Source organism: Passer domesticus, chromosome 7 (genome assembly GCF_036417665.1).
Source record: "Passer domesticus isolate bPasDom1 chromosome 7, bPasDom1.hap1, whole genome shotgun sequence".
Classification (NCBI taxonomy): Eukaryota; Metazoa; Chordata; class Aves; order Passeriformes; family Passeridae; genus Passer; species Passer domesticus.
The window spans coordinates 21,771,496-21,910,015 of NC_087480.1; positions in this window are offsets into that span (position 1 = coordinate 21,771,496).

Below are 138,520 nucleotides of genomic sequence, written 5' to 3' on the forward strand. Positions count from 1 at the left end.
ATGTTTTGGCGGGTTTTTGGAATGTTTTGGCGGGTATTTGGAATGTTTTGGCGGGTGTTCGGAATGTTTTGGCGGGTATGCGGAATGTTTTGATTCGTTTTGATGGGTTTTGAAATATTTTGGCCGGTTTTTAGAAGGTTTCGATTTGTTTTGATTAGTTTTGATTCTGTTTAGCCCAGTTTTTGGTGTGTTTGGATTAGCTTTGGTGGGCTTTATCATGTTTTGTCAGGTTTTTTCGAATGTATTGATCACTTCTGTCTGGTTTTCTATTTTGGCGGGTTTGAAAATATTTTTGGATGAGTTTTGGCGGGTTTTCAAAGATTTTGGCTCTTTGCGCAGAGATGACGGTGCCGGTTGCGGTGCGCTCCGGGGCGCTCCTTCTGCGGAAAGACGCCTGGCAGCGGCACTTGGGACAGCTCCGCGTCTCCGTATTGTGCGTTTCTTGCCTTCTGCATCTCAGCAAAATGCTTTCCCACTAGGTCTAGCAAGGAGAAACTGTGGCAGCTGAGTAGATGTAGCCCGGCCCGCCCTTTGAAGTTGACAAGTTCTTGGCATCTCAGAGCCTCAAGGGAAGAGCAAGGTTATCTATGGTAGGCTGGGGCGGAACTAGCAGCAAGCAGAGCAAAGTTGTCCAAGAATAGCTTCCATTGGAATGCTAATGGCAATTGAAGAGGCAGGCCTGTGGCAAGCCACTAGCTTCTAGCAGTTTGAAAGTTGCAGACACAGTGCAGGTGTTGTGCGGCTTCCTTCTTGGCCTCCTAGAAGGTGCCGCGCTCTCTGTGTCTTGCTTGCCAATATGTTGCCGTGTTCCTCTTATTGTTTGGTTTGTTTTGATTTGTTTTTATGATGTTTTGGCGGGTTTTCGGAATGTTTTGGTTGGTTTTGATTTGTTTTTATGATGTTTTGCCAAGTTTTTTGAATGTTTTGATCAGTTCTGGCTGGTTTTCTAATGTTTTGGCATCTTTTCAGAATGTTTTGATGAGTTTTGCGGGTCTAAATTATTTTGGCGGGTTTTCGGAATATTTTGGTTGGTTTTGATTTGTTTTTATGATGTTTTGGTGGGTTTTCGGAATGTTTTGGTTGGGTTTTAGAATGTTTTGTTTTCTCTTGTGTTGTTTTTATTGTGTTGGCAGGTTGTGGAACATTTGGATTCCTTTTGGCGGGTTTTAAAATATTTTGGCGGGTATTTGGAATGTTTTGGTTTGCTTTCATTTGTTTTGATTATGTTTTGGCAAGTTATTGAAAGTTTTGATCACTTCTGACTGGTTTTCTAGTATTTTGGCATCTTTTCAGAATGTTTTGATCCGTTTTGGCGGGTTCTAAACTATTTTGTCAGGTTTTTGGAATTTTTTGGTTGGTTTTGATTTGTTTTTATGATGTTTTGCCAAGTTTTTTGAATGTTTTGATCAGTTCAGGCTGGTTTTCTAAAGTTTTGGCATCTTTTCAGAATGTTTTAATGAGTTTTGCGGGTCTAAATTATTTTGGCGGCTTTTCGGAATATTTTGGTTGGTTTTGATTTTTTTTTTATGATGTTTTGGCGGGTTTTTGGAATGTTTTGGCGGGTATTTGGAATGTTTAGGCTGGTGTTCGGAATGTTTTGGCGGGTATTCGGAATGTTTTGATTAGTTTTGACGGGTTTTGAAATATTTTGGCCGGTTTTTAGAAGGTTTCGATTTGTTTTGATTTGTTTTGATTCTGTTTAGCCCAGTTTTTGGTGTGTTTGGATTAGCTTTGGTGGGCTTTATCATGTTTTGTCAGGTTTTTTCGAATGTATTGATCACTTCTGTCTGGTTTTCTATTTTGGCGGGTTTGAAAATATTTTTGGATGAGTTTTGGCGGGTTTTCAAAGATTTTGGCTCTTTGCGCAGAGATGACGGTGCCGGTTGCGGTGCGCTCCGGGGCGCTCCTTCTGCGGAAAGACGCCTGGCAGCGGCACTTGGGACAGCTCCGCGTCTCCGTATTCTGCGTTTCTTGCCTTCTGCATCTCAGCAAAATGCTTTCCCACTAGGTCTAGCAAGGAGAAACTGTGGCAGCTGAGTAGATGTAGCCCGGCCCGCCCTTTGAAGTTGACAAGTTCTTGGCATCTCAGAGCCTCAAGGGAAGAGCAAGGTTATCTATGGTAGGCTGGGGCGGAACTAGCAGCAAGCAGAGCAAAGTTGTCCAAGAATAGCTTCCATTGGAATGCTAATGGCAATTGAAGAGGCAGGCCAGTGGCAAGCCACTAGCTTCTAGCAGTTTGAAAGTTGCAGACACAGTGCAGGTGTTGTGCGGCTTCCTTCTTGGCCTCCTAGAATGTGCCGCGCTCTCTGTGTCTTGCTTGCCAATATGTTGCCGTGTTCCTCTTATTGTTTGGTTTGTTTTGATTTGTTTTGATGATGTTTTGGCGGCTTTTCGGAATGTTTTGGTTGGGTTTTAGAATGTTTTGTATTCTCTTGAGTTGTTTTTATTGTGTTGGCTTGTTTTGGAACGTTTGGATTCCTTTTGGCGGGTTTTTGGAATGTTTTGGCGGGTGTTCGGAATGTTTTGAGTAGTTTTGATGGGTTTTGAAATATTTTGGCCGGTTTTTAGAAGCTTTCGATTTGTTTTGATTTGTTTTGATTCTGTTTAGCCCAGTTTTTGGTGTGTTTGGATTAGCTTTGGTGGGCTTTATCATGTTTTGTCAGGTTTTTTCGAATGTATTGATCACTTCTGTCTGGTTTTCTATTTTGGCGGGTTTGAAAATATTTTTGGATGAGTTTTGGCGGGTTTTCAAAGATTTTGGCTCTTTGCGCAGAGATGACGGTGCCGGTTGCGGTGCGCTCCGGGGCGCTCCTTCTGCGGAAAGACGCCTGGCAGCGGCACTTGGGACAGCTCCGCGTCTCCGTATTGTGCGTTTCTTGCCTTCTGCATCTCAGCAAAATGCTTTCCCACTAGGTCTAGCAAGGAGAAACTGTGGCAGCTGAGTAGATGTAGCCCGGCCCGCCCTTTGAAGTTGACAAGTTCTTGGCATCTCAGAGCCTCAAGGGAAGAGCAAGGTTATCTATGGTAGGCTGGGGCGGAACTAGCAGCAAGCAGAGCAAAGTTGTCCAAGAATAGCTTCCATTGGAATGCTAATGGCAATTGAAGAGGCAGGCCAGTGGCAAGCCACTAGCTTCTAGCAGTTTGAAAGTTGCAGACACAGTGCAGGTGTTGTGCGGCTTCCTTCTTGGCCTCCTAGAATGTGCCGCGCTCTCTGTGTCTTGCTTGCCAATATGTTGCCGTGTTCCTCTTATTGTTTGGTTTGTTTTGATTTGTTTTGATGATGTTTTGGTGGATTTTGGAATGTTTTGGTTGGTTTTGATTTGTTTTTATGATGTTTTGCCAAGTTTTTTGAATGTTTTGATCAGTTCTGGCTGGTTTTCTAATGTTTTGGCATCTTTTCAGAATGTTTTGATGAGTTTTGCGGGTCTAAATTATTTTGTCGGGTTTTCGGAATATTTTGGTTGGTTTTGATTTGTTTTGATGATGTTTTGGCGGGTTTTCGGAATGTTTTGGTTGGGTTTTAGAATGTTTTGTATTCTCTTGAGTTGTTTTTATTGTGTTGGCAGGTTTTGCTATGTTTGGATTCCTTTTGGCAGGTGTTCGGAATGTTTTGGCGGGTGTTCGGAATGTTTTGATTAGTTTTGACGGGTTTTGAAATATTTTGGCCGGTTTTTAGAAGGTTTAGATTTGTTTTGATTTGTTTTGATTCTGTTTAGCCCAGTTTTTGGTGTGTTTGGATTAGCTTTGGTGGGCTTTATCATGTTTTGTCAGGTTTTTTCGAATGTATTGATCACTTCTGTCTGGTTTTCTATTTTGGCGGGTTTGAAAATATTTTTGGATGAGTTTTGGCGGGTTTTCAAAGATTTTGGCTCTTTGCGCAGAGATGACGGTGCCGGTTGCGGTGCGCTCCGGGGCGGTCCTTCTGCGGAAAGACGCCTGGCAGCGGCACTTGGGACAGCTCCGCGTCTCCGTATTGTGCGTTTCTTGCCTTCTGCATCTCAGCAAAATGCTTTCCCACTAGGTCTAGCAAGGAGAAACTGTGGCAGCTGAGTAGATGTAGCCCGGCCCGCCCTTTGAAGTTGACAAGTTCTTGGCATCTCAGAGCCTCAAGGGAAGAGCAAGGTTATCTATGGTAGGCTGGGGCGGAACTAGCAGCAAGCAGAGCAAAGTTGTCCAAGAATAGCTTCCATTGGAATGCTAATGGCAATTGAAGAGGCAGGCCAGTGGCAAGCCACTAGCTTCTAGCAGTTTGAAAGTTGCAGACACAGTGCAGGTGTTGTGCGGCTTCCTTCTTGGCATCCTAGAATGTGCCGCGCTCTCTGTGTCTTGCTTGCCAATATGTTGCCGTGTTCCTCTTATTGTTTGGTTTGTTTTGATTTGTTTTTATGATGTTTTGGCGGGTTTTCGGAATGTTTTGGTTGGTTTTGATTTGTTTTTATGATGTTTTGCCAAGTTTTTTGAATGTTTTGATCAGTTCTGGCTGGTTTTCTAATGTTTTGGCATCTTTTCAGAATGTTTTGATGAGTTTTGCGGGTCTAAATTATTTTGTCGGGTTTTCGGAATATTTTGGTTGGTTTTGATTTGTTTTGATGATGTTTTGGCGGGTTTTCGGAATGTTTTGGTTGGGTTTTAGAATGTTTTGTATTCTCTTGAGTTGTTTTTATTGTGTTGGCAGGTTTTGCAATGTTTGGATTCCTTTTGGCAGGTGTTCGGAATGTTTTGGCGGGTGTTCGGAATGTTTTGATTAGTTTTGACGGGTTTTGAAATATTTTGGCCGGTTTTTAGAAGGTTTCGATTTGTTTTGATTAGTTTTGATTCTGTTTAGCCCAGTTTTTGGTGTGTTTGGATTAGCTTTGGTGGGCTTTATCATGTTTTGTCAGGTTTTTTCGAATGTATTGATCACTTCTGTCTGGTTTTCTATTTCTGGCGGGTTTGAAAATATTTTTGGATGAGTTTTGGCGGGTTTTCAAAGATTTTGGCTCTTTGCGCAGAGATGACGGTGCCGGTTGCGGTGCGCTCCGGGGCGGTCCTTCTGCGGAAAGACGCCTGGCAGCGGCACTTGGGACAGCTCCGCGTCTCCGTATTGTGCGTTTCTTGCCTTCTGCATCTCAGCAAAATGCTTTCCCACTAGGTCTAGCAAGGAGAAACTGTGGCAGCTGAGTAGATGTAGCCCGGCCCGCCCTTTGAAGTTGACATGTTCTTGGCATCTCAGAGCCTCAAGGGAAGAGCAAGGTTATCTATGGTAGGCTGGGGCGGAACTAGCAGCAAGCAGAGCAAAGTTGTCCAAGAATAGCTTCCATTGGAATGCTAATGGCAATTGAAGAGGCAGGCCAGTGGCAAGCCACTAGCTTCTAGCAGTTTGAAAGTTGCAGACACAGTGCAGGTGTTGTGCGGCTTCCTTCTTGGCCTCCTAGAATGTGCCGCGCTCTCTGTGTCTTGCTTGCCAATATGTTGCCGTGTTCCTCTTATTGTTTGGTTTGTTTTGATTTGTTTTTATGATGTTTTGGTGGATTTTGGAATGTTTTGGTTGCTTTTGATTTGTTTTTATGATGTTTTGCCAAGTTTTTTGAATGTTTTGATCAGTTCTGGCTGGTTTTCTAATGTTTTGGCATCTTTTCAGAATGTTTTGATGAGTTTTGCGGGTCTAAATTATTTTGTCGGGTTTTCGGAATATTTTGGTTGGTTTTGATTTGTTTTGATGATGTTTTGGCGGGTTTTCGGAATGTTTTGGTTGGGTTTTAGAATGTTTTGTATTCTCTTGAGTTGTTTTTATTGTGTTGGCAGGTTTTGCAATGTTTGGATTCCTTTTGGCAGGTGTTCGGAATGTTTTGGCGGGTGTTCGGAATGTTTTGATTAGTTTTGACGGGTTTTGAAATATTTTGGCCGGTTTTTAGAAGGTTTCGATTTGTTTTGATTTGTTTTGATTCTGTTTAGCCCAGTTTTTGGTGTGTTTGGATTAGCTTTGGTGGGCTTTATCATGTTTTGTCAGGTTTTTTCGAATGTATTGATCACTTCTGTCTGGTTTTCTATTTCTGGCGGGTTTGAAAATATTTTTGGATGAGTTTTGGCGGGTTTTCAAATATTTTGGCTCTTTGCGCAGAGATGACGGTGCCGGTTGCGGTGCGCTCCGGGGCGCTCCTTCTGCGGAAAGACGCCTGGCAGCGGCACTTGGGACAGCTCCGCGTCTCCGTATTGTGCGTTTCTTGCCTTCTGCATCTCAGCAAAATGCTTTCCCACTAGGTCTAGCAAGGAGAAACTGTGGCAGCTGAGTAGATGTAGCCCGGCCCGCCCTTTGAAGTTGACAAGTTCTTGGCATCTCAGAGCCTCAAGGGAAGAGCAAGGTTATCTATGGTAGGCTGGGGAGGAACTAGCAGCAAGCAGAGCAAAGTTGTCCAAGAATAGCTTCCATTGGAATGCTAATGGCAATTGAAGAGGCAGGCCAGTGGCAAGCCACTAGCTTCTAGCAGTTTGAAAGTTGCAGACACAGTGCAGGTGTTGTGCGGCTTCCTTCTTGGCCTCCTAGAATGTGCCGCGCTCTCTGTGTCTTGCTTGCCAATATGTTGCCGTGTTCCTCTTATTGTTTGGTTTGTTTTGATTTGTTTTGATGATGTTTTGGCGGCTTTTCGGAATGTTTTGGTTGGGTTTTAGAATGTTTTGTATTCTCTTGAGTTGTTTTTATTGTGTTGGCTTGTTTTGGAACGTTTGGATTCCTTTTGGCGGGTTTTTGGAATGTTTTGGCGGGTGTTCGGAATGTTTTGAGTAGTTTTGATGGGTTTTGAAATATTTTGGCCGGTTTTTAGAAGGTTTCGATTTGTTTTGATTTGTTTTGATTCTGTTTAGCCCAGTTTTTGGTGTGTTTGGATTAGCTTTGGTGGGCTTTATCATGTTTTGTCAGGTTTTTTCGAATGTATTGATCACTTCTGTCTGGTTTTCTATTTTGGCGGGTTTGAAAATATTTTTGGATGAGTTTTGGCGGGTTTTCAAAGATTTTGGCTCTTTGCGCAGAGATGACGGTGCCGGTTGCGGTGCGCTCCGGGGCGCTCCTTCTGCGGAAAGACGCCTGGCAGCGGCACTTGGGACAGCTCCGCGTCTCCGTATTGTGCGTTTCTTGCCTTCTGCATCTCAGCAAAATGCTTTCCCACTAGGTCTAGCAAGGAGAAACTGTGGCAGCTGAGTAGATGTAGCCCGGCCCGCCCTTTGAAGTTGACAAGTTCTTGGCATCTCAGAGCCTCAAGGGAAGAGCAAGGTTATCTATGGTAGGCTGGGGAGGAACTAGCAGCAAGCAGAGCAAAGTTGTCCAAGAATAGCTTCCATTGGAATGCTAATGGCAATTGAAGAGGCAGGCCAGTGGCAAGCCACTAGCTTCTAGCAGTTTGAAAGTTGCAGACACAGTGCAGGTGTTGTGCGGCTTCCTTCTTGGCCTCCTAGAATGTGCCGCGCTCTCTGTGTCTTGCTTGCCAATATGTTGCCGTGTTCCTCTTATTGTTTGGTTTGTTTTGATTTGTTTTGATGATGTTTTGGCGGGTTTTCGGAATGTTTTGGTTGGGTTTTAGAATGTTTTGTATTCTCTTGAGTTGTTTTTATTGTGTTGGCTTGTTTTGGAACGTTTGGATTCCTTTTGGCGGGTTTTTGGAATGTTTTGGCGGGTGTTCGGAATGTTTTGAGTAGTTTTGATGGGTTTTGAAATATTTTGGCCGGTTTTTAGAAGCTTTCGATTTGTTTTGATTTGTTTTGATTCTGTTTAGCCCAGTTTTTGGTGTGTTTGGATTAGCTTTGGTGGGCTTTATCATGTTTTGTCAGGTTTTTTCGAATGTATTGATCACTTCTGTCTGGTTTTCTATTTTGGCGGGTTTGAAAATATTTTTGGATGAGTTTTGGCGGGTTTTCAAATATTTTGGCTCTTTGCGCAGAGATGACGGTGCCGGTTGCGGTGCGCTCCGGGGCGCTCCTTCTGCGGAAAGACGCCTGGCAGCGGCACTTGGGACAGCTCCGCGTCTCCGTATTGTGCGTTTCTTGCCTTCTGCATCTCAGCAAAATGCTTTCCCACTAGGTCTAGCAAGGAGAAACTGTGGCAGCTGAGTAGATGTAGCCCGGCCCGCCCTTTGAAGTTGACAAGTTCTTGGCATCTCAGAGCCTCAAGGGAAGAGCAAGGTTATCTATGGTAGGCTGGGGCGGAACTAGCAGCAAGCAGAGCAAAGTTGTCCAAGAATAGCTTCCATTGGAATGCTAATGGCAATTGAAGAGGCAGGCCAGTGGCAAGCCACTAGCTTCTAGCAGTTTGAAAGTTGCAGACACAGTGCAGGTGTTGTGCGGCTTCCTTCTTGGCCTCCTAGAATGTGCCGCGCTCTCTGTGTCTTGCTTGCCAATATGTTGCCGTGTTCCTCTTATTGTTTGGTTTGTTTTGATTTGTTTTGATGATGTTTTGGCGGGTTTTCGGAATGTTTTGGTTGGGTTTTAGAATGTTTTGTATTCTCTTGAGTTGTTTTTATTGTGTTGGCTTGTTTTGGAACGTTTGGATTCCTTTTGGCGGGTTTTTGGAATGTTTTGGCGGGTGTTCGGAATGTTTTGAGTAGTTTTGATGGGTTTTGAAATATTTTGGCCGGTTTTTAGAAGGTTTCGATTTGTTTTGATTTGTTTTGATTCTGTTTAGCCCAGTTTTTGGTGTGTTTGGATTAGCTTTGGTGGGCTTTATCATGTTTTGTCAGGTTTTTTCGAATGTATTGATCACTTCTGTCTGGTTTTCTATTTTGGCGGGTTTGAAAATATTTTTGGATGAGTTTTGGCGGGTTTTCAAAGATTTTGGCTCTTTGCGCAGAGATGACGGTGCCGGTTGCGGTGCGCTCCGGGGCGGTCCTTCTGCGGAAAGACGCCTGGCAGCGGCACTTGGGACAGCTCCGCGTCTCCGTATTCTGCGTTTCTTGCCTTCTGCATCTCAGCAAAATGCTTTCCCACTAGGTCTAGCAAGGAGAAACTGTGGCAGCTGAGTAGATGTAGCCCGGCCCGCCCTTTGAAGTTGACAAGTTCTTGGCATCTCAGAGCCTCAAGGGAAGAGCAAGGTTATCTATGGTAGGCTGGGGCGGAACTAGCAGCAAGCAGAGCAAAGTTGTCCAAGAATAGCTTCCATTGGAATGCTAATGGCAATTGAAGAGGCAGGCCAGTGGCAAGCCACTAGCTTCTAGCAGTTTGAAAGTTGCAGACACAGTGCAGGTGTTGTGCGGCTTCCTTCTTGGCATCCTAGAATGTGCCGCGCTCTCTGTGTCTTGCTTGCCAATATGTTGCCGTGTTCCTCTTATTGTTTGGTTTGTTTTGATTTGTTTTTATGATGTTTTGGCGGGTTTTCGGAATGTTTTGGTTGGTTTTGATTTGTTTTTATGATGTTTTGCCAAGTTTTTTGAATGTTTTGATCAGTTCTGGCTGGTTTTCTAATGTTTTGGCATCTTTTCAGAATGTTTTGATGAGTTTTGCGGGTCTAAATTATTTTGTCGGGTTTTCGGAATATTTTGGTTGGTTTTGATTTGTTTTGATGATGTTTTGGCGGGTTTTCGGAATGTTTTGGTTGGGTTTTAGAATGTTTTGTATTCTCTTGAGTTGTTTTTATTGTGTTGGCAGGTTTTGCAATGTTTGGATTCCTTTTGGCAGGTGTTCGGAATGTTTTGGCGGGTGTTCGGAATGTTTTGATTAGTTTTGACGGGTTTTGAAATATTTTGGCCGGTTTTTAGAAGGTTTCGATTTGTTTTGATTAGTTTTGATTCTGTTTAGCCCAGTTTTTGGTGTGTTTGGATTAGCTTTGGTGGGCTTTATCATGTTTTGTCAGGTTTTTTCGAATGTATTGATCACTTCTGTCTGGTTTTCTATTTCTGGCGGGTTTGAAAATATTTTTGGATGAGTTTTGGCGGGTTTTCAAAGATTTTGGCTCTTTGCGCAGAGATGACGGTGCCGGTTGCGGTGCGCTCCGGGGCGGTCCTTCTGCGGAAAGACGCCTGGCAGCGGCACTTGGGACAGCTCCGCGTCTCCGTATTGTGCGTTTCTTGCCTTCTGCATCTCAGCAAAATGCTTTCCCACTAGGTCTAGCAAGGAGAAACTGTGGCAGCTGAGTAGATGTAGCCCGGCCCGCCCTTTGAAGTTGACATGTTCTTGGCATCTCAGAGCCTCAAGGGAAGAGCAAGGTTATCTATGGTAGGCTGGGGCGGAACTAGCAGCAAGCAGAGCAAAGTTGTCCAAGAATAGCTTCCATTGGAATGCTAATGGCAATTGAAGAGGCAGGCCAGTGGCAAGCCACTAGCTTCTAGCAGTTTGAAAGTTGCAGACACAGTGCAGGTGTTGTGCGGCTTCCTTCTTGGCCTCCTAGAATGTGCCGCGCTCTCTGTGTCTTGCTTGCCAATATGTTGCCGTGTTCCTCTTATTGTTTGGTTTGTTTTGATTTGTTTTTATGATGTTTTGGTGGATTTTGGAATGTTTTGGTTGCTTTTGATTTGTTTTTATGATGTTTTGCCAAGTTTTTTGAATGTTTTGATCAGTTCTGGCTGGTTTTCTAATGTTTTGGCATCTTTTCAGAATGTTTTGATGAGTTTTGCGGGTCTAAATTATTTTGTCGGGTTTTCGGAATATTTTGGTTGGTTTTGATTTGTTTTGATGATGTTTTGGCGGGTTTTCGGAATGTTTTGGTTGGGTTTTAGAATGTTTTGTATTCTCTTGAGTTGTTTTTATTGTGTTGGCAGGTTTTGCAATGTTTGGATTCCTTTTGGCAGGTGTTCGGAATGTTTTGGCGGGTGTTCGGAATGTTTTGATTAGTTTTGACGGGTTTTGAAATATTTTGGCCGGTTTTTAGAAGGTTTCGATTTGTTTTGATTTGTTTTGATTCTGTTTAGCCCAGTTTTTGGTGTGTTTGGATTAGCTTTGGTGGGCTTTATCATGTTTTGTCAGGTTTTTTCGAATGTATTGATCACTTCTGTCTGGTTTTCTATTTCTGGCGGGTTTGAAAATATTTTTGGATGAGTTTTGGCGGGTTTTCAAATATTTTGGCTCTTTGCGCAGAGATGACGGTGCCGGTTGCGGTGCGCTCCGGGGCGCTCCTTCTGCGGAAAGACGCCTGGCAGCGGCACTTGGGACAGCTCCGCGTCTCCGTATTGTGCGTTTCTTGCCTTCTGCATCTCAGCAAAATGCTTTCCCACTAGGTCTAGCAAGGAGAAACTGTGGCAGCTGAGTAGATGTAGCCCGGCCCGCCCTTTGAAGTTGACAAGTTCTTGGCATCTCAGAGCCTCAAGGGAAGAGCAAGGTTATCTATGGTAGGCTGGGGAGGAACTAGCAGCAAGCAGAGCAAAGTTGTCCAAGAATAGCTTCCATTGGAATGCTAATGGCAATTGAAGAGGCAGGCCAGTGGCAAGCCACTAGCTTCTAGCAGTTTGAAAGTTGCAGACACAGTGCAGGTGTTGTGCGGCTTCCTTCTTGGCCTCCTAGAATGTGCCGCGCTCTCTGTGTCTTGCTTGCCAATATGTTGCCGTGTTCCTCTTATTGTTTGGTTTGTTTTGATTTGTTTTGATGATGTTTTGGCGGCTTTTCGGAATGTTTTGGTTGGGTTTTAGAATGTTTTGTATTCTCTTGAGTTGTTTTTATTGTGTTGGCTTGTTTTGGAACGTTTGGATTCCTTTTGGCGGGTTTTTGGAATGTTTTGGCGGGTGTTCGGAATGTTTTGAGTAGTTTTGATGGGTTTTGAAATATTTTGGCCGGTTTTTAGAAGCTTTCGATTTGTTTTGATTTGTTTTGATTCTGTTTAGCCCAGTTTTTGGTGTGTTTGGATTAGCTTTGGTGGGCTTTATCATGTTTTGTCAGGTTTTTTCGAATGTATTGATCACTTCTGTCTGGTTTTCTATTTTGGCGGGTTTGAAAATATTTTTGGATGAGTTTTGGCGGGTTTTCAAAGATTTTGGCTCTTTGCGCAGAGATGACGGTGCCGGTTGCGGTGCGCTCCGGGGCGGTCCTTCTGCGGAAAGACGCCTGGCAGCGGCACTTGGGACAGCTCCGCGTCTCCGTATTCTGCGTTTCTTGCCTTCTGCATCTCAGCAAAATGCTTTCCCACTAGGTCTAGCAAGGAGAAACTGTGGCAGCTGAGTAGATGTAGCCCGGCCCGCCCTTTGAAGTTGACAAGTTCTTGGCATCTCAGAGCCTCAAGGGAAGAGCAAGGTTATCTATGGTAGGCTGGGGCGGAACTAGCAGCAAGCAGAGCAAAGTTGTCCAAGAATAGCTTCCATTGGAATGCTAATGGCAATTGAAGAGGCAGGCCAGTGGCAAGCCACTAGCTTCTAGCAGTTTGAAAGTTGCAGACACAGTGCAGGTGTTGTGCGGCTTCCTTCTTGGCCTCCTAGAATGTGCCGCGCTCTCTGTGTCTTGCTTGCCAATATGTTGCCGTGTTCCTCTTATTGTTTGGTTTGTTTTGATTTGTTTTGATGATGTTTTGGCGGGTTTTCGGAATGTTTTGGTTGGGTTTTAGAATGTTTTGTATTCTCTTGAGTTGTTTTTATTGTGTTGGCTTGTTTTGGAACGTTTGGATTCCTTTTGGCGGGTTTTTGGAATGTTTTGGCGGGTGTTCGGAATGTTTTGAGTAGTTTTGATGGGTTTTGAAATATTTTGGCCGGTTTTTAGAAGCTTTCGATTTGTTTTGATTTGTTTTGATTCTGTTTAGCCCAGTTTTTGGTGTGTTTGGATTAGCTTTGGTGGGCTTTATCATGTTTTGTCAGGTTTTTTCGAATGTATTGATCACTTCTGTCTGGTTTTCTATTTTGGCGGGTTTGAAAATATTTTTGGATGAGTTTTGGCGGGTTTTCAAAGATTTTGGCTCTTTGCGCAGAGATGACGGTGCCGGTTGCGGTGCGCTCCGGGGCGCTCCTTCTGCGGAAAGACGCCTGGCAGCGGCACTTGGGACAGCTCCGCGTCTCCGTATTCTGCGTTTCTTGCCTTCTGCATCTCAGCCAAATGCTTTCCCACTAGGTCTAGCAAGGAGAAACTGTGGCAGCTGAGTAGATGTAGCCCGGCCCGCCCTTTGAAGTTGACAAGTTCTTGGCATCTCAGAGCCTCAAGGGAAGAGCAAGGTTATCTATGGTAGGCTGGGGCGGAACTAGCAGCAAGCAGAGCAAAGTTGTCCAAGAATAGCTTCCATTGGAATGCTAATGGCAATTGAAGAGGCAGGCCAGTGGCAAGCCACTAGCTTCTAGCAGTTTGAAAGTTGCAGACACAGTGCAGGTGTTGTGCGGCTTCCTTCTTGGCCTCCTAGAATGTGCCGCGCTCTCTGTGTCTTGCTTGCCAATATGTTGCCGTGTTCCTCTTATTGTTTGGTTTGTTTTGATTTGTTTTGATGATGTTTTGGCGGGTTTTCGGAATGTTTTGGTTGGGTTTTAGAATGTTTTGTATTCTCTTGAGTTGTTTTTATTGTGTTGGCTTGTTTTGGAACGTTTGGATTCCTTTTGGCGGGTTTTTGGAATGTTTTGGCGGGTGTTCGGAATGTTTTGAGTAGTTTTGATGGGTTTTGAAATATTTTGGCCGGTTTTTAGAAGCTTTCGATTTGTTTTGATTTGTTTTGATTCTGTTTAGCCCAGTTTTTGGTGTGTTTGGATTAGCTTTGGTGGGCTTTATCATGTTTTGTCAGGTTTTTTCGAATGTATTGATCACTTCTGTCTGGTTTTCTATTTTGGCGGGTTTGAAAATATTTTTGGATGAGTTTTGGCGGGTTTTCAAATATTTTGGCTCTTTGCGCAGAGATGACGGTGCCGGTTGCGGTGCGCTCCGGGGCGCTCCTTCTGCGGAAAGACGCCTGGCAGCGGCACTTGGGACAGCTCCGCGTCTCCGTATTGTGCGTTTCTTGCCTTCTGCATCTCAGCAAAATGCTTTCCCACTAGGTCTAGCAAGGAGAAACTGTGGCAGCTGAGTAGATGTAGCCCGGCCCGCCCTTTGAAGTTGACAAGTTCTTGGCATCTCAGAGCCTCAAGGGAAGAGCAAGGTTATCTATGGTAGGCTGGGGCGGAACTAGCAGCAAGCAGAGCAAAGTTGTCCAAGAATAGCTTCCATTGGAATGCTAATGGCAATTGAAGAGGCAGGCCAGTGGCAAGCCACTAGCTTCTAGCAGTTTGAAAGTTGCAGACACAGTGCAGGTGTTGTGCGGCTTCCTTCTTGGCCTCCTAGAACGTGCCGCGCTCTCTGTGTCTTGCTTGCCAATATGTTGCCGTGTTCCTCTTATTGTTTGGTTTGTTTTGATTTGTTTTTATGATGTTTTGGCGGGTTTTCGGAATGTTTTGGTTGGTTTTGATTTGTTTTTATGATGTTTTGCCAAGTTTTTTGAATGTTTTGATCAGTTCTGGCTGGTTTTCTAATGTTTTGGCATCTTTTCAGAATGTTTTGATGAGTTTTGCGGGTCTAAATTATTTTGTCGGGTTTTCGGAATATTTTGGTTGGTTTTGATTTGTTTTGATGATGTTTTGGCGGGTTTTCGGAATGTTTTGGTTGGGTTTTAGAATGTTTTGTATTCTCTTGAGTTGTTTTTATTGTGTTGGCAGGTTTTGCAATGTTTGGATTCCTTTTGGCAGGTGTTCGGAATGTTTTGGCGGGTGTTCGGAATGTTTTGATTAGTTTTGACGGGTTTTGAAATATTTTGGCCGGTTTTTAGAAGGTTTCGATTTGTTTTGATTTGTTTTGATTCTGTTTAGCCCAGTTTTTGGTGTGTTTGGATTAGCTTTGGTGGGCTTTATCATGTTTTGTCAGGTTTTTTCGAATGTATTGATCACTTCTGTCTGGTTTTCTATTTCTGGCGGGTTTGAAAATATTTTTGGATGAGTTTTGGCGGGTTTTCAAATATTTTGGCTCTTTGCGCAGAGATGACGGTGCCGGTTGCGGTGCGCTCCGGGGCGCTCCTTCTGCGGAAAGACGCCTGGCAGCGGCACTTGGGACAGCTCCGCGTCTCCGTATTGTGCGTTTCTTGCCTTCTGCATCTCAGCAAAATGCTTTCCCACTAGGTCTAGCAAGGAGAAACTGTGGCAGCTGAGTAGATGTAGCCCGGCCCGCCCTTTGAAGTTGACAAGTTCTTGGCATCTCAGAGCCTCAAGGGAAGAGCAAGGTTATCTATGGTAGGCTGGGGCAGAACTAGCAGCAAGCAGAGCAAAGTTGTCCAAGAATAGCTTCCATTGGAATGCTAATGGCAATTGAAGAGGCAGGCCAGTGGCAAGCCACTAGCTTCTAGCAGTTTGAAAGTTGCAGACACAGTGCAGGTGTTGTGCGGCTTCCTTCTTGGCCTCCTAGAAGGTGCCGCGCTCTCTGTGTCTTGCTTGCCAATATGTTGCCGTGTTCCTCTTATTGTTTGGTTTGTTTTGATTTGTTTTTATGATGTTTTGGCGGGTTTTCGGAATGTTTTGGTTGGTTTTGATTTGTTTTTATGATGTTTTGCCAAGTTTTTTGAATGTTTTGATCAGTTCTGGCTGGTTTTCTAATGTTTTGGCATCTTTTCAGAATGTTTTGATGAGTTTTGCGGGTCTAAATTATTTTGTCGGGTTTTCGGAATATTTTGGTTGGTTTTGATTTGTTTTGATGATGTTTTGGCGGGTTTTCGGAATGTTTTGGTTGGGTTTTAGAATGTTTTGTATTCTCTTGAGTTGTTTTTATTGTGTTGGCAGGTTTTGCAATGTTTGGATTCCTTTTGGCAGGTGTTCGGAATGTTTTGGCGGGTGTTCGGAATGTTTTGATTAGTTTTGACGGGTTTTGAAATATTTTGGCCGGTTTTTAGAAGGTTTCGATTTGTTTTGATTTGTTTTGATTCTGTTTAGCCCAGTTTTTGGTGTGTTTGGATTAGCTTTGGTGGGCTTTATCATGTTTTGTCAGGTTTTTTCGAATGTATTGATCACTTCTGTCTGGTTTTCTATTTCTGGCGGGTTTGAAAATATTTTTGGATGAGTTTTGGCGGGTTTTCAAATATTTTGGCTCTTTGCGCAGAGATGACGGTGCCGGTTGCGGTGCGCTCCGGGGCGCTCCTTCTGCGGAAAGACGCCTGGCAGCGGCACTTGGGACAGCTCCGCGTCTCCGTATTGTGCGTTTCTTGCCTTCTGCATCTCAGCAAAATGCTTTCCCACTAGGTCTAGCAAGGAGAAACTGTGGCAGCTGAGTAGATGTAGCCCGGCCCGCCCTTTGAAGTTGACAAGTTCTTGGCATCTCAGAGCCTCAAGGGAAGAGCAAGGTTATCTATGGTAGGCTGGGGCGGAACTAGCAGCAAGCAGAGCAAAGTTGTCCAAGAATAGCTTCCATTGGAATGCTAATGGCAATTGAAGAGGCAGGCCAGTGGCAAGCCACTAGCTTCTAGCAGTTTGAAAGTTGCAGACACAGTGCAGGTGTTGTGCGGCTTCCTTCTTGGCCTCCTAGAATGTGCCGCGCTCTCTGTGTCTTGCTTGCCAATATGTTGCCGTGTTCCTCTTATTGTTTGGTTTGTTTTGATTTGTTTTGATGATGTTTTGGCGGGTTTTCGGAATGTTTTGGTTGGGTTTTAGAATGTTTTGTATTCTCTTGAGTTGTTTTTATTGTGTTGGCTTGTTTTGGAACGTTTGGATTCGTTTTGGCGGGTTTTTGGAATGTTTTGGCGGGTGTTCGGAATGTTTTGAGTAGTTTTGATGGGTTTTGAAATATTTTGGCCGGTTTTTAGAAGCTTTCGATTTGTTTTGATTTGTTTTGATTCTGTTTAGCCCAGTTTTTGGTGTGTTTGGATTAGCTTTGGTGGGCTTTATCATGTTTTGTCAGGTTTTTTCGAATGTATTGATCACTTCTGTCTGGTTTTCTATTTTGGCGGGTTTGAAAATATTTTTGGATGAGTTTTGGCGGGTTTTCAAAGATTTTGGCTCTTTGCGCAGAGATGACGGTGCCGGTTGCGGTGCGCTCCGGGGCGCTCCTTCTGCGGAAAGACGCCTGGCAGCGGCACTTGGGACAGCTCCGCGTCTCCGTATTGTGCGTTTCTTGCCTTCTGCATCTCAGCAAAATGCTTTCCCACTAGGTCTAGCAAGGAGAAACTGTGGCAGCTGAGTAGATGTAGCCCGGCCCGCCCTTTGAAGTTGACAAGTTCTTGGCATCTCAGAGCCTCAAGGGAAGAGCAAGGTTATCTATGGTAGGCTGGGGCAGAACTAGCAGCAAGCAGAGCAAAGTTGTCCAAGAATAGCTTCCATTGGAATGCTAATGGCAATTGAAGAGGCAGGCCAGTGGCAAGCCACTAGCTTCTAGCAGTTTGAAAGTTGCAGACACAGTGCAGGTGTTGTGCGGCTTCCTTCTTGGCCTCCTAGAATGTGCCGCGCTCTCTGTGTCTTGCTTGCCAATATGTTGCCGTGTTCCTCTTATTGTTTGGTTTGTTTTGATTTGTTTTTATGATGTTTTGGCGGGTTTTCGGAATGTTTTGGTTGGTTTTGATTTGTTTTTATGATGTTTTGCCAAGTTTTTTGAATGTTTTGATCAGTTCTGGCTGGTTTTCTAATGTTTTGGCATCTTTTCAGAATGTTTTGATGAGTTTTGCGGGTCTAAATTATTTTGTCGGGTTTTCGGAATATTTTGGTTGGTTTTGATTTGTTTTGATGATGTTTTGGTGGGTTTTCGGAATGTTTTGGTTGGGTTTTAGAATGTTTTGTATTCTCTTGAGTTGTTTTTATTGTGTTGGCAGGTTTTGCAATGTTTGGATTCCTTTTGGCAGGTGTTCGGAATGTTTTGGCGGGTGTTCGGAATGTTTTGATTAGTTTTGACGGGTTTTGAAATATTTTGGCCGGTTTTTAGAAGGTTTCGATTTGTTTTGATTTGTTTTGATTCTGTTTAGCCCAGTTTTTGGTGTGTTTGGATTAGCTTTGGTGGGCTTTATCATGTTTTGTCAGGTTTTTTCGAATGTATTGATCACTTCTGTCTGGTTTTCTATTTCTGGCGGGTTTGAAAATATTTTTGGATGAGTTTTGGCGGGTTTTCAAATATTTTGGCTCTTTGCGCAGAGATGACGGTGCCGGTTGCGGTGCGCTCCGGGGCGCTCCTTCTGCGGAAAGACGCCTGGCAGCGGCACTTGGGACAGCTCCGCGTCTCCGTATTCTGCGTTTCTTGCCTTCTGCATCTCAGCAAAATGCTTTCCCACTAGGTCTAGCAAGGAGAAACTGTGGCAGCTGAGTAGATGTAGCCCGGCCCGCCCTTTGAAGTTGACAAGTTCTTGGCATCTCAGAGCCTCAAGGGAAGAGCAAGGTTATCTATGGTAGGCTGGGGCGGAACTAGCAGCAAGCAGAGCAAAGTTGTCCAAGAATAGCTTCCATTGGAATGCTAATGGCAATTGAAGAGGCAGGCCAGTGGCAAGCCACTAGCTTCTAGCAGTTTGAAAGTTGCAGACACAGTGCAGGTGTTGTGCGGCTTCCTTCTTGGCCTCCTAGAATGTGCCGCGCTCTCTGTGTCTTGCTTGCCAATATGTTGCCGTGTTCCTCTTATTGTTTGGTTTGTTTTGATTTGTTTTGATGATGTTTTGGCGGGTTTTCGGAATGTTTTGGTTGGGTTTTAGAATGTTTTGTATTCTCTTGAGTTGTTTTTATTGTGTTGGCTTGTTTTGGAACGTTTGGATTCGTTTTGGCGGGTTTTTGGAATGTTTTGGCGGGTGTTCGGAATGTTTTGAGTAGTTTTGATGGGTTTTGAAATATTTTGGCCGGTTTTTAGAAGCTTTCGATTTGTTTTGATTTGTTTTGATTCTGTTTAGCCCAGTTTTTGGTGTGTTTGGATTAGCTTTGGTGGGCTTTATCATGTTTTGTCAGGTTTTTTCGAATGTATTGATCACTTCTGTCTGGTTTTCTATTTTGGCGGGTTTGAAAATATTTTTGGATGAGTTTTGGCGGGTTTTCAAATATTTTGGCTCTTTGCGCAGAGATGACGGTGCCGGTTGCGGTGCGCTCCGGGGCGCTCCTTCTGCGGAAAGACGCCTGGCAGCGGCACTTGGGACAGCTCCGCGTCTCCGTATTGTGCGTTTCTTGCCTTCTGCATCTCAGCAAAATGCTTTCCCACTAGGTCTAGCAAGGAGAAACTGTGGCAGCTGAGTAGATGTAGCCCGGCCCGCCCTTTGAAGTTGACAAGTTCTTGGCATCTCAGAGCCTCAAGGGAAGAGCAAGGTTATCTATGGTAGGCTGGGGCGGAACTAGCAGCAAGCAGAGCAAAGTTGTCCAAGAATAGCTTCCATTGGAATGCTAATGGCAATTGAAGAGGCAGGCCAGTGGCAAGCCACTAGCTTCTAGCAGTTTGAAAGTTGCAGACACAGTGCAGGTGTTGTGCGGCTTCCCTCTTGGCCTCTGAACGTGCTGCGCTCTCTGTGTCTTGCTTGCCAATATGTTGCCGTGTTCCTCTTATTGTTTGGTTTGTTTTGATTTGTTTTTATGATGTTTTGGCGGGTTTTCGGAATGTTTTGGTTGGTTTTGATTTGTTTTTATGATGTTTTGCCAAGTTTTTTGAATGTTTTGATCAGTTCTGGCTGGTTTTCTAATGTTTTGGCATCTTTTCAGAATGTTTTGATGAGTTTTGCGGGTCTAAATTATTTTGTCGGGTTTTCGGAATATTTTGGTTGGTTTTGATTTGTTTTGATGATGTTTTGGCGGGTTTTCGGAATGTTTTGGTTGGGTTTTAGAATGTTTTGTATTCTCTTGAGTTGTTTTTATTGTGTTGGCAGGTTTTGCAATGTTTGGATTCCTTTTGGCAGGTGTTCGGAATGTTTTGGCGGGTGTTCGGAATGTTTTGATTAGTTTTGACGGGTTTTGAAATATTTTGGCCGGTTTTTAGAAGGTTTCGATTTGTTTTGATTTTTTTTGATTCTGTTTAGCCCAGTTTTTGGTGTGTTTGGATTAGCTTTGGTGGGCTTTATCATGTTTTGTCAGGTTTTTTCGAATGTATTGATCACTTCTGTCTGGTTTTCTATTTCTGGCGGGTTTGAAAATATTTTTGGATGAGTTTTGGCGGGTTTTCAAATATTTTGGCTCTTTGCGCAGAGATGACGGTGCCGGTTGCGGTGCGCTCCGGGGCGCTCCTTCTGCGGAAAGACGCCTGGCAGCGGCACTTGGGACAGCTCCGCGTCTCCGTATTGTGCGTTTCTTGCCTTCTGCATCTCAGCAAAATGCTTTCCCACTAGGTCTAGCAAGGAGAAACTGTGGCAGCTGAGTAGATGTAGCCCGGCCCGCCCTTTGAAGTTGACAAGTTCTTGGCATCTCAGAGCCTCAAGGGAAGAGCAAGGTTATCTATGGTAGGCTGGGGCGGAACTAGCAGCAAGCAGAGCAAAGTTGTCCAAGAATAGCTTCCATTGGAATGCTAATGGCAATTGAAGAGGCAGGCCAGTGGCAAGCCACTAGCTTCTAGCAGTTTGAAAGTTGCAGACACAGTGCAGGTGTTGTGCGGCTTCCTTCTTGGCCTCCTAGAATGTGCCGCGCTCTCTGTGTCTTGCTTGCCAATATGTTGCCGTGTTCCTCTTATTGTTTGGTTTGTTTTGATTTGTTTTTATGATGTTTTGGCGGGTTTTCGGAATGTTTTGGTTGGGTTTTAGAATGTTTTGTATTCTCTTGAGTTGTTTTTATTGTGTTGGCTTGTTTTGGAACGTTTGGATTCCTTTTGGCGGGTTTTTGGAATGTTTTGGCGGGTGTTCGGAATGTTTTGAGTAGTTTTGATGGGTTTTGAAATATTTTGGCCGGTTTTTAGAAGGTTTCGATTTGTTTTGATTTGTTTTGATTCTGTTTAGCCCAGTTTTTGGTGTGTTTGGATTAGCTTTGGTGGGCTTTATCATGTTTTGTCAGGTTTTTTCGAATGTATTGATCACTTCTGTCTGGTTTTCTATTTTGGCGGGTTTGAAAATATTTTTGGATGAGTTTTGGCGGGTTTTCAAAGATTTTGGCTCTTTGCGCAGAGATGACGGTGCCGGTTGCGGTGCGCTCCGGGGCGCTCCTTCTGCGGAAAGACGCCTGGCAGCGGCACTTGGGACAGCTCCGCGTCTCCGTATTGTGCGTTTCTTGCCTTCTGCATCTCAGCAAAATGCTTTCCCACTAGGTCTAGCAAGGAGAAACTGTGGCAGCTGAGTAGATGTAGCCCGGCCCGCCCTTTGAAGTTGACAAGTTCTTGGCATCTCAGAGCCTCAAGGGAAGAGCAAGGTTATCTATGGTAGGCTGGGGCGGAACTAGCAGCAAGCAGAGCAAAGTTGTCCAAGAATAGCTTCCATTGGAATGCTAATGGCAATTGAAGAGGCAGGCCAGTGGCAAGCCACTAGCTTCTAGCAGTTTGAAAGGTGCAGACACAGTGCAGGTGTTGTGCGGCTTCCTTCTTGGCCTCCTAGAATGTGCCGCGCTCTCTGTGTCTTGCTTGCCAATATGTTGCCGTGTTCCTCTTATTGTTTGGTTTGTTTTGATTTGTTTTGATGATGTTTTGGCGGGTTTTCGGAATGTTTTGGTTGGGTTTTAGAATGTTTTGTATTCTCTTGAGTTGTTTTTATTGTGTTGGCTTGTTTTGGAACGTTTGGATTCGTTTTGGCGGGTTTTTGGAATGTTTTGGCGGGTGTTCGGAATGTTTTGAGTAGTTTTGATGGGTTTTGAAATATTTTGGCCGGTTTTTAGAAGGTTTCGATTTGTTTTGATTTGTTTTGATTCTGTTTAGCCCAGTTTTTGGTGTGTTTGGATTAGCTTTGGTGGGCTTTATCATGTTTTGTCAGGTTTTTTCGAATGTATTGATCACTTCTGTCTGGTTTTCTATTTTGGCGGGTTTGAAAATATTTTTGGATGAGTTTTGGCGGGTTTTCAAATATTTTGGCTCTTTGCGCAGAGATGACGGTGCCGGTTGCGGTGCGCTCCGGGGCGCTCCTTCTGCGGAAAGACGCCTGGCAGCGGCACTTGGGACAGCTCCGCGTCTCCGTATTGTGCGTTTCTTGCCTTCTGCATCTCAGCAAAATGCTTTCCCACTAGGTCTAGCAAGGAGAAACTGTGGCAGCTGAGTAGATGTAGCCCGGCCCGCCCTTTGAAGTTGACAAGTTCTTGGCATCTCAGAGCCTCAAGGGAAGAGCAAGGTTATCTATGGTAGGCTGGGGCGGAACTAGCAGCAAGCAGAGCAAAGTTGTCCAAGAATAGCTTCCATTGGAATGCTAATGGCAATTGAAGAGGCAGGCCAGTGGCAAGCCACTAGCTTCTAGCAGTTTGAAAGTTGCAGACACAGTGCAGGTGTTGTGCGGCTTCCTTCTTGGCCTCCTAGAACGTGCCGCGCTCTCTGTGTCTTGCTTGCCAATATGTTGCCGTGTTCCTCTTATTGTTTGGTTTGTTTTGATTTGTTTTTATGATGTTTTGGCGGGTTTTCGGAATGTTTTGGTTGGTTTTGATTTGTTTTTATGATGTTTTGCCAAGTTTTTTGAATGTTTTGATCAGTTCTGGCTGGTTTTCTAATGTTTTGGCATCTTTTCAGAATGTTTTGATGAGTTTTGCGGGTCTAAATTATTTTGTCGGGTTTTCGGAATATTTTGGTTGGTTTTGATTTGTTTTGATGATGTTTTGGCGGGTTTTCGGAATGTTTTGGTTGGGTTTTAGAATGTTTTGTATTCTCTTGAGTTGTTTTTATTGTGTTGGCTTGTTTTGGAACGTTTGGATTCGTTTTGGCGGGTTTTTGGAATGTTTTGGCGGGTGTTCGGAATGTTTTGAGTAGTTTTGATGGGTTTTGAAATATTTTGGCCGGTTTTTAGAAGCTTTCGATTTGTTTTGATTTGTTTTGATTCTGTTTAGCCCAGTTTTTGGTGTGTTTGGATTAGCTTTGGTGGGCTTTATCATGTTTTGTCAGGTTTTTTCGAATGTATTGATCACTTCTGTCTGGTTTTCTATTTTGGCGGGTTTGAAAATATTTTTGGATGAGTTTTGGCGGGTTTTCAAATATTTTGGCTCTGTGCGCAGAGATGACGGTGCCGGCTGCGGTGCGCTCCGGGGCGCTCCTTCTGCGGAAAGACGCCTGGCAGCGGCACTTGGGACAGCTCCGCGTCTCCGTATTCTGCATTTCTTGCCTTCTGCATCTCAGCAAAATGCTTTCCCACTAGGTCTAGCAAGGAGAAACTGTGGCAGCTGAGTAGATGTAGCCCGGCCCGCCCTTTGAAGTTGACAAGTTCTTGGCATCTCAGAGCCTCAAGGGAAGAGCAAGGTTATCTATGGTAGGCTGGGGCAGAACTAGCAGCAAGCAGAGCAAAGTTGTCCAAGAATAGCTTCCATTGGAATGCTAATGGCAATTGAAGAGGCAGGCCAGTGGCAAGCCACTAGCTTCTAGCAGTTTGAAAGTTGCAGACACAGTGCAGGTGTTGTGCGGCTTCCTTCTTGGCCTCCTAGAATGTGTCTTGCTTGCCAATATGTTGCCGTGTTCCTCTTATTGTTTGGTTTGTTTTGATTTGTTTTTATGATGTTTTGGCGGGTTTTCGGAATGTTTTGGTTGGTTTTGATTTGTTTTTATGATGTTTTGCCAAGTTTTTTGAATGTTTTGATCAGTTCTGGCTGGTTTTCTAATGTTTTGGCATCTTTTCAGAATGTTTTGATGAGTTTTGCGGGTCTAAATTATTTTGTCGGGTTTTCGGAATATTTTGGTTGGTTTTGATTTGTTTTGATGATGTTTTGGCGGGTTTTCGGAATGTTTTGGTTGGGTTTTAGAATGTTTTGTATTCTCTTGAGTTGTTTTTATTGTGTTGGCTTGTTTTGGAACGTTTGGATTCGTTTTGGCGGGTTTTTGGAATGTTTTGGCGGGTGTTCGGAATGTTTTGAGTAGTTTTGATGGGTTTTGAAATATTTTGGCCGGTTTTTAGAAGCTTTCGATTTGTTTTGATTTGTTTTGATTCTGTTTAGCCCAGTTTTTGGTGTGTTTGGATTAGCTTTGGTGGGCTTTATCATGTTTTGTCAGGTTTTTTCGAATGTATTGATCACTTCTGTCTGGTTTTCTATTTCTGGCGGGTTTGAAAATATTTTTGGATGAGTTTTGGCGGGTTTTCAAATATTTTGGCTCTGTGCGCAGAGATGACGGTGCCGGTTGCGGTGCGCTCCGGGGCGCTCCTTCTGCGGAAAGACGCCTGGCAGCGGCACTTGGGACAGCTCCGCGTCTCCGTATTGTGCGTTTCTTGCCTTCTGCATCTCAGCAAAATGCTTTCCCACTAGGTCTAGCAAGGAGAAACTGTGGCAGCTGAGTAGATGTAGCCCGGCCCGCCCTTTGAAGTTGACAAGTTCTTGGCATCTCAGAGCCTCAAGGGAAGAGCAAGGTTATCTATGGTAGGCTGGGGCAGAACTAGCAGCAAGCAGAGCAAAGTTGTCCAAGAATAGCTTCCATTGGAATGCTAATGGCAATTGAAGAGGCAGGCCAGTGGCAAGCCACTAGCTTCTAGCAGTTTGAAAGTTGCAGACACAGTGCAGGTGTTGTGCGGCTTCCTTCTTGGCCTCCTAGAATGTGCCGCGCTCTCTGTGTCTTGCTTGCCAATATGTTGCCGTGTTCCTCTTATTGTTTGGTTTGTTTTGATTTGTTTTGATGATGTTTTGGTGGATTTTGGAATGTTTTGGTTGGTTTTGATTTGTTTTTATGATGTTTTGCCAAGTTTTTTGAATGTTTTGATCAGTTCTGGCTGGTTTTCTAATGTTTTGGCATCTTTTCAGAATGTTTTGATGAGTTTTGCGGGTCTAAATTATTTTGTCGGGTTTTCGGAATATTTTGGTTGGTTTTGATTTGTTTTGATGATGTTTTGGCGGGTTTTCGGAATGTTTTGGTTGGGTTTTAGAATGTTTTGTATTCTCTTGAGTTGTTTTTATTGTGTTGGCAGGTTTTGCTATGTTTGGATTCCTTTTGGCAGGTGTTCGGAATGTTTTGGCGGGTGTTCGGAATGTTTTGATTAGTTTTGACGGGTTTTGAAATATTTTGGCCGGTTTTTAGAAGCTTTCGATTTGTTTTGATTTGTTTTGATTCTGTTTAGCCCAGTTTTTGGTGTGTTTGGATTAGCTTTGGTGGGCTTTATCATGTTTTGTCAGGTTTTTTCGAATGTATTGATCACTTCTGTCTGGTTTTCTATTTCTGGCGGGTTTGAAAATATTTTTGGATGAGTTTTGGCGGGTTTTCAAAGATTTTGGCTCTTTGCGCAGAGATGACGGTGCCGGTTGCGGTGCGCTCCGGGGCGCTCCTTCTGCGGAAAGACGCCTGGCAGCGGCACTTGGGACAGCTCCGCGTCTCCGTATTGTGCGTTTCTTGCCTTCTGCATCTCAGCAAAATGCTTTCCCACTAGGTCTAGCAAGGAGAAACTGTGGCAGCTGAGTAGATGTAGCCCGGCCCGCCCTTTGAAGTTGACAAGTTCTTGGCATCTCAGAGCCTCAAGGGAAGAGCAAGGTTATCTATGGTAGGCTGGGGCGGAACTAGCAGCAAGCAGAGCAAAGTTGTCCAAGAATAGCTTCCATTGGAATGCTAATGGCAATTGAAGAGGCAGGCCAGTGGCAAGCCACTAGCTTCTAGCAGTTTGAAAGTTGCAGACACAGTGCAGGTGTTGTGCGGCTTCCTTCTTGGCCTCCTAGAATGTGTCTTGCTTGCCAATATGTTGCCGTGTTCCTCTTATTGTTTGGTTTGTTTTGATTTGTTTTTATGATGTTTTGGCGGGTTTTCGGAATGTTTTGGTTGGTTTTGATTTGTTTTTATGATGTTTTGCCAAGTTTTTTGAATGTTTTGATCAGTTCTGGCTGGTTTTCTAATGTTTTGGCATCTTTTCAGAATGTTTTGATGAGTTTTGCGGGTCTAAATTATTTTGTCGGGTTTTCGGAATATTTTGGTTGGTTTTGATTTGTTTTGATGATGTTTTGGCGGCTTTTCGGAATGTTTTGGTTGGGTTTTAGAATGTTTTGTATTCTCTTGAGTTGTTTTTATTGTGTTGGCTTGTTTTGGAACGTTTGGATTCCTTTTGGCGGGTTTTTGGAATGTTTTGGCGGGTGTTCGGAATGTTTTGAGTAGTTTTGATGGGTTTTGAAATATTTTGGCCGGTTTTTAGAAGGTTTCGATTTGTTTTGATTTGTTTTGATTCTGTTTAGCCCAGTTTTTGGTGTGTTTGGATTAGCTTTGGTGGGCTTTATCATGTTTTGTCAGGTTTTTTCGAATGTATTGATCACTTCTGTCTGGTTTTCTATTTTGGCGGGTTTGAAAATATTTTTGGATGAGTTTTGGCGGGTTTTCAAATATTTTGGCTCTGTGCGCAGAGATGACGGTGCCGGTTGCGGTGCGCTCCGGGGCGCTCCTTCTGCGGAAAGACGCCTGGCAGCGGCACTTGGGACAGCTCCGCGTCTCCGTATTGTGCGTTTCTTGCCTTCTGCATCTCAGCAAAATGCTTTCCCACTAGGTCTAGCAAGGAGAAACTGTGGCAGCTGAGTAGATGTAGCCCGGCCCGCCCTTTGAAGTTGACAAGTTCTTGGCATCTCAGAGCCTCAAGGGAAGAGCAAGGTTATCTATGGTAGGCTGGGGCAGAACTAGCAGCAAGCAGAGCAAAGTTGTCCAAGAATAGCTTCCATTGGAATGCTAATGGCAATTGAAGAGGCAGGCCAGTGGCAAGCCACTAGCTTCTAGCAGTTTGAAAGTTGCAGACACAGTGCAGGTGTTGTGCGGCTTCCTTCTTGGCCTCCTAGAATGTGCCGCGCTCTCTGTGTCTTGCTTGCCAATATGTTGCCGTGTTCCTCTTATTGTTTGGTTTGTTTTGATTTGTTTTGATGATGTTTTGGTGGATTTTGGAATGTTTTGGTTGGTTTTGATTTGTTTTTATGATGTTTTGCCAAGTTTTTTGAATGTTTTGATCAGTTCTGGCTGGTTTTCTAATGTTTTGGCATCTTTTCAGAATGTTTTGATGAGTTTTGCGGGTCTAAATTATTTTGTCGGGTTTTCGGAATATTTTGGTTGGTTTTGATTTGTTTTGATGATGTTTTGGCGGGTTTTCGGAATGTTTTGGTTGGGTTTTAGAATGTTTTGTATTCTCTTGAGTTGTTTTTATTGTGTTGGCAGGTTTTGCTATGTTTGGATTCCTTTTGGCAGGTGTTCGGAATGTTTTGGCGGGTGTTCGGAATGTTTTGAGTAGTTTTGACGGGTTTTGAAATATTTTGGCCGGTTTTTAGAAGGTTTCGATTTGTTTTGATTTGTTTTGATTCTGTTTAGCCCAGTTTTTGGTGTGTTTGGATTAGCTTTGGTGGGCTTTATCATGTTTTGTCAGGTTTTTTCGAATGTATTGATCACTTCTGTCTGGTTTTCTATTTTGGCGGGTTTGAAAATATTTTTGGATGAGTTTTGGCGGGTTTTCAAAGATTTTGGCTCTTTGCGCAGAGATGACGGTGCCGGTTGCGGTGCGCTCCGGGGCGCTCCTTCTGCGGAAAGACGCCTGGCAGCGGCACTTGGGACAGCTCCGCGTCTCCGTATTGTGCGTTTCTTGCCTTCTGCATCTCAGCAAAATGCTTTCCCACTAGGTCTAGCAAGGAGAAACTGTGGCAGCTGAGTAGATGTAGCCCGGCCCGCCCTTTGAAGTTGACAAGTTCTTGGCATCTCAGAGCCTCAAGGGAAGAGCAAGGTTATCTATGGTAGGCTGGGGCGGAACTAGCAGCAAGCAGAGCAAAGTTGTCCAAGAATAGCTTCCATTGGAATGCTAATGGCAATTGAAGAGGCAGGCCAGTGGCAAGCCACTAGCTTCTAGCAGTTTGAAAGTTGCAGACACAGTGCAGGTGTTGTGCGGCTTCCTTCTTGGCCTCCTAGAATGTGCCGCGCTCTCTGTGTCTTGCTTGCCAATATGTTGCCGTGTTCCTCTTATTGTTTGGTTTGTTTTGATTTGTTTTTATGATGTTTTGGCGGGTTTTCGGAATGTTTTGGTTGGTTTTGATTTGTTTTTATGATGTTTTGCCAAGTTTTTTGAATGTTTTGATCAGTTCTGGCTGGTTTTCTAATGTTTTGGCATCTTTTCAGAATGTTTTAATGAGTTTTGCGGGTCTAAATTATTTTGTCGGGTTTTCGGAATATTTTGGTTGGTTTTGATTTGTTTTGATGATGTTTTGGCGGGTTTTCGGAATGTTTTGGTTGGGTTTTAGAATGTTTTGTATTCTCTTGAGTTGTTTTTATTGTGTTGGCAGGTTTTGCAATGTTTGGATTCCTTTTGGCAGGTGTTCGGAATGTTTTGGCGGGTGTTCGGAATGTTTTGATTAGTTTTGATGGGTTTTGAAATATTTTGGCCGGTTTTTAGAAGCTTTCGATTTGTTTTGATTTGTTTTGATTCTGTTTAGCCCAGTTTTTAGTGTTTTTGGATTAGCTTTGGTGGGCTTTATCATGTTTTGTCAGGTTTTTTCGAATGTATTGATCACTTCTGTCTGGTTTTCTATTTCTGGCGGGTTTGAAAATATTTTTGGATGAGTTTTGGCGGGTTTTCAAAGATTTTGGCTCTTTGCGCAGAGATGACGGTGCCGGTTGCGGTGCGCTCCGGGGCGGTCCTTCTGCGGAAAGACGCCTGGCAGCGGCACTTGGGACAGCTCCGCGTCTCCGTATTGTGCGTTTCTTGCCTTCTGCATCTCAGCAAAATGCTTTCCCACTAGGTCTAGCAAGGAGAAACTGTGGCAGCTGAGTAGATGTAGCCCGGCCCGCCCTTTGAAGTTGACATGTTCTTGGCATCTCAGAGCCTCAAGGGAAGAGCAAGGTTATCTATGGTAGGCTGGGGCGGAACTAGCAGCAAGCAGAGCAAAGTTGTCCAAGAATAGCTTCCATTGGAATGCTAATGGCAATTGAAGAGGCAGGCCAGTGGCAAGCCACTAGCTTCTAGCAGTTTGAAAGTTGCAGACACAGTGCAGGTGTTGTGCGGCTTCCTTCTTGGCCTCCTAGAATGTGCCGCGCTCTCTGTGTCTTGCTTGCCAATATGTTGCCGTGTTCCTCTTATTGTTTGGTTTGTTTTGATTTGTTTGGATGATGTTTTGGCGGGTTTTCGGAATGTTTTGGTTGGGTTTTAGAATGTTTTGTATTCTCTTGAGTTGTTTTTATTGTGTTGGCTTGTTTTGGAACGTTTGGATTCGTTTTGGCGGGTTTTTGGAATGTTTTGGCGGGTGTTCGGAATGTTTTGAGTAGTTTTGACGGGTTTTGAAATATTTTGGCCGGTTTTTAGAAGGTTTCGATTTGTTTTGATTTGTTTTGATTCTGTTTAGCCCAGTTTTTGGTGTGTTTGGATTAGCTTTGGTGGGCTTTATCATGTTTTGTCAGGTTTTTTCGAATGTATTGATCACTTCTGTCTGGTTTTCTATTTCTGGCGGGTTTGAAAATATTTTTGGATGAGTTTTGGCGGGTTTTCAAAGATTTTGGCTCTTTGCGCAGAGATGACGGTGCCGGTTGCGGTGCGCTCCGGGGCGCTCCTTCTGCGGAAAGACGCCTGGCAGCGGCACTTGGGACAGCTCCGCGTCTCCGTATTCTGCGTTTCTTGCCTTCTGCATCTCAGCAAAATGCTTTCCCACTAGGTCTAGCAAGGAGAAACTGTGGCAGCTGAGTAGATGTAGCCCGGCCCGCCCTTTGAAGTTGACAAGTTCTTGGCATCTCAGAGCCTCAAGGGAAGAGCAAGGTTATCTATGGTAGGCTGGGGCGGAACTAGCAGCAAGCAGAGCAAAGTTGTCCAAGAATAGCTTCCATTGGAATGCTAATGGCAATTGAAGAGGCAGGCCAGTGGCAAGCCACTAGCTTCTAGCAGTTTGAAAGTTGCAGACACAGTGCAGGTGTTGTGCGGCTTCCTTCTTGGCCTCCTAGAATGTGCCGCGCTCTCTGTGTCTTGCTTGCCAATATGTTGCCGTGTTCCTCTTATTGTTTGGTTTGTTTTGATTTGTTTTGATGATGTTTTGGCGGCTTTTCGGAATGTTTTGGTTGGGTTTTAGAATGTTTTGTATTCTCTTGAGTTGTTTTTATTGTGTTGGCTTGTTTTGGAACGTTTGGATTCGTTTTGGCGGGTTTTTGGAATGTTTTGGCGGGTGTTCGGAATGTTTTGAGTAGTTTTGATGGGTTTTGAAATATTTTGGCCGGTTTTTAGAAGCTTTCGATTTGTTTTGATTTGTTTTGATTCTGTTTAGCCCAGTTTTTGGTGTGTTTGGATTAGCTTTGGTGGGCTTTATCATGTTTTGTCAGGTTTTTTCGAATGTATTGATCACTTCTGTCTGGTTTTCTATTTTGGCGGGTTTGAAAATATTTTTGGATGAGTTTTGGCGGGTTTTCAAATATTTTGGCTCTTTGCGCAGAGATGACGGTGCCGGTTGCGGTGCGCTCCGGGGCGCTCCTTCTGCGGAAAGACGCCTGGCAGCGGCACTTGGGACAGCTCCGCGTCTCCGTATTGTGCGTTTCTTGCCTTCTGCATCTCAGCAAAATGCTTTCCCACTAGGTCTAGCAAGGAGAAACTGTGGCAGCTGAGTAGATGTAGCCCGGCCCGCCCTTTGAAGTTGACAAGTTCTTGGCATCTCAGAGCCTCAAGGGAAGAGCAAGGTTATCTATGGTAGGCTGGGGCAGAACTAGCAGCAAGCAGAGCAAAGTTGTCCAAGAATAGCTTCCATTGGAATGCTAATGGCAATTGAAGAGGCAGGCCAGTGGCAAGCCACTAGCTTCTAGCAGTTTGAAAGTTGCAGACACAGTGCAGGTGTTGTGCGGCTTCCTTCTTGGCCTCCTAGAAGGTGCCGCGCTCTCTGTGTCTTGCTTGCCAATATGTTGCCGTGTTCCTCTTATTGTTTGGTTTGTTTTGATTTGTTTTGATGATGTTTTGGCGGGTTTTCGGAATGTTTTGGTTGGTTTTGATTTGTTTTTATGATGTTTTGCCAAGTTTTTTGAATGTTTTGATCAGTTCTGGCTGGTTTTCTAATGTTTTGGCATCTTTTCAGAATGTTTTGATGAGTTTTGCGGGTCTAAATTATTTTGTCGGGTTTTCGGAATATTTTGGTTGGTTTTGATTTGTTTTGATGATGTTTTGGCGGGTTTTCGGAATGTTTTGGTTGGGTTTTAGAATGTTTTGTATTCTCTTGAGTTGTTTTTATTGTGTTGGCTTGTTTTGGAACGTTTGGATTCGTTTTGGCGGGTTTTTGGAATGTTTTGGCGGGTGTTCGGAATGTTTTGAGTAGTTTTGATGGGTTTTGAAATATTTTGGCGGGTTTTTAGAAGCTTTCGATTTGTTTTGATTTGTTTTGATTCTGTTTAGCCCAGTTTTTGGTGTGTTTGGATTAGCTTTGGTGGGCTTTATCATGTTTTGTCAGGTTTTTTCGAATGTATTGATCACTTCTGTCTGGTTTTCTATTTCTGGCGGGTTTGAAAATATTTTTGGATGAGTTTTGGCGGGTTTTCAAAGATTTTGGCTCTTTGCGCAGAGATGACGGTGCCGGTTGCGGTGCGCTCCGGGGCGCTCCTTCTGCGGAAAGACGCCTGGCAGCGGCACTTGGGACAGCTCCGCGTCTCCGTATTGTGCGTTTCTTGCCTTCTGCATCTCAGCAAAATGCTTTCCCACTAGGTCTAGCAAGGAGAAACTGTGGCAGCTGAGTAGATGTAGCCCGGCCCGCCCTTTGAAGTTGACAAGTTCTTGGCATCTCAGAGCCTCAAGGGAAGAGCAAGGTTATCTATGGTAGGCTGGGGCGGAACTAGCAGCAAGCAGAGCAAAGTTGTCCAAGAATAGCTTCCATTGGAATGCTAATGGCAATTGAAGAGGCAGGCCTGTGGCAAGCCACTAGCTTCTAGCAGTTTGAAAGTTGCAGACACAGTGCAGGTGTTGTGCGGCTTCCTTCTTGGCCTCCTAGAATGTGCCGCGCTCTCTGTGTCTTGCTTGCCAATATGTTGCCGTGTTCCTCTTATTGTTTGGTTTGTTTTGATTTGTTTTGATGATGTTTTGGCGGGTTTTCGGAATGTTTTGGTTGGTTTTGATTTGTTTTTATGATGTTTTGCCAAGTTTTTTGAATGTTTTGATCAGTTCTGGCTGGTTTTCTAATGTTTTGGCATCTTTTCAGAATGTTTTGATGAGTTTTGCGGGTCTAAATTATTTTGTCGGGTTTTCGGAATATTTTGGTTGGTTTTGATTTGTTTTGATGATGTTTTGGCGGGTTTTCGGAATGTTTTGGTTGGGTTTTAGAATGTTTTGTATTCTCTTGAGTTGTTTTTATTGTGTTGGCAGGTTTTGCAATGTTTGGATTCCTTTTGGCAGGTGTTCGGAATGTTTTGGCGGGTGTTCGGAATGTTTTGATTAGTTTTGACGGGTTTTGAAATATTTTGGCCGGTTTTTAGAAGGTTTCGATTTGTTTTGATTTGTTTTGATTCTGTTTAGCCCAGTTTTTGGTGTGTTTGGATTAGCTTTGGTGGGCTTTATCATGTTTTGTCAGGTTTTTTCGAATGTATTGATCACTTCTGTCTGGTTTTCTATTTTGGCGGGTTTGAAAATATTTTTGGATGAGTTTTGGCGGGTTTTCAAAGATTTTGGCTCTTTGCGCAGAGATGACGGTGCCGGTTGCGGTGCGCTCCGGGGCGCTCCTTCTGCGGAAAGACGCCTGGCAGCGGCACTTGGGACAGCTCCGCGTCTCCGTATTCTGCGTTTCTTGCCTTCTGCATCTCAGCAAAATGCTTTCCCACTAGGTCTAGCAAGGAGAAACTGTGGCAGCTGAGTAGATGTAGCCCGGCCCGCCCTTTGAAGTTGACAAGTTCTTGGCATCTCAGAGCCTCAAGGGAAGAGCAAGGTTATCTATGGTAGGCTGGGGCGGAACTAGCAGCAAGCAGAGCATAGTTGTCCAAGAATAGCTTCCATTGGAATGCTAATGGCAATTGAAGAGGCAGGCCAGTGGCAAGCCACTAGCTTCTAGCAGTTTGAAAGTTGCAGACACAGTGCAGGTGTTGTGCGGCTTCCTTCTTGGCCTCCTAGAATGTGCCGCGCTCTCTGTGTCTTGCTTGCCAATATGTTGCCGTGTTCCTCTTATTGTTTGGTTTGTTTTGATTTGTTTTGATGATGTTTTGGCGGGTTTTCGGAATGTTTTGGTTGGTTTTGATTTGTTTTTATGATGTTTTGCCAAGTTTTTTGAATGTTTTGATCAGTTCTGGCTGGTTTTCTAATGTTTTGGCATCTTTTCAGAATGTTTTGATGAGTTTTGCGGGTCTAAATTATTTTGTCGGGTTTTCGGAATATTTTGGTTGGTTTTGATTTGTTTTGATGATGTTTTGGCGGGTTTTCGGAATGTTTTGGTTGGGTTTTAGAATGTTTTGTATTCTCTTGAGTTGTTTTTATTGTGTTGGCAGGTTTTGCAATGTTTGGATTCCTTTTGGCAGGTGTTCGGAATGTTTTGGCGGGTATTCGGAATGTTTTGATTAGTTTTGACGGGTTTTGAAATATTTTGGCCGGTTTTTAGAAGGTTTCGATTTGTTTTGATTTTTTTTGATTCTGTTTAGCCCAGTTTTTGGTGTGTTTGGATTAGCTTTGGTGGGCTTTATCATGTTTTGTCAGGTTTTTTCGAATGTATTGATCACTTCTGTCTGGTTTTCTATTTCTGGCGGGTTTGAAAATATTTTTGGATGAGTTTTGGCGGGTTTTCAAATATTTTGGCTCTTTGCGCAGAGATGACGGTGCCGGTTGCGGTGCGCTCCGGGGCGCTCCTTCTGCGGAAAGAGGCCTGGCAGCGGCACTTGGGACAGCTCCGCGTCTCCGTATTGTGCGTTTCTTGCCTTCTGCATCTCAGCAAAATGCTTTCCCACTAGGTCTAGCAAGGAGAAACTGTGGCAGCTGAGTAGATGTAGCCCGGCCCGCCCTTTGAAGTTGACAAGTTCTTGGCATCTCAGAGCCTCAAGGGAAGAGCAAGGTTATCTATGGTAGGCTGGGGCGGAACTAGCAGCAAGCAGAGCAAAGTTGTCCAAGAATAGCTTCCATTGGAATGCTAATGGCAATTGAAGAGGCAGGCCAGTGGCAAGCCACTAGCTTCTAGCAGTTTGAAAGTTGCAGACACAGTGCAGGTGTTGTGCGGCTTCCTTCTTGGCCTCCTAGAATGTGCCGCGCTCTCTGTGTCTTGCTTGCCAATATGTTGCCGTGTTCCTCTTATTGTTTGGTTTGTTTTGATTTGTTTTGATGATGTTTTGGCGGGTTTTCGGAATGTTTTGGTTGGTTTTGATTTGTTTTTATGATGTTTTGCCAAGTTTTTTGAATGTTTTGATCAGTTCTGGCTGGTTTTCTAATGTTTTGGCATCTTTTCAGAATGTTTTGATGAGTTTTGCGGGTCTAAATTATTTTGTCGGGTTTTCGGAATATTTTGGTTGGTTTTGATTTGTTTTAATGATGTTTTGGCGGGTTTTCGGAATGTTTTGGTTGGGTTTTAGAATGTTTTGTATTCTCTTGAGTTGTTTTTATTGTGTTGGCAGGTTTTGCAATGTTTGGATTCCTTTTGGCAGGTGTTCGGAATGTTTTGGCGGGTGTTCGGAATGTTTTGATTAGTTTTGACGGGTTTTGAAATATTTTGGCCGGTTTTTAGAAGGTTTCGATTTGTTTTGATTTGTTTTGATTCTGTTTAGCCCAGTTTTTGGTGTGTTTGGATTAGCTTTGGTGGGCTTTATCATGTTTTGTCAGGTTTTTTCGAATGTATTGATCACTTCTGTCTGGTTTTCTATTTCTGGCGGGTTTGAAAATATTTTTGGATGAGTTTTGGCGGGTTTTCAAAGATTTTGGCTCTTTGCGCAGAGATGACGGTGCCGGTTGCGGTGCGCTCCGGGGCGGTCCTTCTGCGGAAAGACGCCTGGCAGCGGCACTTGGGACAGCTCCGCGTCTCCGTATTCTGCGTTTCTTGCCTTCTGCATCTCAGCAAAATGCTTTCCCACTAGGTCTAGCAAGGAGAAACTGTGGCAGCTGAGTAGATGTAGCCCGGCCCGCCCTTTGAAGTTGACAAGTTCTTGGCATCTCAGAGCCTCAAGGGAAGAGCAAGGTTATCTATGGTAGGCTGGGGCGGAACTAGCAGCAAGCAGAGCATAGTTGTCCAAGAATAGCTTCCATTGGAATGCTAATGGCAATTGAAGAGGCAGGCCAGTGGCAAGCCACTAGCTTCTAGCAGTTTGAAAGTTGCAGACACAGTGCAGGTGTTGTGCGGCTTCCTTCTTGGCCTCCTAGAATGTGCCGCGCTCTCTGTGTCTTGCTTGCCAATATGTTGCCGTGTTCCTCTTATTGTTTGGTTTGTTTTGATTTGTTTTGATGATGTTTTGGCGGGTTTTCGGAATGTTTTGGTTGGTTTTGATTTGTTTTTATGATGTTTTGCCAAGTTTTTTGAATGTTTTGATCAGTTCTGGCTGGTTTTCTAATGTTTTGGCATCTTTTCAGAATGTTTTGATGAGTTTTGCGGGTCTAAATTATTTTGTCGGGTTTTCGGAATATTTTGGTTGGTTTTGATTTGTTTTGATGATGTTTTGGCGGGTTTTCGGAATGTTTTGGTTGGGTTTTAGAATGTTTTGTATTCTCTTGAGTTGTTTTTATTGTGTTGGCAGGTTTTGCAATGTTTGGATTCCTTTTGGCAGGTGTTCGGAATGTTTTGGCGGGTGTTCGGAATGTTTTGATTAGTTTTGACGGGTTTTGAAATATTTTGGCCGGTTTTTAGAAGGTTTCGATTTGTTTTGATTTGTTTTGATTCTGTTTAGCCCAGTTTTTGGTGTGTTTGGATTAGCTTTGGTGGGCTTTATCATGTTTTGTCAGGTTTTTTCGAATGTATTGATCACTTCTGTCTGGTTTTCTATTTCTGGCGGGTTTGAAAATATTTTTGGATGAGTTTTGGCGGGTTTTCAAAGATTTTGGCTCTTTGCGCAGAGATGACGGTGCCGGTTGCGGTGCGCTCCGGGGCGCTCCTTCTGCGGAAAGACGCCTGGCAGCGGCACTTGGGACAGCTCCGCGTCTCCGTATTCTGCGTTTCTTGCCTTCTGCATCTCAGCAAAATGCTTTCCCACTAGGTCTAGCAAGGAGAAACTGTGGCAGCTGAGTAGATGTAGCCCGGCCCGCCCTTTGAAGTTGACAAGTTCTTGGCATCTCAGAGCCTCAAGGGAAGAGCAAGGTTATCTATGGTAGGCTGGGGCGGAACTAGCAGCAAGCAGAGCAAAGTTGTCCAAGAATAGCTTCCATTGGAATGCTAATGGCAATTGAAGAGGCAGGCCAGTGGCAAGCCACTAGCTTCTAGCAGTTTGAAAGTTGCAGACACAGTGCAGGTGTTGTGCGGCTTCCTTCTTGGCCTCCTAGAATGTGCCGCGCTCTCTGTGTCTTGCTTGCCAATATGTTGCCGTGTTCCTCTTATTGTTTGGTTTGTTTTGATTTGTTTTGATGATGTTTTGGCGGGTTTTCGGAATGTTTTGGTTGGTTTTGATTTGTTTTTATGATGTTTTGCCAAGTTTTTTGAATGTTTTGATCAGTTCTGGCTGGTTTTCTAATGTTTTGGCATCTTTTCAGAATGTTTTGATGAGTTTTGCGGGTCTAAATTATTTTGTCGGGTTTTCGGAATATTTTGGTTGGTTTTGATTTGTTTTGATGATGTTTTGGCGGGTTTTCGGAATGTTTTGGTTGGGTTTTAGAATGTTTTGTATTCTCTTGAGTTGTTTTTATTGTGTTGGCAGGTTTTGCAATGTTTGGATTCCTTTTGGCAGGTGTTCGGAATGTTTTGGCGGGTATTCGGAATGTTTTGATTAGTTTTGACGGGTTTTGAAATATTTTGGCCGGTTTTTAGAAGGTTTCGATTTGTTTTGATTTGTTTTGATTCTGTTTAGCCCAGTTTTTGGTGTGTTTGGATTAGCTTTGGTGGGCTTTATCATGTTTTGTCAGGTTTTTTCGAATGTATTGATCACTTCTGTCTGGTTTTCTATTTTGGCGGGTTTGAAAATATTTTTGGATGAGTTTTGGCGGGTTTTCAAAGATTTTGGCTCTTTGCGCAGAGATGACGGTGCCGGTTGCGGTGCGCTCCGGGGCGGTCCTTCTGCGGAAAGACGCCTGGCAGCGGCACTTGGGACAGCTCCGCGTCTCCGTATTGTGCGTTTCTTGCCTTCTGCATCTCAGCAAAATGCTTTCCCACTAGGTCTAGCAAGGAGAAACTGTGGCAGCTGAGTAGATGTAGCCCGGCCCGCCCTTTGAAGTTGACAAGTTCTTGGCATCTCAGAGCCTCAAGGGAAGAGCAAGGTTATCTATGGTAGGCTGGGGCGGAACTAGCAGCAAGCAGAGCAAAGTTGTCCAAGAATAGCTTCCATTGGAATGCTAATGGCAATTGAAGAGGCAGGCCAGTGGCAAGCCACTAGCTTCTAGCAGTTTGAAAGTTGCAGACACAGTGCAGGTGTTGTGCGGCTTCCTTCTTGGCCTCCTAGAATGTGCCGCGCTCTCTGTGTCTTGCTTGCCAATATGTTGCCGTGTTCCTCTTATTGTTTGGTTTGTTTTGATTTGTTTTGATGATGTTTTGGCGGGTTTTCGGAATGTTTTGGTTGGGTTTTAGAATGTTTTGTATTCTCTTGAGTTGTTTTTATTGTGTTGGCTTGTTTTGGAACGTTTGGATTCCTTTTGGCGGGTTTTTGGAATGTTTTGGCGGGTGTTCGGAATGTTTTGAGTAGTTTTGATGGGTTTTGAAATATTTTGGCGGGTTTTTAGAAGGTTTCGATTTGTTTTGATTTGTTTTGATTCTGTTTAGCCCAGTTTTTGGTGTGTTTGGATTAGCTTTGGTGGGCTTTATCATGTTTTGTCAGGTTTTTTCGAATGTATTGATCACTTCTGTCTGGTTTTCTATTTTGGCGGGTTTGAAAATATTTTTGGATGAGTTTTGGTGGATTTTCAAAGATTTTGGCTCTTTGCGCAGAGATGACGGTGCCGGTTGCGGTGCGCTCCGGGGCGGTCCTTCTGCGGAAAGACGCCTGGCAGCGGCACTTGGGACAGCTCCGCGTCTCCGTATTGTGCGTTTCTTGCCTTCTGCATCTCAGCAAAATGCTTTCCCACTAGGTCTAGCAAGGAGAAACTGTGGCAGCTGAGTAGATGTAGCCCGGCCCGCCCTTTGAAGTTGACAAGTTCTTGGCATCTCAGAGCCTCAAGGGAAGAGCAAGGTTATCTATGGTAGGCTGGGGCGGAACTAGCAGCAAGCAGAGCAAAGTTGTCCAAGAATAGCTTCCATTGGAATGCTAATGGCAATTGAAGAGGCAGGCCAGTGGCAAGCCACTAGCTTCTAGCAGTTTGAAAGTTGCAGACACAGTGCAGGTATTGTGCGGCTTCCTTCTTGGCCTCCTAGAAGGTGCCGCGCTCTCTGTGTCTTGCTTGCCAATATGTTGCCGTGTTCCTCTTATTGTTTGGTTTGTTTTGATTTGTTTTGATGATGTTTTGGCGGGTTTTCGGAATGTTTTGGTTGGTTTTGATTTGTTTTTATGATGTTTTGCCAAGTTTTTTGAATGTTTTGATCAGTTCTGGCTGGTTTTCTAATGTTTTGGCATCTTTTCAGAATGTTTTGATGAGTTTTGCGGGTCTAAATTATTTTGTCGGGTTTTCGGAATATTTTGGTTGGTTTTGATTTGTTTTAATGATGTTTTGGCGGGTTTTCGGAATGTTTTGGTTGGGTTTTAGAATGTTTTGTATTCTCTTGAGTTGTTTTTATTGTGTTGGCAGGTTTTGCAATGTTTGGATTCCTTTTGGCAGGTGTTCGGAATGTTTTGGCGGGTATTCGGAATGTTTTGAGTAGTTTTGACGGGTTTTGAAATATTTTGGCCGGTTTTTAGAAGGTTTCGATTTGTTTTGATTTGTTTTGATTCTGTTTAGCCCAGTTTTTGGTGTGTTTGGATTAGCTTTGGTGGGCTTTATCATGTTTTGTCAGGTTTTTTCGAATGTATTGATCACTTCTGTCTGGTTTTCTATTTCTGGCGGGTTTGAAAATATTTTTGGATGAGTTTTGGCGGGTTTTCAAAGATTTTGGCTCTTTGCGCAGAGATGACGGTGCCGGTTGCGGTGCGCTCCGGGGCGGTCCTTCTGCGGAAAGACGCCTGGCAGCGGCACTTGGGACAGCTCCGCGTCTCCGTATTGTGCGTTTCTTGCCTTCTGCATCTCAGCAAAATGCTTTCCCACTAGGTCTAGCAAGGAGAAACTGTGGCAGCTGAGTAGATGTAGCCCGGCCCGCCCTTTGAAGTTGACAAGTTCTTGGCATCTCAGAGCCTCAAGGGAAGAGCAAGGTTATCTATGGTAGGCTGGGGCGGAACTAGCAGCAAGCAGAGCAAAGTTCTCCAAGAATAGCTTCCATTGGAATGCTAATGGCAATTGAAGAGGCAGGCCAGTGGCAAGCCACTAGCTTCTAGCAGTTTGAAAGTTGCAGACACAGTGCAGGTGTTGTGCGGCTTCCTTCTTGGCCTCCTAGAATGTGCCGCGCTCTCTGTGTCTTGCTTGCCAATATGTTGCCGCGTTCCTCTTATTGTTTGGTTTGTTTTGATTTGTTTTGATGATGTTTTGGCGGATTTTCGGAATGTTTTGGTTGGTTTTGATTTGTTTTTATGATGTTTTGCCAAGTTTTTTGAATGTTTTGATCAGTTCTGGCTGGTTTTCTAATGTTTTGGCATCTTTTCAGAATGTTTTGATGAGTTTTGCGGGTCTAAATTATTTTGTCGGGTTTTCGGAATATTTTGGTTGGTTTTGATTTGTTTTGATGATGTTTTGGCGGGTTTTCGGAATGTTTTGGTTGGGTTTTAGAATGTTTTGTATTCTCTTGAGTTGTTTTTATTGTGTTGGCAGGTTTTGCAATGTTTGGATTCCTTTTGGCAGGTGTTCGGAATGTTTTGGCGGGTGTTCGGAATGTTTTGATTAGTTTTGACGGGTTTTGAAATATTTTGGCGGGTTTTTAGAAGGTTTCGATTTGTTTTGATTTGTTTTGATTCTGTTTAGCCCAGTTTTTGGTGTGTTTGGATTAGCTTTGGTGGGCTTTATCATGTTTTGTCAGGTTTTTTCGAATGTATTGATCACTTCTGTCTGGTTTTCTATTTCTGGCGGGTTTGAAAATATTTTTGGATGAGTTTTGGCGGGTTTTCAAAGATTTTGGCTCTTTGCGCAGAGATGACGGTGCCGGTTGCGGTGCGCTCCGGGGCGCTCCTTCTGCGGAAAGACGCCTGGCAGCGGCACTTGGGACAGCTCTGCGTCTCCGTATTCTGCATTTCTTGCCTTCTGCATCTCAGCAAAATGCTTTCCCACTAGGTCTAGCAAGGAGAAACTGTGGCAGCTGAGTAGATGTAGCCCGGCCCGCCCTTTGAAGTTGACAAGTTCTTGGCATCTCAGAGCCTCAAGGGAAGAGCAAGGTTATCTATGGTAGGCTGGGGCGGAACTAGCAGCAAGCAGAGCAAAGTTGTCCAAGAATAGCTTCCATTGGAATGCTAATGGCAATTGAAGAGGCAGGCCAGTGGCAAGCCACTAGCTTCTAGCAGTTTGAAAGTTGCAGACACAGTGCAGGTGTTGTGCGGCTTCCTTCTTGGCCTCCTAGAATGTGCCGCGCTCTCTGTGTCTTGCTTGCCAATATGTTGCCGCGTTCCTCTTATTGTTTGGTTTGTTTTGATTTGTTTTGATGATGTTTTGGCGGGTTTTCGGAATGTTTTGGTTGGTTTTGATTTGTTTTTATGATGTTTTGCCAAGTTTTTTGAATGTTTTGATCAGTTCTGGCTGGTTTTCTAATGTTTTGGCATCTTTTCAGAATGTTTTGATGAGTTTTGCGGGTCTAAATTATTTTGTCGGGTTTTCGGAATATTTTGGTTGGTTTTGATTTGTTTTGATGATGTTTTGGCGGGTTTTCGGAATGTTTTGGTTGGGTTTTAGAATGTTTTGTATTCTCTTGAGTTGTTTTTATTGTGTTGGCAGGTTTTGCAATGTTTGGATTCCTTTTGGCAGGTGTTCGGAATGTTTTGGCGGGTATTCGGAATGTTTTGATTAGTTTTGACGGGTTTTGAAATATTTTGGCCGGTTTTTAGAAGGTTTCGATTTGTTTTGATTTGTTTTGATTCTGTTTAGCCCAGTTTTTGGTGTGTTTGGATTAGCTTTGGTGGGCTTTATCATGTTTTGTCAGGTTTTTTCGAATGTATTGATCACTTCTGTCTGGTTTTCTATTTTGGCGGGTTTGAAAATATTTTTGGATGAGTTTTGGCGGGTTTTCAAAGATTTTGGCTCTTTGCGCAGAGATGACGGTGCCGGTTGCGGTGCGCTCCGGGGCGGTCCTTCTGCGGAAAGACGCCTGGCAGCGGCACTTGGGACAGCTCCGCGTCTCCGTATTGTGCGTTTCTTGCCTTCTGCATCTCAGCAAAATGCTTTCCCACTAGGTCTAGCAAGGAGAAACTGTGGCAGCTGAGTAGATGTAGCCCGGCCCGCCCTTTGAAGTTGACAAGTTCTTGGCATCTCAGAGCCTCAAGGGAAGAGCAAGGTTATCTATGGTAGGCTGGGGCGGAACTAGCAGCAAGCAGAGCAAAGTTGTCCAAGAATAGCTTCCATTGGAATGCTAATGGCAATTGAAGAGGCAGGCCAGTGGCAAGCCACTAGCTTCTAGCAGTTTGAAAGTTGCAGACACAGTGCAGGTGTTGTGCGGCTTCCTTCTTGGCCTCCTAGAATGTGCCGCGCTCTCTGTGTCTTGCTTGCCAATATGTTGCCGTGTTCCTCTTATTGTTTGGTTTGTTTTGATTTGTTTTGATGATGTTTTGGCGGGTTTTCGGAATGTTTTGGTTGGGTTTTAGAATGTTTTGTATTCTCTTGAGTTGTTTTTATTGTGTTGGCTTGTTTTGGAACGTTTGGATTCCTTTTGGCAGGTGTTCGGAATGTTTTGGCGGGTGTTCGGAATGTTTTGATTAGTTTTGACGGGTTTTGAAATATTTTGGCGGGTTTTTAGAAGGTTTCGATTTGTTTTGATTTGTTTTGATTCTGTTTAGCCCAGTTTTTGGTGTGTTTGGATTAGCTTTGGTGGGCTTTATCATGTTTTGTCAGGTTTTTTCGAATGTATTGATCACTTCTGTCTGGTTTTCTATTTCTGGCGGGTTTGAAAATATTTTTGGATGAGTTTTGGCGGGTTTTCAAAGATTTTGGCTCTTTGCGCAGAGATGACGGTGCCGGTTGCGGTGCGCTCCGGGGCGCTCCTTCTGCGGAAAGACGCCTGGCAGCGGCACTTGGGACAGCTCTGCGTCTCCGTATTCTGCATTTCTTGCCTTCTGCATCTCAGCAAAATGCTTTCCCACTAGGTCTAGCAAGGAGAAACTGTGGCAGCTGAGTAGATGTAGCCCGGCCCGCCCTTTGAAGTTGACAAGTTCTTGGCATCTCAGAGCCTCAAGGGAAGAGCAAGGTTATCTATGGTAGGCTGGGGCGGAACTAGCAGCAAGCAGAGCAAAGTTGTCCAAGAATAGCTTCCATTGGAATGCTAATGGCAATTGAAGAGGCAGGCCAGTGGCAAGCCACTAGCTTCTAGCAGTTTGAAAGTTGCAGACACAGTGCAGGTGTTGTGCGGCTTCCTTCTTGGCCTCCTAGAATGTGCCGCGCTCTCTGTGTCTTGCTTGCCAATATGTTGCCGCGTTCCTCTTATTGTTTGGTTTGTTTTGATTTGTTTTGATGATGTTTTGGCGGGTTTTCGGAATGTTTTGGTTGGTTTTGATTTGTTTTTATGATGTTTTGCCAAGTTTTTTGAATGTTTTGATCAGTTCTGGCTGGTTTTCTAATGTTTTGGCATCTTTTCAGAATGTTTTGATGAGTTTTGCGGGTCTAAATTATTTTGTCGGGTTTTCGGAATATTTTGGTTGGTTTTGATTTGTTTTGATGATGTTTTGGCGGGTTTTCGGAATGTTTTGGTTGGGTTTTAGAATGTTTTGTATTCTCTTGAGTTGTTTTTATTGTGTTGGCAGGTTTTGCAATGTTTGGATTCCTTTTGGCAGGTGTTCGGAATGTTTTGGCGGGTATTCGGAATGTTTTGATTAGTTTTGACGGGTTTTGAAATATTTTGGCCGGTTTTTAGAAGGTTTCGATTTGTTTTGATTTGTTTTGATTCTGTTTAGCCCAGTTTTTGGTGTGTTTGGATTAGCTTTGGTGGGCTTTATCATGTTTTGTCAGGTTTTTTCGAATGTATTGATCACTTCTGTCTGGTTTTCTATTTTGGCGGGTTTGAAAATATTTTTGGATGAGTTTTGGCGGGTTTTCAAAGATTTTGGCTCTTTGCGCAGAGATGACGGTGCCGGTTGCGGTGCGCTCCGGGGCGGTCCTTCTGCGGAAAGACGCCTGGCAGCGGCACTTGGGACAGCTCCGCGTCTCCGTATTGTGCGTTTCTTGCCTTCTGCATCTCAGCAAAATGCTTTCCCACTAGGTCTAGCAAGGAGAAACTGTGGCAGCTGAGTAGATGTAGCCCGGCCCGCCCTTTGAAGTTGACAAGTTCTTGGCATCTCAGAGCCTCAAGGGAAGAGCAAGGTTATCTATGGTAGGCTGGGGCGGAACTAGCAGCAAGCAGAGCAAAGTTGTCCAAGAATAGCTTCCATTGGAATGCTAATGGCAATTGAAGAGGCAGGCCAGTGGCAAGCCACTAGCTTCTAGCAGTTTGAAAGTTGCAGACACAGTGCAGGTGTTGTGCGGCTTCCTTCTTGGCCTCCTAGAATGTGCCGCGCTCTCTGTGTCTTGCTTGCCAATATGTTGCCGTGTTCCTCTTATTGTTTGGTTTGTTTTGATTTGTTTTGATGATGTTTTGGCGGGTTTTCGGAATGTTTTGGTTGGGTTTTAGAATGTTTTGTATTCTCTTGAGTTGTTTTTATTGTGTTGGCTTGTTTTGGAACGTTTGGATTCCTTTTGGCGGGTTTTTGGAATGTTTTGGCGGGTGTTCGGAATGTTTTGAGTAGTTTTGATGGGTTTTGAAATATTTTGGCGGGTTTTTAGAAGGTTTCGATTTGTTTGGATTTGTTTTGATTCTGTTTAGCCCAGTTTTTGGTGTGTTTGGATTAGCTTTGGTGGGCTTTATCATGTTTTGTCAGGTTTTTTCGAATGTATTGATCACTTCTGTCTGGTTTTCTATTTTGGCGGGTTTGAAAATATTTTTGGATGAGTTTTGGCAGGTTTTCAAAGATTTTGGCTCTTTGCGCAGAGATGACGGTGCCGGTTGCGGTGCGCTCCGGGGCGCTCCTTCTGCGGAAAGACGCCTGGCAGCGGCACTTGGGACAGCTCCGCGTCTCCGTATTCTGCGTTTCTTGCCTTCTGCATCTCAGCAAAATGCTTTCCCACTAGGTCTAGCAAGGAGAAACTGTGGCAGCTGAGTAGATGTAGCCCGGCCCGCCCTTTGAAGTTGACAAGTTCTTGGCATCTCAGAGCCTCAAGGGAAGAGCAAGGTTATCTATGGTAGGCTGGGGCGGAACTAGCAGCAAGCAGAGCAAAGTTGTCCAAGAATAGCTTCCATTGGAATGCTAATGGCAATTGAAGAGGCAGGCCAGTGGCAAGCCACTAGCTTCTAGCAGTTTGAAAGTTGCAGACACAGTGCAGGTGTTGTGCGGCTTCCTTCTTGGCCTCCTAGAATGTGCCGCGCTCTCTGTGTCTTGCTTGCCAATATGTTGCCGTGTTCCTCTTATTGTTTGGTTTGTTTTGATTTGTTTTTATGATGTTTTGGCGGGTTTTCGGAATGTTTTGGTTGGTTTTGATTTGTTTTTATGATGTTTTGCCAAGTTTTTTGAATGTTTTGATCAGTTCTGGCTGGTTTTCTAATGTTTTGGCATCTTTTCAGAATGTTTTGATGAGTTTTGCGGGTCTAAATTATTTTGTCGGGTTTTCGGAATATTTTGGTTGGTTTTGATTTGTTTTGATGATGTTTTGGCGGGTTTTCGGAATGTTTTGGTTGGGTTTTAGAATGTTTTGTATTCTCTTGAGTTGTTTTTATTGTGTTGGCAGGTTTTGCAATGTTTGGATTCCTTTTGGCAGGTGTTCGGAATGTTTTGGCGGGTGTTCGGAATGTTTTGATTAGTTTTGACGGGTTTTGAAATATTTTGGCCGGTTTTTAGAAGGTTTCGATTTGTTTGGATTTGTTTTGATTCTGTTTAGCCCAGTTTTTGGTGTGTTTGGATTAGCTTTGGTGGGCTTTATCATGTTTTGTCAGGTTTTTTCGAATGTATTGATCACTTCTGTCTGGTTTTCTATTTTGGCGGGTTTGAAAATATTTTTGGATGAGTTTTGGCGGGTTTTCAAAGATTTTGGCTCTTTGCGCAGAGATGACGGTGCCGGTTGCGGTGCGCTCCGGGGCGGTCCTTCTGCGGAAAGACGCCTGGCAGCGGCACTTGGGACAGCTCCGCGTCTCCGTATTGTGCGTTTCTTGCCTTCTGCATCTCAGCAAAATGCTTTCCCACTAGGTCTAGCAAGGAGAAACTGTGGCAGCTGAGTAGATGTAGCCCGGCCCGCCCTTTGAAGTTGACAAGTTCTTGGCATCTCAGAGCCTCAAGGGAAGAGCAAGGTTATCTATGGTAGGCTGGGGCGGAACTAGCAGCAAGCAGAGCAAAGTTGTCCAAGAATAGCTTCCATTGGAATGCTAATGGCAATTGAAGAGGCAGGCCAGTGGCAAGCCACTAGCTTCTAGCAGTTTGAAAGTTGCAGACACAGTGCAGGTGTTGTGCGGCTTCCTTCTTGGCCTCCTAGAAGGTGCCGCGCTCTCTGTGTCTTGCTTGCCAATATGTTGCCGTGTTCCTCTTATTGTTTGGTTTGTTTTGATTTGTTTTGATGATGTTTTGGCGGGTTTTCGGAATGTTTTGGTTGGGTTTTAGAATGTTTTGTATTCTCTTGAGTTGTTTTTATTGTGTTGGCTTGTTTTGGAACGTTTGGATTCGTTTTGGCGGGTTTTTGGAATGTTTTGGCGGGTGTTCGGAATGTTTTGAGTAGTTTTGATGGGTTTTGAAATATTTTGGCGGGTTTTTAGAAGGTTTCGATTTGTTTTGATTTGTTTTGATTCTGTTTAGCCCAGTTTTTGGTGTGTTTGGATTAGCTTTGGTGGGCTTTATCATGTTTTGTCAGGTTTTTTTGAATGTATTGATCACTTCTGTCTGGTTTTCTATTTTGGCGGGTTTGAAAATATTTTTGGATGAGTTTTGGCGGGTTTTCAAAGATTTTGGCTCTTTGCGCAGAGATGACGGTGCCGGTTGCGGTGCGCTCCGGGGCGCTCCTTCTGCGGAAAGACGCCTGGCAGCGGCACTTGGGACAGCTAAGCGTCTCCGTATTCTGCGTTTCTTGCCTTCTGCATCTCAGCAAAATGCTTTCCCACTAGGTCTAGCAAGGAGAAACTGTGGCAGCTGAGTAGATGTAGCCCGGCCCGCCCTTTGAAGTTGACAAGTTCTTGGCATCTCAGAGCCTCAAGGGAAGAGCAAGGTTATCTATGGTAGGCTGGGGCGGAACTAGCAGCAAGCAGAGCAAAGTTGTCCAAGAATAGCTTCCATTGGAATGCTAATGGCAATTGAAGAGGCAGGCCTGTGGCAAGCCACTAGCTTCTAGCAGTTTGAAAGTTGCAGACACAGTGCAGGTGTTGTGCGGCTTCCTTCTTGGCCTCCTAGAATGTGCCGCGCTCTCTGTGACTTGCTTGCCAATATGTTGCCGCGTTCCTCTTATTGTTTGGTTTGTTTTGATTTGTTTTTATGATGTTTTGGCGGATTTTCGGAATGTTTTGGTTGGTTTTGATTTGTTTTTATGATGTTTTGCCAAGTTTTTTGAATGTTTTGATCAGTTCTGGCTGGTTTTCTAATGTTTTGGCATCTTTTCAGAATGTTTTGATGAGTTTTGCGGGTCTAAATTATTTTGTCGGGTTTTCGGAATATTTTGGTTGGTTTTGATTTGTTTTGATGATGTTTTGGCGGGTTTTCGGAATGTTTTGGTTGGGTTTTAGAATGTTTTGTATTCTCTTGAGTTGTTTTTATTGTGTTGGCAGGTTTTGCAATGTTTGGATTCCTTTTGGCAGGTGTTCGGAATGTTTTGGCGGGTGTTCGGAATGTTTTGATTAGTTTTGACGGGTTTTGAAATATTTTGGCGGGTTTTTAGAAGGTTTCGATTTGTTTTGATTTGTTTTGATTCTGTTTAGCCCAGTTTTTGGTGTGTTTGGATTAGCTTTGGTGGGCTTTATCATGTTTTGTCAGGTTTTTTCGAATGTATTGATCACTTCTGTCTGGTTTTCTATTTCTGGCGGGTTTGAAAATATTTTTGGATGAGTTTTGGCGGGTTTTCAAAGATTTTGGCTCTTTGCGCAGAGATGACGGTGCCGGTTGCGGTGCGCTCCGGGGCGCTCCTTCTGCGGAAAGACGCCTGGCAGCGGCACTTGGGACAGCTCCGCGTCTCCGTATTGTGCGTTTCTTGCCTTCTGCATCTCAGCAAAATGCTTTCCCACTAGGTCTAGCAAGGAGAAACTGCGGCAGCTGAGTAGATGTAGCCCGGCCCGCCCTTTGAAGTTGACAAGTTCTTGGCATCTCAGAGCCTCAAGGGAAGAGCAAGGTTATCTATGGTAGGCTGGGGCGGAACTAGCAGCAAGCAGAGCAAAGTTGTCCAAGAATAGCTTCCATTGGAATGCTAATGGCAATTGAAGAGGCAGGCCAGTGGCAAGCCACTAGCTTCTAGCAGTTTGAAAGGTGCAGACACAGTGCAGGTGTTGTGCGGCTTCCTTCTTGGCCTCCTAGAATGTGCCGCGCTCTCTGTGTCTTGCTTGCCAATATGTTGCCGTGTTCCTCTTATTGTTTGGTTTGTTTTGATTTGTTTTGATGATGTTTTGGCGGGTTTTCGGAATGTTTTGGTTGGGTTTTAGTATGTTTTGTATTCTCTTGAGTTGTTTTTATTGTGTTGGCATGTTTTGGAACGTTTGGATTCCTTTTGGCGGGTTTTTGGAATGTTTTGGCGGGTGTTCGGAATGTTTTGAGTAGTTTTGATGGTTTTTGAAATATTTTGGCATGTTTTTAGAAGGTTTCTATTTGTTTTGATTTGTTTTGATTCTGTTTAGCCCAGTTTTTGGTGTGTTTGGATTAGCTTTGGTGGGCTTTATCATGTTTTGTCAGGTTTTTTCGAATGTATTGATCACTTCTGTCTGGTTTTCTATTTTGGCGGGTTTGAAAATATTTTTGGATGAGTTTTGGCGGGTTTTCAAAGATTTTGGCTCTTTGCGCAGAGATGACGGTGCCGGTTGCGGTGCGCTCCGGGGCGCTCCTTCTGCGGAAAGACGCCTGGCAGCGGCACTTGGGACAGCTCCGCGTCTCCGTATTCTGCGTTTCTTGCCTTCTGCATCTCAGCAAAATGCTTTCCCACTAGGTCTAGCAAGGAGAAACTGTGGCAGCTGAGTAGATGTAGCCCGGCCCGCCCTTTGAAGTTGACAAGTTCTTGGCATCTCAGAGCCTCAAGGGAAGAGCAAGGCTATCTATGGTAGGCTGGGGCGGAACTAGCAGCAAGCAGAGCAAAGTTGTCCAAGAATAGCTTCCATTGGAATGCTAATGGCAATTGAAGAGGCAGGCCAGTGGCAAGCCACTAGCTTCTAGCAGTTTGAAAGTTGCAGACACAGTGCAGGTGTTGTGCGGCTTCCTTCTTGGCCTCCTAGAATGTGCCGCGCTCTCTGTGTCTTGCTTGCCAATATGTTGCCGTGTTCCTCTTATTGTTTGGTTTGTTTTGATTTGTTTTGATGATGTTTTGGTGGATTTTGGAATGTTTTGGTTGGTTTTGATTTGTTTTTATGATGTTTTGCCAAGTTTTTTGAATGTTTTGATCAGTTCAGGCTGGTTTTCTAATGTTTTGGCATCTTTTCAGAATGTTTTGATGAGTTTTGCGGGTCTAAATTATTTTGTCGGGTTTTCGGAATATTTTGGTTGGTTTTGATTTGTTTTGATGATGTTTTGGCGGGTTTTCGGAATGTTTTGGTTGGGTTTTAGAATGTTTTGTATTCTCTTGAGTTGTTTTTATTGTGTTGGCAGGTTTTGCAATGTTTGGATTCCTTTTGGCAGGTGTTCGGAATGTTTTGGCGGGTGTTCGGAATGTTTTGATTAGTTTTGACGGGTTTTGAAATATTTTGGCCGGTTTTTAGAAGGTTTCGATTTGTTTTGATTTGTTTTGATTCTGTTTAGCCCAGTTTTTGGTGTGTTTGGATTAGCTTTGGTGGGCTTTATCATGTTTTGTCAGGTTTTTTCGAATGTATTGATCACTTCTGTCTGGTTTTCTATTTCTGGCGGGTTTGAAAATATTTTTGGATGAGTTTTGGCGGGTTTTCAAAGATTTTGGCTCTTTGCGCAGAGATGACGGTGCCGGTTGCCGCGCACTCCGGGGCGCTCCTTCTGCGGAAAGACGCCTGGCAGCGGCACTTGGGACAGCTCCGCGTCTCCGTATTGTGCGTTTCTTGCCTTCTGCATCTCAGCAAAATGCTTTCCCACTAGGTCTAGCAAGGAGAAACTGTGGCAGCTGAGTAGATGTAGCCCGGCCCGCCCTTTGAAGTTGACAAGTTCTTGGCATCTCAGAGCCTCAAGGGAAGAGCAAGGTTATCTATGGTAGGCTGGGGCGGAACTAGCAGCAAGCAGAGCAAAGTTGTCCAAGAATAGCTTCCATTGGAATGCTAATGGCAATTGAAGAGGCAGGCCAGTGGCAAGCCACTAGCTTCTAGCAGTTTGAAAGTTGCAGACACAGTGCAGGTGTTGTGCGGCTTCCTTCTTGGCCTCCTAGAATGTGCCGCGCTCTCTGTGTCTTGCTTGCCAATATGTTGCCGTGTTCCTCTTATTGTTTGGTTTGTTTTGATTTGTTTTGATGATGTTTTGGCGGGTTTTCGGAATGTTTTGGTTGGGTTTTAGAATGTTTTGTATTCTCTTGAGTTGTTTTTATTGTGTTGGCTTGTTTTGGAACGTTTGGATTCGTTTTGGCAGGTTTTTGGAATGTTTTGGCGGGTGTTCGGAATGTTTTGAGTAGTTTTGATGGGTTTTGAAATATTTTGGCCGGTTTTTAGAAGCTTTCGATTTGTTTTGATTTGTTTTGATTCTGTTTAGCCCAGTTTTTGGTGTGTTTGGATTAGCTTTGGTGGGCTTTATCATGTTTTGTCAGGTTTTTTCGAATGTATTGATCACTTCTGTCTGGTTTTCTATTTTGGCGGGTTTGAAAATATTTTTGGATGAGTTTTGGTGGGTTTTCAAAGATTTTGGCTCTTTGCGCAGAGATGACGGTGCCGGTTGCGGTGCGCTCCGGGGCGCTCCTTCTGCGGAAAGACGCCTGGCAGCGGCACTTGGGACAGCTCCGCGTCTCCGTATTCTGCGTTTCTTGCCTTCTGCATCTCAGCAAAATGCTTTCCCACTAGGTCTAGCAAGGAGAAACTGTGGCAGCTGAGTAGATGTAGCCCGGCCCGCCCTTTGAAGTTGACAAGTTCTTGGCATCTCAGAGCCTCAAGGGAAGAGCAAGGTTATCTATGGTAGGCTGGGGCGGAACTAGCAGCAAGCAGAGCAAAGTTGTCCAAGAATAGCTTCCATTGGAATGCTAATGGCAATTGAAGAGGCAGGCCAGTGGCAAGCCACTAGCTTCTAGCAGTTTGAAAGTTGCAGACACAGTGCAGGTGTTGTGCGGCTTCCTTCTTGGCCTCCTAGAATGTGCCGCGCTCTCTGTGTCTTGCTTGCCAATATGTTGCCGTGTTCCTCTTATTGTTTGGTTTGTTTTGATTTGTTTTGATGATGTTTTGGCGGGTTTTCGGAATGTTTTGGTTGGTTTTGATTTGTTTTTATGATGTTTTGCCAAGTTTTTTGAATGTTTTGATCAGTTCTGGCTGGTTTTCTAATGTTTTGGCATCTTTTCAGAATGTTTTGATGAGTTTTGCGGGTCTAAATTATTTTGTCGGGTTTTCGGAATATTTTGGTTGGTTTTGATTTGTTTTGATGATGTTTTGGCGGGTTTTCGGAATGTTTTGGTTGGGTTTTAGAATGTTTTGTATTCTCTTGAGTTGTTTTTATTGTGTTGGCAGGTTTTGCAATGTTTGGATTCCTTTTGGCAGGTGTTCGGAATGTTTTGATTAGTTTTGACGGGTTTTGAAATATTTTGGCGGGTTTTTAGAAGGTTTCGATTTGTTTTGATTTGTTTTGATTCTGTTTAGCCCAGTTTTTGGTGTGTTTGGATTAGCTTTGGTGGGCTTTATCATGTTTTGTCAGGTTTTTTCGAATGTATTGATCACTTCTGTCTGGTTTTCTATTTTGGCGGGTTTGAAAATATTTTTGGATGAGTTTTGGCGGGTTTTCAAAGATTTTGGCTCTTTGCGCAGAGATGACGGTGCCGGTTGCGGTGCGCTCCGGGGCGCTCCTTCTGCGGAAAGACGCCTGGCAGCGGCACTTGGGACAGCTCCGCGTCTCCGTATTGTGCGTTTCTTGCCTTCTGCATCTCAGCAAAATGCTTTCCCACTAGGTCTAGCAAGGAGAAACTGTGGCAGCTGAGTAGATGTAGCCCGGCCCGCCCTTTGAAGTTGACAAGTTCTTGGCATCTCAGAGCCTCAAGGGAAGAGCAAGGTTATCTATGGTAGGCTGGGGCAGAACTAGCAGCAAGCAGAGCAAAGTTGTCCAAGAATAGCTTCCATTGGAATGCTAATGGCAATTGAAGAGGCAGGCCAGTGGCAAGCCACTAGCTTCTAGCAGTTTGAAAGTTGCAGACACAGTGCAGGTGTTGTGCGGCTTCCTTCTTGGCCTCCTAGAAGTTGCCGCGCTCTCTGTGTCTTGCTTGCCAATATGTTGCCGTGTTCCTCTTATTGTTTGGTTTGTTTTGATTTGTTTATATGATGTTTTGGTGGATTTTGGAATGTTTTGGTTGGGTTTTAGAATGTTTTGTGTTCTCTTGAGTTGTTTTTATTGTGTTTTGGCGGGTTTTGCAATGTTTGGATTCCTTTTGGCAGGTGTTTGTAATGTTTTGGCGGGTGTTCGGAATGTTTTGATTAGTTTTGACGGGTTTTGAAATATTTTGGCGGGTTTTTAGAAGGTTTCGATTTGTTTTGATTTGTTTTGATTCTGTTTAGCCCAGTTTTTGGTGTGTTTGGATTAGCTTTGGTGGGCTTTATCATGTTTTGTCAGGTTTTTTCGAATGTATTGATCACTTCTGTCTGGTTTTCTATTTTGGCGGGTTTGAAAATATTTTTGGATGAGTTTTGGCGGGTTTTCAAAGATTTTGGCTCTTTGCGCAGAGATGACGGTGCCGGTTGCGGTGCGCTCCGGGGCGGTCCTTCTGCGGAAAGACGCCTGGCAGCGGCACTTGGGACAGCTCCGCGTCTCCGTATTCTGCGTTTCTTGCCTTCTGCATCTCAGCAAAATGCTTTCCCACTAGGTCTAGCAAGGAGAAACTGTGGCAGCTGAGTAGATGTAGCCCGGCCCGCCCTTTGAAGTTGACAAGTTCTTGGCATCTCAGAGCCTCAAGGGAAGAGCAAGGTTATCTATGGTAGGCTGGGGCGGAACTAGCAGCAAGCAGAGCAAAGTTGTCCAAGAATAGCTTCCATTGGAATGCTAATGGCAATTGAAGAGGCAGGCCTGTGGCAAGCCACTAGCTTCTAGCAGATTGAAAGTTGCAGACACAGTGCCGGTGTTGTGCGGCTTCCTTCTTGGCCTCCTAGAAGGTGCCGCGCTCTCTGTGTCTTGCTTGCCAATATGTTGCCGTGTTCCTCTTATTGTTTGGTTTGTTTTGATTTGTTTTTATGATGTTTTGGCGGGTTTTCGGAATGTTTTGGTTGGTTTTGATTTGTTTTTATGATGTTTTGCCAAGTTTTTTGAATGTTTTGATCAGTTCAGTCTGGTTTTCTAATGTTTTGGCATCTTTTCAGAATGTTTTGATGAGTTTTGCGGGTCTAAATTATTTTGGCGGGTTTTCGGAATGTTTTGGTTGGGTTTTAGAATGTTTTGTATTCTCTTGAGTTGTTTTTATTGTGTTGGCAGGTTTTGCAATGTTTGGATTCCTTTTGGCAGGTGTTCGGAATGTTTTGATTAGTTTTGACGGGTTTTGAAATATTTTGGCCGGTTTTTAGAAGGTTTCGATTTGTTTTGATTTATTTTGATTCTGTTTAGCCCAGTTTTTGGTGTGTTTGGATTAGCTTTGGTGGGCTTTATCATGTTTTGTCAGGTTTTTTCGAATGTATTGATCACTTCTGTCTGGTTTTCTATTTTGGCGGGTTTGAAAATATTTTTGGATGAGTTTTGGCGGGTTTTCAAAGATTTTGGCTCTTTGCGCAGAGATGACGGTGCCGGTTGCGGTGCGCTCCGGGGCGCTCCTTCTGCGGAAAGACGCCTGGCAGCGGCACTTGGGACAGCTCCGCGTCTCCGTATTGTGCGTTTCTTGCCTTCTGCATCTCAGCAAAATGCTTTCCCACTAGGTCTAGCAAGGAGAAACTGTGGCAGCTGAGTAGATGTAGCCCGGCCCGCCCTTTGAAGTTGACAAGTTCTTGGCATCTCAGAGCCTCAAGGGAAGAGCAAGGTTATCTATGGTACAAGCACAGCAAAGTTGTCCAAGAATAGCTTCCATTGGAATGCTAATGGCAATTGAAGAGGCAGGCCACTATCTTCTAGCAGTTTGAAAGTCGCAGACACAGTGCAGGTGTTGTGCGATTTCCTTCTTGGCCTCCTAGAATGTGCCGCGCTCTCTGTGTCTTGCTTGCCAATATGTTGCCGTGTTCCTCTTATTGTTTGGTTTGTTTTGATTTGTTTTGATGATGTTTTGGCGGGTTTTCGGAATGTTTTGGTTGGTTTTGATTTGTTTTTATGATGTTTTGCCAAGTTTTTTGAATGTTTTGATCAGTTCTGGCTGGTTTTCTAATGTTTTGGCATCTTTTCAGAATCTTTTGATGAGTTTTGCGGGTCTAAATTATTTTGGCGGGTTTTCGGAATATTTTGGTTGGTTTTGATTTGTTTTGATGATGTTTTGGCGGGTTTTCGGAATGTTTTGGTTGGGTTTTAGAATGTTTTGTATTCTCTTGAGTTGTTTTTATTGTGTTGGCAGGTTTTGCAATGTTTGGATTCCTTTTGGCAGGTGTTCGGAATGTTTTGATTAGTTTTGACGGGTTTTGAAATATTTTGGCCGGTTTTTAGAAGGTTTCGATTTGTTTTGATTTGTTTTGATTCTGTTTAGCCCAGTTTTTGGTGTGTTTGGATTAGCTTTGGTGGGCTTTATCATGTTTTGTCAGGTTTTTTCGAATGTATTGATCACTTCTGTCTGGTTTTCTATTTTGGCGGGTTTGAAAATATTTTTGGATGAGTTTTGGCGGGTTTTCAAAGATTTTGGCTCTTTGCGCAGAGATGACGGTGCCGGTTGCGGTGCGCTCCGGGGCGCTCCTTCTGCGGAAAGACGCCTGGCAGCGGCACTTGGGACAGCTCCGCGTCTCCGTATTGTGCGTTTCTTGCCTTCTGCATCTCAGCAAAATGCTTTCCCACTAGGTCTAGCAAGGAGAAACTGTGGCAGCTGAGTAGATGTAGCCCGGCCCGCCCTTTGAAGTTGACAAGTTCTTGGCATCTCAGAGCCTCAAGGGAAGAGCAAGGTTATCTATGGTAGGCTGGGGCAGAACTAGCAGCAAGCAGAGCAAAGTTGTCCAAGAATAGCTTCCATTGGAATGCTAATGGCAATTGAAGAGGCAGGCCAGTGGCAAGCCACTAGCTTCTAGCAGTTTGAAAGTTGCAGACACAGTGCAGGTGTTGTGCGGCTTCCTTCTTGGCCTCCTAGAAGTTGCCGCGCTCTCTGTGTCTTGCTTGCCAATATGTTGCCGTGTTCCTCTTATTGTTTGGTTTGTTTTGATTTGTTTATATGATGTTTTGGTGGATTTTGGAATGTTTTGGTTGGTTTTGATTTGTTTTTATGATGTTTTGCCAAGTTTTTTGAATGTTTTGATCAGTTCTGGCTGGTTTTCTAATGTTTTGGCATCTTTTCAGAATGTTTTGATGAGTTTTGCGGGTCTAAATTATTTTGTCGGGTTTTCGGAATATTTTGGTTGGTTTTGATTTGTTTTGATGATGTTTTGGCGGGTTTTCGGAATGTTTTGGTTGGGTTTTAGAATGTTTTGTATTCTCTTGAGTTGTTCTTATTGTGTTGGCAGGTTTTGCAATGTTTGGATTCCTTTTGGCAGGTGTTCGGAATGTTTTGATTAGTTTTGACGGGTTTTGAAATATTTTGGCGGGTTTTTAGAAGGTTTCGATTTGTTTTGATTTGTTTTGATTCTGTTTAGCCCAGTTTTTGGTGTGTTTGGATTAGCTTTGGTGGGCTTTATGATGTTTTGTCAGGTTTTTTCGAATGTATTGATCACTTCTGTCTGGTTTTCTATTTTGGCGGGTTTGAAAATATTTTTGGATGAGTTTTGGCGGGTTTTCAAAGATTTTGACTCTTTGCGCAGAGATGACGGTGCCGGTTGCGGTGCGCTCCGGGGCGCTCCTTCTGCGGAAAGACGCCTGGCAGCGGCACTTGGGACAGCTCCGCGTCTCCGTATTGTGCGTTTCTTGCCTTCTGCATCTCAGCAAAATGCTTTCCCACTAGGTCTAGCAAGGAGAAACTGTGGCAGCTGAGTAGATGTAGCCCGGCCCGCCCTTTGAAGTTGACAAGTTCTTGGCATCTCAGAGCCTCAAGGGAAGAGCAAGGTTATCTATGGTAGGCTGGGGCAGAACTAGCAGCAAGCAGAGCAAAGTTGTCCAAGAATAGCTTCCATTGGAATGCTAATGGCAATTGAAGAGGCAGGCCAGTGGCAAGCCACTAGCTTCTAGCAGTTTGAAAGTTGCAGACACAGTGCAGGTGTTGTGCGGCTTCCTTCTTGGCCTCCTAGAAGTTGCCGCGCTCTCTGTGTCTTGCTTGCCAATATGTTGCCGTGTTCCTCTTATTGTTTGGTTTGTTTTGATTTGTTTATATGATGTTTTGGTGGATTTTGGAATGTTTTGGTTGGGTTTGATTTGTTTTTATGATGTTTTGCCAAGTTTTTTGAATGTTTTGATCAGTTCAGGCTGGTTTTCTAATGTTTTGGCATCTTTTCAGAATGTTTTGATGAGTTTTGCGGGTCTAAATTATTTTGTCGGGTTTTCGGAATATTTTGGTTGGTTTTGATTTGTTTTGATGATGTTTTGGCGGGTTTTCGGAATGTTTTGGTTGGGTTTTAGAATGTTTTGTATTCTCTTGAGTTGTTCTTATTGTGTTGGCAGGTTTTGCAATGTTTGGATTCCTTTTGGCAGGTGTTCGGAATGTTTTGATTAGTTTTGACGGGTTTTGAAATATTTTGGCGGGTTTTTAGAAGGTTTCGATTTGTTTTGATTTGTTTTGATTCTGTTTAGCCCAGTTTTTGGTGTGTTTGGATTAGCTTTGGTGGGCTTTATCATGTTTTGTCAGGTTTTTTCGAATGTATTGATCACTTCTGTCTGGTTTTCTATTTTGGCGGGTTTGAAAATATTTTTGGATGAGTTTTGGCGGGTTTTCAAAGATTTTGGCTCTTTGCGCAGAGATGACGGTGCCGGTTGCGGTGCGCTCCGGGGCGCTCCTTCTGCGGAAAGACGCCTGGCAGCGGCACTTGGGACAGCTCCGCGTCTCCGTATTGTGCGTTTCTTGCCTTCTGCATCTCAGCAAAATGCTTTCCCACTAGGTCTAGCAAGGAGAAACTGTGGCAGCTGAGTAGATGTAGCCCGGCCCGCCCTTTGAAGTTGACAAGTTCTTGGCATCTCAGAGCCTCAAGGGAAGAGCAAGGTTATCTATGGTAGGCTGGGGCAGAACTAGCAGCAAGCAGAGCAAAGTTGTCCAAGAATAGCTTCCATTGGAATGCTAATGGCAATTGAAGAGGCAGGCCAGTGGCAAGCCACTAGCTTCTAGCAGTTTGAAAGTTGCAGACACAGTGCAGGTGTTGTGCGGCTTCCTTCTTGGCCTCCTAGAAGTTGCCGCGCTCTCTGTGTCTTGCTTGCCAATATGTTGCCGTGTTCCTCTTATTGTTTGGTTTGTTTTGATTTGTTTATATGATGTTTTGGTGGATTTTGGAATGTTTTGGTTGGGTTTTAGAATGTTTTGTGTTCTCTTGAGTTGTTTTTATTGTGTTTTGGCGGGTTTTGCAATGTTTGGATTCCTTTTGGCAGGTGTTTGTAATGTTTTGGCGGGTGTTCGGAATGTTTTGATTAGTTTTGACGGGTTTTGAAATATTTTGGCGGGTTTTTAGAAGGTTTCGATTTGTTTTGATTTGTTTTGATTCTGTTTAGCCCAGTTTTTGGTGTGTTTGGATTAGCTTTGGTGGGCTTTATCATGTTTTGTCAGGTTTTTTCGAATGTATTGATCACTTCTGTCTGGTTTTCTATTTTGGCGGGTTTGAAAATATTTTTGGATGAGTTTTGGCGGGTTTTCAAAGATTTTGGCTCTTTGCGCAGAGATGACGGTGCCGGTTGCGGTGCGCTCCGGGGCGGTCCTTCTGCGGAAAGACGCCTGGCAGCGGCACTTGGGACAGCTCCGCGTCTCCGTATTGTGCGTTTCTTGCCTTCTGCATCTCAGCAAAATGCTTTCCCACTAGGTCTAGCAAGGAGAAACTGTGGCAGCTGAGTAGATGTAGCCCGGCCCGCCCTTTGAAGTTGACAAGTTCTTGGCATCTCAGAGCCTCAAGGGAAGAGCAAGGTTATCTATGGTAGGCTGGGGCGGAACTAGCAGCAAGCAGAGCAAAGTTGTCCAAGAATAGCTTCCATTGGAATGCTAATGGCAATTGAAGAGGCAGGCCTGTGGCAAGCCACTAGCTTCTAGCAGATTGAAAGTTGCAGACACAGTGCCGGTGTTGTGCGGCTTCCTTCTTGGCCTCCTAGAAGGTGCCGCGCTCTCTGTGTCTTGCTTGCCAATATGTTGCCGTGTTCCTCTTATTGTTTGGTTTGTTTTGATTTGTTTTTATGATGTTTTGGCGGGTTTTCGGAATGTTTTGGTTGGTTTTGATTTGTTTTTATGATGTTTTGGCGGGTTTTTTGAATGTTTTGATCAGTTCTGGCTGGTTTTCTAATGTTTTGGCATCTTTTCAGAATGTTTTGATGAGTTTTGCGGGTCTAAATTATTTTGGCGGGTTTTCGGAATGTTTTGGTTGGGTTTTAGAATGTTTGTATTCTCTTGAGTTGTTTTTATTGTGTTGGCAGGTTTTGCAATGTTTGGATTCCTTTTGGCAGGTGTTCGGAATGTTTTGATTAGTTTTGACGGGTTTTGAAATATTTTGGCCGGTTTTTAGAAGGTTTCGATTTGTTTTGATTTATTTTGATTCTGTTTAGCCCAGTTTTTGGTGTGTTTGGATTAGCTTTGGTGGGCTTTATCATGTTTTGTCAGGTTTTTTCGAATGTATTGATCACTTCTGTCTGGTTTTCTATTTTGGCGGGTTTGAAAATATTTTTGGATGAGTTTTGGCGGGTTTTCAAAGATTTTGGCTCTTTGCGCAGAGATGACGGTGCCGGTTGCGGTGCGCTCCGGGGCGCTCCTTCTGCGGAAAGACGCCTGGCAGCGGCACTTGGGACAGCTCCGCGTCTCCGTATTCTGCGTTTCTTGCCTTCTGCATCTCAGCAAAATGCTTTCCCACTAGGTCTAGCAAGGAGAAACTGTGGCAGCTGAGTAGATGTAGCCCGGCCCGCCCTTTGAAGTTGACAAGTTCTTGGCATCTCAGAGCCTCAAGGGAAGAGCAAGGTTATCTATGGTACAAGCACAGCAAAGTTGTCCAAGAATAGCTTCCATTGGAATGCTAATGGCAATTGAAGAGGCAGGCCACTATCTTCTAGCAGTTTGAAAGTCGCAGACACAGTGCAGGTGTTGTGCGATTTCCTTCTTGGCCTCCTAGAATGTGCCGCGCTCTCTGTGTCTTGCTTGCCAATATGTTGCCGTGTTCCTCTTATTGTTTGGTTTGTTTTGATTTGTTTTGATGATGTTTTGGCGGGTTTTCGGAATGTTTTGGTTGGTTTTGATTTGTTTTTATGATGTTTTGCCAAGTTTTTTGAATGTTTTGATCAGTTCTGGCTGGTTTTCTAATGTTTTGGCATCTTTTCAGAATCTTTTGATGAGTTTTGCGGGTCTAAATTATTTTGGCGGGTTTTCGGAATATTTTGGTTGGTTTTGATTTGTTTTGATGATGTTTTGGCGGGTTTTCGGAATGTTTTGGTTGGGTTTTAGAATGTTTTGTATTCTCTTGAGTTGTTTTTATTGTGTTGGCAGGTTTTGCAATGTTTGGATTCCTTTTGGCAGGTGTTCGGAATGTTTTGATTAGTTTTGACGGGTTTTGAAATATTTTGGCCGGTTTTTAGAAGGTTTCGATTTGTTTTGATTTGTTTTGATTCTGTTTAGCCCAGTTTTTGGTGTGTTTGGATTAGCTTTGGTGGGCTTTATCATGTTTTGTCAGGTTTTTTCGAATGTATTGATCACTTCTGTCTGGTTTTCTATTTTGGCGGGTTTGAAAATATTTTTGGATGAGTTTTGGCGGGTTTTCAAAGATTTTGGCTCTTTGCGCAGAGATGACGGTGCCGGTTGCGGTGCGCTCCGGGGCGCTCCTTCTGCGGAAAGACGCCTGGCAGCGGCACTTGGGACAGCTCCGCGTCTCCGTATTGTGCGTTTCTTGCCTTCTGCATCTCAGCAAAATGCTTTCCCACTAGGTCTAGCAAGGAGAAACTGTGGCAGCTGAGTAGATGTAGCCCGGCCCGCCCTTTGAAGTTGACAAGTTCTTGGCATCTCAGAGCCTCAAGGGAAGAGCAAGGTTATCTATGGTAGGCTGGGGCAGAACTAGCAGCAAGCAGAGCAAAGTTGTCCAAGAATAGCTTCCATTGGAATGCTAATGGCAATTGAAGAGGCAGGCCAGTGGCAAGCCACTAGCTTCTAGCAGTTTGAAAGTTGCAGACACAGTGCAGGTGTTGTGCGGCTTCCTTCTTGGCCTCCTAGAAGTTGCCGCGCTCTCTGTGTCTTGCTTGCCAATATGTTGCCGTGTTCCTCTTATTGTTTGGTTTGTTTTGATTTGTTTATATGATGTTTTGGTGGATTTTGGAATGTTTTGGTTGGTTTTGATTTGTTTTTATGATGTTTTGCCAAGTTTTTTGAATGTTTTGATCAGTTCTGGCTGGTTTTCTAATGTTTTGGCATCTTTTCAGAATGTTTTGATGAGTTTTGCGGGTCTAAATTATTTTGTCGGGTTTTCGGAATATTTTGGTTGGTTTTGATTTGTTTTGATGATGTTTTGGCGGGTTTTCGGAATGTTTTGGTTGGGTTTTAGAATGTTTTGTATTCTCTTGAGTTGTTCTTATTGTGTTGGCAGGTTTTGCAATGTTTGGATTCCTTTTGGCAGGTGTTCGGAATGTTTTGATTAGTTTTGACGGGTTTTGAAATATTTTGGCGGGTTTTTAGAAGGTTTCGATTTGTTTTGATTTGTTTTGATTCTGTTTAGCCCAGTTTTTGGTGTGTTTGGATTAGCTTTGGTGGGCTTTATCATGTTTTGTCAGGTTTTTTTGAATGTATTGATCACTTCTGTCTGGTTTTCTATTTTGGCGGGTTTGAAAATATTTTTGGATGAGTTTTGGCGGGTTTTCAAAGATTTTGGCTCTTTGCGCAGAGATGACGGTGCCGGTTGCGGTGCGCTCCGGGGCGCTCCTTCTGCGGAAAGACGCCTGGCAGCGGCACTTGGGACAGCTCCGCGTCTCCGTATTGTGCGTTTCTTGCCTTCTGCATCTCAGCAAAATGCTTTCCCACTAGGTCTAGCAAGGAGAAACTGTGGCAGCTGAGTAGATGTAGCCCGGCCCGCCCTTTGAAGTTGACAAGTTCTTGGCATCTCAGAGCCTCAAGGGAAGAGCAAGGTTATCTATGGTAGGCTGGGGCAGAACTAGCAGCAAGCAGAGCAAAGTTGTCCAAGAATAGCTTCCATTGGAATGCTAATGGCAATTGAAGAGGCAGGCCAGTGGCAAGCCACTAGCTTCTAGCAGTTTGAAAGTTGCAGACACAGTGCAGGTGTTGTGCGGCTTCCTTCTTGGCCTCCTAGAAGTTGCCGCGCTCTCTGTGTCTTGCTTGCCAATATGTTGCCGTGTTCCTCTTATTGTTTGGTTTGTTTTGATTTGTTTATATGATGTTTTGGTGGATTTTGGAATGTTTTGGTTGGGTTTGATTTGTTTTTATGATGTTTTGCCAAGTTTTTTGAATGTTTTGATCAGTTCAGGCTGGTTTTCTAATGTTTTGGCATCTTTTCAGAATGTTTTGATGAGTTTTGCGGGTCTAAATTATTTTGTCGGGTTTTCGGAATATTTTGGTTGGTTTTGATTTGTTTTGATGATGTTTTGGCGGGTTTTCGGAATGTTTTGGTTGGGTTTTAGAATGTTTTGTATTCTCTTGAGTTGTTCTTATTGTGTTGGCAGGTTTTGCAATGTTTGGATTCCTTTTGGCAGGTGTTCGGAATGTTTTGATTAGTTTTGACGGGTTTTGAAATATTTTGGCGGGTTTTTAGAAGGTTTCGATTTGTTTTGATTTGTTTTGATTCTGTTTAGCCCAGTTTTTGGTGTGTTTGGATTAGCTTTGGTGGGCTTTATGATGTTTTGTCAGGTTTTTTCGAATGTATTGATCACTTCTGTCTGGTTTTCTATTTTGGCGGGTTTGAAAATATTTTTGGATGAGTTTTGGCGGGTTTTCAAAGATTTTGGCTCTTTGCGCAGAGATGACGGTGCCGGTTGCGGTGCGCTCCGGGGCGCTCCTTCTGCGGAAAGACGCCTGGCAGCGGCACTTGGGACAGCTCCGCGTCTCCGTATTGTGCGTTTCTTGCCTTCTGCATCTCAGCAAAATGCTTTCCCACTAGGTCTAGCAAGGAGAAACTGTGGCAGCTGAGTAGATGTAGCCCGGCCCGCCCTTTGAAGTTGACAAGTTCTTGGCATCTCAGAGCCTCAAGGGAAGAGCAAGGTTATCTATGGTACAAGCACAGCAAAGTTGTCCAAGAATAGCTTCCATTGGAATGCTAATGGCAATTGAAGAGGCAGGCCACTATCTTCTAGCAGTTTGAAAGTCGCAGACACAGTGCAGGTGTTGTGCGATTTCCTTCTTGGCCTCCTAGAATGTGCCGCGCTCTCTGTGTCTTGCTTGCCAATATGTTGCCGTGTTCCTCTTATTGTTTGGTTTGTTTTGATTTGTTTTGATGATGTTTTGGCGGGTTTTCGGAATGTTTTGGTTGGTTTTGATTTGTTTTTATGATGTTTTGCCAAGTTTTTTGAATGTTTTGATCAGTTCTGGCTGGTTTTCTAATGTTTTGGCATCTTTTCAGAATCTTTTGATGAGTTTTGCGGGTCTAAATTATTTTGGCGGGTTTTCGGAATATTTTGGTTGGTTTTGATTTGTTTTGATGATGTTTTGGCGGGTTTTCGGAATGTTTTGGTTGGGTTTTAGAATGTTTTGTATTCTCTTGAGTTGTTTTTATTGTGTTGGCAGGTTTTGCAATGTTTGGATTCCTTTTGGCAGGTGTTCGGAATGTTTTGATTAGTTTTGACGGGTTTTGAAATATTTTGGCCGGTTTTTAGAAGGTTTCGATTTGTTTTGATTAGTTTTGATTCTGTTTAGCCCAGTTTTTGGTGTGTTTGGATTAGCTTTGGTGGGCTTTATCATGTTTTGTCAGGTTTTTTCGAATGTATTGATCACTTCTGTCTGGTTTTCTATTTTGGCGGGTTTGAAAATATTTTTGGATGAGTTTTGGCGGGTTTTCAAAGATTTTGGCTCTTTGCGCAGAGATGACGGTGCCGGTTGCGGTGCGCTCCGGGGCGCTCCTTCTGCGGAAAGACGCCTGGCAGCGGCACTTGGGACAGCTCCGCGTCTCCGTATTGTGCGTTTCTTGCCTTCTGCATCTCAGCAAAATGCTTTCCCACTAGGTCTAGCAAGGAGAAACTGTGGCAGCTGAGTAGATGTAGCCCGGCCCGCCCTTTGAAGTTGACAAGTTCTTGGCATCTCAGAGCCTCAAGGGAAGAGCAAGGTTATCTATGGTAGGCTGGGGCAGAACTAGCAGCAAGCAGAGCAAAGTTGTCCAAGAATAGCTTCCATTGGAATGCTAATGGCAATTGAAGAGGCAGGCCAGTGGCAAGCCACTAGCTTCTAGCAGTTTGAAAGTTGCAGACACAGTGCAGGTGTTGTGCGGCTTCCTTCTTGGCCTCCTAGAAGTTGCCGCGCTCTCTGTGTCTTGCTTGCCAATATGTTGCCGTGTTCCTCTTATTGTTTGGTTTGTTTTGATTTGTTTATATGATGTTTTGGTGGATTTTGGAATGTTTTGGTTGGTTTTGATTTGTTTTTATGATGTTTTGCCAAGTTTTTTGAATGTTTTGATCAGTTCTGGCTGGTTTTCTAATGTTTTGGCATCTTTTCAGAATGTTTTGATGAGTTTTGCGGGTCTAAATTATTTTGTCGGGTTTTCGGAATATTTTGGTTGGTTTTGATTTGTTTTGATGATGTTTTGGCGGGTTTTCGGAATGTTTTGGTTGGGTTTTAGAATGTTTTGTATTCTCTTGAGTTGTTCTTATTGTGTTGGCAGGTTTTGCAATGTTTGGATTCCTTTTGGCAGGTGTTCGGAATGTTTTGATTAGTTTTGACGGGTTTTGAAATATTTTGGCGGGTTTTTAGAAGGTTTCGATTTGTTTTGATTTGTTTTGATTCTGTTTAGCCCAGTTTTTGGTGTGTTTGGATTAGCTTTGGTGGGCTTTATGATGTTTTGTCAGGTTTTTTCGAATGTATTGATCACTTCTGTCTGGTTTTCTATTTTGGCGGGTTTGAAAATATTTTTGGATGAGTTTTGGCGGGTTTTCAAATATTTTGGCTCTTTGCGCAGAGATGACGGTGCCGGTTGCGGTGCGCTCCGGGGCGCTCCTTCTGCGGAAAGACGCCTGGCAGCGGCACTTGGGACAGCTCCGCGTCTCCGTATTGTGCGTTTCTTGCCTTCTGCATCTCAGCAAAATGCTTTCCCACTAGGTCTAGCAAGGAGAAACTGTGGCAGCTGAGTAGATGTAGCCCGGCCCGCCCTTTGAAGTTGACAAGTTCTTGGCATCTCAGAGCCTCAAGGGAAGAGCAAGGTTATCTATGGTAGGCTGGGGCAGAACTAGCAGCAAGCAGAGCAAAGTTGTCCAAGAATAGCTTCCATTGGAATGCTAATGGCAATTGAAGAGGCAGGCCAGTGGCAAGCCACTAGCTTCTAGCAGTTTGAAAGTTGCAGACACAGTGCAGGTGTTGTGCGGCTTCCTTCTTGGCCTCCTAGAAGTTGCCGCGCTCTCTGTGTCTTGCTTGCCAATATGTTGCCGTGTTCCTCTTATTGTTTGGTTTGTTTTGATTTGTTTATATGATGTTTTGGTGGATTTTGGAATGTTTTGGTTGGGTTTTAGAATGTTTTGTGTTCTCTTGAGTTGTTTTTATTGTGTTTTGGCGGGTTTTGCAATGTTTGGATTCCTTTTGGCAGGTGTTTGTAATGTTTTGGCGGGTGTTCGGAATGTTTTGATTAGTTTTGACGGGTTTTGAAATATTTTGGCGGGTTTTTAGAAGGTTTCGATTTGTTTTGATTTGTTTTGATTCTGTTTAGCCCAGTTTTTGGTGTGTTTGGATTAGCTTTGGTGGGCTTTATCATGTTTTGTCAGGTTTTTTCGAATGTATTGATCACTTCTGTCTGGTTTTCTATTTTGGCGGGTTTGAAAATATTTTTGGATGAGTTTTGGCGGGTTTTCAAAGATTTTGGCTCTTTGCGCAGAGATGACGGTGCCGGTTGCGGTGCGCTCCGGGGCGCTCCTTCTGCGGAAAGACGCCTGGCAGCGGCACTTGGGACAGCTCCGCGTCTCCGTATTGTGCGTTTCTTGCCTTCTGCATCTCAGCAAAATGCTTTCCCACTAGGTCTAGCAAGGAGAAACTGTGGCAGCTGAGTAGATGTAGCCCGGCCCGCCCTTTGAAGTTGACAAGTTCTTGGCATCTCAGAGCCTCAAGGGAAGAGCAAGGTTATCTATGGTAGGCTGGGGCAGAACTAGCAGCAAGCAGAGCAAAGTTGTCCAAGAATAGCTTCCATTGGAATGCTAATGGCAATTGAAGAGGCAAGCCAGTGGCAAGCCACTAGCTTCTAGCAGTTTGAAAGTTGCAGACACAGTGCAGGTGTTGTGCGGCTTCCTTCTTGGCCTCCTAGAAGTTGCCGCGCTCTCTGTGTCTTGCTTGCCAATATGTTGCCGTGTTCCTCTTATTGTTTGGTTTGTTTTGATTTGTTTATATGATGTTTTGGTGGATTTTGGAATGTTTTGGTTGGGTTTTAGAATGTTTTGTGTTCTCTTGAGTTGTTTTTATTGTGTTTTGGCGGGTTTTGCAATGTTTGGATTCCTTTTGGCAGGTGTTTGTAATGTTTTGGCGGGTGTTCGGAATGTTTTGATTAGTTTTGACGGGTTTTGAAATATTTTGGCGGGTTTTTAGAAGGTTTCGATTTGTTTTGATTTGTTTTGATTCTGTTTAGCCCAGTTTTTGGTGTGTTTGGATTAGCTTTGGTGGGCTTTATCATGTTTTGTCAGGTTTTTTCGAATGTATTGATCACTTCTGTCTGGTTTTCTATTTTGGCGGGTTTGAAAATATTTTTGGATGAGTTTTGGCGGGTTTTCAAAGATTTTGGCTCTTTGCGCAGAGATGACGGTGCCGGTTGCGGTGCGCTCCGGGGCGCTCCTTCTGCGGAAAGACGCCTGGCAGCGGCACTTGGGACAGCTCCGCGTCTCCGTATTCTGCGTTTCTTGCCTTCTGCATCTCAGCAAAATGCTTTCCCACTAGGTCTAGCAAGGAGAAACTGTGGCAGCTGAGTAGATGTAGCCCGGCCCGCCCTTTGAAGTTGACAAGTTCTTGGCATCTCAGAGCCTCAAGGGAAGAGCAAGGTTATCTATGGTAGGCTGGGGCAGAACTAGCAGCAAGCAGAGCAAAGTTGTCCAAGAATAGCTTCCATTGGAATGCTAATGGCAATTGAAGAGGCAGGCCAGTGGCAAGCCACTAGCTTCTAGCAGTTTGAAAGTTGCAGACACAGTGCAGGTGTTGTGCGGCTTCCTTCTTGGCCTCCTAGAAGTTGCCGCGCTCTCTGTGTCTTGCTTGCCAATATGTTGCCGCGTTCCTCTTATTGTTTGGTTTGTTTTGATTTGTTTATATGATGTTTTGGTGGATTTTGGAATGTTTTGGTTGGGTTTTAGAATGTTTTGTGTTCTCTTGAGTTGTTTTTATTGTGTTTTGGCGGGTTTTGCAATGTTTGGATTCCTTTTGGCAGGTGTTCGGAATGTTTTGGCGGGTGTTCGGAATGTTTTGATTAGTTTTGACGGGTTTTGAAATATTTTGGCGGGTTTTTAGAAGGTTTCGATTTGTTTTGATTTGTTTTGATTCTGTTTAGCCCAGTTTTTGGTGTGTTTGGATTAGCTTTGGTGGGCTTTATGATGTTTTGTCAGGTTTTTTCGAATGTATTGATCACTTCTGTCTGGTTTTCTATTTTGGCGGGTTTGAAAATATTTTTGGATGAGTTTTGGCGGGTTTTCAAAGATTTTGGCTCTTTGCGCAGAGATGACGGTGCCGGTTGCGGTGCGCTCCGGGGCGCTCCTTCTGCGGAAAGACGCCTGGCAGCGGCACTTGGGACAGCTCCGCGTCTCCGTATTGTGCGTTTCTTGCCTTCTGCATCTCAGCAAAATGCTTTCCCACTAGGTCTAGCAAGGAGAAACTGTGGCAGCTGAGTAGATGTAGCCCGGCCCGCCCTTTGAAGTTGACAAGTTCTTGGCATCTCAGAGCCTCAAGGGAAGAGCAAGGTTATCTATGGTAGGCTGGGGCGGAACTAGCAGCAAGCAGAGCAAAGTTGTCCAAGAATAGCTTCCATTGGAATGCTAATGGCAATTGAAGAGGCAGGCCTGTGGCAAGCCACTAGCTTCTAGCAGATTGAAAGTTGCAGACACAGTGCCGGTGTTGTGCGGCTTCCTTCTTGGCCTCCTAGAAGGTGCCGCGCTCTCTGTGTCTTGCTTGCCAATATGTTGCCGTGTTCCTCTTATTGTTTGGTTTGTTTTGATTTGTTTTTATGATGTTTTGGCGGGTTTTCGGAATGTTTTGGTTGGTTTTGATTTGTTTTTATGATGTTTTGGCGGGTTTTTTGAATGTTTTGATCAGTTCTGGCTGGTTTTCTAATGTTTTGGCATCTTTTCAGAATGTTTTGATGAGTTTTGCGGGTCTAAATTATTTTGGCGGGTTTTCGGAATGTTTTGGTTGGGTTTTAGAATGTTTTGTATTCTCTTGAGTTGTTTTTATTGTGTTGGCAGGTTTTGCAATGTTTGGATTCCTTTTGGCAGGTGTTCGGAATGTTTTGATTAGTTTTGACGGGTTTTGAAATATTTTGGCCGGTTTTTAGAAGGTTTCGATTTGTTTTGATTTATTTTGATTCTGTTTAGCCCAGTTTTTGGTGTGTTTGGATTAGCTTTGGTGGGCTTTATCATGTTTTGTCAGGTTTTTTCGAATGTATTGATCACTTCTGTCTGGTTTTCTATTTTGGCGGGTTTGAAAATATTTTTGGATGAGTTTTGGCGGGTTTTCAAAGATTTTGGCTCTTTGCGCAGAGATGACGGTGCCGGTTGCGGTGCGCTCCGGGGCGGTCCTTCTGCGGAAAGACGCCTGGCAGCGGCACTTGGGACAGCTCCGCGTCTCCGTATTGTGCGTTTCTTGCCTTCTGCATCTCAGCAAAATGCTTTCCCACTAGGTCTAGCAAGGAGAAACTGTGGCAGCTGAGTAGATGTAGCCCGGCCCGCCCTTTGAAGTTGACAAGTTCTTGGCATCTCAGAGCCTCAAGGGAAGAGCAAGGTTATCTATGGTACAAGCACAGCAAAGTTGTCCAAGAATAGCTTCCATTGGAATGCTAATGGCAATTGAAGAGGCAGGCCACTATCTTCTAGCAGTTTGAAAGTCGCAGACACAGTGCAGGTGTTGTGCGATTTCCTTCTTGGCCTCCTAGAATGTGCCGCGCTCTCTGTGTCTTGCTTGCCAATATGTTGCCGTGTTCCTCTTATTGTTTGGTTTGTTTTGATTTGTTTTGATGATGTTTTGGCGGGTTTTCGGAATGTTTTGGTTGGTTTTGATTTGTTTTTATGATGTTTTGCCAAGTTTTTTGAATGTTTTGATCAGTTCTGGCTGGTTTTCTAATGTTTTGGCATCTTTTCAGAATCTTTTGATGAGTTTTGCGGGTCTAAATTATTTTGGCGGGTTTTCGGAATATTTTGGTTGGTTTTGATTTGTTTTGATGATGTTTTGGCGGGTTTTCGGAATGTTTTGGTTGGGTTTTAGAATGTTTTGTATTCTCTTGAGTTGTTTTTATTGTGTTGGCAGGTTTTGCAATGTTTGGATTCCTTTTGGCAGGTGTTCGGAATGTTTTGATTAGTTTTGACGGGTTTTGAAATATTTTGGCGGGTTTTTAGAAGGTTTCGATTTGTTTTGATTTGTTTTGATTCTGTTTAGCCCAGTTTTTGGTGTGTTTGGATTAGCTTTGGTGGGCTTTATGATGTTTTGTCAGGTTTTTTCGAATGTATTGATCACTTCTGTCTGGTTTTCTATTTTGGCGGGTTTGAAAATATTTTTGGATGAGTTTTGGCGGGTTTTCAAAGATTTTGGCTCTTTGCGCAGAGATGACGGTGCCGGTTGCGGTGCGCTCCGGGGCGCTCCTTCTGCGGAAAGACGCCTGGCAGCGGCACTTGGGACAGCTCCGCGTCTCCGTATTCTGCGTTTCTTGCCTTCTGCATCTCAGCAAAATGCTTTCCCACTAGGTCTAGCAAGGAGAAACTGTGGCAGCTGAGTAGATGCAGCCCGGCCCACCCTTTGAAGTTGACAAGTTCTTGGCATCTCAGAGCCTCAAGGGAAGAGCAAGGTTATCTATGGTAGGCTGGGGCAGAACTAGCAGCAAGCAGAGCAAAGTTGTCCAAGAATAGCTTCCATTGGAATGCTAATGGCAATTGAAGAGGCAGGCCAGTGGCAAGCCACTAGCTTCTAGCAGTTTGAAAGTTGCAGACACAGTGCAGGTGTTGTGCGGCTTCCTTCTTGGCCTCCTAGAAGTTGCCGCGCTCTCTGTGTCTTGCTTGCCAATATGTTGCCGTGTTCCTCTTATTGTTTGGTTTGTTTTGATTTGTTTATATGATGTTTTGGTGGATTTTGGAATGTTTTGGTTGGGTTTTAGAATGTTTTGTATTCTCTTGAGTTGTTTTTATTGTGTTTTGGCGGGTTTTGCAATGTTTGGATTCCTTTTGGCAGGTGTTTGTAATGTTTTGGCGGGTGTTCGGAATGTTTTGATTAGTTTTGACGGGTTTTGAAATATTTTGGCGGGTTTTTAGAAGGTTTCGATTTGTTTTGATTTGTTTTGATTCTGTTTAGCCCAGTTTTTGGTGTGTTTGGATTAGCTTTGGTGGGCTTTATCATGTTTTGTCAGGTTTTTTCGAATGTATTGATCACTTCTGTCTGGTTTTCTATTTTGGCGGGTTTGAAAATATTTTTGGATGAGTTTTGGCGGGTTTTCAAAGATTTTGGCTCTTTGCGCAGAGATGACGGTGCCGGTTGCGGTGCGCTCCGGGGCGCTCCTTCTGCGGAAAGACGCCTGGCAGCGGCACTTGGGACAGCTCCGCGTCTCCGTATTCTGCGTTTCTTGCCTTCTGCATCTCAGCAAAATGCTTTCCCACTAGGTCTAGCAAGGAGAAACTGTGGCAGCTGAGTAGATGTAGCCCGGCCCGCCCTTTGAAGTTGACAAGTTCTTGGCATCTCAGAGCCTCAAGGGAAGAGCAAGGTTATCTATGGTAGGCTGGGGCGGAACTAGCAGCAAGCAGAGCAAAGTTGTCCAAGAATAGCTTCCATTGGAATGCTAATGGCAATTGAAGAGGCAGGCCAGTGGCAAGCCACTAGCTTCTAGCAGTTTGAAAGTTGCAGACACAGTGCAGGTGTTGTGCGGCTTCCTTCTTGGCCTCCTAGAATGTGCCGCGCTCTCTGTGTCTTGCTTGCCAATATGTTGCCGTGTTCCTCTTATTGTTTGGTTTGTTTTGATTTGTTTATATGATGTTTTGGTGGATTTTGGAATGTTTTGGTTGGTTTTGATTTGTTTTTATGATGTTTTGCCAAGTTTTTTGAATGTTTTGATCAGTTCTGGCTGGTTTTCTAATGTTTTGGCATCTTTTCAGAATGTTTTGATGAGTTTTGCGGGTCTAAATTATTTTGTCGGGTTTTCGGAATATTTTGGTTGGTTTTGATTTGTTTTGATGATGTTTTGGCGGGTTTTCGGAATGTTTTGGTTGGGTTTTAGAATGTTTTGTATTCTCTTGAGTTGTTTTTATTGTGTTGGCAGGTTTTGCAATGTTTGGATTCCTTTTGGCAGGTGTTCGGAATGTTTTGGCGGGTGTTCGGAATGTTTTGATTAGTTTTGACGGGTTTTGAAATATTTTGGCGGGTTTTTAGAAGGTTTCGATTTGTTTTGATTTGTTTTGATTCTGTTTAGCCCAGTTTTTGGTGTGTTTGGATTAGCTTTGGTGGGCTTTATCATGTTTTGTCAGGTTTTTTCGAATGTATTGATCACTTCTGTCTGGTTTTCTATTTTGGCGGGTTTGAAAATATTTTTGGATGAGTTTTGGCGGGTTTTCAAAGATTTTGGCTCTTTGCGCAGAGATGACGGTGCCGGTTGCGGTGCGCTCCGGGGCGGTCCTTCTGCGGAAAGACGCCTGGCAGCGGCACTTGGGACAGCTCCGCGTCTCCGTATTGTGCGTTTCTTGCCTTCTGCATCTCAGCAAAATGCTTTCCCACTAGGTCTAGCAAGGAGAAACTGTGGCAGCTGAGTAGATGTAGCCCGGCCCGCCCTTTGAAGTTGACAAGTTCTTGGCATCTCAGAGCCTCAAGGGAAGAGCAAGGTTATCTATGGTAGGCTGGGGCGGAACTAGCAGCAAGCAGAGCAAAGTTGTCCAAGAATAGCTTCCATTGGAATGCTAATGGCAATTGAAGAGGCAGGCCAGTGGCAAGCCACTAGCTTCTAGCAGATTGAAAGTTGCAGACACAGTGCCGGTGTTGTGCGGCTTCCTTCTTGGCCTCCTAGAAGGTGCCGCGCTCTCTGTGTCTTGCTTGCCAATATGTTGCCGTGTTCCTCTTATTGTTTGGTTTGTTTTGATTTGTTTTTATGATGTTTTGGCGGGTTTTCGGAATGTTTTGGTTGGTTTTGATTTGTTTTTATGATGTTTTGCCAAGTTTTTTGAATGTTTTGATCAGTTCTGGCTGGTTTTCTAATGTTTTGGCATCTTTTCAGAATGTTTTGATGAGTTTTGCGGGTCTAAATTATTTTGTCGGGTTTTCGGAATATTTTGGTTGGTTTTGATTTGTTTTGATGATGTTTTGGCGGGTTTTCGGAATGTTTTGGTTGGGTTTTAGAATGTTTTGTATTCTCTTGAGTTGTTCTTATTGTGTTGGCAGGTTTTGCAATGTTTGGATTCCTTTTGGCAGGTGTTCGGAATGTTTTGGCGGGTGTTCGGAATGTTTTGATTAGTTTTGACGGGTTTTGAAATATTTTGGCGGGTTTTTAGAAGGTTTCGATTTGTTTTGATTTGTTTTGATTCTGTTTAGCCCAGTTTTTGGTGTGTTTGGATTAGCTTTGGTGGGCTTTATCATGTTTTGTCAGGTTTTTTCGAATGTATTGATCACTTCTGTCTGGTTTTCTATTTTGGCGGGTTTGAAAATATTTTTGGATGAGTTTTGGCGGGTTTTCAAAGATTTTGGCTCTTTGCGCAGAGATGACGGTGCCGGTTGCGGTGCGCTCCGGGGCGCTCCTTCTGCGGAAAGACGCCTGGCAGCGGCACTTGGGACAGCTCCACGTCTCCGTATTCTGCGTTTCTTGCCTTCTGCATCTCAGCAAAATGCTTTCCCACTAGGTCTAGCAAGGAGAAACTGTGGCAGCTGAGTAGATGTAGCCCGGCCCGCCCTTTGAAGTTGACAAGTTCTTGGCATCTCAGAGCCTCAAGGGTAGAGCAATGTTATCTATGGTAGGCTGGGGCAGAACTAGCAGCAAGCAGAGCAAAGTTGTCCAAGAATAGCTTCCATTGGAATGCTAATGGCAATTGAAGAGGCAGGCCAGTGGCAAGCCACTAGCTTCTAGCAGATTGAAAGTTGCAGACACAGTGCAGGTGTTGTGCGGCTTCCTTCTTGGCCTCCTAGAAGTTGCCGCGCTCTCTGTGTCTTGCTTGCCAATATGTTGCCGTGTTCCTCTTATTGTTTGGTTTGTTTTGATTTGTTTATATGATGTTTTGGTGGATTTTGGAATGTTTTGGTTGGTTTTGATTTGTTTTTATGATGTTTTGCCAAGTTTTTTGAATGTTTTGATCAGTTCTGGCTGGTTTTCTAATGTTTTGGCATCTTTTCAGAATGTTTTGATGAGTTTTGCGGGTCTAAATTATTTTGTCGGGTTTTCGGAATATTTTGGTTGGTTTTGATTTGTTTTGATGATGTTTTGGCGGGTTTTCGGAATGTTTTGGTTTGGTTTTAGAATGTTTTGTATTCTCTTGAGTTGTTCTTATTGTGTTGGCAGGTTTTGCAATGTTTGGATTCCTTTTGGCAGGTGTTCGGAATGTTTTGATTAGTTTTGACGGGTTTTGAAATATTTTGGCGGGTTTTTAGAAGGTTTTGATTTGTTTTGATTTGTTTTGATTCTGTTTAGCCCAGTTTTTGGTGTGTTTGGATTAGCTTTGGTGGGCTTTATGATGTTTTGTCAGGTTTTTTCGAATGTATTGATCACTTCTGTCTGGTTTTCTATTTTGGCGGGTTTGAAAATATTTTTGGATGAGTTTTGGCGGGTTTTCAAAGATTTTGGCTCTTTGCGCAGAGATGACGGTGCCGGTTGCGGTGCGCTCCGGGGCGCTCCTTCTGCGGAAAGACGCCTGGCAGCGGCACTTGGGACAGCTCCGCGTCTCCGTATTGTGCGTTTCTTGCCTTCTGCATCTCAGCAAAATGCTTTCCCACTAGGTCTAGCAAGGAGAAACTGTGGCAGCTGAGTAGATGTAGCCCGGCCCGCCCTTTGAAGTTGACAAGTTCTTGGCATCTCAGAGCCTCAAGGGAAGAGCAAGGTTATCTATGGTAGGCTGGGGCAGAACTAGCAGCAAGCAGAGCAAAGTTGTCCAAGAATAGCTTCCATTGGAATGCTAATGGCAATTGAAGAGGCAGGCCAGTGGCAAGCCACTAGCTTCTAGCAGTTTGAAAGTTGCAGACACAGTGCAGGTGTTGTGCGGCTTCCTTCTTGGCCTCCTAGAAGTTGCCGCGCTCTCTGTGTCTTGCTTGCCAATATGTTGCCGTGTTCCTCTTATTGTTTGGTTTGTTTTGATTTGTTTATATGATGTTTTGGTGGATTTTGGAATGTTTTGGTTGGGTTTTAGAATGTTTTGTGTTCTCTTGAGTTGTTTTTATTGTGTTTTGGCGGGTTTTGCAATGTTTGGATTCCTTTTGGCAGGTGTTCGGAATGTTTTGGCGGGTGTTCGGAATGTTTTGATTAGTTTTGACGGGTTTTGAAATATTTTGGCCGGTTTTTAGAAGGTTTCGATTTGTTTTGATTTGTTTTGATTCTGTTTACCCCTGTTTTTGGTGTGTTTGGATTAGCTTTGGTGGGCTTTATCATGTTTTGTCAGGTTTTTTCGAATGTATTGATCACTTCTGTCTGGTTTTCTATTTTGGCGGGTTTGAAAATATTTTTGGATGAGTTTTGGCGGGTTTTCAAAGATTTTGGCTCTTTGCGCAGAGATGACGGTGCCGGTTGCGGTGCGCTCCGGGGCGCTCCTTCTGCGGAAAGACGCCTGGCAGCGGCACTTGGGACAGCTCCGCGTCTCCGTATTCTGCGTTTCTTGCCTTCTGCATCTCAGCAAAATGCTTTCCCACTAGGTCTAGCAAGGAGAAACTGTGGCAGCTGAGTAGATGTAGCCCGGCCCGCCCTTTGAAGTTGACAAGTTCTTGGCATCTCAGAGCCTCAAGGGAAGAGCAAGGTTATCTATGGTAGGCTGGGGCGGAACTAGCAGCAAGCAGAGCAAAGTTGTCCAAGAATAGCTTCCATTGGAATGCTAATGGCAATTGAAGAGGCAGGCCTGTGGCAAGCCACTAGCTTCTAGCAGATTGAAAGTTGCAGACACAGTGCAGGTGTTGTGCGGCTTCCTTCTTGGCCTCCTAGAATGTGCCGCGCTCTCTGTGTCTTGCTTGCCAATATGTTGCCGTGTTCCTCTTATTGTTTGGTTTGTTTTGATTTGTTTTTATGATGTTTTGGCGGGTTTTCGGAATGTTTTGGTTGGTTTTGATTTGTTTTTATGATGTTTTGGCGGGTTTTTTGAATGTTTTGATCAGTTCTGGCTGGTTTTCTAATGTTTTGGCATCTTTTCAGAATGTTTTGATGAGTTTTGCGGGTCTAAATTATTTTGGCGGGTTTTCGGAATGTTTTGGTTGGGTTTTAGAATGTTTTGTATTCTCTTGAGTTGTTTTTATTGTGTTGGCAGGTTTTGCAATGTTTGGATTCCTTTTGGCAGGTGTTCGGAATGTTTTGATTAGTTTTGACGGGTTTTGAAATATTTTGGCCGGTTTTTAGAAGGTTTCGATTTGTTTTGATTTATTTTGATTCTGTTTAGCCCAGTTTTTGGTGTGTTTGGATTAGCTTTGGTGGGCTTTATCATGTTTTGTCAGGTTTTTTCGAATGTATTGATCACTTCTGTCTGGTTTTCTATTTTGGCGGGTTTGAAAATATTTTTGGATGAGTTTTGGCGGGTTTTCAAAGATTTTGGCTCTTTGCGCAGAGATGACGGTGCCGGTTGCGGTGCGCTCCGGGGCGCTCCTTCTGCGGAAAGACGCCTGGCAGCGGCACTTGGGACAGCTCCGCGTCTCCGTATTCTGCGTTTCTTGCCTTCTGCATCTCAGCAAAATGCTTTCCCACTAGGTCTAGCAAGGAGAAACTGTGGCAGCTGAGTAGATGTAGCCCGGCCCGCCCTTTGAAGTTGACAAGTTCTTGGCATCTCAGAGCCTCAAGGGAAGAGCAAGGTTATCTATGGTACAAGCACAGCAAAGTTGTCCAAGAATAGCTTCCATTGGAATGCTAATGGCAATTGAAGAGGCAGGCCACTATCTTCTAGCAGTTTGAAAGTCGCAGACACAGTGCAGGTGTTGTGCGATTTCCTTCTTGGCCTCCTAGAATGTGCCGCGCTCTCTGTGTCTTGCTTGCCAATATGTTGCCGTGTTCCTCTTATTGTTTGGTTTGTTTTGATTTGTTTTGATGATGTTTTGGCGGGTTTTCGGAATGTTTTGGTTGGTTTTGATTTGTTTTTATGATGTTTTGCCAAGTTTTTTGAATGTTTTGATCAGTTCTGGCTGGTTTTCTAATGTTTTGGCATCTTTTCAGAATGTTTTGATGAGTTTTGCGGGTCTAAATTATTTTGTCGGGTTTTCGGAATATTTTGGTTGGTTTTGATTTGTTTTGATGATGTTTTGGCGGGTTTTCGGAATGTTTTGGTTGGGTTTTAGAAGGTTTTGTATTCTCTTGAGTTGTTTTTATTGTGTTGGCAGGTTTTGCAATGTTTGGATTCCTTTTGGCAGGTGTTCGGAATGTTTTGGCGGGTGTTCGGAATGTTTTGATTAGTTTTGACGGGTTTTGAAATATTTTGGCCGGTTTTTAGAAGGTTTCGATTTGTTTTGATTTGTTTTGATTCTGTTTAGCCCAGTTTTTGGTGTGTTTGGATTAGCTTTGGTGGGCTTTATCATGTTTTGTCAGGTTTTTTCGAATGTATTGATCACTTCTGTCTGGTTTTCTATTTTGGCGGGTTTGAAAATATTTTTGGATGAGTTTTGGCGGGTTTTCAAAGATTTTGGCTCTTTGCGCAGAGATGACGGTGCCGGTTGCGGTGCGCTCCGGGGCGCTCCTTCTGCGGAAAGACGCCTGGCAGCGGCACTTGGGACAGCTCCGCGTCTCCGTATTCTGCGTTTCTTGCCTTCTGCATCTCAGCAAAATGCTTTCCCACTAGGTCTAGCAAGGAGAAACTGTGGCAGCTGAGTAGATGTAGCCCGGCCCGCCCTTTGAAGTTGACAAGTTCTTGGCATCTCAGAGCCTCAAGGGAAGAGCAAGGCTATCTATGGTAGGCTGGGGCGGAACTAGCAGCAAGCAGAGCAAAGTTGTCCAAGAATAGCTTCCATTGGAATGCTAATGGCAATTGAAGAGGCAGGCCAGTGGCAAGCCACTAGCTTCTAGCAGTTTGAAAGTTGCAGACACAGTGCAGGTGTTGTGCGCCTTCCTTCTTGGCCTCCTAGAATGTGCCGCGCTCTCTGTGTCTTGCTTGCCAATATGTTGCCGTGTTCCTCTTATTGTTTGGTTTGTTTTGATTTGTTTATATGATGTTTTGGTGGATTTTGGAATGTTTTGGTTGGTTTTGATTTGTTTTTATGATGTTTTGCCAAGTTTTTTGAATGTTTTGATCAGTTCTGGCTGGTTTTCTAATGTTTTGGCATCTTTTCAGAATGTTTTGATGAGTTTTGCGGGTCTAAATTATTTTGTCGGGTTTTCGGAATATTTTGGTTGGTTTTGATTTGTTTTGATGATGTTTTGGCGGGTTTTCGGAATGTTTTGGTTGGGTTTTAGAATGTTTTGTATTCTCTTGAGTTGTTTTTATTGTGTTGGCAGGTTTTGCAATGTTTGGATTCCTTTTGGCAGGTGTTCGGAATGTTTTGGCGGGTGTTCGGAATGTTTTGATTAGTTTTGACGGGTTTTGAAATATTTTGGCCGGTTTTTAGAAGGTTTCGATTTGTTTTGATTTGTTTTGATTCTGTTTAGCCCAGTTTTTGGTGTGTTTGGATTAGCTTTGGTGGGCTTTATCATGTTTTGTCAGGTTTTTTCGAATGTATTGATCACTTCTGTCTGGTTTTCTATTTTGGCGGGTTTGAAAATATTTTTGGATGAGTTTTGGCGGGTTTTCAAAGATTTTGGCTCTTTGCGCAGAGATGACGGTGCCGGTTGCCGCGCACTCCGGGGCGCTCCTTCTGCGGAAAGACGCCTGGCAGCGGCACTTGGGACAGCTCCGCGTCTCCGTATTGTGCGTTTCTTGCCTTCTGCATCTCAGCAAAATGCTTTCCCACTAGGTCTAGCAAGGAGAAACTGTGGCAGCTGAGTAGATGTAGCCCGGCCCGCCCTTTGAAGTTGACAAGTTCTTGGCATCTCAGAGCCTCAAGGGAAGAGCAAGGTTATCTATGGTAGGCTGGGGCGGAACTAGCAGCAAGCAGAGCAAAGTTGTCCAAGAATAGCTTCCATTGGAATGCTAATGGCAATTGAAGAGGCAGGCCAGTGGCAAGCCACTAGCTTCTAGCAGTTTGAAAGTTGCAGACACAGTGCCGGTGTTGTGCGGCTTCCTTCTTGGCCTCCTAGAAGGTGCCGCGCTCTCTGTGTCTTGCTTGCCAATATGTTGCCGTGTTCCTCTTATTGTTTGGTTTGTTTTGATTTGTTTTGATGATGTTTTGGCGGGTTTTCGGAATGTTTTGGTTGGTTTTGATTTGTTTTTATGATGTTTTGCCAAGTTTTTTGAATGTTTTGATCAGTTCTGGCTGGTTTTCTAATGTTTTGGCATCTTTTCAGAATGTTTTGATGAGTTTTGCGGGTCTAAATTATTTTGTCGGGTTTTCGGAATATTTTGGTTGGTTTTGATTTGTTTTGATGATGTTTTGGCGGGTTTTCGGAATGTTTTGGTTGGGTTTTAGAATGTTTTGTATTCTCTTGAGTTGTTTTTATTGTGTTGGCAGGTTTTGCAATGTTTGGATTCCTTTTGGCAGGTGTTCGGAATGTTTTGGCGGGTGTTCGGAATGTTTTGATTAGTTTTGACGGGTTTTGAAATATTTTGGCCGGTTTTTAGAAGGTTTCGATTTGTTTTGATTTGTTTTGATTCTGTTTAGCCCAGTTTTTGGTGTGTTTGGATTAGCTTTGGTGGGCTTTATCATGTTTTGTCAGGTTTTTTCGAATGTATTGATCACTTCTGTCTGGTTTTCTATTTTGGCGGGTTTGAAAATATTTTTGGATGAGTTTTGGCGGGTTTTCAAAGATTTTGGCTCTTTGCGCAGAGATGACGGTGCCGGTTGCCGCGCACTCCGGGGCGCTCCTTCTGCGGAAAGACGCCTGGCAGCGGCACTTGGGACAGCTCCGCGTCTCCGTATTGTGCGTTTCTTGCCTTCTGCATCTCAGCAAAATGCTTTCCCACTAGGTCTAGCAAGGAGAAACTGTGGCAGCTGAGTAGATGTAGCCCGGCCCGCCCTTTGAAGTTGACAAGTTCTTGGCATCTCAGAGCCTCAAGGGAAGAGCAAGGTTATCTATGGTAGGCTGGGGCAGAACTAGCAGCAAGCAGAGCAAAGTTGCCCAAGAATAGCTTCCATTGGAATGCTAATGGCAATTGAAGAGGCAGGCCAGTGGCAAGCCACTAGCTTCTAGCAGTTTGAAAGTTGCAGACACAGTGCAGGTGTTGTGCGGCTTCCTTCTTGGCCTCCTAGAAGTTGCCGCGCTCTCTGTGTCTTGCTTGCCAATATGTTGCCGTGTTCCTCTTATTGTTTGGTTTGTTTTGATTTGTTTATATGATGTTTTGGTGGATTTTGGAATGTTTTGGTTGGGTTTTAGAATGTTTTGTGTTCTCTTGAGTTGTTTTTATTGTGTTTTGGCGGGTTTTGCAATGTTTGGATTCCTTTTGGCAGGTGTTTGTAATGTTTTGGCGGGTGTTCGGAATGTTTTGATTAGTTTTGACGGGTTTTGAAATATTTTGGCCGGTTTTTAGAAGGTTTCGATTTGTTTTGATTTGTTTTGATTCTGTTTACCCCTGTTTTTGGTGTGTTTGGATTAGCTTTGGTGGGCTTTATCATGTTTTGTCAGGTTTTTTCGAATGTATTGATCACTTCTGTCTGGTTTTCTATTTTGGCGGGTTTGAAAATATTTTTGGATGAGTTTTGGCGGGTTTTCAAAGATTTTGGCTCTTTGCGCAGAGATGACGGTGCCGGTTGCGGTGCGCTCCGGGGCGCTCCTTCTGCGGAAAGACGCCTGGCAGCGGCACTTGGGACAGCTCCGCGTCTCCGTATTCTGCGTTTCTTGCCTTCTGCATCTCAGCAAAATGCTTTCCCACTAGGTCTAGCAAGGAGAAACTGTGGCAGCTGAGTAGATGTAGCCCGGCCCGCCCTTTGAAGTTGACAAGTTCTTGGCATCTCAGAGCCTCAAGGGAAGAGCAAGGTTATCTATGGTAGGCTGGGGCGGAACTAGCAGCAAGCAGAGCAAAGTTGTCCAAGAATAGCTTCCATTGGAATGCTAATGGCAATTGAAGAGGCAGGCCTGTGGCAAGCCACTAGCTTCTAGCAGATTGAAAGTTGCAGACACAGTGCCGGTGTTGTGCGGCTTCCTTCTTGGCCTCCTAGAATGTGCCGCGCTCTCTGTGTCTTGCTTGCCAATATGTTGCCGTGTTCCTCTTATTGTTTGGTTTGTTTTGATTTGTTTTTATGATGTTTTGGCGGGTTTTCGGAATGTTTTGGTTGGTTTTGATTTGTTTTTATGATGTTTTGGCGGGTTTTTTGAATGTTTTGATCAGTTCTGGCTGGTTTTCTAATGTTTTGGCATCTTTTCAGAATGTTTTGATGAGTTTTGCGGGTCTAAATTATTTTGGCGGGTTTTCGGAATGTTTTGGTTGGGTTTTAGAATGTTTTGTATTCTCTTGAGTTGTTTTTATTGTGTTGGCAGGTTTTGCAATGTTTGGATTCCTTTTGGCAGGTGTTCGGAATGTTTTGATTAGTTTTGACGGGTTTTGAAATATTTTGGCCGGTTTTTAGAAGGTTTCGATTTGTTTTGATTTATTTTGATTCTGTTTAGCCCAGTTTTTGGTGTGTTTGGATTAGCTTTGGTGGGCTTTATCATGTTTTGTCAGGTTTTTTCGAATGTATTGATCACTTCTGTCTGGTTTTCTATTTTGGCGGGTTTGAAAATATTTTTGGATGAGTTTTGGCGGGTTTTCAAAGATTTTGGCTCTTTGCGCAGAGATGACGGTGCCGGTTGCGGTGCGCTCCGGGGCGCTCCTTCTGCGGAAAGACGCCTGGCAGCGGCACTTGGGACAGCTCCGCGTCTCCGTATTCTGCGTTTCTTGCCTTCTGCATCTCAGCAAAATGCTTTCCCACTAGGTCTAGCAAGGAGAAACTGTGGCAGCTGAGTAGATGTAGCCCGGCCCGCCCTTTGAAGTTGACAAGTTCTTGGCATCTCAGAGCCTCAAGGGAAGAGCAAGGTTATCTATGGTACAAGCACAGCAAAGTTGTCCAAGAATAGCTTCCATTGGAATGCTAATGGCAATTGAAGAGGCAGGCCACTATCTTCTAGCAGTTTGAAAGTCGCAGACACAGTGCAGGTGTTGTGCGATTTCCTTCTTGGCCTCCTAGAATGTGCCGCGCTCTCTGTGTCTTGCTTGCCAATATGTTGCCGTGTTCCTCTTATTGTTTGGTTTGTTTTGATTTGTTTTGATGATGTTTTGGCGGGTTTTCGGAATGTTTTGGTTGGTTTTGATTTGTTTTTATGATGTTTTGCCAAGTTTTTTGAATGTTTTGATCAGTTCTGGCTGGTTTTCTAATGTTTTGGCATCTTTTCAGAATCTTTTGATGAGTTTTGCGGGTCTAAATTATTTTGGCGGGTTTTCGGAATATTTTGGTTGGTTTTGATTTGTTTTGATGATGTTTTGGCGGGTTTTCGGAATGTTTTGGTTGGGTTTTAGAAGGTTTTGTATTCTCTTGAGTTGTTTTTATTGTGTTGGCAGGTTTTGCAATGTTTGGATTCCTTTTGGCAGGTGTTCGGAATGTTTTGGCGGGTGTTCGGAATGTTTTGATTAGTTTTGACGGGTTTTGAAATATTTTGGCCGGTTTTTAGAAGGTTTCGATTTGTTTTGATTTGTTTTGATTCTGTTTAGCCCAGTTTTTGGTGTGTTTGGATTAGCTTTGGTGGGCTTTATCATGTTTTGTCAGGTTTTTTCGAATGTATTGATCACTTCTGTCTGGTTTTCTATTTTGGCGGGTTTGAAAATATTTTTGGATGAGTTTTGGCGGGTTTTCAAAGATTTTGGCTCTTTGCGCAGAGATGACGGTGCCGGTTGCGGTGCGCTCCGGGGCGCTCCTTCTGCGGAAAGACGCCTGGCAGCGGCACTTGGGACAGCTCCGCGTCTCCGTATTCTGCGTTTCTTGCCTTCTGCATCTCAGCAAAATGCTTTCCCACTAGGTCTAGCAAGGAGAAACTGTGGCAGCTGAGTAGATGCAGCCCGGCCCACCCTTTGAAGTTGACAAGTTCTTGGCATCTCAGAGCCTCAAGGGAAGAGCAAGGTTATCTATGGTAGGCTGGGGCAGAACTAGCAGCAAGCAGAGCAAAGTTGTCCAAGAATAGCTTCCATTGGAATGCTAATGGCAATTGAAGAGGCAGGCCAGTGGCAAGCCACTAGCTTCTAGCAGTTTGAAAGTTGCAGACACAGTGCAGGTGTTGTGCGGCTTCCTTCTTGGCCTCCTAGAAGTTGCCGCGCTCTCTGTGTCTTGCTTGCCAATATGTTGCCGTGTTCCTCTTATTGTTTGGTTTGTTTTGATTTGTTTATATGATGTTTTGGTGGATTTTGGAATGTTTTGGTTGGGTTTTAGAATGTTTTGTATTCTCTTGAGTTGTTTTTATTGTGTTTTGGCGGGTTTTGCAATGTTTGGATTCCTTTTGGCAGGTGTTTGTAATGTTTTGGCGGGTGTTCGGAATGTTTTGATTAGTTTTGACGGGTTTTGAAATATTTTGGCGGGTTTTTAGAAGGTTTCGATTTGTTTTGATTTGTTTTGATTCTGTTTAGCCCAGTTTTTGGTGTGTTTGGATTAGCTTTGGTGGGCTTTATCATGTTTTGTCAGGTTTTTTCGAATGTATTGATCACTTCTGTCTGGTTTTCTATTTTGGCGGGTTTGAAAATATTTTTGGATGAGTTTTGGCGGGTTTTCAAAGATTTTGGCTCTTTGCGCAGAGATGACGGTGCCGGTTGCGGTGCGCTCCGGGGCGCTCCTTCTGCGGAAAGACGCCTGGCAGCGGCACTTGGGACAGCTCCGCGTCTCCGTATTCTGCGTTTCTTGCCTTCTGCATCTCAGCAAAATGCTTTCCCACTAGGTCTAGCAAGGAGAAACTGTGGCAGCTGAGTAGATGTAGCCCGGCCCGCCCTTTGAAGTTGACAAGTTCTTGGCATCTCAGAGCCTCAAGGGAAGAGCAAGGCTATCTATGGTAGGCTGGGGCGGAACTAGCAGCAAGCAGAGCAAAGTTGTCCAAGAATAGCTTCCATTGGAATGCTAATGGCAATTGAAGAGGCAGGCCAGTGGCAAGCCACTAGCTTCTAGCAGTTTGAAAGTTGCAGACACAGTGCAGGTGTTGTGCGCCTTCCTTCTTGGCCTCCTAGAATGTGCCGCGCTCTCTGTGTCTTGCTTGCCAATATGTTGCCGTGTTCCTCTTATTGTTTGGTTTGTTTTGATTTGTTTATATGATGTTTTGGTGGATTTTGGAATGTTTTGGTTGGTTTTGATTTGTTTTTATGATGTTTTGCCAAGTTTTTTGAATGTTTTGATCAGTTCTGGCTGGTTTTCTAATGTTTTGGCATCTTTTCAGAATGTTTTGATGAGTTTTGCGGGTCTAAATTATTTTGTCGGGTTTTCGGAATATTTTGGTTGGTTTTGATTTGTTTTGATGATGTTTTGGCGGGTTTTCGGAATGTTTTGGTTGGGTTTTAGAATGTTTTGTATTCTCTTGAGTTGTTTTTATTGTGTTGGCAGGTTTTGCAATGTTTGGATTCCTTTTGGCAGGTGTTCGGAATGTTTTGGCGGGTGTTCGGAATGTTTTGATTAGTTTTGACGGGTTTTGAAATATTTTGGCGGGTTTTTAGAAGGTTTCGATTTGTTTTGATTTGTTTTGATTCTGTTTAGCCCAGTTTTTGGTGTGTTTGGATTAGCTTTGGTGGGCTTTATGATGTTTTGTCAGGTTTTTTCGAATGTATTGATCACTTCTGTCTGGTTTTCTATTTTGGCGGGTTTGAAAATATTTTTGGATGAGTTTTGGCGGGTTTTCAAAGATTTTGGCTCTTTGCGCAGAGATGACGGTGCCGGTTGCCGCGCACTCCGGGGCGCTCCTTCTGCGGAAAGACGCCTGGCAGCGGCACTTGGGACAGCTCCGCGTCTCCGTATTGTGCGTTTCTTGCCTTCTGCATCTCAGCAAAATGCTTTCCCACTAGGTCTAGCAAGGAGAAACTGTGGCAGCTGAGTAGATGTAGCCCGGCCCGCCCTTTGAAGTTGACAAGTTCTTGGCATCTCAGAGCCTCAAGGGAAGAGCAAGGTTATCTATGGTAGGCTGGGGCGGAACTAGCAGCAAGCAGAGCAAAGTTGTCCAAGAATAGCTTCCATTGGAATGCTAATGGCAATTGAAGAGGCAGGCCAGTGGCAAGCCACTAGCTTCTAGCAGTTTGAAAGTTGCAGACACAGTGCCGGTGTTGTGCGGCTTCCTTCTTGGCCTCCTAGAAGGTGCCGCGCTCTCTGTGTCTTGCTTGCCAATATGTTGCCGTGTTCCTCTTATTGTTTGGTTTGTTTTGATTTGTTTTGATGATGTTTTGGCGGGTTTTCGGAATGTTTTGGTTGGTTTTGATTTGTTTTTATGATGTTTTGCCAAGTTTTTTGAATGTTTTGATCAGTTCTGGCTGGTTTTCTAATGTTTTGGCATCTTTTCAGAATGTTTTGATGAGTTTTGCGGGTCTAAATTATTTTGTCGGGTTTTCGGAATATTTTGGTTGGTTTTGATTTGTTTTGATGATGTTTTGGCGGGTTTTCGGAATGTTTTGGTTGGGTTTTAGAATGTTTTGTATTCTCTTGAGTTGTTTTTATTGTGTTGGCAGGTTTTGCAATGTTTGGATTCCTTTTGGCAGGTGTTCGGAATGTTTTGGCGGGTGTTCGGAATGTTTTGATTAGTTTTGACGGGTTTTGAAATATTTTGGCGGGTTTTTAGAAGGTTTCGATTTGTTTTGATTTGTTTTGATTCTGTTTAGCCCAGTTTTTGGTGTGTTTGGATTAGCTTTGGTGGGCTTTATCATGTTTTGTCAGGTTTTTTCGAATGTATTGATCACTTCTGTCTGGTTTTCTATTTTGGCGGGTTTGAAAATATTTTTGGATGAGTTTTGGCGGGTTTTCAAAGATTTTGGCTCTTTGCGCAGAGATGACGGTGCCGGTTGCGGTGCGCTCCGGGGCGCTCCTTCTGCGGAAAGACGCCTGGCAGCGGCACTTGGGACAGCTCCACGTCTCCGTATTCTGCGTTTCTTGCCTTCTGCATCTCAGCAAAATGCTTTCCCACTAGGTCTAGCAAGGAGAAACTGTGGCAGCTGAGTAGATGTAGCCCGGCCCGCCCTTTGAAGTTGACAAGTTCTTGGCATCTCAGAGCCTCAAGGGAAGAGCAAGGTTATCTATGGTAGGCTGGGGCAGAACTAGCAGCAAGCAGAGCAAAGTTGTCCAAGAATAGCTTCCATTGGAATGCTAATGGCAATTGAAGAGGCAGGCCAGTGGCAAGCCACTAGCTTCTAGCAGATTGAAAGTTGCAGACACAGTGCAGGTGTTGTGCGGCTTCCTTCTTGGCCTCCTAGAAGTTGCCGCGCTCTCTGTGTCTTGCTTGCCAATATGTTGCCGTGTTCCTCTTATTGTTTGGTTTGTTTTGATTTGTTTATATGATGTTTTGGTGGATTTTGGAATGTTTTGGTTGGTTTTGATTTGTTTTTATGATGTTTTGCCAAGTTTTTTGAATGTTTTGATCAGTTCTGGCTGGTTTTCTAATGTTTTGGCATCTTTTCAGAATGTTTTGATGAGTTTTGCGGGTCTAAATTATTTTGTCGGGTTTTCGGAATATTTTGGTTGGTTTTGATTTGTTTTGATGATGTTTTGGCGGGTTTTCGGAATGTTTTGGTTGGGTTTTAGAATGTTTTGTATTCTCTTGAGTTGTTCTTATTGTGTTGGCAGGTTTTGCAATGTTTGGATTCCTTTTGGCAGGTGTTCGGAATGTTTTGATTAGTTTTGACGGGTTTTGAAATATTTTGGCGGGTTTTTAGAAGGTTTCGATTTGTTTTGATTTGTTTTGATTCTGTTTAGCCCAGTTTTTGGTGTGTTTGGATTAGCTTTGGTGGGCTTTATCATGTTTTGTCAGGTTTTTTCGAATGTATTGATCACTTCTGTCTGGTTTTCTATTTTGGCGGGTTTGAAAATATTTTTGGATGAGTTTTGGCGGGTTTTCAAAGATTTTGGCTCTTTGCGCAGAGATGACGGTGCCGGTTGCGGTGCGCTCCGGGGCGCTCCTTCTGCGGAAAGACGCCTGGCAGCGGCACTTGGGACAGCTCCGCGTCTCCGTATTCTGCGTTTCTTGCCTTCTGCATCTCAGCAAAATGCTTTCCCACTAGGTCTAGCAAGGAGAAACTGTGGCAGCTGAGTAGATGTAGCCCGGCCCGCCCTTTGAAGTTGACAAGTTCTTGGCATCTCAGAGCCTCAAGGGAAGAGCAAGGTTATCTATGGTAGGCTGGGGCAGAACTAGCAGCAAGCAGAGCAAAGTTGTCCAAGAATAGCTTCCATTGGAATGCTAATGGCAATTGAAGAGGCAGGCCAGTGGCAAGCCACTAGCTTCTAGCAGTTTGAAAGTTGCAGACACAGTGCAGGTGTTGTGCGGCTTCCTTCTTGGCCTCCTAGAAGTTGCCGCGCTCTCTGTGTCTTGCTTGCCAATATGTTGCCGTGTTCCTCTTATTGTTTGGTTTGTTTTGATTTGTTTATATGATGTTTTGGTGGATTTTGGAATGTTTTGGTTGGGTTTTAGAATGTTTTGTGTTCTCTTGAGTTGTTTTTATTGTGTTTTGGCGGGTTTTGCAATGTTTGGATTCCTTTTGGCAGGTGTTTGTAATGTTTTGGCGGGTGTTCGGAATGTTTTGATTAGTTTTGACGGGTTTTGAAATATTTTGGCCGGTTTTTAGAAGGTTTCGATTTGTTTTGATTTGTTTTGATTCTGTTTACCCCTGTTTTTGGTGTGTTTGGATTAGCTTTGGTGGGCTTTATCATGTTTTGTCAGGTTTTTTCGAATGTATTGATCACTTCTGTCTGGTTTTCTATTTTGGCGGGTTTGAAAATATTTTTGGATGAGTTTTGGCGGGTTTTCAAAGATTTTGGCTCTTTGCGCAGAGATGACGGTGCCGGTTGCGGTGCGCTCCGGGGCGCTCCTTCTGCGGAAAGACGCCTGGCAGCGGCACTTGGGACAGCTCCGCGTCTCCGTATTCTGCGTTTCTTGCCTTCTGCATCTCAGCAAAATGCTTTCCCACTAGGTCTAGCAAGGAGAAACTGTGGCAGCTGAGTAGATGTAGCCCGGCCCGCCCTTTGAAGTTGACAAGTTCTTGGCATCTCAGAGCCTCAAGGGAAGAGCAAGGTTATCTCTGGTAGGCTGGGGCGGAACTAGCAGCAAGCAGAGCAAAGTTGTCCAAGAATAGCTTCCATTGGAATGCTAATGGCAATTGAAGAGGCAGGCCTGTGGCAAGCCACTAGCTTCTAGCAGATTGAAAGTTGCAGACACAGTGCCGGTGTTGTGCGGCTTCCTTCTTGGCCTCCTAGAAGGTGCCGCGCTCTCTGTGTCTTGCTTGCCAATATGTTGCCGTGTTCCTGTTATTGTTTGGTTTGTTTTGATTTGTTTTTATGATGTTTTGGCGGGTTTTCGGAATGTTTTGGTTGGTTTTGATTTGTTTTTATGATGTTTTGGCGGGTTTTTTGAATGTTTTGATCAGTTCTGGCTGGTTTTCTAATGTTTTGGCATCTTTTCAGAATGTTTTGATGAGTTTTGCGGGTCTAAATTATTTTGGCGGGTTTTCGGAATGTTTTGGTTGGGTTTTAGAATGTTTTGTATTCTCTTGAGTTGTTTTTATTGTGTTGGCAGGTTTTGCAATGTTTGGATTCCTTTTGGCAGGTGTTCGGAATGTTTTGATTAGTTTTGACGGGTTTTGAAATATTTTGGCCGGTTTTTAGAAGGTTTCGATTTGTTTTGATTTATTTTGATTCTGTTTAGCCCAGTTTTTGGTGTGTTTGGATTAGCTTTGGTGGGCTTTATCATGTTTTGTCAGGTTTTTTCGAATGTATTGATCACTTCTGTCTGGTTTTCTATTTTGGCGGGTTTGAAAATATTTTTGGATGAGTTTTGGCGGGTTTTCAAAGATTTTGGCTCTTTGCGCAGAGATGACGGTGCCGGTTGCCGCGCACTCCGGGGCGCTCCTTCTGCGGAAAGACGCCTGGCAGCGGCACTTGGGACAGCTCCGCGTCTCCGTATTGTGCGTTTCTTGCCTTCTGCATCTCAGCAAAATGCTTTCCCACTAGGTCTAGCAAGGAGAAACTGTGGCAGCTGAGTAGATGTAGCCCGGCCCGCCCTTTGAAGTTGACAAGTTCTTGGCATCTCAGAGCCTCAAGGGAAGAGCAAGGTTATCTATGGTAGGCTGGGGCGGAACTAGCAGCAAGCAGAGCAAAGTTGTCCAAGAATAGCTTCCATTGGAATGCTAATGGCAATTGAAGAGGCAGGCCAGTGGCAAGCCACTAGCTTCTAGCAGTTTGAAAGTTGCAGACACAGTGCCGGTGTTGTGCGGCTTCCTTCTTGGCCTCCTAGAAGGTGCCGCGCTCTCTGTGTCTTGCTTGCCAATATGTTGCCGTGTTCCTCTTATTGTTTGGTTTGTTTTGATTTGTTTTGATGATGTTTTGGCGGGTTTTCGGAATGTTTTGGTTGGTTTTGATTTGTTTTTATGATGTTTTGCCAAGTTTTTTGAATGTTTTGATCAGTTCTGGCTGGTTTTCTAATGTTTTGGCATCTTTTCAGAATGTTTTGATGAGTTTTGCGGGTCTAAATTATTTTGTCGGGTTTTCGGAATATTTTGGTTGGTTTTGATTTGTTTTGATGATGTTTTGGCGGGTTTTCGGAATGTTTTGGTTGGGTTTTAGAATGTTTTGTATTCTCTTGAGTTGTTTTTATTGTGTTGGCAGGTTTTGCAATGTTTGGATTCCTTTTGGCAGGTGTTCGGAATGTTTTGGCGGGTGTTCGGAATGTTTTGATTAGTTTTGACGGGTTTTGAAATATTTTGGCCGGTTTTTAGAAGGTTTCGATTTGTTTTGATTTGTTTTGATTCTGTTTAGCCCAGTTTTTGGTGTGTTTGGATTAGCTTTGGTGGGCTTTATCATGTTTTGTCAGGTTTTTTCGAATGTATTGATCACTTCTGTCTGGTTTTCTATTTTGGCGGGTTTGAAAATATTTTTGGATGAGTTTTGGCGGGTTTTCAAAGATTTTGGCTCTTTGCGCAGAGATGACGGTGCCGGTTGCCACGCACTCCGGGGCGCTCCTTCTGCGGAAAGACGCCTGGCAGCGGCACTTGGGACAGCTCCGCGTCTCCGTATTCTGCGTTTCTTGCCTTCTGCATCTCAGCAAAATGCTTTCCCACTAGGTCTAGCAAGGAGAAACTGTGGCAGCTGAGTAGATGTAGCCCGGCCCGCCCTTTGAAGTTGACAAGTTCTTGGCATCTCAGAGCCTCAAGGGAAGAGCAAGGTTATCTATGGTAGGCTGGGGCAGAACTAGCAGCAAGCAGAGCAAAGTTGTCCAAGAATAGCTTCCATTGGAATGCTAATGGCAATTGAAGAGGCAGGCCAGTGGCAAGCCACTAGCTTCTAGCAGTTTGAAAGTTGCAGACACAGTGCAGGTGTTGTGCGGCTTCCTTCTTGGCCTCCTAGAAGTTGCCGCGCTCTCTGTGTCTTGCTTGCCAATATGTTGCCGTGTTCCTCTTATTGTTTGGTTTGTTTTGATTTGTTTATATGATGTTTTGGTGGATTTTGGAATGTTTTGGTTGGGTTTTAGAATGTTTTGTGTTCTCTTGAGTTGTTTTTATTGTGTTTTGGCGGGTTTTGCAATGTTTGGATTCCTTTTGGCAGGTGTTTGTAATGTTTTGGCGGGTGTTCGGAATGTTTTGATTAGTTTTGACGGGTTTTGAAATATTTTGGCCGGTTTTTAGAAGGTTTCGATTTGTTTTGATTTGTTTTGATTCTGTTTACCCCTGTTTTTGGTGTGTTTGGATTAGCTTTGGTGGGCTTTATCATGTTTTGTCAGGTTTTTTCGAATGTATTGATCACTTCTGTCTGGTTTTCTATTTTGGCGGGTTTGAAAATATTTTTGGATGAGTTTTGGCGGGTTTTCAAAGATTTTGGCTCTTTGCGCAGAGATGACGGTGCCGGTTGCGGTGCGCTCCGGGGCGCTCCTTCTGCGGAAAGACGCCTGGCAGCGGCACTTGGGACAGCTCCGCGTCTCCGTATTGTGCGTTTCTTGCCTTCTGCATCTCAGCAAAATGCTTTCCCACTAGGTCTAGCAAGGAGAAACTGTGGCAGCTGAGTAGATGTAGCCCGGCCCGCCCTTTGAAGTTGACAAGTTCTTGGCATCTCAGAGCCTCAAGGGAAGAGCAAGGTTATCTCTGGTAGGCTGGGGCGGAACTAGCAGCAAGCAGAGCAAAGTTGTCCAAGAATAGCTTCCATTGGAATGCTAATGGCAATTGAAGAGGCAGGCCTGTGGCAAGCCACTAGCTTCTAGCAGATTGAAAGTTGCAGACACAGTGCCGGTGTTGTGCGGCTTCCTTCTTGGCCTCCTAGAAGGTGCCGCGCTCTCTGTGTCTTGCTTGCCAATATGTTGCCGTGTTCCTCTTATTGTTTGGTTTGTTTTGATTTGTTTTGATGATGTTTTGGCGGGTTTTCGGAATGTTTTGGTTGGTTTTGATTTGTTTTTATGATGTTTTGCCAAGTTTTTTGAATGTTTTGATCAGTTCTGGCTGGTTTTCTAATGTTTTGGCATCTTTTCAGAATGTTTTGATGAGTTTTGCGGGTCTAAATTATTTTGTCGGGTTTTCGGAATATTTTGGTTGGTTTTGATTTGTTTTGATGATGTTTTGGCGGGTTTTCGGAATGTTTTGGTTGGGTTTTAGAATGTTTTGTATTCTCTTGAGTTGTTTTTATTGTGTTGGCAGGTTTTGCAATGTTTGGATTCCTTTTGGCAGGTGTTCGGAATGTTTTGGCGGGTGTTCGGAATGTTTTGATTAGTTTTGACGGGTTTTGAAATATTTTGGCCGGTTTTTAGAAGGTTTCGATTTGTTTTGATTTGTTTTGATTCTGTTTAGCCCAGTTTTTGGTGTGTTTGGATTAGCTTTGGTGGGCTTTATCATGTTTTGTCAGGTTTTTTCGAATGTATTGATCACTTCTGTCTGGTTTTCTATTTTGGCGGGTTTGAAAATATTTTTGGATGAGTTTTGGCGGGTTTTCAAAGATTTTGGCTCTTTGCGCAGAGATGACGGTGCCGGTTGCCGCGCACTCCGGGGCGCTCCTTCTGCGGAAAGACGCCTGGCAGCGGCACTTGGGACAGCTCCGCGTCTCCGTATTGTGCGTTTCTTGCCTTCTGCATCTCAGCAAAATGCTTTCCCACTAGGTCTAGCAAGGAGAAACTGTGGCAGCTGAGTAGATGTAGCCCGGCCCGCCCTTTGAAGTTGACAAGTTCTTGGCATCTCAGAGCCTCAAGGGAAGAGCAAGGTTATCTCTGGTAGGCTGGGGCGGAACTAGCAGCAAGCAGAGCAAAGTTGTCCAAGAATAGCTTCCATTGGAATGCTAATGGCAATTGAAGAGGCAGGCCTGTGGCAAGCCACTAGCTTCTAGCAGATTGAAAGTTGCAGACACAGTGCCGGTGTTGTGCGGCTTCCTTCTTGGCCTCCTAGAAGGTGCCGCGCTCTCTGTGTCTTGCTTGCCAATATGTTGCCGTGTTCCTCTTATTGTTTGGTTTGTTTTGATTTGTTTTGATGATGTTTTGGCGGGTTTTCGGAATGTTTTGGTTGGTTTTGATTTGTTTTTATGATGTTTTGCCAAGTTTTTTGAATGTTTTGATCAGTTCTGGCTGGTTTTCTAATGTTTTGGCATCTTTTCAGAATGTTTTGATGAGTTTTGCGGGTCTAAATTATTTTGTCGGGTTTTCGGAATATTTTGGTTGGTTTTGATTTGTTTTGATGATGTTTTGGCGGGTTTTCGGAATGTTTTGGTTGGGTTTTAGAATGTTTTGTATTCTCTTGAGTTGTTTTTATTGTGTTGGCAGGTTTTGCAATGTTTGGATTCCTTTTGGCAGGTGTTCGGAATGTTTTGGCGGGTGTTCGGAATGTTTTGATTAGTTTTGACGGGTTTTGAAATATTTTGGCCGGTTTTTAGAAGGTTTCGATTTGTTTTGATTTGTTTTGATTCTGTTTAGCCCAGTTTTTGGTGTGTTTGGATTAGCTTTGGTGGGCTTTATCATGTTTTGTCAGGTTTTTTCAAATGTATTGATCACTTCTGTCTGGTTTTCTATTTTGGCGGGTTTGAAAATATTTTTGGATGAGTTTTGGCGGGTTTTCAAAGATTTTGGCTCTTTGCGCAGAGATGACGGTGCCGGTTGCCGCGCACTCCGGGGCGCTCCTTCTGCGGAAAGACGCCTGGCAGCGGCACTTGGGACAGCTCCGCGTCTCCGTATTGTGCGTTTCTTGCCTTCTGCATCTCAGCAAAATGCTTTCCCACTAGGTCTAGCAAGGAGAAACTGTGGCAGCTGAGTAGATGTAGCCCGGCCCGCCCTTTGAAGTTGACAAGTTCTTGGCATCTCAGAGCCTCAAGGGAAGAGCAAGGTTATCTATGGTAGGCTGGGGCGGAACTAGCAGCAAGCAGAGCAAAGTTGTCCAAGAATAGCTTCCATTGGAATGCTAATGGCAATTGAAGAGGCAGGCCAGTGGCAAGCCACTAGCTTCTAGCAGTTTGAAAGTTGCAGACACAGTGCCGGTGTTGTGCGGCTTCCTTCTTGGCCTCCTAGAAGGTGCCGCGCTCTCTGTGTCTTGCTTGCCAATATGTTGCCGTGTTCCTCTTATTGTTTGGTTTGTTTTGATTTGTTTTGATGATGTTTTGGCGGGTTTTCGGAATGTTTTGGTTGGTTTTGATTTGTTTTTATGATGTTTTGCCAAGTTTTTTGAATGTTTTGATCAGTTCTGGCTGGTTTTCTAATGTTTTGGCATCTTTTCAGAATGTTTTGATGAGTTTTGCGGGTCTAAATTATTTTGTCGGGTTTTCGGAATATTTTGGTTGGTTTTGATTTGTTTTGATGATGTTTTGGCGGGTTTTCGGAATGTTTTGGTTGGGTTTTAGAATGTTTTGTATTCTCTTGAGTTGTTTTTATTGTGTTGGCAGGTTTTGCAATGTTTGGATTCCTTTTGGCAGGTGTTCGGAATGTTTTGGCGGGTGTTCGGAATGTTTTGATTAGTTTTGACGGGTTTTGAAATATTTTGGCCGGTTTTTAGAAGGTTTCGATTTGTTTTGATTTGTTTTGATTCTGTTTAGCCCAGTTTTTGGTGTGTTTGGATTAGCTTTGGTGGGCTTTATCATGTTTTGTCAGGTTTTTTCGAATGTATTGATCACTTCTGTCTGGTTTTCTATTTTGGCGGGTTTGAAAATATTTTTGGATGAGTTTTGGCGGGTTTTCAAATATTTTGGCTCTTTGCGCAGAGATGACGGTGCCGGTTGCCGCGCACTCCGGGGCGCTCCTTCTGCGGAAAGACGCCTGGCAGCGGCACTTGGGACAGCTCCGCGTCTCCGTATTCTGCGTTTCTTGCCTTCTGCATCTCAGCAAAATGCTTTCCCACTAGGTCTAGCAAGGAGAAACTGTGGCAGCTGAGTAGATGTAGCCCGGCCCGCCCTTTGAAGTTGACAAGTTCTTGGCATCTCAGAGCCTCAAGGGAAGAGCAAGGTTATCTATGGTAGGCTGGGGCAGAACTAGCAGCAAGCAGAGCAAAGTTGTCCAAGAATAGCTTCCATTGGAATGCTAATGGCAATTGAAGAGGCAGGCCAGTGGCAAGCCACTAGCTTCTAGCAGTTTGAAAGTTGCAGACACAGTGCAGGTGTTGTGCGGCTTCCTTCTTGGCCTCCTAGAAGTTGCCGCGCTCTCTGTGTCTTGCTTGCCAATATGTTGCCGTGTTCCTCTTATTGTTTGGTTTGTTTTGATTTGTTTATATGATGTTTTGGTGGATTTTGGAATGTTTTGGTTGGGTTTTAGAATGTTTTGTGTTCTCTTGAGTTGTTTTTATTGTGTTTTGGCGGGTTTTGCAATGTTTGGATTCCTTTTGGCAGGTGTTTGTAATGTTTTGGCGGGTGTTCGGAATGTTTTGATTAGTTTTGACGGGTTTTGAAATATTTTGGCCGGTTTTTAGAAGGTTTCGATTTGTTTTGATTTGTTTTGATTCTGTTTACCCCTGTTTTTGGTGTGTTTGGATTAGCTTTGGTGGGCTTTATCATGTTTTGTCAGGTTTTTTCGAATGTATTGATCACTTCTGTCTGGTTTTCTATTTTGGCGGGTTTGAAAATATTTTTGGATGAGTTTTGGCGGGTTTTCAAAGATTTTGGCTCTTTGCGCAGAGATGACGGTGCCGGTTGCGGTGCGCTCCGGGGCGCTCCTTCTGCGGAAAGACGCCTGGCAGCGGCACTTGGGACAGCTCCGCGTCTCCGTATTGTGCGTTTCTTGCCTTCTGCATCTCAGCAAAATGCTTTCCCACTAGGTCTAGCAAGGAGAAACTGTGGCAGCTGAGTAGATGTAGCCCGGCCCGCCCTTTGAAGTTGACAAGTTCTTGGCATCTCAGAGCCTCAAGGGAAGAGCAAGGTTATCTCTGGTAGGCTGGGGCGGAACTAGCAGCAAGCAGAGCAAAGTTGTCCAAGAATAGCTTCCATTGGAATGCTAATGGCAATTGAAGAGGCAGGCCTGTGGCAAGCCACTAGCTTCTAGCAGATTGAAAGTTGCAGACACAGTGCCGGTGTTGTGCGGCTTCCTTCTTGGCCTCCTAGAAGGTGCCGCGCTCTCTGTGTCTTGCTTGCCAATATGTTGCCGTGTTCCTCTTATTGTTTGGTTTGTTTTGATTTGTTTTGATGATGTTTTGGCGGGTTTTCGGAATGTTTTGGTTGGTTTTGATTTGTTTTTATGATGTTTTGCCAAGTTTTTTGAATGTTTTGATCGGTTCTGGCTGGTTTTGTAATGTTTTGGCATCTTTTCAGAATGTTTTGATGAGTTTTGCGGGTCTAAATTATTTTGTCGGGTTTTCGGAATATTTTGGTTGGTTTTGATTTGTTTTGATGATGTTTTGGCGGGTTTTCGGAATGTTTTGGTTGGGTTTTAGAATGTTTTGTATTCTCTTGAGTTGTTTTTATTGTGTTGGCAGGTTTTGCAATGTTTGGATTCCTTTTGGCAGGTGTTCGGAATGTTTTGGCGGGTGTTCAGAATGTTTTGATTAGTTTTGACGGGTTTTGAAATATTTTGGCCGGTTTTTAGAAGGTTTCGATTTGTTTTGATTTGTTTTGATTCTGTTTAGCCCAGTTTTTGGTGTGTTTGGATTAGCTTTGGTGGGCTTTATCATGTTTTGTCAGGTTTTTTCGAATGTATTGATCACTTCAGTCTGGTTTTCTATTTTGGCGGGTTTGAAAATATTTTTGGATGAGTTTTGGCGGGTTTTCAAAGATTTTGGCTCTTTGCGCAGAGATGACGGTGCCGGTTGCCGCGCACTCCGGGGCGCTCCTTCTGCGGAAAGACGCCTGGCAGCGGCACTTGGGACAGCTCCGCGTCTCCATATTCTGCGTTTCTTGCCTTCTGCATCTCAGCAAAATGCTTTCCCACTAGGTCTAGCAAGGAGAAACTGTGGCAGCTGAGTAGATGTAGCCCGGCCCGCCCTTTGAAGTTGACAAGTTCTTGGCATCTCAGAGCCTCAAGGGAAGAGCAAGGTTATCTATGGTAGGCTGGGGCAGAACTAGCAGCAAGCAGAGCAAAGTTGTCCAAGAATAGCTTCCATTGGAATGCTAATGGCAATTGAAGAGGCAGGCCAGTGGCAAGCCACTAGCTTCTAGCAGTTTGAAAGTTGCAGACACAGTGCAGGTGTTGTGCGGCTTCCTTCTTGGCCTCCTAGAAGTTGCCGCGCTCTCTGTGTCTTGCTTGCCAATATGTTGCCGTGTTCCTCTTATTGTTTGGTTTGTTTTGATTTGTTTATATGATGTTTTGGTGGATTTTGGAATGTTTTGGTTGGGTTTTAGAATGTTTTGTGTTCTCTTGAGTTGTTTTTATTGTGTTTTGGTGGGTTTTGCAATGTTTGGATTCCTTTTGGCAGGTGTTTGTAATGTTTTGGCGGGTGTTCGGAATGTTTTGATTAGTTTTGACGGGTTTTGAAATATTTTGGCCGGTTTTTAGAAGGTTTCGATTTGTTTTGATTTGTTTTGATTCTGTTTACCCCTGTTTTTGGTGTGTTTGGATTAGCTTTGGTGGGCTTTATCATGTTTTGTCAGGTTTTTTCGAATGTATTGATCACTTCTGTCTGGTTTTCTATTTTGGCGGGTTTGAAAATATTTTTGGATGAGTTTTGGCGGGTTTTCAAAGATTTTGGCTCTTTGCGCAGAGATGACGGTGCCGGTTGCGGTGCGCTCCGGGGCGCTCCTTCTGCGGAAAGACGCCTGGCAGCGGCACTTGGGACAGCTCCGCGTCTCCGTATTGTGCGTTTCTTGCCTTCTGCATCTCAGCAAAATGCTTTCCCACTAGGTCTAGCAAGGAGAAACTGTGGCAGCTGAGTAGATGTAGCCCGGCCCGCCCTTTGAAGTTGACAAGTTCTTGGCATCTCAGAGCCTCAAGGGAAGAGCAAGGTTATCTCTGGTAGGCTGGGGCGGAACTAGCAGCAAGCAGAGCAAAGTTGTCCAAGAATAGCTTCCATTGGAATGCTAATGGCAATTGAAGAGGCAGGCCTGTGGCAAGCCACTAGCTTCTAGCAGATTGAAAGTTGCAGACACAGTGCCGGTGTTGTGCGGCTTCCTTCTTGGCCTCCTAGAAGGTGCCGCGCTCTCTGTGTCTTGCTTGCCAATATGTTGCCGTGTTCCTCTTATTGTTTGGTTTGTTTTGATTTGTTTTTATGATGTTTTGGCGGGTTTTCGGAATGTTTTGGTTGGTTTTGATTTGTTTTTATGATGTTTTGCCAAGTTTTTTGAATGTTTTGATCAGTTCTGGCTGGTTTTCTAATGTTTTGGCATCTTTTCAGAATGTTTTGATGAGTTTTGCGGGTCTAAATTATTTTGGCGGGTTTTCGGAATGTTTTGGTTGGGTTTTAGAATGTTTTGTATTCTCTTGAGTTGTTTTTATTGTGTTGGCAGGTTTTGCAATGTTTGGATTCCTTTTGGCAGGTGTTCGGAATGTTTTGATTAGTTTTGACGGGTTTTGAAATATTTTGGCCGGTTTTTAGAAGGTTTCGATTTGTTTTGATTTATTTTGATTCTGTTTAGCCCAGTTTTTGGTGTGTTTGGATTAGCTTTGGTGGGCTTTATCATGTTTTGTCAGGTTTTTTCGAATGTATTGATCACTTCTGTCTGGTTTTCTATTTTGGCGGGTTTGAAAATATTTTTGGATGAGTTTTGGCGGGTTTTCAAAGATTTTGGCTCTTTGCGCAGAGATGACGGTGCCGGTTGCGGTGCGCTCCGGGGCGCTCCTTCTGCGGAAAGACGCCTGGCAGCGGCACTTGGGACAGCTCCGCGTCTCCGTATTGTGCGTTTCTTGCCTTCTGCATCTCAGCAAAATGCTTTCCCACTAGGTCTAGCAAGGAGAAACTGTGGCAGCTGAGTAGATGTAGCCCGGCCCGCCCTTTGAAGTTGACAAGTTCTTGGCATCTCAGAGCCTCAAGGGAAGAGCAAGGTTATCTATGGTACAAGCACAGCAAAGTTGTCCAAGAATACCTTCCATTGGAATGCTAATGGCAATTGAAGAGGCAGGCCACTATCTTCTAGCAGTTTGAAAGTCGCAGACACAGTGCAGGTGTTGTGCGATTTCCTTCTTGGCCTCCTAGAATGTGCCGCGCTCTCTGTGTCTTGCTTGCCAATATGTTGCCGTGTTCCTCTTATTGTTTGGTTTGTTTTGATTTGTTTTGATGATGTTTTGGCGGGTTTTCGGAATGTTTTGGTTGGTTTTGATTTGTTTTTATGATGTTTTGCCAAGTTTTTTGAATGTTTTGATCAGTTCAGGCTGGTTTTCTAATGTTTTGGCATCTTTTCAGAATCTTTTGATGAGTTTTGCGGGTCTAAATTATTTTGTCGGGTTTTCGGAATATTTTGGTTGGTTTTGATTTGTTTTGATGATGTTTTGGCGGGTTTTCGGAATGTTTTGGTTGGGTTTTAGAATGTTTTGTATTCTCTTGAGTTGTTTTTATTGTGTTGGCAGGTTTTGCAATGTTTGGATTCCTTTTGGCAGGTGTTCGGAATGTTTTGATTAGTTTTGACGGGTTTTGAAATATTTTGGCGGGTTTTTAGAAGGTTTCGATTTGTTTTGATTTGTTTTGATTCTGTTTACCCCTGTTTTTGGTGTGTTTGGATTAGCTTTGGTGGGCTTTATCATGTTTTGTCAGGTTTTTTCGAATGTATTGATCACTTCTGTCTGGTTTTCTATTTTGGCGGGTTTGAAAATATTTTTGGATGAGTTTTGGCGGGTTTTCAAAGATTTTGGCTCTTTGCGCAGAGATGACGGTGCCGGTTGCGGTGCGCTCCGGGGCGCTCCTTCTGCGGAAAGACGCCTGGCAGCGGCACTTGGGACAGCTCCGCGTCTCCGTATTGTGCGTTTCTTGCCTTCTGCATCTCAGCAAAATGCTTTCCCACTAGGTCTAGCAAGGAGAAACTGTGGCAGCTGAGTAGATGTAGCCCGGCCCGCCCTTTGAAGTTGACAAGTTCTTGGCATCTCAGAGCCTCAAGGGAAGAGCAAGGTTATCTCTGGTAGGCTGGGGCGGAACTAGCAGCAAGCAGAGCAAAGTTGTCCAAGAATAGCTTCCATTGGAATGCTAATGGCAATTGAAGAGGCAGGCCTGTGGCAAGCCACTAGCTTCTAGCAGATTGAAAGTTGCAGACACAGTGCCGGTGTTGTGCGGCTTCCTTCTTGGCCTCCTAGAAGGTGCCGCGCTCTCTGTGTCTTGCTTGCCAATATGTTGCCGTGTTCCTCTTATTGTTTGGTTTGTTTTGATTTGTTTTGATGATGTTTTGGCGGGTTTTCGGAATGTTTTGGTTGGTTTTGATTTGTTTTTATGATGTTTTGCCAAGTTTTTTGAATGTTTTGATCGGTTCTGGCTGGTTTTGTAATGTTTTGGCATCTTTTCAGAATGTTTTGATGAGTTTTGCGGGTCTAAATTATTTTGTCGGGTTTTCGGAATATTTTGGTTGGTTTTGATTTGTTTTGATGATGTTTTGGCGGGTTTTCGGAATGTTTTGGTTGGGTTTTAGAATGTTTTGTATTCTCTTGAGTTGTTTTTATTGTGTTGGCAGGTTTTGCAATGTTTGGATTCCTTTTGGCAGGTGTTCGGAATGTTTTGGCGGGTGTTCAGAATGTTTTGATTAGTTTTGACGGGTTTTGAAATATTTTGGCCGGTTTTTAGAAGGTTTCGATTTGTTTTGATTTGTTTTGATTCTGTTTAGCCCAGTTTTTGGTGTGTTTGGATTAGCTTTGGTGGGCTTTATCATGTTTTGTCAGGTTTTTTCGAATGTATTGATCACTTCAGTCTGGTTTTCTATTTTGGCGGGTTTGAAAATATTTTTGGATGAGTTTTGGCGGGTTTTCAAAGATTTTGGCTCTTTGCGCAGAGATGACGGTGCCGGTTGCCGTGCGCTCCGGGGCGCTCCTTCTGCGGAAAGACGCCTGGCAGCGGCACTTGGGACAGCTCCGCGTCTCCGTATTCTGCGTTTCTTGCCTTCTGCATCTCAGCAAAATGCTTTCCCACTAGGTCTAGCAAGGAGAAACTGTGGCAGCTGAGTAGATGTAGCCCGGCCCGCCCTTTGAAGTTGACAAGTTCTTGGCATCTCAGAGCCTCAAGGGAAGAGCAAGGTTATCTATGGTAGGCTGGGGCAGAACTAGCAGCAAGCAGAGCAAAGTTGTCCAAGAATAGCTTCCATTGGAATGCTAATGGCAATTGAAGAGGCAGGCCAGTGGCAAGCCACTAGCTTCTAGCAGTTTGAAAGTTGCAGACACAGTGCAGGTGTTGTGCGGCTTCCTTCTTGGCCTCCTAGAAGTTGCCGCGCTCTCTGTGTCTTGCTTGCCAATATGTTGCCGTGTTCCTCTTATTGTTTGGTTTGTTTTGATTTGTTTATATGATGTTTTGGTGGATTTTGGAATGTTTTGGTTGGGTTTTAGAATGTTTTGTGTTCTCTTGAGTTGTTTTTATTGTGTTTTGGCGGGTTTTGCAATGTTTGGATTCCTTTTGGCAGGTGTTTGTAATGTTTTGGCGGGTGTTCGGAATGTTTTGATTAGTTTTGACGGGTTTTGAAATATTTTGGCCGGTTTTTAGAAGGTTTCGATTTGTTTTGATTTGTTTTGATTCTGTTTACCCCTGTTTTTGGTGTGTTTGGATTAGCTTTGGTGGGCTTTATCATGTTTTGTCAGGTTTTTTCGAATGTATTGATCACTTCTGTCTGGTTTTCTATTTTGGCGGGTTTGAAAATATTTTTGGATGAGTTTTGGCGGGTTTTCAAAGATTTTGGCTCTTTGCGCAGAGATGACGGTGCCGGTTGCGGTGCGCTCCGGGGCGCTCCTTCTGCGGAAAGACGCCTGGCAGCGGCACTTGGGACAGCTCCGCGTCTCCGTATTGTGCGTTTCTTGCCTTCTGCATCTCAGCAAAATGCTTTCCCACTAGGTCTAGCAAGGAGAAACTGTGGCAGCTGAGTAGATGTAGCCCGGCCCGCCCTTTGAAGTTGACAAGTTCTTGGCATCTCAGAGCCTCAAGGGAAGAGCAAGGTTATCTCTGGTAGGCTGGGGCGGAACTAGCAGCAAGCAGAGCAAAGTTGTCCAAGAATAGCTTCCATTGGAATGCTAATGGCAATTGAAGAGGCAGGCCTGTGGCAAGCCACTAGCTTCTAGCAGATTGAAAGTTGCAGACACAGTGCCGGTGTTGTGCGGCTTCCTTCTTGGCCTCCTAGAAGGTGCCGCGCTCTCTGTGTCTTGCTTGCCAATATGTTGCCGTGTTCCTCTTATTGTTTGGTTTGTTTTGATTTGTTTTTATGATGTTTTGGCGGGTTTTCGGAATGTTTTGGTTGGTTTTGATTTGTTTTTATGATGTTTTGCCAAGTTTTTTGAATGTTTTGATCAGTTCTGGCTGGTTTTCTAATGTTTTGGCATCTTTTCAGAATGTTTTGATGAGTTTTGCGGGTCTAAATTATTTTGGCGGGTTTTCGGAATGTTTTGGTTGGGTTTTAGAATGTTTTGTATTCTCTTGAGTTGTTTTTATTGTGTTGGCAGGTTTTGCAATGTTTGGATTCCTTTTGGCAGGTGTTCGGAATGTTTTGATTAGTTTTGACGGGTTTTGAAATATTTTGGCCGGTTTTTAGAAGGTTTCGATTTGTTTTGATTTATTTTGATTCTGTTTAGCCCAGTTTTTGGTGTGTTTGGATTAGCTTTGGTGGGCTTTATCATGTTTTGTCAGGTTTTTTCGAATGTATTGATCACTTCTGTCTGGTTTTCTATTTTGGCGGGTTTGAAAATATTTTTGGATGAGTTTTGGCGGGTTTTCAAAGATTTTGGCTCTTTGCGCAGAGATGACGGTGCCGGTTGCGGTGCGCTCCGGGGCGCTCCTTCTGCGGAAAGACGCCTGGCAGCGGCACTTGGGACAGCTCCGCGTCTCCGTATTGTGCGTTTCTTGCCTTCTGCATCTCAGCAAAATGCTTTCCCACTAGGTCTAGCAAGGAGAAACTGTGGCAGCTGAGTAGATGTAGCCCGGCCCGCCCTTTGAAGTTGACAAGTTCTTGGCATCTCAGAGCCTCAAGGGAAGAGCAAGGTTATCTATGGTACAAGCACAGCAAAGTTGTCCAAGAATACCTTCCATTGGAATGCTAATGGCAATTGAAGAGGCAGGCCACTATCTTCTAGCAGTTTGAAAGTCGCAGACACAGTGCAGGTGTTGTGCGATTTCCTTCTTGGCCTCCTAGAATGTGCCGCGCTCTCTGTGTCTTGCTTGCCAATATGTTGCCGTGTTCCTCTTATTGTTTGGTTTGTTTTGATTTGTTTTGATGATGTTTTGGCGGGTTTTCGGAATGTTTTGGTTGGTTTTGATTTGTTTTTATGATGTTTTGCCAAGTTTTTTGAATGTTTTGATCAGTTCAGGCTGGTTTTCTAATGTTTTGGCATCTTTTCAGAATCTTTTGATGAGTTTTGCGGGTCTAAATTATTTTGTCGGGTTTTCGGAATATTTTGGTTGGTTTTGATTTGTTTTGATGATGTTTTGGCGGGTTTTCGGAATGTTTTGGTTGGGTTTTAGAATGTTTTGTATTCTCTTGAGTTGTTTTTATTGTGTTGGCAGGTTTTGCAATGTTTGGATTCCTTTTGGCAGGTGTTCGGAATGTTTTGGCGGGTGTTCAGAATGTTTTGATTAGTTTTGACGGGTTTTGAAATATTTTGGCCGGTTTTTAGAAGGTTTCGATTTGTTTTGATTTGTTTTGATTCTGTTTAGCCCAGTTTTTGGTGTGTTTGGATTAGCTTTGGTGGGCTTTATCATGTTTTGTCAGGTTTTTTCGAATGTATTGATCACTTCAGTCTGGTTTTCTATTTTGGCGGGTTTGAAAATATTTTTGGATGAGTTTTGGCGGGTTTTCAAAGATTTTGGCTCTTTGCGCAGAGATGACGGTGCCGGTTGCCGCGCACTCCGGGGCGCTCCTTCTGCGGAAAGACGCCTGGCAGCGGCACTTGGGACAGCTCCGCGTCTCCATATTCTGCGTTTCTTGCCTTCTGCATCTCAGCAAAATGCTTTCCCACTAGGTCTAGCAAGGAGAAACTGTGGCAGCTGAGTAGATGTAGCCCGGCCCGCCCTTTGAAGTTGACAAGTTCTTGGCATCTCAGAGCCTCAAGGGAAGAGCAAGGTTATCTATGGTAGGCTGGGGCAGAACTAGCAGCAAGCAGAGCAAAGTTGTCCAAGAATAGCTTCCATTGGAATGCTAATGGCAATTGAAGAGGCAGGCCAGTGGCAAGCCACTAGCTTCTAGCAGTTTGAAAGTTGCAGACACAGTGCAGGTGTTGTGCGGCTTCCTTCTTGGCCTCCTAGAAGTTGCCGCGCTCTCTGTGTCTTGCTTGCCAATATGTTGCCGTGTTCCTCTTATTGTTTGGTTTGTTTTGATTTGTTTATATGATGTTTTGGTGGATTTTGGAATGTTTTGGTTGGGTTTTAGAATGTTTTGTGTTCTCTTGAGTTGTTTTTATTGTGTTTTGGCGGGTTTTGCAATGTTTGGATTCCTTTTGGCAGGTGTTTGTAATGTTTTGGCGGGTGTTCGGAATGTTTTGATTAGTTTTGACGGGTTTTGAAATATTTTGGCCGGTTTTTAGAAGGTTTCGATTTGTTTTGATTTGTTTTGATTCTGTTTACCCCTGTTTTTGGTGTGTTTGGATTAGCTTTGGTGGGCTTTATCATGTTTTGTCAGGTTTTTTCGAATGTATTGATCACTTCTGTCTGGTTTTCTATTTTGGCGGGTTTGAAAATATTTTTGGATGAGTTTTGGCGGGTTTTCAAAGATTTTGGCTCTTTGCGCAGAGATGACGGTGCCGGTTGCGGTGCGCTCCGGGGCGCTCCTTCTGCGGAAAGACGCCTGGCAGCGGCACTTGGGACAGCTCCGCGTCTCCGTATTGTGCGTTTCTTGCCTTCTGCATCTCAGCAAAATGCTTTCCCACTAGGTCTAGCAAGGAGAAACTGTGGCAGCTGAGTAGATGTAGCCCGGCCCGCCCTTTGAAGTTGACAAGTTCTTGGCATCTCAGAGCCTCAAGGGAAGAGCAAGGTTATCTCTGGTAGGCTGGGGCGGAACTAGCAGCAAGCAGAGCAAAGTTGTCCAAGAATAGCTTCCATTGGAATGCTAATGGCAATTGAAGAGGCAGGCCTGTGGCAAGCCACTAGCTTCTAGCAGATTGAAAGTTGCAGACACAGTGCCGGTGTTGTGCGGCTTCCTTCTTGGCCTCCTAGAAGGTGCCGCGCTCTCTGTGTCTTGCTTGCCAATATGTTGCCGTGTTCCTCTTATTGTTTGGTTTGTTTTGATTTGTTTTTATGATGTTTTGGCGGGTTTTCGGAATGTTTTGGTTGGTTTTGATTTGTTTTTATGATGTTTTGCCAAGTTTTTTGAATGTTTTGATCAGTTCTGGCTGGTTTTCTAATGTTTTGGCATCTTTTCAGAATGTTTTGATGAGTTTTGCGGGTCTAAATTATTTTGGCGGGTTTTCGGAATGTTTTGGTTGGGTTTTAGAATGTTTTGTATTCTCTTGAGTTGTTTTTATTGTGTTGGCAGGTTTTGCAATGTTTGGATTCCTTTTGGCAGGTGTTCGGAATGTTTTGATTAGTTTTGACGGGTTTTGAAATATTTTGGCCGGTTTTTAGAAGGTTTCGATTTGTTTTGATTTATTTTGATTCTGTTTAGCCCAGTTTTTGGTGTGTTTGGATTAGCTTTGGTGGGCTTTATCATGTTTTGTCAGGTTTTTTCGAATGTATTGATCACTTCTGTCTGGTTTTCTATTTTGGCGGGTTTGAAAATATTTTTGGATGAGTTTTGGCGGGTTTTCAAAGATTTTGGCTCTTTGCGCAGAGATGACGGTGCCGGTTGCGGTGCGCTCCGGGGCGCTCCTTCTGCGGAAAGACGCCTGGCAGCGGCACTTGGGACAGCTCCGCGTCTCCGTATTGTGCGTTTCTTGCCTTCTGCATCTCAGCAAAATGCTTTCCCACTAGGTCTAGCAAGGAGAAACTGTGGCAGCTGAGTAGATGTAGCCCGGCCCGCCCTTTGAAGTTGACAAGTTCTTGGCATCTCAGAGCCTCAAGGGAAGAGCAAGGTTATCTATGGTACAAGCACAGCAAAGTTGTCCAAGAATACCTTCCATTGGAATGCTAATGGCAATTGAAGAGGCAGGCCACTATCTTCTAGCAGTTTGAAAGTCGCAGACACAGTGCAGGTGTTGTGCGATTTCCTTCTTGGCCTCCTAGAATGTGCCGCGCTCTCTGTGTCTTGCTTGCCAATATGTTGCCGTGTTCCTCTTATTGTTTGGTTTGTTTTGATTTGTTTTGATGATGTTTTGGCGGGTTTTCGGAATGTTTTGGTTGGTTTTGATTTGTTTTTATGATGTTTTGCCAAGTTTTTTGAATGTTTTGATCAGTTCAGGCTGGTTTTCTAATGTTTTGGCATCTTTTCAGAATCTTTTGATGAGTTTTGCGGGTCTAAATTATTTTGTCGGGTTTTCGGAATATTTTGGTTGGTTTTGATTTGTTTTGATGATGTTTTGGCGGGTTTTCGGAATGTTTTGGTTGGGTTTTAGAATGTTTTGTATTCTCTTGAGTTGTTTTTATTGTGTTGGCAGGTTTTGCAATGTTTGGATTCCTTTTGGCAGGTGTTCGGAATGTTTTGATTAGTTTTGACGGGTTTTGAAATATTTTGGCGGGTTTTTAGAAGGTTTCGATTTGTTTTGATTTGTTTTGATTCTGTTTAGCCCAGTTTTTGGTGTGTTTGGATTAGCTTTGGTGGGCTTTATCATGTTTTGTCAGGTTTTTTCGAATGTATTGATCACTTCTGTCTGGTTTTCTATTTTGGCGGGTTTGAAAATATTTTTGGATGAGTTTTGGCGGGTTTTCAAAGATTTTGGCTCTTTGCGCAGAGATGACGGTGCCGGTTGCGGTGCGCTCCGGGGCGCTCCTTCTGCGGAAAGACGCCTGGCAGCGGCACTTGGGACAGCTCCGCGTCTCCGTATTCTGCGTTTCTTGCCTTCTGCATCTCAGCAAAATGCTTTCCCACTAGGTCTAGCAAGGAGAAACTGTGGCAGCTGAGTAGATGCAGCCCGGCCCACCCTTTGAAGTTGACAAGTTCTTGGCATCTCAGAGCCTCAAGGGAAGAGCAAGGTTATCTATGGTAGGCTGGGGCAGAACTAGCAGCAAGCAGAGCAAAGTTGTCCAAGAATAGCTTCCATTGGAATGCTAATGGCAATTGAAGAGGCAGGCCAGTGGCAAGCCACTAGCTTCTAGCAGTTTGAAAGTTGCAGACACAGTGCAGGTGTTGTGCGGCTTCCTTCTTGGCCTCCTAGAAGTTGCCGCGCTCTCTGTGTCTTGCTTGCCAATATGTTGCCGTGTTCCTCTTATTGTTTGGTTTGTTTTGATTTGTTTATATGATGTTTTGGTGGATTTTGGAATGTTTTGGTTGGGTTTTAGAATGTTTTGTATTCTCTTGAGTTGTTTTTATTGTGTTTTGGCGGGTTTTGCAATGTTTGGATTCCTTTTGGCAGGTGTTTGTAATGTTTTGGCGGGTGTTCGGAATGTTTTGATTAGTTTTGACGGGTTTTGAAATATTTTGGCCGGTTTTTAGAAGGTTTCGATTTGTTTTGATTTGTTTTGATTCTGTTTAGCCCAGTTTTTGGTGTGTTTGGATTAGCTTTGGTGGGCTTTATCATGTTTTGTCAGGTTTTTTCGAATGTATTGATCACTTCTGTCTGGTTTTCTATTTTGGCGGGTTTGAAAATATTTTTGGATGAGTTTTGGCGGGTTTTCAAAGATTTTGGCTCTTTGCGCAGAGATGACGGTGCCGGTTGCGGTGCGCTCCGGGGCGCTCCTTCTGCGGAAAGACGCCTGGCAGCGGCACTTGGGACAGCTCCGCGTCTCCGTATTGTGCGTTTCTTGCCTTCTGCATCTCAGCAAAATGCTTTCCCACTAGGTCTAGCAAGGAGAAACTGTGGCAGCTGAGTAGATGTAGCCCGGCCCGCCCTTTGAAGTTGACAAGTTCTTGGCATCTCAGAGCCTCAAGGGAAGAGCAAGGTTATCTATGGTAGGCTGGGGCGGAACTAGCAGCAAGCAGAGCCAAGTTGTCCAAGAATAGCTTCCATTGGAATGCTAATGGCAATTGAAGAGGCAGGCCAGTGGCAAGCCACTAGCTTCTAGCAGTTTGAAAGTTGCAGACACAGTGCAGGTGTTGTGCGGCTTCCTTCTTGGCCTCCTAGAAGTTGCCGCGCTCTCTGTGTCTTGCTTGCCAATATGTTGCCGTGTTCCTCTTATTGTTTGGTTTGTTTTGATTTGTTTATATGATGTTTTGGTGGATTTTGGAATGTTTTGGTTGGGTTTTAGAATGTTTTGTGTTCTCTTGAGTTGTTTTTATTGTGTTTTGGCGGGTTTTGCAATGTTTGGATTCCTTTTGGCAGGTGTTTGTAATGTTTTGGCGGGTGTTCGGAATGTTTTGATTAGTTTTGACGGGTTTTGAAATATTTTGGCCGGTTTTTAGAAGGTTTCGATTTGTTTTGATTTGTTTTGATTCTGTTTACCCCTGTTTTTGGTGTGTTTGGATTAGCTTTGGTGGGCTTTATCATGTTTTGTCAGGTTTTTTCGAATGTATTGATCACTTCTGTCTGGTTTTCTATTTTGGCGGGTTTGAAAATATTTTTGGATGAGTTTTGGCGGGTTTTCAAAGATTTTGGCTCTTTGCGCAGAGATGACGGTGCCGGTTGCGGTGCGCTCCGGGGCGCTCCTTCTGCGGAAAGACGCCTGGCAGCGGCACTTGGGACAGCTCCGCGTCTCCGTATTGTGCGTTTCTTGCCTTCTGCATCTCAGCAAAATGCTTTCCCACTAGGTCTAGCAAGGAGAAACTGTGGCAGCTGAGTAGATGTAGCCCGGCCCGCCCTTTGAAGTTGACAAGTTCTTGGCATCTCAGAGCCTCAAGGGAAGAGCAAGGTTATCTCTGGTAGGCTGGGGCGGAACTAGCAGCAAGCAGAGCAAAGTTGTCCAAGAATAGCTTCCATTGGAATGCTAATGGCAATTGAAGAGGCAGGCCTGTGGCAAGCCACTAGCTTCTAGCAGATTGAAAGTTGCAGACACAGTGCCGGTGTTGTGCGGCTTCCTTCTTGGCCTCCTAGAAGGTGCCGCGCTCTCTGTGTCTTGCTTGCCAATATGTTGCCGTGTTCCTCTTATTGTTTGGTTTGTTTTGATTTGTTTTTATGATGTTTTGGCGGGTTTTCGGAATGTTTTGGTTGGTTTTGATTTGTTTTTATGATGTTTTGCCAAGTTTTTTGAATGTTTTGATCAGTTCTGGCTGGTTTTCTAATGTTTTGGCATCTTTTCAGAATGTTTTGATGAGTTTTGCGGGTCTAAATTATTTTGGCGGGTTTTCGGAATGTTTTGGTTGGGTTTTAGAATGTTTTGTATTCTCTTGAGTTGTTTTTATTGTGTTGGCAGGTTTTGCAATGTTTGGATTCCTTTTGGCAGGTGTTCGGAATGTTTTGATTAGTTTTGACGGGTTTTGAAATATTTTGGCCGGTTTTTAGAAGGTTTCGATTTGTTTTGATTTATTTTGATTCTGTTTAGCCCAGTTTTTGGTGTGTTTGGATTAGCTTTGGTGGGCTTTATCATGTTTTGTCAGGTTTTTTCGAATGTATTGATCACTTCTGTCTGGTTTTCTATTTTGGCGGGTTTGAAAATATTTTTGGATGAGTTTTGGCGGGTTTTCAAAGATTTTGGCTCTTTGCGCAGAGATGACGGTGCCGGTTGCGGTGCGCTCCGGGGCGCTCCTTCTGCGGAAAGACGCCTGGCAGCGGCACTTGGGACAGCTCCGCGTCTCCGTATTGTGCGTTTCTTGCCTTCTGCATCTCAGCAAAATGCTTTCCCACTAGGTCTAGCAAGGAGAAACTGTGGCAGCTGAGTAGATGTAGCCCGGCCCGCCCTTTGAAGTTGACAAGTTCTTGGCATCTCAGAGCCTCAAGGGAAGAGCAAGGTTATCTATGGTACAAGCACAGCAAAGTTGTCCAAGAATACCTTCCATTGGAATGCTAATGGCAATTGAAGAGGCAGGCCACTATCTTCTAGCAGTTTGAAAGTCGCAGACACAGTGCAGGTGTTGTGCGATTTCCTTCTTGGCCTCCTAGAATGTGCCGCGCTCTCTGTGTCTTGCTTGCCAATATGTTGCCGTGTTCCTCTTATTGTTTGGTTTGTTTTGATTTGTTTTGATGATGTTTTGGCGGGTTTTCGGAATGTTTTGGTTGGTTTTGATTTGTTTTTATGATGTTTTGCCAAGTTTTTTGAATGTTTTGATCAGTTCAGGCTGGTTTTCTAATGTTTTGGCATCTTTTCAGAATGTTTTGATGAGTTTTGCGGGTCTAAATTATTTTGGCGGCTTTTCGGAATATTTTGGTTGGTTTTGATTTGTTTTGATGATGTTTTGGCGGGTTTTCGGAATGTTTTGGTTGGGTTTTAGAATGTTTTGTATTCTCTTGAGTTGTTTTTATTGTGTTGGCAGGTTTTGCAATGTTTGGATTCCTTTTGGCAGGTGTTCGGAATGTTTTGATTAGTTTTGACGGGTTTTGAAATATTTTGGCGGGTTTTTAGAAGGTTTCGATTTGTTTTGATTTGTTTTGATTCTGTTTAGCCCAGTTTTTGGTGTGTTTGGATTAGCTTTGGTGGGCTTTATGATGTTTTGTCAGGTTTTTTCGAATGTATTGATCACTTCTGTCTGGTTTTCTATTTTGGCGGGTTTGAAAATATTTTTGGATGAGTTTTGGCGGGTTTTCAAAGATTTTGGCTCTTTGCGCAGAGATGACGGTGCCGGTTGCGGTGCGCTCCGGGGCGCTCCTTCTGCGGAAAGACGCCTGGCAGCGGCACTTGGGACAGCTCCGCGTCTCCGTATTCTGCGTTTCTTGCCTTCTGCATCTCAGCAAAATGCTTTCCCACTAGGTCTAGCAAGGAGAAACTGTGGCAGCTGAGTAGATGCAGCCCGGCCCACCCTTTGAAGTTGACAAGTTCTTGGCATCTCAGAGCCTCAAGGGAAGAGCAAGGTTATCTATGGTAGGCTGGGGCAGAACTAGCAGCAAGCAGAGCAAAGTTGTCCAAGAATAGCTTCCATTGGAATGCTAATGGCAATTGAAGAGGCAGGCCAGTGGCAAGCCACTAGCTTCTAGCAGTTTGAAAGTTGCAGACACAGTGCAGGTGTTGTGCGGCTTCCTTCTTGGCCTCCTAGAAGTTGCCGCGCTCTCTGTGTCTTGCTTGCCAATATGTTGCCGTGTTCCTCTTATTGTTTGGTTTGTTTTGATTTGTTTATATGATGTTTTGGTGGATTTTGGAATGTTTTGGTTGGGTTTTAGAATGTTTTGTATTCTCTTGAGTTGTTTTTATTGTGTTTTGGCGGGTTTTGCAATGTTTGGATTCCTTTTGGCAGGTGTTTGTAATGTTTTGGCGGGTGTTCGGAATGTTTTGATTAGTTTTGACGGGTTTTGAAATATTTTGGCGGGTTTTTAGAAGGTTTCGATTTGTTTTGATTTGTTTTGATTCTGTTTAGCCCAGTTTTTGGTGTGTTTGGATTAGCTTTGGTGGGCTTTATGATGTTTTGTCAGGTTTTTTCGAATGTATTGATCACTTCTGTCTGGTTTTCTATTTTGGCGGGTTTGAAAATATTTTTGGATGAGTTTTGGCGGGTTTTCAAAGATTTTGGCTCTTTGCGCAGAGATGACGGTGCCGGTTGCGGTGCGCTCCGGGGCGCTCCTTCTGCGGAAAGACGCCTGGCAGCGGCACTTGGGACAGCTCCGCGTCTCCGTATTGTGCGTTTCTTGCCTTCTGCATCTCAGCAAAATGCTTTCCCACTAGGTCTAGCAAGGAGAAACTGTGGCAGCTGAGTAGATGTAGCCCGGCCCGCCCTTTGAAGTTGACAAGTTCTTGGCATCTCAGAGCCTCAAGGGAAGAGCAAGGTTATCTATGGTAGGCTGGGGCGGAACTAGCAGCAAGCAGAGCAAAGTTGTCCAAGAATAGCTTCCATTGGAATGCTAATGGCAATTGAAGAAGCAGGCCTGTGGCAAGCCACTAGCTTCTAGCAGTTTGAAAGTTGCAGACACAGTGCAGGTGTTGTGCGGCTTCCTTCTTGGCCTCCTAGAATGTGCCGCGCTCTCTGTGACTTGCTTGCCAATATGTTGCCGCGTTCCTCTTATTGTTTGGTTTGTTTTGATTTGTTTTTATGATGTTTTGGCGGATTTTCGGAATGTTTTGGTTGGTTTTGATTTGTTTTTATGATGTTTTGCCAAGTTTTTTGAATGTTTTGATCAGTTCTGGCTGGTTTTCTAATGTTTTGGCATCTTTTCAGAATGTTTTGATGAGTTTTGCGGGTCTAAATTATTTTGTCGGGTTTTCGGAATATTTTGGTTGGTTTTGATTTGTTTTGATGATGTTTTGGCGGGTTTTCGGAATGTTTTGGTTGGGTTTTAGAATGTTTTGTATTCTCTTGAGTTGTTTTTATTGTGTTGGCAGGTTTTGCAATGTTTGGATTCCTTTTGGCAGGTGTTCGGAATGTTTTGGCGGGTGTTCGGAATGTTTTGATTAGTTTTGACGGGTTTTGAAATATTTTGGCGGGTTTTTAGAAGGTTTCGATTTGTTTTGATTTGTTTTGATTCTGTTTAGCCCAGTTTTTGGTGTGTTTGGATTAGCTTTGGTGGGCTTTATCATGTTTTGTCAGGTTTTTTCGAATGTATTGATCACTTCTGTCTGGTTTTCTATTTCTGGCGGGTTTGAAAATATTTTTGGATGAGTTTTGGCGGGTTTTCAAAGATTTTGGCTCTTTGCGCAGAGATGACGGTGCCGGTTGCGGTGCGCTCCGGGGCGCTCCTTCTGCGGAAAGACGCCTGGCAGCGGCACTTGGGACAGCTCCGCGTCTCCGTATTGTGCGTTTCTTGCCTTCTGCATCTCAGCAAAATGCTTTCCCACTAGGTCTAGCAAGGAGAAACTGTGGCAGCTGAGTAGATGTAGCCCGGCCCGCCCTTTGAAGTTGACAAGTTCTTGGCATCTCAGAGCCTCAAGGGAAGAGCAAGGTTATCTATGGTAGGCTGGGGCGGAACTAGCAGCAAGCAGAGCAAAGTTGTCCAAGAATAGCTTCCATTGGAATGCTAATGGCAATTGAAGAGGCAGGCCAGTGGCAAGCCACTAGCTTCTAGCAGTTTGAAAGGTGCAGACACAGTGCAGGTGTTGTGCGGCTTCCTTCTTGGCCTCCTAGAATGTGCCGCGCTCTCTGTGTCTTGCTTGCCAATATGTTGCCGTGTTCCTCTTATTGTTTGGTTTGTTTTGATTTGTTTTGATGATGTTTTGGCGGGTTTTCGGAATGTTTTGGTTGGGTTTTAGTATGTTTTGTATTCTCTTGAGTTGTTTTTATTGTGTTGGCATGTTTTGGAACGTTTGGATTCCTTTTGGCGGGTTTTTGGAATGTTTTGGCGGGTGTTCGGAATGTTTTGAGTAGTTTTGATGGTTTTTGAAATATTTTGGCGTGTTTTTAGAAGGTTTCTATTTGTTTTGATTTGTTTTGATTCTGTTTAGCCCAGTTTTTGGTGTGTTTGGATTAGCTTTGGTGGGCTTTATCATGTTTTGTCAGGTTTTTTCGAATGTATTGATCACTTCTGTCTGGTTTTCTATTTTGGCGGGTTTGAAAATATTTTTGGATGAGTTTTGGCGGGTTTTCAAAGATTTTGGCTCTTTGCGCAGAGATGACGGTGCCGGTTGCGGTGCGCTCCGGGGCGCTCCTTCTGCGGAAAGACGCCTGGCAGTGGCACTTGGGACAGCTCCGCGTCTCCGTATTGTGCGTTTCTTGCCTTCTGCATCTCAGCAAAATGCTTTCCCACTAGGTCTAGCAAGGAGAAACTGTGGCAGCTGAGTAGATGTAGCCCGGCCCGCCCTTTGAAGTTGACAAGTTCTTGGCATCTCAGAGCCTCAAGGGAAGAGCAAGGCTATCTATGGTAGGCTGGGGCGGAACTAGCAGCAAGCAGAGCAAAGTTGTCCAAGAATAGCTTCCATTGGAATGCTAATGGCAATTGAAGAGGCAGGCCTGTGGCAAGCCACTAGCTTCTAGCAGATTGAAAGTTGCAGACACAGTGCCGGTGTTGTGCGGCTTCCTTCTTGGCCTCCTAGAAGGTGCCGCGCTCTCTGTGTCTTGCTTGCCAATATGTTGCCGTGTTCCTCTTATTGTTTGGTTTGTTTTGATTTGTTTTTATGATGTTTTGGCGGGTTTTCGGAATGTTTTGGTTGGTTTTGATTTGTTTTTATGATGTTTTGGCGGGTTTTTTGAATGTTTTGATCAGTTCTGGCTGGTTTTCTAATGTTTTGGCATCTTTTCAGAATGTTTTGATGAGTTTTGCGGGTCTAAATTATTTTGGCGGGTTTTCGGAATGTTTTGGTTGGGTTTTAGAATGTTTTGTATTCTCTTGAGTTGTTTTTATTGTGTTGGCAGGTTTTGCAATGTTTGGATTCCTTTTGGCAGGTGTTCGGAATGTTTTGATTAGTTTTGACGGGTTTTGAAATATTTTGGCCGGTTTTTAGAAGGTTTCGATTTGTTTTGATTTATTTTGATTCTGTTTAGCCCAGTTTTTGGTGTGTTTGGATTAGCTTTGGTGGGCTTGATCATGTTTTGTCAGGTTTTTTCGAATGTATTGATGACTTCTGTCTGGTTTTCTATTTTGGCGGGTTTGACAATATTTTTGGATGAGTTTTGGCGGGTTTGAAAATATTTTGGCTCTTTGCGCAGAGATGACGGTGCCGGTTGCGGTGCGCTCCGGGGCGCTCCTTCTGCGGAAAGACGCCTGGCAGCGGCACTTGGGACAGCTCCGCGTCTCCGTATTGTGCGTTTCTTGCCTTCTGCATCTCAGCAAAATGCTTTCCCACTAGGTCTAGCAAGGAGAAACTGTGGCAGCTGAGTAGATGTAGCCCGGCCCGCCCTTTGAAGTTGACAAGTTCTTGGCATCTCAGAGCCTCAAGGGAAGAGCAAGGTTATCTATGGTACAAGCACAGCAAAGTTGTCCAAGAATACCTTCCATTGGAATGCTAATGGCAATTGAAGAGGCAGGCCACTATCTTCTAGCAGTTTGAAAGTCGTAGACACAGTGCAGGTGTTGTGCGATTTCCTTCTTGGCCTCCTAGAATGTGCCGCGCTCTCTGTGTCTTGCTTGCCAATATGTTGCCGTGTTCCTCTTATTGTTTGGTTTGTTTTGATTTGTTTTGATGATGTTTTGGCGGGTTTTCGGAATGTTTTGGTTGGTTTTGATTTGTTTTTATGATGTTTTGCCAAGTTTTTTGAATGTTTTGATCAGTTCTGGCTGGTTTTCTAATGTTTTGGCATCTTTTCAGAATCTTTTGATGAGTTTTGCGGGTCTAAATTATTTTGGCGGGTTTTCGGAATATTTTGGTTGGTTTTGATTTGTTTTGATGATGTTTTGGCGGGTTTTCGGAATGTTTTGGTTGGGTTTTAGAATGTTTTGTATTCTCTTGAGTTGTTTTTATTGTGTTGGCAGGTTTTGCAATGTTTGGATTCCTTTTGGCAGGTGTTCGGAATGTTTTGATTAGTTTTGACGGGTTTTGAAATATTTTGGCCGGTTTTTAGAAGGTTTCGATTTGTTTTGATTTGTTTTGATTCTGTTTAGCCCAGTTTTTGGTGTGTTTGGATTAGCTTTGGTGGGCTTTATCATGTTTTGTCAGGTTTTTTCGAATGTATTGATCACTTCTGTCTGGTTTTCTATTTTGGCGGGTTTGAAAATATTTTTGGATGAGTTTTGGCGGGTTTTCAAAGATTTTGGCTCTTTGCGCAGAGATGACGGTGCCGGTTGCGGTGCGCTCCGGGGCGCTCCTTCTGCGGAAAGACGCCTGGCAGCGGCACTTGGGACAGCTCCGCGTCTCCGTATTCTGCGTTTCTTGCCTTCTGCATCTCAGCAAAATGCTTTCCCACTAGGTCTAGCAAGGAGAAACTGTGGCAGCTGAGTAGATGCAGCCCGGCCCACCCTTTGAAGTTGACAAGTTCTTGGCATCTCAGAGCCTCAAGGGAAGAGCAAGGTTATCTATGGTAGGCTGGGGCAGAACTAGCAGCAAGCAGAGCAAAGTTGTCCAAGAATAGCTTCCATTGGAATGCTAATGGCAATTGAAGAGGCAGGCCAGTGGCAAGCCACTAGCTTCTAGCAGTTTGAAAGTTGCAGACACAGTGCAGGTGTTGTGCGGCTTCCTTCTTGGCCTCCTAGAAGTTGCCGCGCTCACTGTGTCTTGCTTGCCAATATGTTGCCGTGTTCCTCTTATTGTTTGGTTTGTTTTGATTTGTTTATATGATGTTTTGGTGGATTTTGGAATGTTTTGGTTGGGTTTTAGAATGTTTTGTGTTCTCTTGAGTTGTTTTTATTGTGTTTTGGCGGGTTTTGCAATGTTTGGATTCCTTTTGGCAGGTGTTTGTAATGTTTTGGCGGGTGTTCGGAATGTTTTGATTAGTTTTGACGGGTTTTGAAATATTTTGGCGGGTTTTTAGAAGGTTTCGATTTGTTTTGATTTGTTTTGATTCTGTTTAGCCCAGTTTTTGGTGTGTTTGGATTAGCTTTGGTGGGCTTTATCATGTTTTGTCAGGTTTTTTCGAATGTATTGATCACTTCTGTCTGGTTTTCTATTTTGGCGGGTTTGAAAATATTTTTGGATGAGTTTTGGCGGGTTTTCAAAGATTTTGGCTCTTTGCGCAGAGATGACGGTGCCGGTTGCGGTGCGCTCCGGGGCGCTCCTTCTGCGGAAAGACGCCTGGCAGCGGCACTTGGGACAGCTCCGCGTCTCCGTATTCTGCGTTTCTTGCCTTCTGCATCTCAGCAAAATGCTTTCCCACTAGGTCTAGCAAGGAGAAACTGTGGCAGCTGAGTAGATGTAGCCCGGCCCGCCCTTTGAAGTTGACAAGTTCTTGGCATCTCAGAGCCTCAAGGGAAGAGCAAGGCTATCTATGGTAGGCTGGGGCGGAACTAGCAGCAAGCAGAGCAAAGTTGTCCAAGAATAGCTTCCATTGGAATGCTAATGGCAATTGAAGAGGCAGGCCTGTGGCAAGCCACTAGCTTCTAGCAGATTGAAAGTTGCAGACACAGTGCAGGTGTTGTGCAGCTTCCTTCTTGGCCTCCTAGAAGGTGCCGCGCTCTCTGTGTCTTGCTTGCCAATATGTTGCCGTGTTCCTCTTATTGTTTGGTTTGTTTTGATTTGTTTTTATGATGTTTTGGCGGGTTTTCGGAATGTTTTGGTTGGTTTTGATTTGTTTTTATGATGTTTTGCCAAGTTTTTTGAATGTTTTGATCAGTTCTGGCTGGTTTTCTAATGTTTTGGCATCTTTTCAGAATGTTTTGATGAGTTTTGCGGGTCTAAATTATTTTGGCGGGTTTTCGGAATGTTTTGGTTGGGTTTTAGAATGTTTTGTATTCTCTTGAGTTGTTTTTATTGTGTTGGCAGGTTTTGCAATGTTTGGATTCCTTTTGGCAGGTGTTCGGAATGTTTTGATTAGTTTTGACGGGTTTTGAAATATTTTGGCGGGTTTTTAGAAGGTTTCGATTTGTTTTGATTTGTTTTGATTCTGTTTAGCCCAGTTTTTGGTGTGTTTGGATTAGCTTTGGTGGGCTTTATCATGTTTTGTCAGGTTTTTTCGAATGTATTGATCACTTCTGTCTGGTTTTCTATTTTGGCGGGTTTGAAAATATTTTTGGATGAGTTTTGGCGGGTTTTCAAAGATTTTGGCTCTTTGCGCAGAGATGACGGTGCCGGTTGCGGTGCGCTCCGGGGCGCTCCTTCTGCGGAAAGACGCCTGGCAGCGGCACTTGGGACAGCTCCGCGTCTCCATATTCTGCGTTTCTTGCCTTCTGCATCTCAGCAAAATGCTTTCCCACTAGGTCTAGCAAGGAGAAACTGTGGCAGCTGAGTAGATGTAGCCCGGCCCGCCCTTTGAAGTTGACAAGTTCTTGGCATCTCAGAGCCTCAAGGGAAGAGCAAGGTTATCTATGGTAGGCTGGGGCGGAACTAGCAGCAAGCAGAGCAAAGTTGTCCAAGAATAGCTTCCATTGGAATGCTAATGGCAATTGAAGAGGCAGGCCAGTGGCAAGCCACTAGCTTCTAGCAGATTGAAAGTTGCAGACACAGTGCAGGTGTTGTGCGGCTTCCTTCTTGGCCTCCTAGAAGGTGCCGCGCTCTCTGTGTCTTGCTTGCCAATATGTTGCCGTGTTCCTCTTATTGTTTGGTTTGTTTTGATTTGTTTATATGATGTTTTGGTGGATTTTGGAATGTTTTGGTTGGGTTTTAGAATGTTTTGTATTCTCTTGAGTTGTTTTTATTGTGTTTTGGCGGGTTTTGTAATGTTTGGATTCCTTTTGGCAGGTGTTCGGAATGTTTTGGCGGGTGTTCGGCATGTTTTGATTAGTTTTGACGGGTTTTGAAATATTTTGGCCGGTTTTTAGAAGGTTTAGATTTGTTTTGATTTGTTTTGATTCTGTTTAGCCCAGTTTTTGGTGTGTTTGGATTAGCTTTGGTGGGCTTTATCATGTTTTGTCAGGTTTTTTCGAATGTATTGATCACTTCTGTCTGGTTTTCTATTTTGGCGGGTTTGAAAATATTTTTGGATGAGTTTTGGCGGGTTTTCAAAGATTTTGGCTCTTTGCGCAGAGATGACGGTGCCGGTTGCGGTGCGCTCCGGGGCGCTCCTTCTGCGGAAAGACGCCTGGCAGCGGCACTTGGGACAGCTCCGCGTCTCCGTATTCTGCGTTTCTTGCCTTCTGCATCTCAGCAAAATGCTTTCCCACTAGGTCTAGCAAGGAGAAACTGTGGCAGCTGAGTAGATGTAGCCCGGCCCGCCCTTTGAAGTTGACAAGTTCTTGGCATCTCAGAGCCTCAAGGGAAGAGCAAGGTTATCTATGGTAGGCTGGGGCAGAACTAGCAGCAAGCAGAGCAAAGTTGTCCAAGAATAGCTTCCATTGGAATGCTAATGGCAATTGAAGAGGCAGGCCAGTGGCAAGCCACTAGCTTCTAGCAGTTTGAAAGTTGCAGACACAGTGCAGGTGTTGTGCGGCTTCCTTCTTGGCCTCCTAGAATGTGCCGCGCTCTCTGTGTCTTGCTTGCCAATATGTTGCCGTGTTCCTCTTATTGTTTGGTTTGTTTTGATTTGTTTTTATGATGTTTTGGCGGGTTTTCGGAATGTTTTGGTTGGGTTTTAGAATGTTTTGTATTCTCTTGAGTTGTTTGTATTGTGTTGGCTTGTTTTGGAACGTTTGGATTCCTTTTGGCGGGTTTTTGGAATGTTTTGGCGGGTGTTCGGAATGTTTTGAGTAGTTTTGATGGGTTTTGAAATATTTTGGCGGGTTTTTAGAAGGTTTCGATTTGTTTTGATTTGTTTTGATTCTGTTTAGCCCAGTTTTTGGTGTGTTTGGATTAGCTTTGGTGGGCTTTATCATGTTTTGTCAGGTTTTTTTGAATGTATTGATCACTTCTGTCTGGTTTTCTATTTTGGCGGGTTTGAAAATATTTTTGGATGAGTTTTGGCGGGTTTTCAAAGATTTTGGCTCTTTGCGCAGAGATGACGGTGCCGGTTGCGGTGCGCTCCGGGGCGCTCCTTCTGCGGAAAGACGCCTGGCAGCGGCACTTGGGACAGCTCCGCGTCTCCGTATTGTGCGTTTCTTGCCTTCTGCATCTCAGCAAAATGCTTTCCCACTAGGTCTAGCAAGGAGAAACTGTGGCAGCTGAGTAGATGTAGCCCGGCCCGCCCTTTGAAGTTGACAAGTTCTTGGCATCTCAGAGCCTCAAGGGAAGAGCAAGGTTATCTATGGTAGGCTGGGGCGGAACTAGCAGCAAGCAGAGCAAAGTTGTCCAAGAATAGCTTCCATTGGAATGCTAATGGCAATTGAAGAGGCAGGCCTGTGGCAAGCCACTAGCTTCTAGCAGTTTGAAAGTTGCAGACACAGTGCAGGTGTTGTGCGGCTTCCTTCTTGGCCTCCTAGAATGTGCCGCGCTCTCTGTGACTTGCTTGCCAATATGTTGCCGCGTTCCTCTTATTGTTTGGTTTGTTTTGATTTGTTTTTATGATGTTTTGGTGGATTTTCGGAATGTTTTGGTTGGTTTTGATTTGTTTTTATGATGTTTTGCCAAGTTTTTTGAATGTTTTGATCAGTTCTGGCTGGTTTTCTAATGTTTTGGCATCTTTTCAGAATGTTTTGATGAGTTTTGCGGGTCTAAATTATTTTGTCGGGTTTTCGGAATATTTTGGTTGGTTTTGATTTGTTTTGATGATGTTTTGGCGGGTTTTCGGAATGTTTTGGTTGGGTTTTAGAATGTTTTGTATTCTCTTGAGTTGTTTTTATTGTGTTGGCAGGTTTTGCAATGTTTGGATTCCTTTTGGCAGGTGTTCGGAATGTTTTGGCGGGTGTTCGGAATGTTTTGATTAGTTTTGACGGGTTTTGAAATATTTTGGCGGGTTTTTAGAAGGTTTCGATTTGTTTTGATTTGTTTTGATTCTGTTTAGCCCAGTTTTTGGTGTGTTTGGATTAGCTTTGGTGGGCTTTATCATGTTTTGTCAGGTTTTTTCGAATGTATTGATCACTTCTGTCTGGTTTTCTATTTCTGGCGGGTTTGAAAATATTTTTGGATGAGTTTTGGCGGGTTTTCAAAGATTTTGGCTCTTTGCGCAGAGATGACGGTGCCGGTTGCGGTGCGCTCCGGGGCGCTCCTTCTGCGGAAAGACGCCTGGCAGCGGCACTTGGGACAGCTCCGCGTCTCCGTATTCTGCGTTTCTTGCCTTCTGCATCTCAGCAAAATGCTTTCCCACTAGGTCTAGCAAGGAGAAACTGTGGCAGCTGAGTAGATGTAGCCCGGCCCGCCCTTTGAAGTTGACAAGTTCTTGGCATCTCAGAGCCTCAAGGGAAGAGCAAGGTTATCTATGGTAGGCTGGGGCGGAACTAGCAGCAAGCAGAGCAAAGTTGTCCAAGAATAGCTTCCATTGGAATGCTAATGGCAATTGAAGAGGCAGGCCAGTGGCAAGCCACTAGCTTCTAGCAGTTTGAAAGGTGCAGACACAGTGCAGGTGTTGTGCGGCTTCCTTCTTGGCCTCCTAGAATGTGCCGCGCTCTCTGTGTCTTGCTTGCCAATATGTTGCCGTGTTCCTCTTATTGTTTGGTTTGTTTTGATTTGTTTTGATGATGTTTTGGCGGGTTTTCGGAATGTTTTGGTTGGGTTTTAGTATGTTTTGTATTCTCTTGAGTTGTTTTTATTGTGTTGGCATGTTTTGGAACGTTTGGATTCCTTTTGGCGGGTTTTTGGAATGTTTTGGCGGGTGTTCGGAATGTTTTGAGTAGTTTTGATGGTTTTTGAAATATTTTGGCGTGTTTTTAGAAGGTTTCTATTTGTTTTGATTTGTTTTGATTCTGTTTAGCCCAGTTTTTGGTGTGTTTGGATTAGCTTTGGTGGGCTTTATCATGTTTTGTCAGGTTTTTTCGAATGTATTGATCACTTCTGTCTGGTTTTCTATTTTGGCGGGTTTGAAAATATTTTTGGATGAGTTTTGGCGGGTTTTCAAAGATTTTGGCTCTTTGCGCAGAGATGACGGTGCCGGTTGCGGTGCGCTCCGGGGCGCTCCTTCTGCGGAAAGACGCCTGGCAGCGGCACTTGGGACAGCTCCGCGTCTCCGTATTGTGCGTTTCTTGCCTTCTGCATCTCAGCAAAATGCTTTCCCACTAGGTCTAGCAAGGAGAAACTGTGGCAGCTGAGTAGATGTAGCCCGGCCCGCCCTTTGAAGTTGACAAGTTCTTGGCATCTCAGAGCCTCAAGGGAAGAGCAAGGCTATCTATGGTAGGCTGGGGCGGAACTAGCAGCAAGCAGAGCAAAGTTGTCCAAGAATAGCTTCCATTGGAATGCTAATGGCAATTGAAGAGGCAGGCCAGTGGCAAGCCACTAGCTTCTAGCAGTTTGAAAGTTGCAGACACAGTGCAGGTGTTGTGCGGCTTCCTTCTTGGCCTCCTAGAATGTGCCGCGCTCTCTGTGTCTTGCTTGCCAATATGTTGCCGTGTTCCTCTTATTGTTTGGTTTGTTTTGATTTGTTTTGATGATGTTTTGGCGGGTTTTCGGAATGTTTTGGTTGGTTTTGATTTGTTTTTATGATGTTTTGCCAAGTTTTTTGAATGTTTTGATCAGTTCTGGCTGGTTTTCTAATGTTTTGGCATCTTTTCAGAATGTTTTGATGAGTTTTGCGGGTCTAAATTATTTTGTCGGGTTTTCGGAATATTTTGGTTGGTTTTGATTTGTTTTGATGATGTTTTGGCGGGTTTTCGGAATGTTTTGGTTGGGTTTTAGAATGTTTTGTATTCTCTTGAGTTGTTTTTATTGTGTTGGCAGGTTTTGCAATGTTTGGATTCCTTTTGGCAGGTGTTCGGAATGTTTTGGCGGGTGTTCGGAATGTTTTGATTAGTTTTGACGGGTTTTGAAATATTTTGGCCGGTTTTTAGAAGGTTTCGATTTGTTTTGATTTGTTTTGATTCTGTTTAGCCCAGTTTTTGGTGTGTTTGGATTAGCTTTGGTGGGCTTTATCATGTTTTGTCAGGTTTTTTCGAATGTATTGATCACTTCTGTCTGGTTTTCTATTTTGGCGGGTTTGAAAATATTTTTGGATGAGTTTTGGCGGGTTTTCAAAGATTTTGGCTCTTTGCGCAGAGATGACGGTGCCGGTTGCCGCGCACTCCGGGGCGCTCCTTCTGCGGAAAGACGCCTGGCAGCGGCACTTGGGACAGCTCCGCGTCTCCGTATTGTGCGTTTCTTGCCTTCTGCATCTCAGCAAAATGCTTTCCCACTAGGTCTAGCAAGGAGAAACTGTGGCAGCTGAGTAGATGTAGCCCGGCCCGCCCTTTGAAGTTGACAAGTTCTTGGCATCTCAGAGCCTCAAGGGAAGAGCAAGGTTATCTATGGTAGGCTGGGGCGGAACTAGCAGCAAGCAGAGCAAAGTTGTCCAAGAATAGCTTCCATTGGAATGCTAATGGCAATTGAAGAGGCAGGCCAGTGGCAAGCCACTAGCTTCTAGCAGATTGAAAGTTGCAGACACAGTGCCGGTGTTGTGCGGCTTCCTTCTTGGCCTCCTAGAAGGTGCCGCGCTCTCCGTCTCTTGCGTGCCAATATGTTGCCGTGTTCCTCTTATTGTTTGGTTTGTTTTGATTTGTTTTGATGATGTTTTGGCGGGTTTTCGGAATGTTTTGGTTGGTTTTGATTTGTTTTTATGATGTTTTGCCAAGTTTTTTGAATGTTTTGATCAGTTCTGGCTGGTTTTCTAATGTTTTGGCATCTTTTCAGAATGTTTTGATGAGTTTTGCGGGTCTAAATTATTTTGTCGGGTTTTCGGAATATTTTGGTTGGTTTTGATTTGTTTTGATGATGTTTTGGCGGGTTTTCGGAATGTTTTGGTTGGGTTTTAGAATGTTTTGTATTCTCTTGAGTTGTTTTTATTGTGTTGGCAGGTTTTGCAATGTTTGGATTCCTTTTGGCAGGTGTTCGGAATGTTTTGGCGGGTGTTCGGAATGTTTTGATTAGTTTTGACGGGTTTTGAAATATTTTGGCCGGTTTTTAGAAGGTTTCGATTTGTTTTGATTTGTTTTGATTCTGTTTAGCCCAGTTTTTGGTGTGTTTGGATTAGCTTTGGTGGGCTTTATCATGTTTTGTCAGGTTTTTTCGAATGTATTGATCACTTCTGTCTGGTTTTCTATTTTGGCGGGTTTGAAAATATTTTTGGATGAGTTTTGGCGGGTTTTCAAAGATTTTGGCTCTTTGCGCAGAGATGACGGTGCCGGTTGCGGTGCGCTCCGGGGCGCTCCTTCTGCGGAAAGACGCCTGGCAGCGGCACTTGGGACAGCTCCGCGTCTCCGTATTCTGCGTTTCTTGCCTTCTGCATCTCAGCAAAATGCTTTCCCACTAGGTCTAGCAAGGAGAAACTGTGGCAGCTGAGTAGATGTAGCCCGGCCCGCCCTTTGAAGTTGACAAGTTCTTGGCATCTCAGAGCCTCAAGGGAAGAGCAAGGTTATCTATGGTAGGCTGGGGCAGAACTAGCAGCAAGCAGAGCAAAGTTGTCCAAGAATAGCTTCCATTGGAATGCTAATGGCAATTGAAGAGGCAGGCCAGTGGCAAGCCACTAGCTTCTAGCAGTTTGAAAGTTGCAGACACAGTGCAGGTGTTGTGCGGCTTCCTTCTTGGCCTCCTAGAAGTTGCCGCGCTCTCTGTGTCTTGCTTGCCAATATGTTGCCGTGTTCCTCTTATTGTTTGGTTTGTTTTGATTTGTTTATATGATGTTTTGGTGGATTTTGGAATGTTTTGGTTGGGTTTTAGAATGTTTTGTATTCTCTTGAGTTGTTTTTATTGTGTTTTGGCGGGTTTTGCAATGTTTGGATTCCTTTTGGCAGGTGTTTGTAATGTTTTGGCGGGTGTTCGGAATGTTTTGATTAGTTTTGACGGGTTTTGAAATATTTTGGCGGGTTTTTAGAAGGTTTCGATTTGTTTTGATTTGTTTTGATTCTGTTTAGCCCAGTTTTTGGTGTGTTTGGATTAGCTTTGGTGGGCTTTATCATGTTTTGTCAGGTTTTTTCGAATGTATTGATCACTTCTGTCTGGTTTTCTATTTTGGCGGGTTTGAAAATATTTTTGGATGAGTTTTGGCGGGTTTTCAAAGATTTTGGCTCTTTGCGCAGAGATGACGGTGCCGGTTGCGGTGCGCTCCGGGGCGCTCCTTCTGCGGAAAGACGCCTGGCAGCGGCACTTGGGACAGCTCCGCGTCTCCGTATTGTGCGTTTCTTGCCTTCTGCATCTCAGCAAAATGCTTTCCCACTAGGTCTAGCAAGGAGAAACTGTGGCAGCTGAGTAGATGTAGCCCGGCCCGCCCTTTGAAGTTGACAAGTTCTTGGCATCTCAGAGCCTCAAGGGAAGAGCAAGGTTATCTATGGTAGGCTGGGGCAGAACTAGCAGCAAGCAGAGCAAAGTTGTCCAAGAATAGCTTCCATTGGAATGCTAATGGCAATTGAAGAGGCAGGCCTGTGGCAAGCCACTAGCTTCTAGCAGTTTGAAAGTTGCAGACACAGTGCAGGTGTTGTGCGGCTTCCTTCTTGGCCTCCTAGAATGTGCCGCGCTCTCTGTGTCTTGCTTGCCAATATGTTGCCGTGTTCCTCTTATTGTTTGGTTTGTTTTGATTTGTTTTGATGATGTTTTGGTGGATTTTGGAATGTTTTGGTTGGTTTTGATTTGTTTTTATGATGTTTTGCCAAGTTTTTTGAATGTTTTGATCAGTTCTGGCTGGTTTTCTAATGTTTTGGCATCTTTTCAGAATGTTTTGATGAGTTTTGCGGGTCTAAATTATTTTGTCGGGTTTTCGGAATATTTTGGTTGGTTTTGATTTGTTTTGATGATGTTTTGGCGGGTTTTCGGAATGTTTTGGTTGGGTTTTAGAATGTTTTGTATTCTCTTGAGTTGTTCTTATTGTGTTGGCAGGTTTTGCAATGTTTGGATTCCTTTTGGCAGGTGTTCGGAATGTTTTGATTAGTTTTGACGGGTTTTGAAATATTTTGGCGGGTTTTTAGAAGGTTTCGATTTGTTTTGATTTGTTTTGATTCTGTTTAGCCCAGTTTTTGGTGTGTTTGGATTAGCTTTGGTGGGCTTTATCATGTTTTGTCAGGTTTTTTCGAATGTATTGATCACTTCTGTCTGGTTTTCTATTTTGGCGGGTTTGAAAATATTTTTGGATGAGTTTTGGCGGGTTTTCAAAGATTTTGGCTCTTTGCGCAGAGATGACGGTGCCGGTTGCGGTGCGCTCCGGGGCGCTCCTTCTGCGGAAAGACGCCTGGCAGCGGCACTTGGGACAGCTCCGCGTCTCCGTATTCTGCGTTTCTTGCCTTCTGCATCTCAGCAAAATGCTTTCCCACTAGGTCTAGCAAGGAGAAACTGTGGCAGCTGAGTAGATGTAGCCCGGCCCGCCCTTTGAAGTTGACAAGTTCTTGGCATCTCAGAGCCTCAAGGGAAGAGCAAGGTTATCTATGGTAGGCTGGGGCAGAACTAGCAGCAAGCAGAGCAAAGTTGTCCAAGAATAGCTTCCATTGGAATGCTAATGGCAATTGAAGAGGCAGGCCAGTGGCAAGCCACTAGCTTCTAGCAGTTTGAAAGTTGCAGACACAGTGCAGGTGTTGTGCGGCTTCCTTCTTGGCCTCCTAGAAGTTGCCGCGCTCTCTGTGTCTTGCTTGCCAATATGTTGCCGTGTTCCTCTTATTGTTTGGTTTGTTTTGATTTGTTTATATGATGTTTTGGTGGATTTTGGAATGTTTTGGTTGGGTTTTAGAATGTTTTGTGTTCTCTTGAGTTGTTTTTATTGTGTTTTGGCGGGTTTTGCAATGTTTGGATTCCTTTTGGCAGGTGTTTGTAATGTTTTGGCGGGTGTTCGGAATGTTTTGATTAGTTTTGACGGGTTTTGAAATATTTTGGCGGGTTTTTAGAAGGTTTCGATTTGTTTTGATTTGTTTTGATTCTGTTTAGCCCAGTTTTTGGTGTGTTTGGATTAGCTTTGGTGGGCTTTATCATGTTTTGTCAGGTTTTTTCGAATGTATTGATCACTTCTGTCTGGTTTTCTATTTTGGCGGGTTTGAAAATATTTTTGGATGAGTTTTGGCGGGTTTTCAAAGATTTTGGCTCTTTGCGCAGAGATGACGTTGCCGGTTGCGGTGCGATCCGGGGCGCTCCTTCTGCAGAAAGACGCCTGGCAGCGGCACTTGGGACAGCTCCGCGTCTCCGTATTGTGCGTTTCTTGCCTTCTGCATCTCAGCAAAATGCTTTCCCACTAGGTCTAGCAAGGAGAAACTGTGGCAGCTGAGTAGATGTAGCCCGGCCCGCCCTTTGAAGTTGACAAGTTCTTGGCATCTCAGAGCCTCAAGGGAAGAGCAAGGTTATCTATGGTAGGCTGGGGCGGAACTAGCAGCAAGCAGAGCAAAGTTGTCCAAGAATAGCTTCCATTGGAATGCTAATGGCAATTGAAGAGGCAGGCCTGTGGCAAGCCACTAGCTTCTAGCAGTTTGAAAGTTGCAGACACAGTGCCGGTGTTGTGCGGCTTCCTTCTTTGCCTCCTAGAAGGTGCCGCGCTCTCTGTGTCTTGCTTGCCAATATGTTGCCGTGTTCCTCTTATTGTTTGGTTTGTTTTGATTTGTTTTTATGATGTTTTGGCGGGTTTTCGGAATGTTTTGGTTGGTTTTGATTTGTTTTTATGATGTTTTGGCGGGTTTTTTGAATGTTTTGATCAGTTCTGGCTGGTTTTCTAATGTTTTGGCATCTTTTCAGAATGTTTTGATGAGTTTTGCGGGTCTAAATTATTTTGGCGGGTTTTCGGAATGTTTTGGTTGGGTTTTAGAATGTTTTGTATTCTCTTGAGTTGTTTTTATTGTGTTGGCAGGTTTTGCAATGTTTGGATTCCTTTTGGCAGGTGTTCGGAATGTTTTGATTAGTTTTGACGGGTTTTGAAATATTTTGGCCGGTTTTTAGAAGGTTTCGATTTGTTTTGATTTATTTTGATTCTGTTTAGCCCAGTTTTTGGTGTGTTTGGATTAGCTTTGGTGGGCTTTATCATGTTTTGTCAGGTTTTTTCGAATGTATTGATCACTTCTGTCTGGTTTTCTATTTTGGCGGGTTTGAAAATATTTTTGGATGAGTTTTGGCGGGTTTTCAGATTTTGGCTCTTTGCGCAGAGATGACGGTGCCGGTTGCGGTGCGCTCCGGGGCGCTCCTTCTGCGGAAAGACGCCTGGCAGCGGCACTTGGGACAGCTCCGCGTCTCCGTATTGTGCGTTTCTTGCCTTCTGCATCTCAGCAAAATGCTTTCCCACTAGGTCTAGCAAGGAGAAACTGTGGCAGCTGAGTAGATGTAGCCCGGCCCGCCCTTTGAAGTTGACAAGTTCTTGGCATCTCAGAGCCTCAAGGGAAGAGCAAGGTTATCTATGGTACAAGCACAGCAAAGTTGTCCAAGAATACCTTCCATTGGAATGCTAATGGCAATTGAAGAGGCAGGCCACTATCTTCTAGCAGTTTGAAAGTCGCAGACACAGTGCAGGTGTTGTGCGATTTCCTTCTTGGCCTCCTAGAATGTGCCGCGCTCTCTGTGTCTTGCTTGCCAATATGTTGCCGTGTTCCTCTTATTGTTTGGTTTGTTTTGATTTGTTTTTATGATGTTTTGGCGGGTTTTCGGAATGTTTTGGTTGGTTTTGATTTGTTTTTATGATGTTTTGGCGGGTTTTTTGAATGTTTTGATCAGTTCTGGCTGGTTTTCTAATGTTTTGGCATCTTTTCAGAATGTTTTGATGAGTTTTGCGGGTCTAAATTATTTTGGCGGGTTTTCGGAATATTTTGGTTGGTTTTGATTTGTTTTGATGATGTTTTGGCGGGTTTTCGGAATGTTTTGGTTGGGTTTTAGAATGTTTTGTATTCTCTTGAGTTGTTTTTATTGTGTTGGCAGGTTTTGCAATGTTTGGATTCCTTTTGGCAGGTGTTCGGAATGTTTTGATTAGTTTTGACGGGTTTTGAAATATTTTGGCCGGTTTTTAGAAGGTTTCGATTTGTTTTGATTTGTTTTGATTCTGTTTAGCCCAGTTTTTGGTGTGTTTGGATTAGCTTTGGTGGGCTTTATCATGTTTTGTCAGGTTTTTTCGAATGTATTGATCACTTCTGTCTGGTTTTCTATTTTGGCGGGTTTGAAAATATTTTTGGATGAGTTTTGGCGGGTTTTCAAAGATTTTGGCTCTTTGCGCAGAGATGACGGTGCCGGTTGCGGTGCGCTCCGGGGCGCTCCTTCTGCGGAAAGACGCCTGGCAGCGGCACTTGGGACAGCTCCGCGTCTCCGTATTCTGCGTTTCTTGCCTTCTGCATCTCAGCAAAATGCTTTCCCACTAGGTCTAGCAAGGAGAAACTGTGGCAGCTGAGTAGATGTAGCCCGGCCCGCCCTTTGAAGTTGACAAGTTCTTGGCATCTCAGAGCCTCAAGGGAAGAGCAAGGTTATCTATGGTAGGCTGGGGCAGAACTAGCAGCAAGCAGAGCAAAGTTGTCCAAGAATAGCTTCCATTGGAATGCTAATGGCAATTGAAGAGGCAGGCCAGTGGCAAGCCACTAGCTTCTAGCAGTTTGAAAGTTGCAGACACAGTGCAGGTGTTGTGCGGCTTCCTTCTTGGCCTCCTAGAAGTTGCCGCGCTCTCTGTGTCTTGCTTGCCAATATGTTGCCGTGTTCCTCTTATTGTTTGGTTTGTTTTGATTTGTTTATATGATGTTTTGGTGGATTTTGGAATGTTTTGGTTGGGTTTTAGAATGTTTTGTATTCTCTTGAGTTGTTTTTATTGTGTTTTGGCGGGTTTTGCAATGTTTGGATTCCTTTTGGCAGGTGTTTGTAATGTTTTGGCGGGTGTTCGGAATGTTTTGATTAGTTTTGACGGGTTTTGAAATATTTTGGCCGGTTTTTAGAAGGTTTCGATTTGTTTTGATTTGTTTTGATTCTGTTTAGCCCAGTTTTTGGTGTGTTTGGATTAGCTTTGGTGGGCTTTATCATGTTTTGTCAGGTTTTTTCGAATGTATTGATCACTTCTGTCTGGTTTTCTATTTTGGCGGGTTTGAAAATATTTTTGGATGAGTTTTGGCGGGTTTTCAAAGATTTTGGCTCTTTGCGCAGAGATGACGGTGCCGGTTGCGGTGCGCTCCGGGGCGCTCCTTCTGCGGAAAGACGCCTGGCAGCGGCACTTGGGACAGCTCCGCGTCTCCGTATTCTGCGTTTCTTGCCTTCTGCATCTCAGCAAAATGCTTTCCCACTAGGTCTAGCAAGGAGAAACTGTGGCAGCTGAGTAGATGTAGCCCGGCCCGCCCTTTGAAGTTGACAAGTTCTTGGCATCTCAGAGCCTCAAGGGAAGAGCAAGGTTATCTATGGTAGGCTGGGGCGGAACTAGCAGCAAGCAGAGCAAAGTTGTCCAAGAATAGCTTCCATTGGAATGCTAATGGCAATTGAAGAGGCAGGCCTGTGGCAAGCCACTAGCTTCTAGCAGATTGAAAGTTGCAGACACAGTGCAGGTGTTGTGCAGCTTCCTTCTTGGCCTCCTAGAAGGTGCCGCGCTCTCTGTGTCTTGCTTGCCAATATGTTGCCGTGTTCCTCTTATTGTTTGGTTTGTTTTGATTTGTTTTTATGATGTTTTGGCGGGTTTTCGGAATGTTTTGGTTGGTTTTGATTTGTTTTTATGATGTTTTGCCAAGTTTTTTGAATGTTTTGATCAGTTCTGGCTGGTTTTCTAATGTTTTGGCATCTTTTCAGAATGTTTTGATGAGTTTTGCGGGTCTAAATTATTTTGGCGGGTTTTCGGAATGTTTTGGTTGGGTTTTAGAATGTTTTGTATTCTCTTGAGTTGTTTTTATTGTGTTGGCAGGTTTTGCAATGTTTGGATTCCTTTTGGCAGGTGTTCGGAATGTTTTGATTAGTTTTGACGGGTTTTGAAATATTTTGGCCGGTTTTTAGAAGGTTTCGATTTGTTTTGATTTGTTTTGATTCTGTTTAGCCCAGTTTTTGGTGTGTTTGGATTAGCTTTGGTGGGCTTTATCATGTTTTGTCAGGTTTTTTCGAATGTATTGATCACTTCTGTCTGGTTTTCTATTTTGGCGGGTTTGAAAATATTTTTGGATGAGTTTTGGCGGGTTTTCAAAGATTTTGGCTCTTTGCGCAGAGATGACGGTGCCGGTTGCGGTGCGCTCCGGGGCGCTCCTTCTGCGGAAAGACGCCTGGCAGCGGCACTTGGGACAGCTCCGCGTCTCCGTATTGTGCGTTTCTTGCCTTCTGCATCTCAGCAAAATGCTTTCCCACTAGGTCTAGCAAGGAGAAACTGTGGCAGCTGAGTAGATGTAGCCCGGCCCGCCCTTTGAAGTTGACAAGTTCTTGGCATCTCAGAGCCTCAAGGGAAGAGCAAGGTTATCTATGGTAGGCTGGGGCGGAACTAGCAGCAAGCAGAGCAAAGTTGTCCAAGAATAGCTTCCATTGGAATGCTAATGGCAATTGAAGAGGCAGGCCAGTGGCAAGCCACTAGCTTCTAGCAGATTGAAAGTTGCAGACACAGTGCAGGTGTTGTGCGGCTTCCTTCTTGGCCTCCTAGAAGTTGCCGCGCTCTCTGTGTCTTGCTTGCCAATATGTTGCCGTGTTCCTCTTATTGTTTGGTTTGTTTTGATTTGTTTATATGATGTTTTGGTGGATTTTGGAATGTTTTGGTTGGGTTTTAGAATGTTTTGTATTCTCTTGAGTTGTTTTTATTGTGTTTTGGCGGGTTTTGCAATGTTTGGATTCGTTTTGGCAGGTGTTTGTAATGTTTTGGCGGGTGTTCGGAATGTTTTGATTAGTTTTGACGGGTTTTGAAATATTTTGGCGGGTTTTTAGAAGGTTTCGATTTGTTTTGATTTGTTTTGATTCTGTTTAGCCCAGTTTTTGGTGTGTTTGGATTAGCTTTGGTGGGCTTTATCATGTTTTGTCAGGTTTTTTCGAATGTATTGATCACTTCTGTCTGGTTTTCTATTTTGGCGGGTTTGAAAATATTTTTGGATGAGTTTTGGCGGGTTTTCAAAGATTTTGGCTCTTTGCGCAGAGATGACGGTGCCGGTTGCGGTGCGCTCCGGGGCGCTCCTTCTGCGGAAAGACGCCTGGCAGCGGCACTTGGGACAGCTCCGCGTCTCCGTATTGTGCGTTTCTTGCCTTCTGCATCTCAGCAAAATGCTTTCCCACTAGGTCTAGCAAGGAGAAACTGTGGCAGCTGAGTAGATGTAGCCCGGCCCGCCCTTTGAAGTTGACAAGTTCTTGGCATCTCAGAGCCTCAAGGGAAGAGCAAGGTTATCTATGGTAGGCTGGGGCGGAACTAGCAGCAAGCAGAGCAAAGTTGTCCAAGAATAGCTTCCATTGGAATGCTAATGGCAATTGAAGAGGCAGGCCTGTGGCAAGCCACTAGCTTCTAGCAGATTGAAAGTTGCAGACACAGTGCAGGTGTTGTGCAGCTTCCTTCTTGGCCTCCTAGAAGGTGCCGCGCTCTCTGTGTCTTGCTTGCCAATATGTTGCCGTGTTCCTCTTATTGTTTGGTTTGTTTTGATTTGTTTATGATGTTTTGGCGGGTTTTCGGAATGTTTTGGTTGGTTTTGATTTGTTTTTATGATGTTTTGCCAAGTTTTTTGAATGTTTTGATCAGTTCTGGCTGGTTTTCTAATGTTTTGGCATCTTTTCAGAATGTTTTGATGAGTTTTGCGGGTCTAAATTATTTTGGCGGGTTTTCGGAATGTTTTGGTTGGGTTTTAGAATGTTTTGTATTCTCTTGAGTTGTTTTTATTGTGTTGGCAGGTTTTGCAATGTTTGGATTCCTTTTGGCAGGTGTTCGGAATGTTTTGATTAGTTTTGACGGGTTTTGAAATATTTTGGCCGGTTTTTAGAAGGTTTCGATTTGTTTTGATTTGTTTTGATTCTGTTTAGCCCAGTTTTTGGTGTGTTTGGATTAGCTTTGGTGGGCTTTATCATGTTTTGTCAGGTTTTTTCGAATGTATTGATCACTTCTGTCTGGTTTTCTATTTTGGCGGGTTTGAAAATATTTTTGGATGAGTTTTGGCGGGTTTTCAAAGATTTTGGCTCTTTGCGCAGAGATGACGGTGCCGGTTGCGGTGCGCTCCGGGGCGCTCCTTCTGCGGAAAGACGCCTGGCAGCGGCACTTGGGACAGCTCCGCGTCTCCGTATTCTGCGTTTCTTGCCTTCTGCATCTCAGCAAAATGCTTTCCCACTAGGTCTAGCAAGGAGAAACTGTGGCAGCTGAGTAGATGTAGCCCGGCCCGCCCTTTGAAGTTGACAAGTTCTTGGCATCTCAGAGCCTCAAGGGAAGAGCAAGGTTATCTATGGTAGGCTGGGGCAGAACTAGCAGCAAGCAGAGCAAAGTTGTCCAAGAATAGCTTCCATTGGAATGCTAATGGCAATTGAAGAGGCAGGCCAGTGGCAAGCCACTAGCTTCTAGCAGTTTGAAAGTTGCAGACACAGTGCAGGTGTTGTGCGGCTTCCTTCTTGGCCTCCTAGAAGTTGCCGCGCTCTCTGTGTCTTGCTTGCCAATATGTTGCCGTGTTCCTCTTATTGTTTGGTTTGTTTTGATTTGTTTATATGATGTTTTGGTGGATTTTGGAATGTTTTGGTTGGGTTTTAGAATGTTTTGTATTCTCTTGAGTTGTTTTTATTGTGTTTTGGCGGGTTTTGCAATGTTTGGATTCCTTTTGGCAGGTGTTTGTAATGTTTTGGCGGGTGTTCGGAATGTTTTGATTAGTTTTGACGGGTTTTGAAATATTTTGGCGGGTTTTTAGAAGGTTTCGATTTGTTTTGATTTGTTTTGATTCTGTTTAGCCCAGTTTTTGGTGTGTTTGGATTAGCTTTGGTGGGCTTTATCATGTTTTGTCAGGTTTTTTCGAATGTATTGATCACTTCTGTCTGGTTTTCTATTTTGGCGGGTTTGAAAATATTTTTGGATGAGTTTTGGCGGGTTTTCAAAGATTTTGGCTCTTTGCGCAGAGATGACGGTGCCGGTTGCGGTGCGCTCCGGGGCGCTCCTTCTGCGGAAAGACGCCTGGCAGCGGCACTTGGGACAGCTCCGCGTCTCCGTATTGTGCGTTTCTTGCCTTCTGCATCTCAGCAAAATGCTTTCCCACTAGGTCTAGCAAGGAGAAACTGTGGCAGCTGAGTAGATGTAGCCCGGCCCGCCCTTTGAAGTTGACAAGTTCTTGGCATCTCAGAGCCTCAAGGGAAGAGCAAGGTTATCTATGGTAGGCTGGGGCGGAACTAGCAGCAAGCAGAGCAAAGTTGTCCAAGAATAGCTTCCATTGGAATGCTAATGGCAATTGAAGAGGCAGGCCTGTGGCAAGCCACTAGCTTCTAGCAGATTGAAAGTTGCAGACACAGTGCAGGTGTTGTGCGGCTTCCTTCTTGGCCTCCTAGAAGGTGCCGCGCTCTCTGTGTCTTGCTTGCCAATATGTTGCCGTGTTCCTCTTATTGTTTGGTTTGTTTTGATTTGTTTATGATGTTTTGGCGGGTTTTCGGAATGTTTTGGTTGGTTTTGATTTGTTTTTATGATGTTTTGCCAAGTTTTTTGAATGTTTTGATCAGTTCTGGCTGGTTTTCTAATGTTTTGGCATCTTTTCAGAATGTTTTGATGAGTTTTGCGGGTCTAAATTATTTTGGCGGGTTTTCGGAATGTTTTGGTTGGGTTTTAGAATGTTTTGTATTCTCTTGAGTTGTTTTTATTGTGTTGGCAGGTTTTGCAATGTTTGGATTCCTTTTGGCAGGTGTTCGGAATGTTTTGATTAGTTTTGACGGGTTTTGAAATATTTTGGCCGGTTTTTAGAAGGTTTCGATTTGTTTTGATTTGTTTTGATTCTGTTTAGCCCAGTTTTTGGTGTGTTTGGATTAGCTTTGGTGGGCTTTATCATGTTTTGTCAGGTTTTTTCGAATGTATTGATCACTTCTGTCTGGTTTTCTATTTTGGCGGGTTTGAAAATATTTTTGGATGAGTTTTGGCGGGTTTTCAAAGATTTTGGCTCTTTGCGCAGAGATGACGGTGCCGGTTGCGGTGCGCTCCGGGGCGCTCCTTCTGCGGAAAGACGCCTGGCAGCGGCACTTGGGACAGCTCCGCGTCTCCGTATTCTGCGTTTCTTGCCTTCTGCATCTCAGCAAAATGCTTTCCCACTAGGTCTAGCAAGGAGAAACTGTGGCAGCTGAGTAGATGCAGCCCGGCCCACCCTTTGAAGTTGACAAGTTCTTGGCATCTCAGAGCCTCAAGGGAAGAGCAAGGTTATCTATGGTAGGCTGGGGCAGAACTAGCAGCAAGCAGAGCAAAGTTGTCCAAGAATAGCTTCCATTGGAATGCTAATGGCAATTGAAGAGGCAGGCCAGTGGCAAGCCACTAGCTTCTAGCAGTTTGAAAGTTGCAGACACAGTGCAGGTGTTGTGCGGCTTCCTTCTTGGCCTCCTAGAAGTTGCCGCGCTCTCTGTGTCTTGCTTGCCAATATGTTGCCGTGTTCCTCTTATTGTTTGGTTTGTTTTGATTTGTTTATATGATGTTTTGGTGGATTTTGGAATGTTTTGGTTGGGTTTTAGAATGTTTTGTATTCTCTTGAGTTGTTTTTATTGTGTTTTGGCGGGTTTTGCAATGTTTGGATTCCTTTTGGCAGGTGTTTGTAATGTTTTGGCGGGTGTTCGGAATGTTTTGATTAGTTTTGACGGGTTTTGAAATATTTTGGCGGGTTTTTAGAAGGTTTCGATTTGTTTTGATTTGTTTTGATTCTGTTTAGCCCAGTTTTTGGTGTGTTTGGATTAGCTTTGGTGGGCTTTATCATGTTTTGTCAGGTTTTTTCGAATGTATTGATCACTTCTGTCTGGTTTTCTATTTTGGCGGGTTTGAAAATATTTTTGGATGAGTTTTGGCGGGTTTTCAAAGATTTTGGCTCTTTGCGCAGAGATGACGGTGCCGGTTGCGGTGCGCTCCGGGGCGCTCCTTCTGCGGAAAGACGCCTGGCAGCGGCACTTGGGACAGCTCCGCGTCTCCGTATTGTGCGTTTCTTGCCTTCTGCATCTCAGCAAAATGCTTTCCCACTAGGTCTAGCAAGGAGAAACTGTGGCAGCTGAGTAGATGTAGCCCGGCCCGCCCTTTGAAGTTGACAAGTTCTTGGCATCTCAGAGCCTCAAGGGAAGAGCAAGGTTATCTATGGTAGGCTGGGGCGGAACTAGCAGCAAGCAGAGCAAAGTTGTCCAAGAATAGCTTCCATTGGAATGCTAATGGCAATTGAAGAGGCAGGCCTGTGGCAAGCCACTAGCTTCTAGCAGATTGAAAGTTGCAGACACAGTGCAGGTGTTGTGCAGCTTCCTTCTTGGCCTCCTAGAAGGTGCCGCGCTCTCTGTGTCTTGCTTGCCAATATGTTGCCGTGTTCCTCTTATTGTTTGGTTTGTTTTGATTTGTTTTTATGATGTTTTGGCGGGTTTTCGGAATGTTTTGGTTGGTTTTGATTTGTTTTTATGATGTTTTGCCAAGTTTTTTGAATGTTTTGATCAGTTCTGGCTGGTTTTCTAATGTTTTGGCATCTTTTCAGAATGTTTTGATGAGTTTTGCGGGTCTAAATTATTTTGGCGGGTTTTCGGAATGTTTTGGTTGGGTTTTAGAATGTTTTGTATTCTCTTGAGTTGTTTTTATTGTGTTGGCAGGTTTTGCAATGTTTGGATTCCTTTTGGCAGGTGTTCGGAATGTTTTGATTAGTTTTGACGGGTTTTGAAATATTTTGGCGGGTTTTTAGAAGGTTTCGATTTGTTTTGATTTGTTTTGATTCTGTTTAGCCCAGTTTTTGGTGTGTTTGGATTAGCTTTGGTGGGCTTTATCATGTTTTGTCAGGTTTTTTCGAATGTATTGATCACTTCTGTCTGGTTTTCTATTTTGGCGGGTTTGAAAATATTTTTGGATGAGTTTTGGCGGGTTTTCAAAGATTTTGGCTCTTTGCGCAGAGATGACGGTGCCGGTTGCGGTGCGCTCCGGGGCGCTCCTTCTGCGGAAAGACGCCTGGCAGCGGCACTTGGGACAGCTCCGCGTCTCCGTATTCTGCGTTTCTTGCCTTCTGCATCTCAGCAAAATGCTTTCCCACTAGGTCTAGCAAGGAGAAACTGTGGCAGCTGAGTAGATGCAGCCCGGCCCACCCTTTGAAGTTGACAAGTTCTTGGCATCTCAGAGCCTCAAGGGAAGAGCAAGGTTATCTATGGTAGGCTGGGGCAGAACTAGCAGCAAGCAGAGCAAAGTTGTCCAAGAATAGCTTCCATTGGAATGCTAATGGCAATTGAAGAGGCAGGCCAGTGGCAAGCCACTAGCTTCTAGCAGTTTGAAAGTTGCAGACACAGTGCAGGTGTTGTGCGGCTTCCTTCTTGGCCTCCTAGAAGTTGCCGCGCTCTCTGTGTCTTGCTTGCCAATATGTTGCCGTGTTCCTCTTATTGTTTGGTTTGTTTTGATTTGTTTATATGATGTTTTGGTGGATTTTGGAATGTTTTGGTTGGGTTTTAGAATGTTTTGTATTCTCTTGAGTTGTTTTTATTGTGTTTTGGCGGGTTTTGCAATGTTTGGATTCCTTTTGGCAGGTGTTTGTAATGTTTTGGCGGGTGTTCGGAATGTTTTGATTAGTTTTGACGGGTTTTGAAATATTTTGGCCGGTTTTTAGAAGGTTTCGATTTGTTTTGATTTGTTTTGATTCTGTTTAGCCCAGTTTTTGGTGTGTTTGGATTAGCTTTGGTGGGCTTTATCATGTTTTGTCAGGTTTTTTCGAATGTATTGATCACTTCTGTCTGGTTTTCTATTTTGGCGGGTTTGAAAATATTTTTGGATGAGTTTTGGCGGGTTTTCAAAGATTTTGGCTCTTTGCGCAGAGATGACGGTGCCGGTTGCGGTGCGCTCCGGGGCGGTCCTTCTGCGGAAAGAGGCCTGGCAGCGGCACTTGGGACAGCTCCGCGTCTCCGTATTGTGCGTTTCTTGCCTTCTGCATCTCAGCAAAATGCTTTCCCACTAGGTCTAGCAAGGAGAAACTGTGGCAGCTGAGTAGATGTAGCCCGGCCCGCCCTTTGAAGTTGACAAGTTCTTGGCATCTCAGAGCCTCAAGGGAAGAGCAAGGTTATCTATGGTAGGCTGGGGCGGAACTAGCAGCAAGCAGAGCAAAGTTGTCCAAGAATAGCTTCCATTGGAATGCTAATGGCAATTGAAGAGGCAGGCCAGTGGCAAGCCACTAGCTTCTAGCAGATTGAAAGTTGCAGACACAGTGCAGGTGTTGTGCGGCTTCCTTCTTGGCCTCCTAGAAGTTGCCGCGCTCTCTGTGTCTTGCTTGCCAATATGTTGCCGTGTTCCTCTTATTGTTTGGTTTGTTTTGATTTGTTTATATGATGTTTTGGTGGATTTTGGAATGTTTTGGTTGGGTTTTAGAATGTTTTGTATTCTCTTGAGTTGTTTTTATTGTGTTTTGGCGGGTTTTGCAATGTTTGGATTCCTTTTGGCAGGTGTTTGTAATGTTTTGGCGGGTGTTCGGAATGTTTTGATTAGTTTTGACGGGTTTTGAAATATTTTGGCGGGTTTTTAGAAGGTTTCGATTTGTTTTGATTTGTTTTGATTCTGTTTAGCCCAGTTTTTGGTGTGTTTGGATTAGCTTTGGTGGGCTTTATCATGTTTTGTCAGGTTTTTTCGAATGTATTGATCACTTCTGTCTGGTTCTCTATTTTGGCGGGTTTGAAAATATTTTTGGATGAGTTTTGGCGGGTTTTCAAAGATTTTGGCTCTTTGCGCAGAGATGACGGTGCCGGTTGCGGTGCGCTCCGGGGCGCTCCTTCTGCGGAAAGACGCCTGGCAGCGGCACTTGGGACAGCTCCGCGTCTCCGTATTCTGCGTTTCTTGCCTTCTGCATCTCAGCAAAATGCTTTCCCACTAGGTCTAGCAAGGAGAAACTGTGGCAGCTGAGTAGATGTAGCCCGGCCCGCCCTTTGAAGTTGACAAGTTCTTGGCATCTCAGAGCCTCAAGGGAAGAGCAAGGTTATCTATGGTAGGCTGGGGCAGAACTAGCAGCAAGCAGAGCAAAGTTGTCCAAGAATAGCTTCCATTGGAATGCTAATGGCAATTGAAGAGGCAGGCCAGTGGCAAGCCACTAGCTTCTAGCAGTTTGAAAGTTGCAGACACAGTGCAGGTGTTGTGCGGCTTCCTTCTTGGCCTCCTAGAAGTTGCCGCGCTCTCTGTGTCTTGCTTGCCAATATGTTGCCGTGTTCCTCTTATTGTTTGGTTTGTTTTGATTTGTTTATGATGTTTTGGCGGGTTTTCGGAATGTTTTGGTTGGTTTTGATTTGTTTTTATGATGTTTTGCCAAGTTTTTTGAATGTTTTGATCAGTTCTGGCTGGTTTTCTAATGTTTTGGCATCTTTTCAGAATGTTTTGATGAGTTTTGCGGGTCTAAATTATTTTGGCGGGTTTTCGGAATGTTTTGGTTGGGTTTTAGAATGTTTTGTATTCTCTTGAGTTGTTTTTATTGTGTTGGCAGGTTTTGCAATGTTTGGATTCCTTTTGGCAGGTGTTCGGAATGTTTTGATTAGTTTTGACGGGTTTTGAAATATTTTGGCCGGTTTTTAGAAGGTTTCGATTTGTTTTGATTTGTTTTGATTCTGTTTAGCCCAGTTTTTGGTGTGTTTGGATTAGCTTTGGTGGGCTTTATCATGTTTTGTCAGGTTTTTTCGAATGTATTGATCACTTCTGTCTGGTTTTCTATTTTGGCGGGTTTGAAAATATTTTTGGATGAGTTTTGGCGGGTTTTCAAAGATTTTGGCTCTTTGCGCAGAGATGACGGTGCCGGTTGCGGTGCGCTCCGGGGCGCTCCTTCTGCGGAAAGACGCCTGGCAGCGGCACTTGGGACAGCTCCGCGTCTCCGTATTCTGCGTTTCTTGCCTTCTGCATCTCAGCAAAATGCTTTCCCACTAGGTCTAGCAAGGAGAAACTGTGGCAGCTGAGTAGATGCAGCCCGGCCCACCCTTTGAAGTTGACAAGTTCTTGGCATCTCAGAGCCTCAAGGGAAGAGCAAGGTTATCTATGGTAGGCTGGGGCAGAACTAGCAGCAAGCAGAGCAAAGTTGTCCAAGAATAGCTTCCATTGGAATGCTAATGGCAATTGAAGAGGCAGGCCAGTGGCAAGCCACTAGCTTCTAGCAGTTTGAAAGTTGCAGACACAGTGCAGGTGTTGTGCGGCTTCCTTCTTGGCCTCCTAGAAGTTGCCGCGCTCTCTGTGTCTTGCTTGCCAATATGTTGCCGTGTTCCTCTTATTGTTTGGTTTGTTTTGATTTGTTTATATGATGTTTTGGTGGATTTTGGAATGTTTTGGTTGGGTTTTAGAATGTTTTGTATTCTCTTGAGTTGTTTTTATTGTGTTTTGGCGGGTTTTGCAATGTTTGGATTCCTTTTGGCAGGTGTTTGTAATGTTTTGGCGGGTGTTCGGAATGTTTTGATTAGTTTTGACGGGTTTTGAAATATTTTGGCGGGTTTTTAGAAGGTTTCGATTTGTTTTGATTTGTTTTGATTCTGTTTAGCCCAGTTTTTGGTGTGTTTGGATTAGCTTTGGTGGGCTTTATCATGTTTTGTCAGGTTTTTTCGAATGTATTGATCACTTCTGTCTGGTTTTCTATTTTGGCGGGTTTGAAAATATTTTTGGATGAGTTTTGGCGGGTTTTCAAAGATTTTGGCTCTTTGCGCAGAGATGACGGTGCCGGTTGCGGTGCGCTCCGGGGCGCTCCTTCTGCGGAAAGACGCCTGGCAGCGGCACTTGGGACAGCTCCGCGTCTCCGTATTGTGCGTTTCTTGCCTTCTGCATCTCAGCAAAATGCTTTCCCACTAGGTCTAGCAAGGAGAAACTGTGGCAGCTGAGTAGATGTAGCCCGGCCCGCCCTTTGAAGTTGACAAGTTCTTGGCATCTCAGAGCCTCAAGGGAAGAGCAAGGTTATCTATGGTAGGCTGGGGCGGAACTAGCAGCAAGCAGAGCAAAGTTGTCCAAGAATAGCTTCCATTGGAATGCTAATGGCAATTGAAGAGGCAGGCCTGTGGCAAGCCACTAGCTTCTAGCAGATTGAAAGTTGCAGACACAGTGCAGGTGTTGTGCAGCTTCCTTCTTGGCCTCCTAGAAGGTGCCGCGCTCTCTGTGTCTTGCTTGCCAATATGTTGCCGTGTTCCTCTTATTGTTTGGTTTGTTTTGATTTGTTTTTATGATGTTTTGGCG